The sequence below is a fragment of the Mercenaria mercenaria genome, chromosome 9 (genome assembly GCF_021730395.1).
Source record: "Mercenaria mercenaria strain notata chromosome 9, MADL_Memer_1, whole genome shotgun sequence".
Classification (NCBI taxonomy): domain Eukaryota; kingdom Metazoa; phylum Mollusca; class Bivalvia; order Venerida; family Veneridae; genus Mercenaria; species Mercenaria mercenaria.
In genome coordinates this window covers 2987824-3132002 of record NC_069369.1, presented here as the reverse complement: position 1 = coordinate 3132002, position 144179 = coordinate 2987824, and the positions used below count along the sequence as shown (strand labels likewise).

The 144179-nt window shown below is 36.4% G+C and overlaps 3 protein-coding genes across 3 annotated transcripts; all 3 read left to right on the top strand.

The window, feature by feature from the left end:
- Nucleotides 1–34505: 34505 nt before the first annotated feature.
- Nucleotides 34506–37804, top strand: LOC128559642 (uncharacterized). Its single transcript, XM_053551946.1, has 3 exons — nt 34506–34833; nt 35070–36540; nt 37519–37804. Exons 1-3 carry the CDS (start codon nt 34506–34508, stop codon nt 37802–37804), a joined length of 2085 nt encoding a protein of 694 aa, XP_053407921.1.
- Nucleotides 37805–54130: 16326 nt separating this feature from the next.
- Nucleotides 54131–71229, top strand: LOC123546366 (uncharacterized). Its single transcript, XM_045332570.2, has 6 exons — nt 54131–54278; nt 55101–55172; nt 56690–56807; nt 57249–57354; nt 64374–64556; nt 66865–71229. Exons 2-6 carry the CDS (start codon nt 55105–55107, stop codon nt 67092–67094), a joined length of 705 nt encoding a protein of 234 aa, XP_045188505.2. The 5' UTR covers nt 54131–54278; nt 55101–55104; the 3' UTR covers nt 67095–71229.
- A 5882-nt stretch (nt 71230–77111) lies between these two features.
- On the top strand, nt 77112–140111 carry LOC123546367 (probable sodium/potassium/calcium exchanger CG1090). The gene is made up of 10 exons (XM_045332571.2): nt 77112–77463; nt 86808–87008; nt 90878–90978; nt 95320–95406; nt 107434–107534; nt 108545–108780; nt 121000–121092; nt 127285–127506; nt 130139–130366; nt 134955–140111. The coding sequence occupies exons 1-10, from the start codon at nt 77298–77300 to the stop codon at nt 135152–135154; spliced, it is 1635 nt and encodes a 544-aa protein (XP_045188506.2). The 5' UTR covers nt 77112–77297; the 3' UTR covers nt 135155–140111.
- The last annotated feature ends 4068 nt before the right edge of the window (nt 140112–144179 follow it).

The window sequence follows — 144179 nt, the reverse complement described above, 5'->3', positions numbered from 1 at the left end:
GTGTGTACATTAATGTGTCGGAAGTGCCGTAAGTGCTGACATTTGTTTTCCACTATGATACTTTTAACTGCTTCATAGCCATTTTCTGTAAACGGTATTTCTTCATCAGTTAAGAGAAACAACTTTGGAAAATAACTAACTGTCTTTTGCTCTATGCAGCATACATTGCCATATTTGGGCTGTCTTTTCGTGTATCTTCTTTTGTAATTTTCAAACTGTCCTTTTCTGTAATGATTCTTGATTTTAGACTCAGTACTTCGTCTATTCAGATATCATGTTCCTCGTACGTTAGGGTATAGTTCTCTAATGCTTGTAGTATATTTTTCAAACAATGTATTTCTTCTTCTGATCTATTTGAAATGTGGGTGAATTCCCGCAATGATTCTAAAAATGGAAAATAAAAAGTGAATAAGGCATTATTGAAAGGACAGCTTTGGATGTGTGACTGGTGGAAATATTATTACATGTATATATTGTACTAGTATAATAAATAATTTGTCCTTAAATTCATTGTTTTTAATAATTTATTTTGGGTGGTGGGGTCAATAATCACACAGCAGAAACGGGGTCGGACCGACAAACCTTTATTAAAAAGTTTGCAATTCGTTAAGGAAGATGTATGATTTCCTTTCAAATGAATTTGATCTCGGAAAGCTCTTACAAAGTCGCGTATTTTTCTGGTACTGAGATCAGAAATACATATTCACTATCAATATAATGCTATCACCACCGTTATATTTTTTCCGCAACGGTAGTGATTCGTAACGGCAGTGAGTTGTATTACTTTAAACGACATAAACATGGTGGGGTATCGGGTCAAATGAAAAAAAAACTGAGTGGTCTGTTACTGTTACACATGACTAATAATATTGGGGCTAATAATATTGGGGTAAGTCTGCCTTTCAATAGACCTTGAAGTTGTGCTTTAATGCAAGAACGAAAGAGACCAAACAGAAAGGTACGCAAAAAAAACAATATATTCAGAAGCTTCTGTTCGAAAAAACATGGCGGAAAATACTGCATGCGTCAGAAATGCTTGATTCATCGAGGACTTGGTGAAAGTGCGCGATGCCATTTATTTTCAATGTATTCTCTCAAAGCAAGACTAAAGTGATTTATAACGGTAGTAAACAAAATCAAGGGGAAAATTTTTTATGACATTTTAAAGTAAAACAATATACGTAGGTTGTCGTATTATGTGCATTCGAAGAAATAATGGCGGGTTGTATCAGGTTGTCCGCATGAGCAGAGGGGTGATAATACTTTTGGAGAACAGATCACTGGCGGGTGAGCTGGAATTAGTTCGAAGGCGAGAGTGAAGAATCTGATATCATTTTTATTTTCCGCTATAAAAGTAGACAGGAACTTTATTATTTGTCAGAAAAAGTTGTCTTTTGAAAGATGAAACTGACGGAGAGTTTCTATTAGGCAGAGGCAGAGCGATAAACATTCTTACGTTGACGGATGGAAATAAAGTAGAGAGACGTTCTAGGTCTTGGCACTTGAGAGTCAGCTTGATTTCGGAGATTATAGATATCTTGGAAACAGTGGGTGGACACAATGATGTAAGGTAGGATGGAGTGATGTCATGCATCATTTTACAGTATAAAATAACTTTATGCTTCTGCCTTCCACATTTAAGTGATGCCCGTCCAATGTCGTTCTTACGCTTTTGTAATGAAACAAGTTTAGTAGCACCTGTTACTATCCTAGTAGTCTTGTACTGAACATTTTCAAGCATGTCCATCTCTTGGATCGCCCAACTGTCAAAAATGATGTCGCCATACTCCAGACAGGACAAAGAAATGAAATGTCAAGCGATTGAGAATAAACTTAAGTTTCGGAATGACTTTAATTCGTTTGTAAGCCTTTGTTATAGTCAACCCTAGGAGTATGTGGCTTCCTTGAATTATCCACTGGACATATGCAGACCTAGAAGATGATTTGCATTAACCTTTTGGATTAAAATAAGTGATTCAGCTTTGTATGGGTTAAAAATTTATGAGACAGTGAGTTGCCCATTTTGATACCTTAATGAGATCGGAGTTTATGATTTCTGCAGCTGTCGCTGGATCGTCAATAAAATGGCAAATGTTGGCGTTTATATCAATGAAAATGTCGTTTATCAATACGAGTAAAGGAGAGGACCGAGAACTGAGCACTGAGACACATAGCTCGAATATAGTTCCATTTGGAATGGGTGCCTAGGAGAACTGCCTTTTGTTTACTATGAGAGAGATACGATGAAAACCAAGACGGCTACCACTTAAGCCAATACATTTCAATTTGTGGACAAATTAAGTGTGCCACACGCGATCAAACACTTTACTTATATCGCAGAATACAGGAGTTACCTCTTTGCCTGAGCCTGTTGCCTTTTCTGTATAAGTGAGCTGATTAACCGTTGAATCACCTTGGACAAAGCCAGACTGAAGAGAAGTTAATGTGTTATTTCTGTTGAGATAGTTGAATGTGTGTTTTAAAACTAGCTTTTCAAATACCTTAGCTTTTATACTTAGGAGTGAGATATGGCTAGACTAACTAACATAACCAAACCAGGGTAGTTTACCAATAATTTTGTAAGTATTTTATATTCGTCATTATATGTATGTGTATTGGTTGGCGTAACACTATTAAAAAACGTATCTTTGCCCTGTAGTGAGTCATATAACATCAAGTTGTAATAATGAAATGAAAGAACTGGCACGCAGAAAAGTGTCATTCTAATATTCCAAATTAAATACAAACAATTTACCGTGTAAAAAGGTGTATGGATAATCTTAAATTTTATCATATGAAAGTAAAACAATAAAATTAATAATAATCACTCTCAATCATTATTCATCAACACAACTCGACAACAAGTGCACCAACGGTATGACGAATTCAGGTGGCATTAACTGCATTTTTTACATGTCACATGTTTTCTCTGCAAAGGTGCTACGGATAAATTGGATGTAACTGTTGTGCACTGGGAATTGTGCCTATTTTTCAGTCGAATCTTCCCATCGCCAAAGCCAGTTTGCATCTCAAACAGCTTTTTAACGGACGGCTGCTAAGCATGGCATTAATGGTGAGCTTATTTAAAGCTAATAGTGGGCAAATGATTGCAGAGATATCCCTTTTACCGCATTCGAAATACTTTTTACAAGATCAGTGTGCGACTTTTGTTATAATTTAATCAAAACACAAGTAAGACTTTTTTAAACGTGGAAAATTAATATTGATATGTTTTCTCTGAACAGTTTCTGTCTTATTATTCATAACAATCGTCAATACTAAAAATTGTATGTCCAACATATATCACAAAGTGCTAATTTTCGCGTTATACCCATATTTAATAAAAGTGTTTTTAAAACCTGTTTTGCCGAGACATGCACCACACGACATCCTTATCCTTAGTGTTATGGAACTGCTTGAAATTTAACAATGAATCGGGACTATTGTTCGAGGAATTGCCAGTCTTTTCGGCGTTAAGACATACATGTACTTTTTAAAGTCAAGATGCCATTGACGGAAAATAATTCTTTAAAAATTGTATTTTGTTGAAACAGTGTCTAGCTTCCACTTTTCTCTATTATACATTATCTACAATAACTTAACGCCCTTCTGCTTTTTATTATTAAGAACGACACACTTTCTGAATGTCTCGTAAAACAAGAGCTAGTTTATACGTGTTTGGCGGGAAAGTTGTACGTGCCTTCCATAATGTGCATATGTTGACGTTACATTTTCGTGTAAATAGAAATGTTGAACTTTCATAAGCTGAAGTTAACAGTTATCTTAAATTAGAAACCAATAGATAAAACAAACAACTGATTTTTGGATTGGCCTACACGCTTGTCATTGTAAGAGTAAACGACAGCTGGCGACTGTGACATATATACTGCGGCGATATCAAACTATCGGCTTTTTGTTTGAAGTTGTTCAAAGTGAAACGCGGGAAAGTTGTCAAACGGGAAAGATCTTCTTAACGGGTAGTATCTGTGAAATCCAAGCTGAAAACAAAAACAGCAACCACCTCGAACATACCTCCTACACTAGATCTAAGTTCAGAAACATACTCTAACACCTCAAAAATGTCAACACTTCCGCATGTGTTAATGCCCTGTTGTTCACAGTGTTCTTTTGAAAGCTCAACTATCGGACGTAAGTACCCATAACCTCGCCCTTTATCGAGAGAACTCAAGCAGAGACGTGTCGAAACAAACTCGAAAATATATAGCAACGTATCGTAACATACATCAAGGCAAAAATACAAACACCATAGCAAACTCCGGATCTGGGGGTGGGGAGGTGGGGGACCATCCCCGTCAAACCTCCAGCCATCAAACTCAGATAAGCGTTAGAAGTTCTATCTAATCAAAATTTTCAGTTGATATTTTAAGAATCAAAGCATATGGTATTATCAAATCAGAATTATTTAGTTAAAATCTGTCAGAAACAAAACATACGTCGCAGCTAAGCACCCACTATTCGGACAAGCGTCAAAAGTTAGTATCTAATCAAACAATTCTAGTTAACAACCTAAGAAATGAAGCACACGGTATTATCAGATCAGATTTAATCAGTTGATATTTGTCAGAACCAATATAGGCAGCAATAATACACTATATACCACAAAAATGTCAACACCTCTGCATGTGTCCATGTCCTGTTGTATACAGTGTGCGTAAATCGAAAACTTTGCTATCGGATGTAAGTGCCAAAAACCTCGCCTTTTATTGAAAGAAACAAGGAAGAGACGTGTCGAAATACATCCAATTACACATAGAGGTATACCGTAACATATACCTATTCAAACAAACAACACCAAAGCAAACTCTAGATCGGGCGGGTGGGAGGGGGGTGGATATTTCCCCTAAACTTTAAACTTCTTGCCTTCATATTCAAACAAGCGCGAGAAGCCAGTTTCTAATCAAATTATTTAGTTAACGTTTTAAGGAATAAAGCATATGGAATTATCAAATCAAAATTATTGATCATAACGCGATACTAGTATTCTCGTTATAATTCGAGCTGCAGTGTTCTGAAGACTTTGAAGTCTATTCAGCAAGACCTTCGGAACACCATACAAGAGCGCATTGCAATAATCAAGGCGTGAAGTGACGAGTGAATTTACTACAGATTTTGTAGCACATGTATTTAGATATTTCCTGATGTGGCCTATTTGACGTAGCTGTCCGTACCCTGATCTACAAACTGAGTTAATATGTTTTTCCATGCTCAATTTGGAGTCTAGAAAAGCACCAAGATTCCTTACACATTCAATTAGGGCTGTTATATTTCGATCTTCTCAGATCGTCCAGCACGACTTTTATGCCGTGTTATTGGTACTATTTAGTTTCTCAACATGACCATTTCGGCCTGGGTGGTTCCAATACTCCCGCTTTCATAGCCTTTGGTATTGTATAATCACCCCAAGGATATGGTGCCTGCTTTTTTATTTTGTCTTTTGACAGTTCATGTGATACGCAGGCTCCATAACCTCAGATCCCCTTTCTAAATTCCAGTTTGTTTAGTTCTGCCCATTGTTTTCTCGTTTGGGGCAAACCTATTATTTTATCTGGGGACCAAACGCCGCTCTTCATGGAATTACACGCCTCAACACGTGTATCATTGAAGGTTCCATGTTCACCGCCGTTTGAATACATCTGCGGATGCTCGTAATTGCTTTTTGTACTTTTAGCATGTGTAAATGTTGAGTTCTGCTCAACCCGGGGGCTAGAGGGCGTGGACGGTAGCATGCATTTCCACTACCGTCCATGAACAGGCCCAATCAAACCGAGCCTGCAATATTTTCGTATTTGTCGTGTTGAGCGACCTGTGAAGTTTCCACTTTTTTCTATTTTAATGTTCTCTTCTCCGATTTTCACAGTAACCGATCCAATGTGTTTTTCGTTTCTTTGAGAGGTAAATACAATGACTTCAGTTTTATCGGCATTGATTTTCAATATGCTGCTGTTCATCCAAGATACGATTTCTACGAGACAGTTTTCAACACAGCTTAAAGCATTCTTTTCAGAGACCGGATTTGTTGGACTGAAAGATAAATAAAGCTGCCCATCGTCGGCGTAAAAATGATGATTTAGTCTATGTTTCTTGCATATTGTACCAACTGGTTTAGTGTACATTGTGAAAAATTTTGGTTCGAGAACGGACCCCTGTGGGACACTGTAAATAACTTGGGAAACAGTCAAAACGAACAACCATACAACTGGTGTGAAAAACGAAACACCGTCGGCTAGGTGATCCAAGAACATCTAAAAAGTACAACTAAAAAACCAGAAGGGCACCGCCTTAGAAATACACGATACTCAACTTTAAACCTGCAGCCAACAGGTATGCAAATTATGTGTTACCTTTTACTAATTTCATACAGTTAACTGAATGCCACAAGGTAAACCCAGCAGGTCACCGCCTAACACTACATAATTTTTGTGCCCCCCCCCCAACCCCCCCCCCCCCCCGCCCCCCACGCCCATAGAAGGCTTCATGTGCACCGTCGTATGAGCACATCCGTTGACACCCTTAAATTGTCTTCTCGCGTCAATAACATGAGTAAATGTCGAGTTCTGCCCTACCCGAGGCTCGTGGGCGTGGGCGATAGCTTGCACTTCCACCACCGTACCTGAACAGGCCCAATCAAACCGAGCCTGCAACCCCCGCCTCTAGTTCCGTTGAGCGACCCGTGGATTTTTACTCTTTTTATATGTATGGAACTACACTCGGTGTACTATCGAAATTTCATGTGTAGATCTACTGTTCTATGTACACATACTGTATTTTAAGAACCTCCTTTTGTGTAAGCATTTAGTAATGCCCGACCATTTGCCCAATGATGCGGTCAGCAACTAGCATCATCGCCCATGAACATGCCCGACCCCACCTAGTCGTGTTATGCAGCCCTATCAGCGCCGGTCAGGTTTACTAGCGGTCACCACCCCATTGCCACCACCACCACACACTGCCGATTGATATGACACACAATGATGATGAAAGCTAAATTCGAAAATTTAAAAACAAAAGGAAACACTTTTTAAATAATAATTATTCATGCTTCGGAAAATTATGCACAGCCGGCCACAGTGAGTGTACCTACATTACTGCCGCTAGAAACTGTATAGTTACTGATAACATGTCTACCATATGTCACATTCTACCTGTAAAGGATTTTTTTTTAAAAAAGGACAATTGTACGTATGCCAATCAGAAGATGTATTGATTATGAAATAAATGTATAGAAACTAAGAACTAAATGAAAAATAATATCGTAAACATCTTAAAATGTACTAAGGTAGAAAGTGTTATACATATGTTAGTGGTAATACAGGCCCGCTCCCTCAGCGAAAAACATTGCTTTTGTTATTATAACCGTTCACTGAAATCAATCGATTTTCAATCTGAAATATATAAAACAAGAAATATCTTTAAAAATGATGGTCGGCGAATTGTAATAAGGAAAGAAGTTTATGAATTTTTCATCTAACATTCATCTTTCATCTAACATTTTTCAAATTGCAAAACTAAACACCGAAATTTAACAATTTAAATGGTTCTCTTTTAATTTTTCGCAAAGGTTTCGTAGGGTTGCAATTTTGTTTCGTTTATCCTTAGACGAATAATTACAGCAGTAGTTTGATGAAGATTCATGAAGCGGTTCATGAGAAGAGAACATTAAACGTGTTTATATTTTTAGCTAAATTGGTCCCTATCCCCATTTGTAACAAAATAGCAGGAGACCTTACGATATTGTTACACATCGAGTTTGATAAAAATCCATTACATTTTAGTGGTTAATGCGAACAAAAGGCATATCTACTTTTAGCTATAGTGGTCCCTAATAGGGCCCAAGTTCCTATATAAATAAATTTGGAAGAGGACCTTATAATGATGCTCCAGACCAAGTATGACAAAGATCCACAAGCTGTTCATGAGACGCTGTATAAAGGCAATTCTAGTTTTAGCTCTAGCAGCCCCTAAAAGGGGTCAAATGTCCCAGCTGAACAAAGTTGGCTGCGGGCCTAATAAAGATGCTACAAATCAAGTTTGATTAGAATACATGAGAAAAAAAAACAATTAAAGGATTTTTTTATTTATTATTTTTATTTATTTCTAAAATAGGCCAACTGATCCCGCTATAACAAATAGCATATTCGCTATTCATGAATCTTTGGACAATGACGTCACACCTATAAAAAAAGTGAAGGTCAAGCAAAACATACATTTGTAATTATTTCAATATTTCTGTTTCATAAGCAAAGTTTGACCATAGTTATATCACATAGATAAACTGTATGCAGCGTACCTTCATTTCAGTGTAACGAGATTCAGTCATTATATAGCATATATATAATAAAACAGATTTCAACTGAGTTCAATATTTGCACACCATACTAAAGAAAAATATTCATATATAATAAATCAGTTAAATAATATATAACAAATATGTCAAAGCAAACAAGTAGTCATTTTAATATGCAACCTGAGCAAGTCAGAAAAGCAAGAAACCTTTACATATACAGACGACAATTGTAACAAGGAAAATCTTCTAAAAAGCACTTCTCTACATAAAAGACTCTTATCACACCCTTATTCATGTGATACGCAGACCGTATTCCACTCTTTCTTTAATTTGATATATGTTGGTATTGAACAGGTTTTTATCATATTTATAAAACTTACTTATCATTTTGAGATATATCAATATTCTTGCTAAATATACTGAGCCAAAGTTAGCTTTAAAACTGTGAACAGCGTCGTTTAGGATAAACGCTTTGTCTACATTTCACTCAGCCTAGCACAATCAACAGAGTGAAAGAAATTGACACTCTCGTCCAATCAGGCAGAGTGTTGCATAAATCTTCCATTTTGATAAATTATCTATAATGCGTTATCAAGTAATTTGATTTGCAAACTGAAGTCACGTGGCATAGGTAACGAAAACGAATTTAGACGGCGTCGCCGAAAAAAAAACAATCATGATACAGCAATTTTGCACTTCAGGTTTAAATCTTCATCTTAAATACATTTACACTTTGGTCCATATTTTATGTCGCTTACTTTGAAAGGGATAGTTCTTATTCGTCTATTTCTCTTTAATAAGGACAATGGTTCACTACAAAAGTTCCGTCTTCCATGCCTAATCAATAAAACAAGGAATTTACTGTGCATTCAAGCATTTGATCTTGAATTTGTTGATCTCAACTTCAGCAAAATTCGAATGAGGAAAATCTAAAGATGTCGCAAGTGGACATAGAGAATCGTATAATAGACATTTTAATTGTACATGATGAAGATGAGAAAAGTAAATTTTGGGCGGGAAGGATTAAACCGCTATTGAACGAATTTAAACTGAAGCCGGACGTTGATACCAGAAAGTATAATGAGCGTCTGAAGTCGACAGAGAAAATGGCGGAATGTTCACGAGTGTTGTTTATACTGAATACGTCGGATACATCCAAAAGTTTGAAAAAGAAACTATCCAGTTGGTTAGAACAACTTAATCTTGTCAAACAAGATGGCGAGGACTACCTTGTTCTTGTCTTCAACAAGAATGTTCCCCGTAAGATTGAAGGCAACAAAATCTGTTTGAATGACGGTGTCGGCAAATGTCACATTATTCACGTCAAGGAAGAAATGAATGTTTTTGAATGGTGGCCACTTGTATTAAAATTTCTTTGTAAGAAAATAAACTATGAAAAGAGTGCATATATCCTGATTCATGCGGGCTTCGATATATATTCAGACAACGGAAATGAAATGATAGACGATTTAAAAGCTATTGAGACGGCGAAGAAAACGATTGAAATGATGCTCCAGCCTTTTGGACCACGTAATCTGCATAACCCTGAATGGATCGGCGGTGCTTCCTTTAATGCTGCAAAACGGGGATTTAAATTGTTTCGGTCTGTTGCTCCCATAGCAATGCAAGCCGCAGGGATGGATCTACCAGTTCCTATCAACGGTGTTGATCTCAGCGAACAGCTAGAAAAAGTCAAGGATGCAGAAGAAAAAGATCATATAAAAGAAATATGGACAACTGAAAAGAGAAAGATCGATGCGTTGCTTGCGCCGTATGCTCCATCCCGTCCGCAGAAACCAAGTTTCAGTGATTTCAGATTTGCATCTGTGGTTCCAATATTCGTTGTACTAAATGCCGATATCAATGTCGACGAGAAATGTTGCCTAGCGGGTTATGCCAGGGAATACGACAAGTCGCATGTTTTGTGTATAAGTAAAACAAAGCCGTCTGAATATCTTCATCTGGTTTCCAAAAAGGTCTATGGATGTGATACCCAGATGGAGTTTATCTTCAGTTTGCTGAAAGATCTTAAAGTGATCGATTCTATCAAAGGTCCAGGAAAAGACAGTCCTTGCACATGCATTTGTTGTTCTCACGTTTGCACCGTTCTTTGACTTACCCAGTCATGTGTGATACGAGTCAACATTCGTTCTTAAACTGTAATGTTTTGATAACTGTGATTTAAACGATGAATGTCTTGTAAAAACACTAAGAAAATGTAACCTTATTTCGTGTACGCATGACATTTACATATACCTTTCCACAAAAAGGCCTTGTAGAAAAGTTTGAAAACATTTTGCATTGTTTTGTGTGAACTGTGGAATTTACAACTCTTAAAAAAACCGTTAAGCCTTATTTTAGTAAACTATGGGATTTTCAACTAGTTTTTCATAAGTACTTTGGAATGTACAAGTTGTCTTTCAATGAAGACATTCAAAAAGACTTTGCTTTATTTTGTGTGAACTATGGAATGATCAGCTTTCTTTCAACAGAAAATCTTAATATACTGTTCTTTTCCATATAAACGCATTTATTCCCCAAAATATACATATTTTATTACAAGCTTACAATTACAAATGATATTTATGGATAGGATTAGAAAGAAAGGCGAATGTTATAGATTTCTTCTCCTAAGAATGGTTTTAATATAGTACATAAAAGAAACAAACTCGTTTAACTTTATTTGTTGCGAACAACTGAATGAACAAATTGCTGTGAACTGAAAGTGAAACTGAAACCTGCAATTTTCACTGTTTGGCTTGTTCTCGGTACTTCGAGGGATCTACTTTTCAGATTTTATTAATTTTTGTGAACAATTGAATGAACAAACTACTGTGAACTGAAAGTCCTTATTTTTGCCAACAATTGAAGTCTTAATAAAACACATAGAACAAAATTTTGTTACTTGCTGGTAATGAAAGACGATGTTCATTTTCAATTTATCTTGACAAAACTGAAAAAATATATCTATATGATACTATTACTAGTAAATAATGGTAGCCCCACCAGATTTCTATTCATAGCGACCCAAAACAAGACAAAAACAGCCTCATTCACACAGCCAGCTCCCATCCTTATAACCAGCCGTCAGTCGTCACAAAACCATTTACTAACCACACAACCACCCTTCTAAACAGGCACTTTAACCTACCCCTAACAAGCCATTCCTTCCTAACCCTGATTCCAATCCAGCGCTATCCCTTTCCAAATGAGCCTCACAGACCCTAATGAGCTCCCTTTCCAACCAGTCCAGTCCAATCGAACCAGCTCAGAACTATGCCCCAATTATTCGCCGGCACGCTCGTATAACCCAAAACCCGTCTCCGTAAAGAGTCACACAATGCCAAGCATTAGCAACCCTTTAAAACCCTGTCCATCTGTTAAGCCCAGCCACCCAAGCAAGCCCCAAAACCGTTAATTAGAATCATCCCCAAGCCCCTGCCAGAACCAGTACTCCACCCGCTACCTCCACAAAACCGCTCACAGTCTCTTCTATTACCAGTCCCAGGCCCCGTCCCTAGCCCCTTCCGCCTTCTAAACCCCAACATAAAATCATGAAAAGATATCTCAGGAGCTTTTAATAGTAAACAATTTCTGCAAAGCAGAATTTCGAAAAGGTGTAGATGAATCGAATTTCAAAATCTGATTTCAATAAACTCTTAATATGTTTGCATACCTAAATTGCTCTATATATTGTATTTGATCGTAAATAATTTTTGTACAATGAAGGCTTCAAAGACGCCATAGGAAAGATCTCAAAATTATATACACAACAGCTTGTATAGAAATATACTATACAAAACTTCTGCGTCGATATTTTGTGCATTTTTATCATATTACAAAAAGTATATTTATGAAATTCCTTTAATATTTAGAACAATATATTTTGATAACATATTCAGATTTCAACGAATCTGAAAAAGGCCATTATTTCTTTTCATTCAAGCTTCAACCTCAAGTCAATATTTAATAGCCACTTAAATACACACAAATGTCTGTTATTATTCAATCGACGACAGGAAAATCATAACAAAGGCAAAACATTTTTTTAACACAATTTAATTTATTTTATTATCACATCAGCGTTGTTTGTGTCGTGTGGCGGCCGTAAAAAGTATCCCCGTACATTCAATCAGGGCTGTTCTATTTCGATCTTCTCAGATCGTTCAGCACGACTTTTATGTCGTGTTACTGGTACTGTTTAGTTTCTCAGCATGAACATTTCGGCCTGGGTGGTTCCAATACTCCCGCTTTCATAGCTTTGGGTATTGTTTAATCACCCCTTGGATATGGTGCCTACTTTTTTATTTTGTCTTTTGGCAGTTCCTGTGATATGCAGGCTCCATAACCTCAGATCCCCTTTCTAAATTCCAGTTTGTTTAGTTCTGCTCATTGTTTTCTTAAATGAGGGCTATACGCCGCTTTTCATGGAATTACACGCTAGTGTAGCATTGAAGGTTCCATCTGCACCGCCGTATGAACACATCTGCGGATGTCTCTAAACTGTTTGTTTTGGATTTAACGCCGTTTTTCAACAGTATTTTAATCATGTAACGGCGGGCAGCTAACCTAACCAGTGTTCCTGGATTCTGTACCAGTACAAACCTGTTCTCCGCAAGTAACTGCCAACTTCCCCATATGAATCAGAGGTGGAGGACTAATGATTTCAGACACAATGTCGTTTATCAAATAGTCACGGAGAACATACGCCCCGCCCGAGGATCGAACTCACGACCCGGCGATCCGTAGACCGACGCTCTACCTACTGAGATAAGCGGGCGGGCGGCCTCTAAATTGTTTTTTGTACTTTTAGCATGTGTAAATGTTGAGTTCTGCTTAACCCGGGGCTAGAGGGCGTGGACGGTAGCATGCATTTTAACTACCGTCCATGAACAGGCTCAATCAAACCGAGCCTGCAACATTTTCGTTTTTGTTGTGTTGAGCGACCTGTAGAGTTTCCATTTTTTTCTATTTTGATATTTGATTGGTACTTGATCACATATCAGAAATAATTCAATATCTACGAGTCAGTATCTTTATAAATGTACTCGTAATTTACATGTTAAATCCATGTACATTGTTGTAACTATCTAAAATGGGTAGAGGTAGTAAATTGAATAAAATGATGTAAATGCATAACATGATTTCGTTGAAATTTAAAGATGCTATTAACGGCATATTGTTTTGAACGTGCAATGTTTTTTCATAAACGCACTACTTCTTAGGATACTGCAAAAATATTGAGAGAAGGCAAATCAAAGTTCCTGTTATTATGTATAATCAAGTGTTATCCCTGTAGCTTTTAACTTCAGCTGATGTTAGAAATAGTTGCCTTATAATATTTCATTTTGATTTAAACTATACAATCAAAATCTTTTATATCCGTTTATGAAATAACGAAGGAACATTTGTTCCATGCACTTACCAAATTAAAGTACATATTGAATTATTACTTATTATTTACTCAGTATTAAACAGCAATGTGAATGCAACATTCCTTTTTTTTGTGTAGATGTAATCTCTTTTTAATTTGTGTTGTGGAATAATTCACTTTAGCAACTGTTCATTTCGGTGTTATCAATGTTCCTGCTGTAGTGAACTAACCCAGATGCACTTTCATAGGAGCATGAGCCAATATCACACCAGGTTCAATTTTAGTAGTGCAGCAGTCTGCTTCGTCCAATACAATGGAAGATCTTTTATTCAAGCTTATTACAATTATTGAATAATATGAGGCTTACACATTAAGCGGACATTGATACAATCCTTAACCAAAAGACTTAACAATATGCCAACATCCGTGACCGGGTGTTTTGAGTCGCAGACGTAGCTTCTGACAGCAAAACGTAGGTTCGAGCCTTGCTACAACTAAGTCTCTCGATGAGTTTGGTACTGGTGCTTCCCAGGAACGATGGTTAGGTTACTGGTAAACACACTGCCTGATATTACTTAAATTTGTTGAAATGTGCGTAATTCTCAAAACAATCAAACAAACAATCAAAGACCAGCATTAAAAAGGCAAGTATACAGACATCTGTTACTATACGGGCCTACCTTGTTCATCCAAACTGTCAACAGTCTTTATCTTGATGTTAGCTGCAGACATTGTGAACTTCGTTGGTTGGTAACACGTGCATGTGGCGGCACAATTGCAGAAGCAGCTTACATGTATGTGATACAATATACCAGGAGAGTCCGAAAATACCTGAACTAGTTGTAAGCACAATACCGTTAACATGTACAATAAAATCTGTAAAAAGATCCTTTGGAAGCAAAGAATGCACCCAAGAAGAATAATAGCAGACTCGGTTTGATTGAGTCTGTTCATGAGAGGTAATGAAATGTGCAACACCTCTCACGCCCCCTAGCACAGGCTTATGCGGAACTCTATTATACATATGTTGAATGGACTATACTATACTATACTATACTATACTGCACTATACTATACTATTACTATTACTGTTACTGTTACTATTACTATTACTATTACTATTATTATTACTATACCTATACCTATACCTATACCTATACTATACTATACTATACTATACTATACTATACTAATGGACTATACTATACTGTACTATATTTCTGTAAACTGAATTAAAACGGGAATAGTCTTGTCTGTATTCATTCTTAAAATAAATGTATGAATGAGGATATTCTGAGTGGGTAGTCGCGTGACGCCTTTCAACATGGCGGCGCCCATGTTCTTACGGACTTTTGGCTGTTTAATTCCATTCACTTATTGTAATTTTTCGATGTTTTATACTCCCATGTTCCAGACACGAACAAGCCGGTTCCAATGGGGTATATTACCAGAGTTCTTTTTATTTAGTTTTGACAGTTACCGTGCAGAAAATTTTGAAGCGGTGACACTATCTTCATTTTCGTTTTGAAATGTTCTGCAGGGCAACTGCCAAAATTAAGAAACAAGACTGGAGTATGAAACACCAATGAAGCCGACTTATTGTTGAGGGAACGTGGTGGTATAAATACATAGAAAAAATGCAAAAATAATTGAGGAAAACCCTCAAAAGTCCGTTAGAACAAGAGCGCCGCCATGTTGAAAGACGTCACGTGATCACCTGTCCTCAATTTTGAAAACACTTTTGAGAATTTCACAGAATTGCGAGTTCTTCACTTTAAAATCGCATTTTGCCTTAATGTCAGAGAAGCGTAACATGTTTGCTTAACAAGATGTAAAGACTTGTACGGAGAGAAATGCCAGTTACTTATCTGGTGGGTCTTCATAGTACCCTGGATTGTACAAAGTCCCAATTGACTCTAAGTCATTGTCAAGCAAAACTCCCACCTGTTTTAGCTTGTTTGCCTTGCACTTTAGATTTACGTGCCTTCTGCAGACATGTTTCTCGATCAGACATATTTTTGGGTCGAGTATTAAAAGATCGTAATCTACAGAACTTTTCGTATGACATACAGTTCTCCACATTTTCAGACTTTAACTTCAGGTGTAGATTCTTTAATGTATTATTTAGAAATAGTATCTGTCGTTTCACCCTTTTTCTTGTTTTCATATATCACTTTCCTGCTTTAAATCTATTATCTCGATTCAGAAAATCCTCAACTCTGACCTTTATGTCGTGAACATACCACAGTTTCAATCCCTCCCGTGTGTACGTTAATGTATCGGAAGTGCCGTAAGTACTGACATTTGTGATACTTCTAACTGCTTCATAGTCATATTCTGTAAACGGTATTTCTTCATCAGTTGAGAGAAAAAGGTTTTGGAAAATAACTTTGTCTTTTGCATTTTTCAGCTTCTAGTATTTTCTCTTTAATCTCTCCACGAAAACATTATAGAACTAAAGAATCTTTCTGGTGCTTTCTTGTATTTGCTGCCGGGCTGGTGCTTTCTTGTATTTGCTGCCGGCCCACCATTAGCTTTGTCTTTTTCCTTGGTGAACATGTTTCTTTTGCGTACTTACGAGACGAGCGATAAATCCTCTAACGAAGTCGTTCATTACTCGATTCTGGATTTCTAATTTGTGTTCTAAGTTCCTAATCCTTCTGTATGCAGCTGATCTTTTCCGTTCAATTTTCTTTCGCCCTGCACGTTTACGACCCGATGAATTTCTATGTTGCATCGCACGTTAATTTGTGAGTGTTGGTGGTGGTGTAAGGTTAATGTTTTTCTTTTGCTGTTTTTACTGCACTTGTTTACGCTTCCTATCCCGCCTTTGCTTCCTTTGTGATCTTTGTGCTCTGGTTGATAGCTAGTTAGTAGATTTCTTATTTTAATACCTTTCCCTCTCTTTTGTTATATACTAGTTGTATGTATCCTGGTTTTCCTTCATTTTCGCTCTATAACTTCGCATGCACTCTGCCACAGACATCGGCATATTTGGGTTGTCCTTTCATGTATCCTTCTATTGTAATTTTCAAACTGTCCTTTCCTGTTTTGATTCTTGAGTTCACGTTCCTCGTACGTTTGGATATAGTTCTCTTATGTTTGAAGTATATCTTCTAAACAATCTATTTCTTCTTCAGTTCCCGCAATGATTCTGAAAATGGAAAATAAAAACTGAATAAGGCATCATTGAAAGGGAAGCTTTGGAATTGTGATTGGTGGAAATAGTATTACATGTATATTTTGTACTAGTATAATAAATAATTGTCCTTTAAAAATATTCATTGTTTTTAATAATTTCTTTTGGGTGTGGTCAATAATCACACAGCAAAAACGGGGTCGGACCAACAAACGTTTATTAAAAAGCTTGCATTTAGTTAAGGATGTATGATTTCCTTTCAAATGAATTTGATCTCGGAAAACTTTTACAAAGTCTCGCATTTTTCTGGTACTGAGATCAGAAATACATATTCACTATCAATACAATGCTATCACCACCGTTATAATTTTTCCGCAACGGTAGTGGTTCTTAACGGCAGTGAGTTGTATTACTTTAAACGACATAAACATGGTGGGGTATCGGGTCAAATGAAAAACTGTGAGTGGTCTGTTACTGACACAAAATACTAATAATATCGGGGTAAGTCTGCTTTTCAATAGACCTTGAAGTTGTGCTTTAATGCAAGAACGGAAGAGACCAAACAGAATAGTACGCAAAAACAACAATATATTCAGAAGCTTCTGTTCGAAAAAACATAGTGGAAAATGCTGCATGCGTCAGAAATGCTTGATTCACCGATGACTTAGTAAAAGTGTGCGATTTATTTTCAGGCAAGACTAAAGTGGTTTGTAACGGTAGTGAACAAAATCCACGGGACAAAATTTTATGACATTTTTAAATAAAACAATATAAGTAGGTTGTCGTATTACGTGCATTGGAAGAAATAATGGCGGGCTGTATCAGGTTGTCCGCATGAGCAGAGGGGTTATAATACTTTTGGAGAACAGATCATTGGCGAGTGAGCTGGAATTAGTTCGAAGGCGAGAGTGAAGAATCTGATTTTTTTACTTTCCACTATAGAAGTAGACAGGAACTTTATTATTTGTCAGAAAAAGTTGTCTTCTGAAAGATGGAACTGACGGAGAGTTTCTAATAGGCAGAGTCAGAGCGATAAACATTCTTACGTTGACGGATGGAAATAAAGTAGAGAGACGTTCTAGGTCTTGGCACCTAAGAGTCAGCTTGATTTCGGAGATTATAGATATCTTGGAAACAGTGGGTGGACACAATGATGTAAGGTAGGATGGAGTGATGTCATGCATCATTTTACAGTATAAAATAACTTTATGCTTCTGCCTTCTACATTCAAGCGATGCCCATCCAATGTCGTCGTTCTTACGCTTCTGTATGGAAACTAGTTTGGTAGCACCCGTTACTATCCTAGTAGTCTTGTACTGCACATTTTCAAGCATATCCTTCTCTTGGATCATAAAATTGTCAAGAATAATGTCGCCATACTCCAGATTTGACGAAGGAATGAAATGTCAAGCAATTAGCGGTCGAGAATAAGCTTAAGTTTCCGCATGACATTAATTCGTTTGTAAGCCTTTGTTATGAGCGTGCCACTTTAGGTCTTTCGTGAAGATCAATTTTAAGAGTGTGTGGCTGGATTGATCTTTTAATGAGATGAGAGTTTATGATTTCTGCAGCTGTCGCTGTCAATAAACAATAAACAAATTGAGACTTGTGTCGTCAATAAAATGGCAAATGTTGGCGTTTATATCAATGAAAATGTCATTTATCAATATAAGTAAGGGAGAGGACCGAGGACTGAGCACTGAGGCACATAGCTCGAATATAGTTCCATTTGGATTGGGTGCTTGGGAGAACTGCCTTTTGTTTACTATGAGAGAGGTACGATGAAAGCCAAGACGGCTACCACTTAAGCCAATACATTTCAATTTGTGGACAAATTATGTGTGTCACACGCGATCAAACACTTTACTTATATCGCAGAATACAGGCGTAACCTCTTTGCCTGAGCCTATTGCCTTTTCTGTATAAGTAAGTGAGCTGATTAACCGTTGAATCACCTGGGACAAAGCCAGACTGAAGAGAAGTTAATATGTTATTTCTGTTGAGATAGTTGAATGTGTGTTTTAAAACTAGCTTTTCAAATACCTTACCTTTTATACTTAGGAGTGAAATATGGCTAGATTAACTAACATAACCGAACCAGGGTAGTTTACCAATCATTTCGTAACTATTTTGTATTCGTCATTATATGTATGTGTATTGGTTGGCGTAACACTATTAAAAACGTATCTTTGCCCTGTATCCTTGAGTCATATAACATCAAGTTGTAATAATGAAATGAAAGAACTGGCACGCAGAAAAGTGCCATTCTAATATTCCAAATTAAATACAAACACAATTTACCGTGTAAAAAGGAGTATGGATAATCTTAAATTTTATCATATGAAAGTAAAACATGAATAATAATCACTCTCAATTATTATACATCAACACAACTCGACAACAAGTGCACCAACGGTATGAAGGATTCCCCGACATATCACCAGATAAATTTTATGGTAAGTTAAGGCCTTTACGCGCGCGCAACGCTCCTTGCCTATCTGGCCCATCAACCGAAGAAAACCATTCAGCCAAATTGCTCACATGTCTTCATCGAAGTTAATATCTTCCATGAAAAAGTGATTATTCAGATTTTTGTACACCATTTGTTTTAAATCATTATTCATTTTGTGTAAGAACATAGCCAGATTCTTATTGAAAGAGGCTACCAGTTTAACCGTGCAATCAGCCTGAACATCGTAGATGATAAGACAGAAGTGTTTGTAATAATTGTGATGATCAACTAATCTGTCTTCTGTTCCTGAAAACATCTTAAAGGTTTCAGTGGTTACTTGCATTTGTTTGAGATCAAAACGGGTACAATCCAAAAAATATCTTCCGAGTCAACAAGCAATCTATCCATCCTTATATCCATGTGATCATAAGAATGGCACACCTTATCACTAAGAAGCAGTCTGGTTATATCCTTGGCACAATCCATGTTCTTTGATAAAAACACAAGTAGTGAATAGGTACTACTTGTCCGTGTAATCAACTAAGATTGATGCACGTTCTACAAATGTCGATATTTTTCATACGGCCAAGGAACACTTACTTTATTACTGAAAACTCCACTAAATTATCCGTCTATCCTATTAGACCCACAAAACAATTCAGGTGGCGGGGCTACTCTTGAAATCCGAAGCTTACATCGATATACACCCAACCCTCTGATAACAACAAAACTCCTCTCCAATTTGTGACAATGGTATATACTTACCTTAAACCAACTGTTCCAAAACAAATCTCTCTTTACTGTGACAAATCAAAACACTTATCTGTAGACTATCCATACACAATGAGGGAAACCACACGGGCACCGCCATAGAAATTATGACAATAATTCCTCCGAATTGTGAGCAAATCCTCTGAACTCCTTCGAACTCCGAGTAAAACCCCCGAATTCCGAGCAATTCCACCGACCTATAGAGCAACCAGAAAGGACCCACACGCCCGGACACCCCGGTCACACCGCACAGCCGACCGCACCGATTCCTCTTTAGTTACTACCCATTAAGAAGACGTTTCCCGTTTGCCAGTTTGCAGTCGTTTACTTGTGAATCAATACAATTTCTGGAATAAAAGATGTAATAGAATCGTGCTGTCGGTTTGTTTTACTGTGTCATGCGCTAATGTAATAGTCGACTTAGTCCGTTTATTTGACTTGGACATGCGCGCTCGTGTACAATAAACGTGCGTATGCCATGTGTAGGAGAGCACTGTGTGAATGCCGTGAAATAACATTTACTTTTATTATTATTGTGATTTTATTTCATTATGTCCAGCAACAGAAACAAAAACTAAATTCGAATTAATGTAATTCAAGTATGTCATTTTGCGCTGTGTTGAAAAGACAACGTTAGTGGTCATGGCAGCGAAATGGAGAGAAAAACACTGTCCGAAATATCGCCATGTTTAATCTGTGAAAATTTTATAACAGACCGTTGAAAAATGAGGGGTGGCGCATTCTATTATAATCGAGGAAAACATATTATGCTTTTACACATATATTTGTTATCGGTAATATGTAATTTGTTACGACATTGACAGAAAGGTATCAGTGTCTGATTCATGGAAGTGTCACATACATAGCGAAACATGTTTTATGAGGACTGTGTTCACAAATATGTGATTAAACATTAAAAAAATTCTTAACTGCGTTTTTTACACGTCACATGTTTTCTCTGCAAAAATGCTACGAATAAATTGGATGTAACTGTTGTGCACTGGGAATTGTGCCTATTTTCCAGTCGAATCTTCCCATCGCCAAAGCCAGTTTGCATCTCAAACAGCTTTTTAGCTGAAGGCTGCTAAGCATGTCATTAATGGTGAGTTTATTTAAAGCTAATGTTGGGTAAATGATTGCAGAGATATCCCTTTTTCCGCATTCGAAATACTTTTGAGAAGTTTGTTATACTTTAATCAAAACACAAGTAAGACATTTTTTAAACGTGGAAATTAATATTTTATATGCTTTTTCTGAACAGTTTCTGTCTTATTATTCAAAACAATCGTCTATATTAAAAATCGTATGTACAACATATATCACAAAGTGGTAATATGCGCGTTGTACCCATATTTAATAAAAGTGTTTTTAAAACCTGTTTTGCCGAGACATGCACCACACGACATCCTTAACCTTTGTGTTATGGAACTGCTTGAAATTTAACAATGAATCGTGACTACTGTTCGAGGAATTGCCAGTCTTTTCGGTGTTATGACATACATGTACTTTTTAAAGTCAAGATGCCATTGACGGAAAATAATTCTTTCAAAATTGTATTTTGTTGAAACAGTGTCTAGCTTCCACTTTTCTCTATTATACATTATCTACAATAACTTAACGCCATTCTGCTTTTTATTATTAAGAACGACACACTTCCTGAATGTCTCATAAAACAAGAGCTAATTTATACGTGTTTTGGCGGGCTGTACGTGCCTTCCATGATGTGCATATGTTGACGTTACATTTTCGTGTAAATAGAAATGTTGAACTTTCATAAGTAGCATTTGAACATTTATCTTAAATTAGAAACCAATAGATAAAATAAACAACTAATTTTTGATTGGCCTACACGCTTGTCATTGTAAGAGTAAACGACAGCTGGCGACTGTGACGTATATACTGCGGTGATATCAAACTATTGGATTTTTGTATGAAGTTGTTCAAAGTGAAACGCGGGAAAGTTGTCAAACGGGAAAGATCTTCTTAACGGGTAGTATCTATGAACTCCAAGCTAAAAATAACAAACAACAACCACCTCCAACATACCTCTTACACTAGATCTAAGTCCAGAAACATACTCTAACACCTCAAAATTGTCAACACTTCCGCATGTGTTAATGTCTTGTTGTACACAGTGTATCTTTGAAAACTCTACTATCGGACGTAAGTACCCATAACCTCGCCCTTTATCGAGAGAATCCAAGCAGAGACGTATTGTAACATACATCAAGGCAAAAATACAAGCCATCAAACTCAGACAAGCGTTAGAAGTTACTATCTAATCAAAATTTTCAGTTGACATTTTAAGAATCAAAGCATATGGTATTATCAAATCAGAATTATTTAGTTAAAATCTGTCAGAAACAAAACATACGTCGCAGCTAAGCACCCACTATTCGGACAAGCGTCAAAAGTTAGTATCTAATCAAACAATTTTAGTTAACAACCTAAGAAATGAAGCACACGGTATTATCAAATCAGAATTAATCAGTTGATATTTGTCAGAACCAATATAGGCCGCAATAATACACTATATACCACAAAAATGTCAACACCTCTGCATGTGTCCATGTCCTGTTGTACACAGTGTGTGCAAATCGAAAACTTTGTTATCGAATGTAAGTGCCAAAAACCTCGCCTTTTATTGAAAGAAACAAGGAAGAGACGTGTCGAAATGCATCCAATTACACATAGAGGTATACCGTAACATATACCTATTCAAACAGACAACACCAAAGCAAACTCTAGATCGGGCGGGTGGGGGTGGTATATTTCCGCTAAACTTTAAACTTCCAGCCTTCATATTCAGACAAGCGCGAGAAGCCAGTTTCTAATCAAATTATTTAGTTAACGTTTTAAGGAATAAAGCATATGGAATTATCAAATCAGAATTATTTAGTTAATATTTGTCAGAACATACGTCGCAGTTAAGTCCAAAATATTCAGACAAGCGTTAAATGTCACTATCTAATTAAAAGTTTTTAGTTAACATTTTAAGAAACAAAGCACATGGTATAAACAAATCAGAATTAATTAGTTAATATCCTTTAAAGCCAACAATACGCCTCAACTGGCCTACAAACATCCAGCCAACACCTTAAGAAACTAAGTACACCAAGCACCACACACCCGACAGAACTCTACGCCCCAGGGTTTTCTATCTTTCTAATGTAAGAATGCCAAACCACACACGATTAAGACATAGAAATGATTATCATTATTATAATTATTTACCAGATTTTTATAGCGCTCTTTTCATCTATAAAATAAACGTTCAAAAGCGCTGTACAAACTACATATCACAGAATGATATGGACATATAATACAACACAAAAGATAAATCAACAATAAAAGGTATTTAGCCTGAATCAGGTTTTACTCTACAATTTAATTGTACTAGAACAATTAACATTAGGAAATAATTCCCATTGCAAAGCTTGTTTTCCAGTGCAAAGTGAGTTTCAATAGACCTTGAAGAAAAAGTGTGTTTTCAATGATCGTTTGAAAGCATCCAAGCTTTTAGCGTCTCTAATGGTAGCCGGAAGAGCATTCCATAACTTCGGTGCAGCTGATGAAAAACTACGATCACCGTACCTCACAGTTTTGCTTTTTGGAACAACTAGTTGTTTTGAGTTGTTCTTGGATCTCAAATTTCTTGCTGGCTGATAGAGTTCCAGCAAGTCTTTAACATAGATCGGTGATTGGTCATGCAATGCTTTGTATGTGTGAACTAGAATTTTAAAGTCCACTCTATGAGTAACTGGTATCCAATGCAGTTCTTTTAATACCGGCGTAATGTTATCATAATGCGATACTGTAGGCGTACATTTATTAGCGCGGCAAAAATTTAGCGCGAACGCAATTTTTGGTGAAATATCTAATTAATGCGCGGATGTGAATTAGCGCTCTCGCGAGACCGCTAATTTCTAATTTTAGCGCTGTCCGAGATCAGGCTCTCGGAGATTTACGTAGATTCAAGAAGATTTTCGGAAATAAACTTAACCGTCGGCAATTTTTATATAATGTGTTTCTGCTGTAATTATTGTAATACGAATCTGGCTGCCGACCCTATACAACCTGAACATATACCAAGTATTACTTTAAGACAGTGCGCCGTGATGATACTTGTATTTTTTCAATGATACTTCCATCTGTGATTTAGCTTTATGTTTACGTACAGTATATAAAGTGTAATGGGTCTATGACAAAACACCGACAGACAAAACATCGACACGACAAAACGCCGACGCGACAGTTGATCGATGCGACAAAAGATAGACATGACGCATAGTGTCGTGTCGGCGTTTTGTCGTATTTATGGTCGAAAATAATTTTGATCATACGATTATTATACGATCATGATTTTGATCATACGGTTATCATTCATAAGCATTTACGTGTCCTAATTGTCCTAAATGATCCGAGTATTGAACAGCTTTACAGTAAATTGACCGAAAATAATTTTATGATCATAATTAATAGTTCATAATTTTGATCATACGATTATAAATAAGTATTTACGTTCTTGTAAAATTAGTCTAAGAGCACGTATAATCGAACGATGAAATGCTCCAAGTATTGACTTTCTTTATCGTCACAATAGAATGAATATAATTGAATATATGTACAAAAAGATTGAAAACACTTTCACCTTCGTCCATAGTGATGGAGTTCGTTACTTCACAAAAAGGAAAGTTACAACTTGTGTTTGATTGATATATTTTTAATAAGGACAGAAGTCGTAAGGATAAAGTAGTAAAAACGTATTGGCGATGTGTCATACAAGAATGTTCAGGACGAGCAGTAACCATCGGGGAACCACCGAATACCAAAGATGCCCGAGGAACAAAACGCTACACCATCATAGAGGCCCTTAGAATTACCAATATCTAATAAACAAACTGAAAAAGAAAACAAGAACTTACTCTGGAAGTAAATCATTGTGGCATTAAGCACGTTATTATTGTAATTTTTACACGCGATCTGTTTCAGGCCTGTTCCAATATAAATAACCGAACATGAGTTGAAATTAGTTTTTTTAAATGTGTATTATATGTTTTTGGATTAAAATGATCATAAACATCAAAATGCATGGACGATTTTTTCTGAATACATAATATTTAAATAAGTATACTAACTGAATTACATCTGCTGAAAGTTTTTACCTGTGAGATCCATGTTCGTGGACTGAAATAAAAACATTGCAAACTTTGCGCTAAATAAGCTATCAAAGAACAATAAGTAAAGGCAAAAAAAAACTAAAAAGGTATATATATATATATATATATATATATATATATATATATATATATATACTTGAAAAAAAGACGACGTCGGTTATAATGAAATGAATACCTTCCTAGGAGATAAAAACAGTTGTTATTACGCCATGGCAAGGTCAAAATTTCTTATAAGTTACTTGAAGGCTATCTATTCATCATGATATGATGATCAAAATTAACGACGTTTGAGACAATGTGTTGATTTATAACAATAACTCTTAGGCTAATGTTTCCTTCTAAATAATAAAATAGTTAAAAGCGATAGTATTGTATACAGGGTTGTCAAATTATCTCTGTTTTATTGTTTTGTGCTTTTGTTCATAATTACTAAATGTATACAGTTCAGCGACTTATGTATGACAAATACATCGGTACAATGAAAACCAATCTATTTATATAAAGTTTGCTATGATCAAAGGAAATCGCATAACTTGAGTCGATACTGACATAACTACACAGACGCTTTGTTGTTTTGCCAATACCTTAAACCTTACCGAAATAATGTCTTTAGTTTTGCAGAGTAATGGAACGTATATCATTTTTTGTCATACTTCAGTTAATTTGAATGAATTTAAACCATGTTGCTAACTTCTTTTCATTACTGACTAAATCACAGACATTATCTTACGAATTTGAACATACAGAAATGCAGAAATGAGCTGTTATCTGTGACAAAGAATGATATTATTTGACACGAAACTTGTCTAGAATGTCCAAACTAAGCTCTTTGTCATCAAAATTGAGTTGTTGTCAAATAAAGGTATCAGTGTTGCACATAATCGAACTGGTATTAAATTTTGTGTCAGCTGTGTAAGTTTGGTCAGTACCTGCCAAAAATTTTCACAACTGCACATTTTAATACCACCACCCATTACCTGAACATTAACCGTAAATGTTCGAGTCTTAATCTTGACTGTCTGAAGATTTAGACCGAACCTTTTAGATATGTGTAAACATTTCAAGGTAATTTTACCACTAAAAATGAAGAAAAAAATGTAAATAAATTATGTGTTGATGTTTTGTCGATGTTTGTGTCGATGTTTTTTGTCGAGTTTTTTTCGCGCCGGCGTTTTGTCGTGTCGATGTTTTGTCTATTGATGTTTTGTCGCGCTCCCATTATAATATTGCCTACGTAACTGTATTGTCTTCTTGTATTTAATTATAATAATCTGCGTGTTTTATATTCTGTATACTAGTCATAACTGCTGAAATAAAACGAGATTGTCACACATTTTAAATAATTATTGAATCCCCTTTGTCCTACATGCATTGAGTCTTAATTCAACGTTCACACCTTTCCGTAAACGAGCGACTGCAAAAACGGAATGCCCGAAGGTGATACGGAAATCGATAACAACTTGATCAAATGAGAAAAAAACACAAACTACAAGCTTAAATATTTTGTTTTGCATGATCATATATTTAAAATGATAATATGAAACATAAACAGGAATATCATACGAACCTTAAAATATTAGCAAGCAGTGTAACTAGTGCAAACTCTCAAGAGTATTTATTTGCAAAAGTTCGAAGATAACATCATCAAATGAAATTGTACATGAAAATGCTTGGACATATTAACGCGCGGACATGAATTAGCGCACGTGGAATAGTGCTAAAATCGCTGTTAAAAGAACACCGCTAAAATAAGTAAGCTTACAGTATTCTCGTTATAATTCGAGCTGCAGTGTTCTGAAGACTTTGAAGTCTATTCAGTAAGACCTTCGGAACACCATACAAGAGCGCATTGCAATAATCAAGGCGTGAAGTGACGAGTGAATTTACTAGAGATTTTGTAGCATCTGTATTTAGATATCTCCTGATGTGGCCTATTCGACGTAGCTGTCCGTACCCTGATCTACAAACTGAGTTAGTATGTTTTTCCATGCTCAAATTGGAGTCTAGAAAAGCACCAAGATTCCTTACACATTCAATCAGGGCTGTTATATTTCGATCTTCTCAGATCGTCCAGCACGACTTTTATTGTCGTGTTATTGGTACTATTTAGTTTCTCAACATGACCATTTCGGCCTGGGTGGTTCCAATACTCCCGCTTTCATAGCCTTGGGTAGTGTATAATCACCCCATGGATATTGTGCCGGCTTTTTAATTTTGTCTTTTGACAGTTCCTGTAATACGCAGGCTCCATAACCTCAGATCCCCTTTCTAAATTCCAGTTTGTTTAGTTCTGCCCATTGTTTTCTCGTTTGGGGCAAACTTATTATTTTATCTGGGGACCAAACGCCGCTCTTCATGGAATTACATGCCTCAACACCTGCGGATGCTCCAAATTGTTTTTTGTGTAAATGTTGAGTTCTGCTCAACCCGGGGCTAGAGGGCGTGGACGGTAGCATGCATTTCCACTACCGTCCATGAACAGGCACAATCAAACCGAGCCTGCAACATTTTCGTATTTGTCGTGTTGAGCGACCTGTGAAGTTTCCACTTTTTTCTATTTTAATGTTCTCTTCTCCAATTTTCACAGTAACCGATTCAATATGTTTTTCGTTTCTTTGAGAGGTAAATACAAAGACTTTAGTTTTGTCGGCATTGATTTTCAACATGTTGCTGTTCATCCAAGATACGATTTTTACGAGACAGTTTTCAACACAGCTTAAAACATCCTTTTGAGAGACCGGATTTGTTGGTTTGAAAGATAAATAAAGCTGCCCATCGTCGGCGTAAAAAATGATGATTTAGTCTATGTTTCTTGCATATTGTACCAACTGGTTTAGTGTACATTGTGAAAAATTTTGGTCCGAGAACGGACCCGTGGGACACTGTAACTTGGGAAACAGTCAAAACGAACAACCATACATCTGGTGAGAAGAACGAAACACATCAACACCGTCGACTAGGTGATCCAAGAACATCTAAAAAGTACAATTAAAAAACCAGTAGGGCACCGCCTTAGAAACACATGATCCTCAACTTTAAACCTGCAGCCAACATGTATGCAAATTATGTGTTACCTTTTACTAATTTTATACAGTTAACTGAATGCCACAAGGTAAACCCAGCAGGTCACCGCCTAACACTACAAAAGTTTTACACCAAGGATTACACCAATGTATGACAATATCTATACCATTACCTATGCATCCCATAAAGTTCTATTGATCAAACAAGTTATTGGTTCTATCAATATAATTTCTCATTTTATTGTGGAGTTTTCTATTTGTTAGTAACAAGGCCTTACATTTCACTTGTACTCTGTAGCATGGTTTCAAAAAACAACCCTTTTTTACTCTGTTCAGAAGCTTTTTCGCAATGATAGTCTACTGGCTAGCTTGTTAAATGTAATTGGACAGGATGAACCGTCAAAATCTAAAACATGCTTATTGATAAACTTATAAGGGTAACCACAGCTATGTAAAAAAAAACAAAGACAAATATCAAACAGGGAATGCCACATACCAAAAACGCAGCCTCCCCAAAACGAAACCCACAGCACGCAGACGCGCACACCACAAACACATAAATGCGCACACACACAAAGCCAACACATTAGGACGAAACGAACAAACAAAGGAACACAGTGGGGCACCGCCTTGGAACGGTCAGTGGCAAAAACACCACTGGGAAGCTTAAACCGGTTTATGGTGCGCACCCAACCTCACTCTTACCCCCACCATGTTCCAAAGACACGGGACAGTGTAAATAAAAGTAATCTCCTCCAGGTGAATCTCTAACACACGTAATGGAAACAAAAAGGCATGGCATGTAAAACACAAAAATGCTCGTGTATAAATATATAAAAAGCAAACATTTTCGTTTTTGTCGTGTTGAGCGATCTGTGAAGTTTCCACATTTCTCTATTTTAGAACCAAAAACGTATGTACTCAATGCCTTTTCAGAAGACAGAGCAACAAGAGAAACACCCTTAAGGGCCCGACGAAACAGGCCAGAAGACAGATATCAAAACAGTTCAGTCCTGGTAGGATTTAAAAACTGCTTATCATAGAGTCCTCCCCCTTTTCCGTCAGACACAATCAAAGAGGGAAGCGTAGTGTCCAGCTGTAAACGGGTTGAATACTAAACATGCGGTATGTCTCAAACAGTTGGGTCGTAACCTCTTTTAATAAAACGTTTTATAATTTTACCAAATACATTTGGAAAATTACCATGACCCAAGATCTTACGAAGTTTGTAAACCACATCCCCATAAAAATCGTGTTTAGAAATACCTTCTCGCAGAAGTGTCTTTAAATTACTATTGAATTTTAAAATTAAATCAGAATTACGATAGTAAAATTTAGCAAAATATTTACGCAATTTGTAATAACGGTAGCCTTGCTGAAGAATTTTACTTGTAATATATTGATTACGTTAATTGAAATGCTTGACATGACTACAAGCTCTGGCAAACCGAATTAATTGAGAAATATATACCCCATAAGATGTAGCCTGAGGTACATCCCCATCCAAATGGGGAAAATTACAATACTAAAATTAAAATTATCCCTCTTGTCATAAATTTTGGTATGTATAATAGTATCATAAATAGAGAGATGTAAATCTAAAAATGCAGCATCAGTATCCGAATTGTTAGTTTTAATTAACTGAAGCTCCCTATGATAAATAGTACCCACCAACTGACCAGAAACGGATTATCCATATTAAGAATATCATCCAGCTAGCGTGATGTATTATTAAATGCAGTTATAATACCCTGAAACCCCGAAAATAAGCCGGTTTTGAAAATAAGCCAGTCTCGAAAATAAGCCACCATTTTACTACAGGTAAAAAGGGCTTATAAATAAGCCGCACTCAAAAATAAGCCGTCCAGTTTTTTTATCAGTAATAGTATAGGATACCATATAAGTTACCGCAGATTTATTTCAACATGTAATAGCAATAAAACATACTTTGGAATAAAACACTTAAAACAATGCATGCTGTTCTGAAGTTTAAAAGCCTGGACAAATTAAATTTTTTTAAAGCAATAAAATTCCTGCCTTAATGTTTTAAACCTTAAACACTTATTGTCACTTCAGTTCTGCTAATTTACATGACCGGTCTTTATAACAGAATGCAGTGTTTATCAGTTATTCATACCAGTTGGCCGATTATATCATAGGCGTATTTGTTTGTGAGGCCAGACAAAACTTTTTAATGGGTAATTATCTGTTAGCATCGGATTATTTTCATTAAGAAATTGTAACAAACTGTAACAAAACTGATATGCCAGAAATATAAGTATTTACCGACGTTGATGTTTTTACTATAAAGCAAAATATATGACGTCCATAATTATCTTCAGTACTTCGGTACTCGAAAATACGCCGGCTTTTAAACCGTTACTGAATATATGCACTCAAAAGTTCGCCGCACTCAAAAATAAGCCAGTCTTGATAATAAGCCACCAAATCCTTACGAATATTTAAAATAAGCCGCGGCTTATTTTCGGGATTTCAGGGTATCTGCCTGCGTATCTGGAGAAAGGCTCAACATAAAGTCTCTTTCATAACAATATAAAAACAAATCTGCGACAAGGGGTGCACAATTTGTTCCCAAGGCGTTCACGTAAGTGCAGTAAATATATTCAAATGGGTTGTGTCCAACGTTCAATGAGACAATAAAATCTGGAAAGTCAAAAATACCGCTCGCCAGTATAATGTGATAGTGCCGTTCTGAATTAGATCTAGCAATACCGTTCGCAAAATGCATTTTCTGCTAGAAAGTAAAACATGTTAGAATGCCGTTCTGAACTAGAAATACCGTCGGTACATTCTGCTATATAGTAAACACTTGTTTTAAATGCTGTTCTAAATAAAATTGTGTTGATTTGAAATCGACTTCCGTTATGTTGTCATCCTGAAGTAAATATATAGAGTGACGTTGCTAACATTTTTTGGTGTCAGGAGTAAGGATAGCTAGCGTCTTGAAATAGACGAAATATATTTTGAAAAACGACTAGCAAAAAAAAAACAATAATCATGAGCAGAGATAGTAATTCAGATCCCGAAATTCAATTCAATATTATTGATAGAGTGTTCAATGTTAATGATGATCTTGACACATCTGACAATGAATCAAACGGGCATAGTGCTATGTCGTCACCTAGGAATGTACTTAGTTCACCGAGTGTGTCACTATCCAGAAGTCGACAGGATAACACCCAGCACAGTGTAACGCCTTCTGTGCACCACCAGCACAGCGTAACGCCTCCTGTGCGCCACCAGAACGGTTTTTCACCCCTAGGGCGAAACCAGTCTATAGAATCACCCCTTGGACGAGACCAGTCCAACACATCTAGGCGAGACCAGCCTAGTATGTATAGACCAGACCTGGACGATCACCATACACCTCCCCTTGGAGTCAGCCGACACTATCTGTCTACAGAATATCAACGAAGTATGTCTTCCTCAAGACACCAACCTGATGCCACACCACCGAGATCCTTCAGGCCTAGCAGGGACACACATAGAACCCTAGATTTGATGATCTCTCCACATCGCTATGGGCGGGGTCATTCCCGTAGAAAGTCTTCAGAGATGGGTCGTGATGTAAGGACTCTACGTGACCACTCTGACCAGCGTAGTAACATAAGGAGAGATATGAACTTAACTACCGACAAGGCTGGAGATCTGGTGAAGAGGATCTTAGCCCTAACAGACAACACTGCTATAGACGCCATTCCGAACAATACAGACAGAATAAAGATTTCAATGAAGGCAATCATAGCAATTTTTACCCAGATCAGATGGTCTACCCTTACGCTCCTCCTCGAACAAACCATTATCGCGATCCTACAGCTATGATCGACCACAAAACAACGCTTTCCCTCAATCAAACCAGAATCATACAACGGTGATACCCTATGGGAAGAATACCTATCTCATTTTGAGAATTGTGCCGATCTAGGTGAATGGTCTTATTCAAGGAGAGCACTTATCCTCGCTTCGTGCTTAAGGGGTCAGGCTCGTACCTTTTACATGAATTTGGATCTATCACAACAACGAAATTACCAAACATTGATTGATCAAATGAAACACAGATTTGGCGGCAGTGTCCATGAAGGGAAGTGGCTAAACCTCCTTGAAAGTCGAAAACGTCAACAGAGAGAGAGTATTATTGCCCTTTGTGACGATCTCAGGCAGTTGACAAAGAAAGCATATTACCAACTTGACAGCAAAGCCCAAGATATAATTAAACCAGCTTTACAAACTGGTATCCGTGGAAGCTAAATACAGATGTATGGATCGAAACTGCAGTACACTGCAGGAAGCAGCAAGCATCATTGAGCGTTATGAAGCAATAGTTGGACAACCCAAGGGCAAACAGACAAAAAGCAATGTTCGTGCAATCGATACAAGTGGTATGGAGCCACATTTAACCAATGTCTTACAGAAGATTGATTCAAGGTTAGAAGTAGTCGAAAAAGCTGTTTCGACTAAGGAAGAGAAGAAAGAAGATGTTAGAACTAAGACTGAGCCACAAAGAAATAGCCGTAGGCCTAGATGTTACATCTGTAACTCAGATCAACACTTACAAAGGGAATGTCCGAAAAACAGCCGAGACCACTACAATGCATACCATAATCACAACAACTTAAGTACTAAAAGAAGAAATTTTTTAAAGTCAGAGAAGGTCTGACACCTCCCAAAAGAGCTCTGGATCTGAGTTGTTAAACTGGAGGATGTCGAGTCAGTAGGCCGGGCTTCGACATCTGAGGAGAAAAGGCCTACAGTTAATAAACCCATCAGACTCTGTAAGAACAGGACATATATTGGATAAGAAATTTGACAATGGTTTCTATACAAATGGTAGAATATTAGGTGTCGAATGTGAATTTCTGATAGACAATGGCTCCACTGTCACAATACTATCTGAAAGAAAATGCAATGAAATTCAAATTGACAAACGGCCCACACTAGAACCTTTTCCAAATCCTGTACATGATGCAAGTGGCGGAACAATCCGTACAATTGGTAAAACAACCATTCTTTTACCCAAACTGTGTTAATTTGTGATATAGGCCAGGATGCAGTAACTGGACCGGATTTCTTATTCACCTACGCTTATGAAGTAAATTACAAGGAAGGTCATATTACCATTGAATTTAACAAGATCAAAATTTGGATTGGCAGTGAGAAATCAATTTCGTGTAGAGTGCTTGTTCGAAGAACAACAGCTGTTCCAGCCAATTCCGCTATTTGGTTACCTGTTGACATTGACCAGTCTGAAAAGTTAACAGAGTATGGACTCACTGAACCAACTAAACTTACCATAGATAATGCTGCCATAGTACCTGGTGTTGTACAGACGGCTAGCAATGACCTTCATGTTAACTTCGTGAATTGTTCGAGTGATGATATTACTTTACACTCTAAGCAGGCTGTGGGACAATGTAAACCTTATACATGTATCGACAAAGAAGCAAAAATTACCAGAAATATAAGCACAGAATCCAAAAGCAATGAGCAGATCAAACGGGAATTACCTGAACATTTAAAAGACTTATTAGAGAGAAATTCTAAAAATATTTTTGCAGAAGAATCTGAACAACTCAAAGATCTCCTTATCGATTACCAAGCAGTATTTGCAAAATCCTCTGATGATCTTGGTAAAACTGATAGAGTTCAACATCGCATACACACAGGTAATGCATTGCCGGTCCGACAACTTCCACGAAGACAGCCAATGGCTAAACGCGAGGCTGAACGAGCAGAAATACAAAGCATGTTAGAGAGAGGTGTTACAGAAGAATCAAACAGTCCGTGGAGCTCGCCAGTTGTTCTAGTGACAAAAAAGGACGGAAGTGTCAGATTCTGTGTCGATTACAGGGTTTTGATTAGTTTAACAGTAAAAGATGCATATCCACTCCCTAGAGTGAATGAATGTCTGGACCCGTTAGCCTATTCGAAATAATACAGTTCGATGGACTTGTCGTCAGGATTCTGGCAGGTGGAAATGGCTCCCGAAGACCGACAAAAGACAGCGTTCAGTACATGCCTAGGTCTATTTCAGTCGACTGTCATGCCCTTTGGTCTAGCAAACTCGCCGTCGACCTTCCAAAGATTGATGGAAGATGTTCTTAGAGGCTTTCAGTGGATTGAACTGCTGTTATACATGGATGATATCATTTCCCCAAGCAATAGCGTGGCAGAAGGATTACGAAGATTGCGCAATATATTTTATCGCCTCCTTGCTGCAAATCTGAAATTAAAACTATCCAAATGCGCCTTTTTCAGACCAAGACGAAATTTCTGGGTCCGGTTGTCTCTGAAGAAGGGGTGGCCACTGACCCTGATAAAATCTTTGCAGTAAAGGATTGGCCTCAACCCACATCAGCGAAACAAATACGAAGTTTCCTTGGCCTATGCTCCTATTACCGCCGATACGTCCCTGGATTTGCTGGTATTGCACGCCCCCTTCATAAGTTGTGCGAGAAAGGTGCAAAATTCATTTGGACTTCGGAAGCAGAGTCAGCTTTTATTCAACTGAAAGAGGCATTGACAAGCGCATATCCACTACGTGATATTGGGTTCATTCTTGACACAGATGGTAGCGATAAATGGGTGCAGTATTGTCGCAGAAACAGGACGACCATGAAAAAGTCATAGCATACATGAGCAAGTCACTGAGCAAACACGAACAATCCTACTGTACTACGTGGAAAGAGCTTCTGGCAGTAGTAACAGCTTTGCGAACTTTCCGTTAGTATATATGTGGACAGAAGACACTGCTACGGACTGACAATGTGGCAATGAGTTGGATAAAGTAATTGAAACGACTGTCAGGACAGATAGCACGATGGGTCCAAGAACTTAAGATATATGACTTGACAGTTGTCCACCGTGCCGGTTTGAAGCATTCAAATGCTGATGCGTTATCAAGAAGACCCTGTAAAGTGTGTGTGAGACAACAACGCTTAAGTGAGACTGAGAGTGACGACGATGATGAATGTGATCCCTCGTATTTGCAATACATACATGTGCAAGAGGAGCATGTAACCAAAGAACAGGTTGTTGGAGAGTGTGTAAGAGTGACCCAACCTGGAACTAGTGGTCCCGACAGATCCTACTTGGAAGACTTTGACCCAGAAAGTTTGCGACAAGCACAGAGTTCTGACCCAGACATAGTTCCACTTTTGCATGCCAAGGTGAACAATGCTGATAGACCTAAATGGGATGAAGTATCCAGTGGAACGACAGTCTTGAAAACATTGTGGCGTATATGGGATCGACTGCAAATAGATGCTGGACTTCTGCACCGCAATTACTTTGAAACCAATACAGGTGTGGATAGAGCACTGCTTGTAGTACCTTCCAGCAAACGTGAAAGTCTGCTTCACTATTTTCAAGATATACCTTCGTCAGCACATCTAAGATCCGACAAGATGATATATAAGCTGAAACAATCGTTCTACTGGCCGGGTATGAAGGACGCTGTGTCTAAATACTGCTCAACCTATGATAAATGTGTCACAAGGAAGACAACTGCTAATATGAAAGATCCGCTACAACAGTTCCGTGTCGGTGCACCAATGGAAAAGTTAGCATTGGATATATTTGGTCCTTTTCCCATTTCAGAATCGAAAAATAAGTATATACTTGTGGTTGTTGACTGCTTTACAAAATGGACAGAGGCTTACGCAATTCCGGGCCAGGAATCACAGACTATTGTAAAGGTATTAGTGAACGAGTTTATATGTCGGTTCGGGACTCCAATGCATATACTTACAGATCAGGGTACAAACTTCACGTCTACTCTTTTCAAGGAAATTTGTGAATTTCTTCACATTGATAAGGACCAAACCAGTAGCATGCGTCCAATGGCAAATGGGACCGCTGAGAGATTTATGAGAACACTGCAGAAAATGTTAACAATGTATTGTGAAGATAACCAGAGAACCTGGGACGTATACCTACCACAACTTCTTATGAGTAACAGGGCATCCTCTCATCCAAGTATTGGCACCTGTCCAAATATGATGGTCCTGGGACATAATGTGGTCATGCCAATCGAAGCTGTAGTCGGGAAACCAGAAGATCAAGAAACAACCGACGTCCCTGCTTATGTAGAGAAACTTCAAGATGCTCTGGTCAGTGTCCATGAGCATGCTAGAAAATGTATGCGTAAAACCGCAGAATATCAGAAAAGACACTATGCCCTTAGGGCAAAGAAAAGGACTATGAGGGAAGGACAGCCAGTTTGGCTCTACAATCCCATACGATGTGTTGGTGTTTGTACAAAACTGACTTCAAAGTGGTAAGGTCCATACATCGTAGTTAAGCAGCTTGATGATGTTACATATTTAGTCCAGATGTCACCAAAGACGAAGTCAAAAGTATACCATGTCGACCGCCTCCTTCCATACCATGGTCGAAATCCTCCAAAGTGGAAAGTGCGCTGTACAGCGTGCAATCAGTTAAAGTGTTAGTCCGTTGAGTTAGTTGTACCGTGTTGATTTACAGACAATTGTGAGACAGTTATCTATGATAATTTTAGGTTGTTAACGAAGTTGATACAATCAACGAGTTTTGTGAAATCAATCATGTAATAAAGTTAGATTCGCACCGGACGTGGTCTTGGATATGAAGTTACAATGACTGTAATTGATGGACCGGTACCATCCATCTTTTAACCGTTTGTTTTAGGAGGGACCTGTTTGATGGCACATATGTAGTGTGCGCATCAAGTACGCGCTAATACCTGATTAATGTGCCGTGCGAGATGTATAACCGCGGTCTAAAGTGTGAAGTTTATTGACTGTATCGGTGGCGGCCCTGTATGGGACGCACCTGCGGCTTGCAAAGGAAAGATTAGTTTGATGGCACATATATATGTGAAATTGGAATGTGTGCATCAAGTACGAGTTAGAACGAAACTAAAGAAATTTGTGTAACATTGGTAGAAACCGAATTTGAAGCCGTTGACGGTCTAAAATTGTTAATAGAACTAAATGCGGACACGTGTGCATGCTATTTTTTTAAAGTGTTGACAATAGAAAAATGTATAGAAACTTTCATGGATTGGACACAACCCAATGGGCTCTATTATCAGTTAATATATAAACATAAACTTTTGTTTAAAGTGACTATGACTTACAGTTTTATTTTTAGTGAATTATTAAAATAAACAATTAAAGTCTTTAAAGTAACATTGGCACAATGTAGTAATACTTGAATACATTTCAATAAAGAAATGTTATATTTACTTCGACGAGAACGTTTATTTGTCTTGCAGTATGGAGAGATGTCCAGTGTGTCAAAACAAGAGGTTTCAGAGTAGAAAATTATTGAAGCAACATGTCGGTAAAGAGCACACATATTTGGCAGTAATATGCCCATTCTGCCCTAAGGAAAAGACTTATAAAAGAGTATTTGACCTGAAAACTCACTGTGGGAAGAGACACAAACAAGAGATCAAAGATGTACCAGATGATACGTTCACGGAGGCTAACGGGTTCTATCTTGCCATCAACCCGGAAAAATACAAAGAGTTCTGTTGCCCTTCTGACAGATTGTCATAAGCAGCAGTAAAGTTAAGAACTCTAATGTTGCAATGGGTGGAGAAATGTAAGGGCTCTACCCGCACACGACAGCAGATTTTGGATGGTCGGGATGCTGACGACAGCGCATTCCACATGCCAATTGAATTGCAGGTGGTGAACCCTCCAACCCACCAGTCAACGTTGAAAGTACTTCACACTTCTCTTAGCACTAATTTGGCTCCAAATGCAGACATGCTATAATGATGAAGATAAGATCAGAGTATATTTCACCCCGGACTTATACGATGACAAGTTAGCAATGAGAGCCCTCGCACGTATTATGGCTGGGACAACAGGTAAGTCAGGTCATCAGTCTTTCGATAAATCAACGACCGAGAGTGCACCAAGTCTGAGAGCGTCAGTTGCAGCTAAGTTGAAAGTACATTCAAGTCTAATTAGTTCAATAAAGATCAAAAGAGTGCAGTTCGAGACGATAAATCCATCGCCAAAGAGAGCAAAGACGGCAGTCAGTGAGCCGGATCTGCCAGTTAGTAGCGTTACTGACATTGTGGGGCCCCTAATACAACTTCAAACAGAAACCCACAAACTTGCTACAGGGACAATAACAACTTATGATCAGCCTGAGAATGATAATGAAACTTTCATAGCCACAAAAGTACTTAGTGAGATCAATGAAAGAGAAATTGAATCTACTGAAGACACCAAACATGAAACTCCAAATGATTTACAAGATCCATCATTTGTGAAAGACATTGAAATTACTGAAAACGCCACACATGACACCCCCAATTGATTTACATGACCAGGCTCCTATGGAAAACACAGAGATTGCCGAACCCCCTAAATTAAATCTACAAAGTGAATCGAATGACTCTGCACCTATGGGTAACAATGTGGTCTCTGATATTTTACAAGAAGCAGCATTGAATGCTGGTCTGACCGGCCCACCATTGCTAATAAAGTCGACCGTCAGAAAAATTGCAATTCCAAAACGTGACGTAATTAGCACGATGAATTCAAGTGAACTTATTCATGTTCCACCGAAAAACGTAAGCTTCGCTTATAGGGCATCGAAAATGTTGCGCATGGGTGGGATGCCCCTGTTTCCACCAGCTCGCAGAGGATGGAATGAGGATGAAGTTGTGACTATCGAAGAAGGGAGAATATCGAGAAAGTGGCCACCAAGAGGATGGAAGGAGCTTTCTGCAGACCAGAAATTACTCTAGCAAGAGTTTCTTTGCCTACATATTCTGCAAGAAAGGCTTGGTGACATTTCGTCAATTGACCGTAGCGAAATGCTTGAGGAATTTAATTTCCTTGCTCTCCCTGGTGCAAAATCGTTCCCCATCACAAAACTGGCCAGGTACCACACTTTCTGTACGCTAGTGGCAGTCTCAAAGGGTCGCCAACTCGACAAATGGACCGCAGTGGTAGAAGGAACACCTATTTGTAGAGATACTTCAAATGATAAACTTTTGCAAGTTTGCTCAAAAATGCCATTAAGACTTTAGAGTCATAACAATATAGTAGGTTATGTAGACAAAGCATTAGTTAAGATTATTGAATGTTTACTTGAAACAATGGGAATTAGTGATGAATAGCATACTTTTCCAGCTTAACATTGGAACATTACAATTAACAATGATAGCGGTTGTTTTGCATAACAGCTTTGTCTAGGAATGCATTATGTGCCTGTTGTTTGTTAAGAAAAAAAAGTAATTTAACGCATAAGGTTTAATTACGATATAGTTTTGCTAGTTTAACTGGTTGAAATTGTTGAGTTGTTCAAGAGTATAAATGTTTTAATGAATAAGCATTATTCAACTTAAATTTATTTATAAATGATGCCATTTTTTACAAAGTACAGGTTGTGACCTTAAGTTGTGATACGTTTTAATTTAAGTAAAGGGTGTTCTAAATGTATTGTCACATGCAGATTTTTAATCACAGAATATTATATGTTAGAGACAAATTTGATAAAATCGTTATGAAATGTTAGAACTGTACTTAAAGAATTTTATTTTTGAAGGGTGGGGAGAGTGTTATAATATGCCAAAGTGTTACTATTTTAGGATGTCAATTTTGCCATCCCCCACCTCAGTTTATATGTAAACATTCGTTTCATACTTATAAAATAGATTACTCACAACAATTACATGTTAATCTGCATAATTTCTTAGGTTACACCACTTGAATAGTCATAACTTTGCATATTTCTCCGATTTTCTGTGATATTTTTGTTTTGACAAGTTGTTGTTGTTGTTGAGACTTTTGGCAAGTATAAATGCAAACTTTCCGTACATTTCCGTGTTTTTGGAGTCACACCACTAATATAAATTATGTTTTAACAATGTTTAATCTTAGGGACATTCATTGTTACGATATGTTGGGTATTTTTCATGTTTTTGTTGTTTTCCTGTCGAACGGCAATTTCCTTTACTGGACAAGTCGGACATTGTAGCGCTGCCCGTTCAGTATTTTGTTTTCGTGATTATACGAAAAATACACGTCTTTCATGAATGTATTGTATGTGCAAATGTTCAAAATCAAATAATCTGTTTATTTATATCAATATTTCACAATTGTATAATGTATTATTCTTGCATTCGGCGAGGAACGGTAGACCGATTCTGCCGTTTAGATCGCTGGAACAGCAAAGTCAAGTTGACACTCCTGCATTCTGATTGGTCTAACGGTAGACCGGCACTCGCAGATTCCTTATATATTTGAACGTTGGGTTCAGTCAGTATCGTTCTGGGTCACCAGTCAAATTGCCAAGCAACAAAGTAAACAAATATAAGTAGTTTGGTGACCGGCAAAATTCAAAACAAAGTCTAAATTAACTGAGATTGCCGTTTCTAGATAAATGTGACTGCCGTTCAAGTTAAATGCCATTTGATCATCGTTATAACTGAAATATTTGCCTGGCGTTCACGTAAGTGCAATAAATATATTTAACTGGGTTGTGTCCAACGTTCAATGAGACAAGAAAAAAATACCGCTCGCCAGTATAATGTTATAGTGCCGTTCTGAATTAGATCTAGCAATACCGTTCGCAAAATGCATTTTCTGCTAGAAAGTAAAACATGTTAGAATGCCGTACTGAACTAGAAATACCGTCGGTACATTCTGCTATATAGTAAACACTTGTTTTAAATGCTGTTATAAATAAAACTGTGTTGATTTGAAATCGACTTCCGTTATGTTTTCATCCTGACGTAAATATATAGAGTGACGTTGCTAACAATACAGACTTTTATAGGAAAAAACTTTTTAAAAAAGACCTGTTGTCCAAAACCACAGGGCCTAGGGCTTTGATATTTTGTATATGACATTATCTAGTGGTCCTCTACTAAGATTGTTTAAATTTTTCCCCAAGGGTCAAATATGGCTCCGCCCTGGGGGTCATATGGTTTACATAGACTTATATAGGGAAAAACTTTGAAAACTTTCTTGTCCAAACCACAAAGACTATGGCTTTGATATTTTGTAATGTAGCATCATCTAATGGTTCTCTACTATTTTGTTCAAATTATCCCTCTAGGGTCGAATATGGCCCCGCCCTAGGGGTCACATGGTTCATATAGACTTACATAGGGAAAAACTTAGAATCTTCATGTCCATAACTTGCATCATTCAAATTTGGACCACATGTATAGTTTAGAGTGGCAAGATGAACCTTGACATGAGTTGACCTTGATCTTGACCTAGTGACCTACTTTCACATTTCTGTAGCTACAGCCTTCAAATTTGGACCACATGCATATGTTTGTGTACCCAAAAAAAAACAAAAAAACTTTGACCTTGATTTTGACCTAGTGACCAGCTTTCACATTTCTCAAGCTACAGGCTTCAAATTTGAACCACAAGCATAGTTTTATGTGCTGAAATGAACATTGATCTTGAGATAGAATTAGTGACCTATTTCACATTTCTGAAGGTACAGGCTTCAAATTTGGACCACTTGCATAGTTTTGTGTTTTGAAATAAAATTTGACCTCGATTTTGACCTAGTGACCTACTTTCACATTTCTCAAGCTACAGCCGTCAAGTTTGAACCACGTGCGTAGTTTTGTGTACCGAAATGAACTTTGATCTTGAGATTGATTTAGTGACCTACTTTCACATTTCTCAAACCACAGCTTCCAAATTTGGACGACATACACATTGTTTTGTATTGAAATGAAATTTGGCCTTGATTTTGACCTTGAGCCAGTCTGGAATATTCAAAAATGGCTCAGTAAATAACGCCTAGATGACTCTGTAATCTCTTGTTAAGTTAATAGATTAAAGGTCAAGGTCAGATTAAACCAGAATGGTAGAACTTTTGTTTACAGTGAGCATATAATTTCTGTCCCTTGTGCAATTACTGAATGCATCAAGGGGCATTTCGTGTTTGACGAGCTCTTGTTCCAACCTGTGTCTCGTGAACGAATAGCAACAACAACAACATCTTCACATGAAATATTTTCTGGAGAAACTAGATCTACCAGAATGAAGAAAATCTTACATGTAAAGTGGTCTTTTCTTCTGTATTTTTAATATTATTTCAGGAAAATTTATTACTATGACTAGTAAAAAATAACACAGAACGGGACTGTAATATCGTACCAGTAGGTGGATTAAATTTTATTCCTTAGAGTATTCAAGGATTGCAGCATGATACAGGTTTTTCCATAAATAAAACCAAGAAGAAAATTGAGAGAAAACTGACCAAAATATATCTTTGCTATTCTAAAATAAATTCACGGCAGATCGATAATTCTAAACCCGCATAATGTGACGTTAAAATAAAATGACGTCACAATCTAAATGCTGAAGGACTCAGAAAATACTGTATGTGCTAGATATTCCTGCAAAAAATCTCCGACTGCACTGCAGGATACCAACACTGAGAACCCCCACCACACCCAGTCCCAGACCCGACCCATCCAACAGCCACACCCCAGCACCGTGCTGCCTTCATTTTGCAAGGCCTAATAGACCATTCATTAGACTTATCAAACATAGAAGGCTTCATGTGCACCGTCGTATGAGCACATCCGTTGATACCCTTAAATTGTCTTCTCGCATCAATAACATGAGCAAATGTCGAGTTCCGCCCTACTCTGACCTTTGTATGTATGGAACTGCACTATGTGTACTATCGAAATTTCGTGTGTAGATCTACTGTTCTATGTACACATACTGTATTTTAAGAACCTCCTTTTGTGTAAGCATTTAGTAATGCCCGATCATTTGCCCAATGATGCGGTCAGCAACTAGCATCATCGCCCATGAACATGCCCGACCCCACCTAGTCGTGTTATGCAGCCCTATCAGCGCCGGTCAGGTTTACTAGCGGTCACCACCACATTGCCACCACCACCAGACACTGCTAATTGATTTGACATATAATGATGATGAAAGCTAAATTCGAAAATTTAAATACAAAAGGAAACACTTTTTAAATAATAATTATTCATGCTTCGGAAAATTATGCACAGCCGGCCACTGTGAGTGCCGCTAGAAACTGTATAGTTACTGATAACATGTCTACCATATGTCACATTCTACCTGTATAGGATTTAAAAAAAGACATTTGTATGTATGCCAATACATCAGAAGATGTATTGAATAAATGTATAGAAACTAAGAACTAAATGAAAAATAATATCGTAAACATCTTAAAATGTACTAAGGTAGAAAGTTTTATACATATGTTAGTGGTAATACAGGCCCGCTCCCTCAGCGAAAAACATTGCTTTTGTTATTATAACCGTTCACTGAAATATTTTCAATCTGAAATATGATACAGCAATTTTGCGCTTCAAGTTTAAATCTTCATTTTAAATACATTTAAATATACTTTGGTCAATATTGTATGTCGCTTACTTTGACAGGGATATTTCTTATTCGTCTATTTCTCTTTAATAAGGACAATGGTTCACTACAAAACTTCCGTCTTCCATGCCTAATCAATAAAAAACAGAATTTACTGTGCATTCAAGCATTTGACCTTGACTTTGTTGATATCAACTTCAGCAAAATTCGAATAAGGAAAATCTAAAGATGTCGCAAGTGGACATAGAGAATCGTATAATAGACATTTTAATTGTACATGATGAAGATGAGAAAAGTAAATTTTGGGCGGGAAGGATTAAACCGCTGTTGAACGAATTTAAACTGAAGCCGGACGTTGATACCAGAAAGTATAATGAGCGTCTGAAGTCGACAGAGACAATGGCGGAATGTTCACGAGTGTTGTTTATACTGAATACGTCGGAGACATCCGAAAGTTTGGAAAAGAAACTATCCAGCTGGTTAGAACAACTTAATCTTGTCAAACAAGATGGCGAGGACTACCTTGTTCTTGTATTCAACGAGAAAGTTCCCTGTAAGAGTGAAGGCAACAAAATCTTTTTGAATGACGGTGTCGGCAAATGTCACATTATTCATGTCAAGGAAGAAATGAATGTTTTTGAATGGTGGCCACTTGTATTAAAATTTCTTTGTAAGAAAATAAACAGTGAAAAGAGTGCATATATCCTGATTCATGCGGGCTTCGATATATATTTAGACAACGGAAAGAAAATGATAGACGATTTAAAAGCTATTGAGACGGCGAAGAAAAAGATTGAAATGATGCTCCAGCCTTTTGGACCACGTAATCTGCGTAACCCTGAATGGATCGGTGGTGCTTCCTTTAATGCTGCAAAACGGGGATTTAAATTGTTTCGGTCTGTTGCTCCCATAGCAATGCAAGCCGCAGGGATGGATCTACCAGTTCCTGCCAACGGTGTTGATCTCAGCGAACAGCTAGAAAATGTCAAGGATGCAGAAGAAAAAGATCATATAAAAGAAATATGGACAACTGAAAAGAAAAAGATCGATGCGTTGCTTGCGCCGTATGCTCCATCCCGTCCGCAGAAACCAAGTTTCAGTGATTTCAGATTTGCATCTGTGGTTCCAATATTCGTTGTACTAAATGCCGATATCAATGTCGACGAGAAATGTTGCCTAGCGGGTTATGCCAGGGAATACGACAAGTCGCATTTTTTGTGTATAAGCAAAACAAAGCCGTCTGGATATCTTCATCTGGTTTCCAAAAAGGTCTATGGATGTGATACCCAGATAGAGTTTATCTTCAGTTTGCTGAAAGATCTTAAAGTGATTGATTCTATCAAAGGTCCAGGAAAAGACAGTCCTTGCACATGCGTTTGTTGTTCTCACGTTTGCACCGTTCTTTGACTTACCCAGTCATGTGTGATACGAGTCAACATTCGTTCTTAAACTGTAATGTTTTGATAACTGTGATTTAAACGATGAATGTCCTGTACAAACACTAAGAAAATGTAACCTTATTTCGTGTACGCATGGCATTTACATATACCTTTCCACAAAAAGGCTTTGTAGAAAAGTTTGAAAACATTTTGCATTGTTTTGTGTGAACTATGGAATTTACAACTCATTTCGAGCAAAAGTCTTGATAAGATAGTACATAAAACAAACAAACTCGTTTAGATTTATATTTTGTGAACAATTGAATGTACAAATTGCTGTGAACTGAAAGTAAAACTGATAGCGAGTCTGCAATTTTCTTGGCTTGTTCTCGGTTCTTAAGAGGGATCTACATTTCAGATTTTATTAATGTTTGTGAACAATTGAATGAACAAACAACTGTGAACTGAAAGTCTTAATTTTTGCCAACAATTGAAGTCTTATTTCAACTCATTTAGATTTGAAGATTGAATACTGCTTAAGCCGGTGCTAGGGGGCGTGGGCAGTGTTGCATTTTCCATTACTGCTCATGAACAGACTCAATCAAACCGAGTCTGCAATTTTCACTGTTTGCCTTGTTTTCGGTGCTTCCGAGGGATCTACTTTCCAGATTTTAATAAAACACATAGAAAAAATACACGGTAATGTATTTGAACAATGGAAGCTGTACTTTACTTTTATACATACGCAGCCTTATTTTGTGTATTATTCACAATTTACTTTGAACTAAAATTTATATTAACAAAATAAGGAAAACATAAATCTTGTATTGTTTACTGTAACACCGCTTTGGCAACTATAAAAAACAAATGGATTTCAAAAGCTACATGTAATTACTTTCAAATAAAAATTTGCTTACGCTGAAAAATTTAAATGATAGTGCCTTATCTCTTGGTCTACAACGCAAACTAGATGTGTATCACAGTCTCACTGCATAGTCTTTTGTTACTTACTGGTAGTGCAAGACAATGTTCATTTTCAATTTATCTTGACAAAACTGAAAAAAATGTCTATATGATTACTAGTAAATAATGGGAGCAAGAACTATGCAAAAGATACCAGAAATTGAAAGAGTATTTTATTTTACTTTCGGAGAAGGGACGTAAGGGGCTTGACACCTTTGACAAACGTCAAACCCTTTTAAGCTCAACTGTGTCATGCCTCTTTGACAAACACTTTTGATGAAAAGCGTGACAGTTGGGTATTTTATGGAAATTGTTTACTAAGTCAAGCGTTACATGTCTGATCTTACTGTGTAAAATTCAGAACAAAAGGATAACATTAAAATACTGGTCATTGCCATTTAAGCAAGTATAAATTGAAGCTTCCTTCTATAGAATAGCCGTTATTCTCGCTGTTAACTACGAAATGCCTCTGTTATGCACGTTAAGTTGACTTCGATGTACATTTGTTGCTTTGTTATGTAGATACAACACTTTGTTTTACACAATTTGATATGCCTTTTCATTAGTTTGTGATGTAAAGTTACTAATTTGTTACACAGAAACAGCACTTCGTTCTGCGCGTACATTAGATCGTAATGTACATTTATTCAGTTTTATGTAGATCCAACAATTTATACTGCACATTTACCAAGTAGTTTGTTTTAATTTGTTCACATCTGAACAACATACTCAACCCTAAACAAGTCCCTGCCAAGAAACCCCACAACCAACACCGCCAAGAGCCACCCCACCAGACTTCTATCCATTGCGACCAAAAAAAAAACACAGTCCGCCCTCAAAACAAGACAAAAACAGCCTCAATCACACAGCCAGCTCCCATCATTATAACCAGCCGTCAGTCACAAAACCATTTACTTACCACACAACCACCCTTCTAAATAGGCACTTCAGCCTCTCCCTAACAAGCCATTCCTTCCTAACCCTGATTCCAATCTAGCGCTATCCTTTTCCAAACGAGCCTCACAGACCCTCCTTTCCAACCAGTCCAGTCGCATCGAACCAGCTAAGAACTATGTCCCAATCATTCCGAACACCAAACCCGCCGGCCCGCCCGTCTAACCCAAACAAGTCTCCGTAAAGAATCACTCACGCCAATCATTAGCAACCCTTTTAAACCCTGTTAAGCCCAGCCACCCAAGCAAGCCCCAAACCCGTTAATTAGAATCACCCCAAGCCCCTGCCAGAACCAGAACTCCACCCGCTACCTCCACAAAACTGCCCACAGCCGCTTCTATTACCAGTCCCAGTCCCCGCCTCTAGCCCCTTCCGCCTTCTAAACCCCAACATAAAATCATGAAAAGATATCCCAGGAGCTTTTAATAGTAAACTATTTCTACAAAGCAGAATTTCGAAAAGGTGTAGATGAATCGAATTTCAAAATCTGATTTCAATAAGTCATCTCTTAATATGTTTGCATACCTAAATTGTTCTATACATTGTATGTGATCGTAAATATTTTTGTACATGAAGGCTTCAAAGACCAGCCATAGGAAAGATCTGAAATTTATATACACAACAGCTTGTATAGAAACATACTAAACAAAACTTCTCCGTTGATATTTTGTGCAATATATATCATATTACAAAAAGTATATTTATGAAAATCCTTGAATATTTAGAACAATAGGTTTTGATAACATATTCAGATTTCAACGAATTTGAAAAAGGCCATTATTTCTTTTTATTCAAGCTCCAACCTCAAATCAATATTAAATAGTCACTTAAATACACATAAATGTCTGTAACTATTCAATCGACGACAGGAAAATCATAACAAAGGCAAAAACAAATGTTTGAACAAAATTGAATGTGGCTTGGTATTTTGGTCACATATCAGAAATAATTCAATATCTACGAATTAGTATCTTTATAAATGTACTCGTAATTTACATGTTACATCAATGTACATTTTTGTGACTTTTTAAAAATGGGTAGAGGTAGTAAATTGAATAAAATGATGTAAACGCATACCACGATTTTGTTGACATTTAAAGATGCCATTAACGGCGTGCAAAATGTTTCATGAACCTATTACTTTTCTACGAAAGATACTGCAAAAATAGAGGGAGCGAATCAAAGTTTCTGTTATTATGTATAAGCAAGTTTTATCCCTGTATTTTATAACTTCAGCTGATATTAGAAATAGTTGCCTTATAATATTTCATTTTGATTCTATTACATTAACAAATATATGGTGGCATATGTCTGCTAGAAGATAGCTAGACAACGATCACGATAATATTGTAAATTTTCCAGACAAATTGTGCATTTTTCTGCGGGAAAAAAAGATTTCTGTAATAAATGATATTTTCTAGATAATTTTATTTATTTCCTCAAAATGTTTTAGCGCAAAAAATTTAATGCTTAGAACTGCCACTGGGTACTTGGTAGCTATCGCGATAATATATCGTAAACTGTTGGCAAAGTTGTGCATTTATATGAAAACATTGTGGCAATGAATTATAACGCTACTGAGATAAACTTTTCAGAAATGTTCGAAATATCAAAAGTGGAAACTCCACAGTTCGCTCAGCACGACAAAAACGAAAATGTTGCAGGCTCGGTTTGATTGAGCCTGTTTATGGACGGTAGTGGAAATGCATGCTACCGTCAACGCCCTCTAGCCCCGGGTTGAGCAGAACACAACATATTTACACATGCTACAAGTACAAAAATAATTTAGAGACATCCGCAGATTGTTTCTGAAAGTATCGAAATAGCTATCTAGCTAATAAATGGAAGCTGTGGGTATTTACACAAAAGGTATCGAGATAATAATGTGAATTATCATAATAATATTTCCAAAAAAACCTTAAGACTATTGAGATAATATTTTCAAAATGTCTATTACGCTATTAATTAAAGTGAAATATGTATGGCCATCTTCGAGTCAGCCAGAGTTCTCATTTTAATAGTGATGGTGGCTGAAATGGTAAGTGAAATCATTAAGATAATGGTTTTTAAACTGTGGAGATTAGTACTGATTTCCCGTCCAGACAAAATTAATCATTTTTTCCCTTTCTTACTTTGCACAATATCTTAACAAAAAAGATCTCAGTTTTTGTCAAAAGTAACACATGTATTGTTGACTTAAAGTTGAAAACAAGGGTAGTAATATTCTAAGTTAAAAAGGTAAGTGAAAACAAACTTGTGAAGTTATATCATCATTCAGAGGAAAAATTTAACAATCGTTTGCAATCAAATCAAAACTGATATCTTATTCCGTTTAAAAGATATAACATATAAAGCGAATTTATCGTTCTTTAAAATATAAAATATAATATCGATTACTGAAAAAAAATGAAAGTTACATTATATATAACTTACATATAACTATTTAATGCTGAAATGCAACTAAAATATCAATGGATACATGTAAAATTATGATAAGAAGGAGATCTACTAAATAGAAATAAAGTACCACACTAGCAGTGACTTGAAAGGAAACGTAACAAAGATGATAACAGCTTAAGAACTGTCACTTAATGTGAATCATGAACAAGCATTGAAATACTGTGCTGTAATACTACGTCTAGGTAAAACGGATCACAGGAGGGGAATACAGAAAATATCCCAACAGTATGAACTGACCACATTAATTTACTATATAAGTGAAGCCATATATGATAATTATTGGACAAAACATGTTCAATAAAGTGGACAGTAGGTAAGTATAAATACTTTGTCAGGTTGGTCCGCACCTAGACAGTGTGCTATATGCAGCTAGTTAGTTTGCTTACCTTTGGTTGGCCTGCTTATGCTTTGTCGTCTCTTATTTTGCCAAGTTCAAATTGTGTCTTTTCGGTTTTGCTTGTCAGTTCTGCTTTCTTTTAATTATATTACTGCTTTGTTTTTCATGGTTATGCTACTTATGAACCATGTGCATGAGTGTGCTTTCTTTTAGTTGCATTATTAACTATGGGCCTAAATAGTTTGTGCATATGTTTACCAATAATTCTCTATTTGCATGTTAAGACAAACACTTTAAGCCTATTTGTACACTAAAATGTACCATTTAACGTACCAATAAACTACAGCATTTTTATACACTTAATGATGGTCGTGTGATGCACAAAGTCAGCATTCATGTATTATACATGCTGCACCTTTACCAATATTTATACTAACCAGTAGCTTTATGTTTTGTTTGCTTGATTTAATATGTAAACTTTGAGCGTCACCGTTGTTAGCATTAAGCACAATATATACTGATATATAATGTACATTTTGAGATTCTTCAAAATGTGTGTTTCCTTAATCCGTAGCTTTATTTGCTTGTTAGTGTACTCCAGGCGGTCAGACACTTGTGCTCTTTGTGCGTTTTCTCTGTTTGCCATAGAGAAGGCTATCTGTTGTCAACTGAATGTGTAGACTGGTTTGACAGATTAGAAATTAAAACGTCAGTAACAGCCGGCTGAACTGATTACTTTTGAGTATGTGTTCATCATGTTTCGCATGATTTTTTTTTCCTTTTTACTTCCATTGAGGGCTAGACAGTAATGGAAGATAGATCTATAAAGAGCATATCCGTAGCATGTTAATACTGGTCTACTTTAGTAATCTGTTATCCAATGTCTGTCTGTTATATGCGCACGGTGTTATTATTTATTAGCATTATTTCTAATGCTCTCATGAAAAACACATTTTATTGTTGCCTTGTGTATACATTTAGCTTATCATAGAACTTCTTCTTCTTCGTACGCAACTACACTGTCACACCAGTAGCCTCGTTGAAACTTGTGGTTTGCCGCAGATCCTCAATGCCTCTATACAGGTTTTGATAAATTGAGGTACCTATTGTCCAAATGCCTTTTACATTTCTGGAGTATGTGCTCTGTAGTCTGATCTTCCTCACCACATGGACAGGCTGGTGATGGTGCCAGTCTGTATCAATTTGGGCTTGTTGTGCCCTGAGCGAAGCCTGACCAGCATCACTTGTTCAGACCGATGAAGGATATTCCTCTATCCTTGGTCTCGTTAGTGCTTTGATGATGGTGACCTTCTTCTTGTAGCTCACAGGTGTTGTTGGTTGTTCTGGCTGAGCTCCTAGCTTAGCCAGTTGGTCTGCCTCTTCGTTGCCTGCAAGTCCGCAATGGGATGGAATCCATCACTGAAGTGCTACTTTGCAGGTTATACTCAGGCTCTGCATTCTTCTGGCTAGCTGTGGAGCTTTATTGATGATCAGAGCTTCCATGACAAACAGTGTATATGTGAGAAAGACGACTGAGGAGCTTTCTTCTGCCGAGTCTTCAATCATTGAGACGGCCTTCATGAGTGCTTCAGTCTCCGCCTTGAAATTGCTGCAGTGTTTCCTGTGGCTGCATGTAGTGTTTCTCTCTTGCCAGATGAGTATAGAACGAAAGCTCCTGCTCCTCCATCTTTGATGGCACATGTGGCTGATCCATCTGTATAGACATGAGTCCATGTTTCCGGGGGATATTCTTCATTGATCAAAGCCAGTGTGAGGCTCTTCCGAATACCTTCATCCTCTTGCTTCCGCGGTTAAGATGAGGACCAGCAAGTCTCACAGTCACTGAGGGAGGACAATTCATTCGCTAGAGGGTTTATAATGTTTTCTCTACCTAGGGGAGTCGTTGGTATGTTCAGCTCAGTTTTGAACTCTCGATTGAGTTTCTTTGCCCCGTGAACGAAGCTGCTACATTAGAGCCGATTTTTGGTGTAGCCATCCAACTTGGCTTTCATGGGATGGTCTTGAAAGGACCTGAACTTCTCTGCTTGAAGCAGGACCTATGCATGTCTCCTGTCTTGTAACGGCTGTGTACCTGTTAGCTTCTCAATGAAGGAGATAGGTGTAGACTTTGTAGCACCTGTCATGATCCGCAGTGCTTGGGTTTGAACCTTGTCTAGAGCCTGTTGGTTAGTTTTGGCAGTAGTGGACCAGGCAGTTGAGCTATACTCTAAATGGGGTCTCACTGTTCCCTGATATATTGTCTTGAGTATGTGCTCATTTGCTCCCCACGTTGTTCCAGCAAGTTTACGCATCATGGCAAGCTTCCTACGGGCCTTCCCTTCTGCTTGACTAATGTGGGGTCTCCAGGTTAGCCGTTTGTCAAATGTCACTCCAAGGTATGTTGCCTCGTCTGCTTCAGTCAGCGACGTATTTCCCATCTTGATTTTACCCGCCCTCTGCTTTGACGACAGGGTGAATTGTCTGGTGGACGATTTCTCTGTATTGATCGAGACACACCAATCCTCAGCCCAAGCTTCCTGCATCCTGTGTGTGGCTGTGTGGCATGTTCTTCCTTACATTAAGCAACAGGAACTTCCTACTGCTGGCATGTTCTAAGCTGACTCTTGCTCTCCTGTTGTAGAGGTATGACTTAATCCACCTAAGCATATGACCTCTTACTCCAATCCTCGTCAGTTAGTTTGAGTTCATCAGTCCAGACTTTGTGGAACGCTCGCTGCTGATCAATCACTGCTGTAAGCAAGCCTTTCTGCCTTTGAAAGGCGTCCTCTATCTCTTGCGATAGGTAAGTGGTCTGGTCCTCAGTGGAGCGGAATTGTCTGAAGCCAGCTTGTTTTGTTGCGAGTAGGTTGTTAGTCTCCATGTACCACTTCAGACGTGCATTAACAATCCTCTCCATGGTCTTTCCAACACAGCTGGTTAGACTGATTGGACGATAGCTTGCAGCCTTCTTTGGACCCTTCCCTGTCTTATGGATGGGAATCAAGACTGCCTCTTTCCATATCTGTAGAAGTAGTCCATGTGTCCAGCTGTAGTTGTAAATTTCCAGGAGTTTGCAAATTGCTGCAGTGACTAAATGGGTCAGCATTTCATTTGTGACTCCATCTGGTCCAGGAGACTTCTTTTTCTTCAACTGCCTAAGAGCTGTCTGTAGCTCATGTAGTTTAAGACTGTTTCATGCATTCTGATGTCACTTGACTTGTCTGCCTTTCCCCTTTTTCTCTTCGGTCTTCCCTTTGCCGTTCCCTGTTGATGGGGATGTTGGAAACATCTTTGTAGTTGGAGGCAAAAGTGTTTGCCGCTTATTTACCCGTCAACAGTTCACCATTCTCTTCCAAACTTGCTGAGCCTCTCCCTGTGTCTTCATCGTTCAGCTGTCTCGTCAATCTCCATAGCTTTTGAGCATCTCGCTCTAGGTTGAGCGAGGCTGTTTTGTTTCTCCAGCTCTTCCTCTGTGCTTCCAGTTTGTGCCTGAGGAAATTGGCCTTGGCTCGCTGTAGAGAAAGGTTACTCTCTTGTGAGGGATTGTTTTCTGCTTCCCCCCCTGGCTTCTGTTAGCTTTGCCTGTAGATTCTCCAACTCATCACTCCAGTAGGGCCTATAGTCCTTTCTTGCTCCCCATAGATAGTACTTCTTTTTTTTCCCCGGAGTATCCCTACATGGAACTCTCTGCCAGCAACAGTTGCTGAGGCCCCTCTTTGGCATCATTTAAGAGAGGGCTATCAAACCTGACCTTCTAAGGGGACTCTGTCCAAGCTACAAAATAGCACCAAATGAGGGACTTGAGCTATGTCGGCGGGGCTCTGCGCCCTGGTACCGCCACGGAAGTCGAACTTGTCATTTCCTGATGGTGTGAAAGTAGCTGGTCAACACTTTTCTACACTTGTTTCTATCTTTTCTTAGCACCATACATCCTTAGACCGATCTGCTTCTTACTTATCTATCAGCTCTTCTATATACTTTCTCTTATCCTTGCGCATCGTCATAGAATTGTCAAGTCTGACAGTATGACGTACTAATGTAGATGTAGATAGATACTAATATAATATAAATCCTGATGGACCTGAAAAGTGACTGGGTATACTTCTTCACAGTTCTAACTTTTGACTATCTGCACCAAATCTTGACCGGGACTCAAACTTCTAGCTTTCACTATTTACAGTTTTCTCACACTTTGTCTTTCCTTGAGCACCGTCAAAGAAATGTCAAGTCTGACAGTTTGGCGTAATGATGTAGATGTAGATGTAGATGTAATAGTTTAAACTAAATCTCTTTTTCCTTTTCCATTTTTTTTAAATTTTACATATATGTTTTAGACATTATTTTATTTTCTTTATTAGAGTATTTATCTTTTTAATCTCTCTTTTACATATGTTTTCGGGAAAACAGCTCATTCTTGTTATGTTGTAGTATGTATCCAGATACCTGATACCGGACACCAGAAGATGTATATCCGCCGAACTGTGCACTCGAATTTGATTGGATTAGAAATTCCTCCCGCTGAAGGCAGAGAAAATTAGAACGAATTTCATTGTGTTCATTTGCATAACTTGGAAAGGTATTAATTTCTTTTTGAATATAAATGCCATGCAGACATATATATTGAAGTTTTATTACATGCTGTTATGTTTTCATATGTGAAACCTCTCTTACAGTGGGCTTTCGTAACTGTTTGTACGAGATTCGTACCCAGAATTATTCGTATTTCATTTTAGACTAGATGACTTCTTCACTCTTCATTACAGCTATCAATCTTGATCAAAAAAAGTGTTTACTTACACCGAAACAAGGTGCACACAGACCTTAAAAAGTCCTGTATAATTGATGCTTGAGAACTCCCGAGTTCAAAACTGTAGCCTTACTCATTTGGGTTGCCATCCCTCCAAGCCTTACCTGTATCTGCATTTTACTGTTAGGAAAAGCAAGACATTCAAAAATAAAAAAAAGACACAAAAATACTGGCCAGCCTTACTTGCTTCAATTAATTTTAAAACCTTCAAATGTGCTGAATACAATGTAAAAAAAAAAGGCAGTGGCTACGATTACGGTACCGTAATCTTAGCCTCTGGATCTAGGATTACGGAAGTTCCGTATTCCTAGACAACCCTATGAGGATAGGCTAGGATTACGGAAGTATTTAAGACGGCATCAAATATATGTTAGGTTATGCATAAATGACGTTGTAAACTTATGATATTACTTTTTTATGAAACAAATCTTAGAAATGCATTTCTTTACTTTGATTTGCAACAAGGGTCTATCACTCAATTCACTGGTGTGACTTAGTTGCTGTTTAGAATCCAGGATGAAACACACACAACAGAAAATAACAGGTTCCAGTATTTGTATTAACTATAAAATGTTACATGGTATTTTGTAGAAAGATGGCTATGTCTTTGACAACACCAAGGTCTGCCCTGAGGACAATCAATGATGACCAAAGTTCTATCAGGTAAACATTAATGAGCCACGCCATGAGAAAACCAGCATAGTGGGTTTGCGACCAGCATGGATCCAGACCAGCCTGCGCATGCCCGCAGTCTGGTCAGGATCCATGCTGTTCGCTTTTAAAGCCTACTGCAACAAGAGTAACCGTTCGCGAACAGCATGGATCCTAACCAGACTGCGCAGACTGGTCTGGATCCATGCTGGTCGCAAACCCACTATGTTGGTTTTCTCATGGCACGGCTCAGATATAATCATGTTTTATTACTGTTGACATTCACTCCCAAGATAATTAACACCATTTAAGTCTTTAAATAATAAGTTAATAATAAGCTCTTCCTTAATGAAAAAATTCAGTTCAAAAGTTATGGAGACTGTTTGTTTCAATGTGAGATCGAAATATAGTTCATAGTCAATACTTTGAGTGAAAATGTTAATCATGGTGTTTACAAGTGAAATATATTTCGATCTTACATGTAAAGCAAATAAATTTTCTTTTTATAATATTTAACAATTTTTGACAAGTTTTTAACCCTGAAATAGCCATTTATGGTGCAACTTCACATGCTTTGGTTATGATGGCACAGTTCCCTTGAAAAATTACTATATACTAAGTTCTGTGAAGTTTCCATATTTTTTCACATGATATCATATTACAGTGGAGCATATATCTTTATGTTTGTACTTCTATATCTTTATTGAAGTACATTTTGCAAAGAATAAATCTTAACTTTATGATAATCATTATTGATGATTCATATTCTTTGAAACTGTGAAAATACAAATTTTATTTCACTGATTTTTTCCTGTATTTCACTGAAAAGCATGACATGAAAGAAAATTAATTTTTATTACTTAGACCTTCTATATTTATTGTCCTTTTCATTGGTCTAACCACAGTCAAACGATTCCTGATGAAATGTTGTATTGACTTGCAGGCGGAGCCATAAACACATATTGACTTGTAGGCAGAGCCATTAACATATATTGACCTCCATTTGTGGCTTCATGACATTTTGATGTCAAAACTTGTCATACACATTTTTCTAGGGAAAATGACCAACCCCTGCAAATGTTTGCATTATTATTATATTTCTCTGTATCCAATTAACCTTCAAGATAAAAATTAAACAAGTGTTGCATTTTAGGTTTGGTCAATAATATACAATTATTGACTTTTTCATAGGTTGATATCAGGATTTATCAACCCGAAAAGAGTTATATTCAACCTATGAAAAAGTCAGTAATTGTTTTATTACATGAATAAATGTAAAGTCAGTCTTGTTATTACAATTGTAACTTTAATAAAGAAATAAGGAATAAATTTAGACCAAATCAGGTTGGAGTTTGTGATTGCACTTTTTGCCTTCAAATATTTTCATTATGTAGATAAAGGTTGTCCTGAAATGAAAAGGATATACATGTATTCTCTTCTATTTGAAACTATTTTAAAATAAAGGGTAAATATATTAATTTAAACTTGTATAAATTAACTAAATACTATATTGATGACTTTTGTTGTAGAGCCATGAAGTCGACACAAGCAAGAAAACCTGGAACAGCGACACCTAAAAATAACTTGTTCAAGAAACCTGGCATTCCTTTACAGACCCTTAGTACAAAAAACCAGCTGCACATTCACGTAAGTAAACAATATGTAGCTCTGTAAATCAGCTACAACATGTAGTTCACAGGACAAAAATGCTGAAAATAGGGAATAAGAAAGACTTACTTTTAGATAAGGTTTTATGAAAAATTTGATATTCATTTGTGACAAAAATTTATCTTTCATGATAAAGTAGATTATATTTACGATAACTGTTCATGGAAATGTGAAGTTAACTTCCTTCAAGATTTTCTGAAATTCCAGACTGATAATAGATGCAAGGCTTGAAGTTCTCTTCTGAGTGAAGTGAGTGAAGTGAACTGGAAGTAACAGATATGATCCCTATCTTTTGGAAATATTTTCATCCGTGTTCAGTTAAAGTCATGATCATGAGTTTCGTACTTAACCATTTTTTAGTTGGTAACTGGTGTAAGTTCACCAGTAATGAACCAATGAAACTGCTTGATGTATTTTCAGACTGACCCTGAACCCAAACAGAAGACAAGGACCAAGGAAAAGGTGATCACTAAAGCTCCAGAACCCTTGCCTGAAAAAGAATATCTCAAAATATTTGATCCAGCAGGTACTTTTTAGCTCATCTGATTTTTGGGGGGAAGGGGGGGAATGGTAAGTTATTGGCATTGGCGTTGCCTGATTAAGTTTTATGTTTAGGTCAGCTTTTCTCCTAAACTATCAAAGCTATTGCTTTGAAACTTGCAACACTTGTTCACCATCAATAGCTGACTCTGTCAGCAAGAAACATAACTCTATCCTGCCTTTTGCAAGAATTATGGCCTCTTTTGGACTTAGAGAATATCAGATTTATTGTTTAAGTTTTATGTTTAGGTAAACTTTTCTCCATAACTATCAAAGCTATTGCTTTAAAATTTGCAACACTTTTTCACCATCAAAAGCTGACCCTGTGCAGCAAGAAACATAACTCCATCCTGCTTTTTGCAAGAATTATTGCCCCTTTTGAACTTAGAAAATATCAGATTTATTGGTTAAGTTTTATGTTTAGCTAAACTTTTCTCCTAAACTGTCAAAGCTATTGCTTTGAAACTTGCAACTCATAAGATGACTCTGTACAGCAAGAAACCAGGGTTGGCAAAAACCCGGGTTTTAAGCATATTGCCCAGCCCAGTGGGTTTTACTGGGAAAACCCGGGTTTTACAGGGTAATAATGGGCAATAGTGGGCAATATAAAATTTCAGTTCATACGTCAATACATATTTCAACACTTTAGTTGACTTAGAACCCATATAGTGATAGCAGTGACACCTGCATGCCTAAAGCTATGAAATCTATAAAAAAAACTATTGAATAGAGATTATTATGATAATGATTGAGCAATTATTGTGCAAGATTAGGGGATTAAAGTTAGAAGTGTTAACAACTTAAATCTGGTCATTTTACTTATGAAAGTCAGTTTAGATCACACTGTCATTTCTATCATATAAAAGTTATAAACAATGAAACCTAAGGACCCAGCCTAGATATAACACTATATATATCTGATATGCCTAAGTGGAACGATATGCATATGAGCTAGGATTTATTTTAATATACAGTTAGAGTACTTGTCTGTGATCTTTAACTCAATAAACCATTGTAATTTTGTTAATAAAACTGTTCTGTCTGCTAACTATCACTTCACAATTGTATCAAAGTAAGTAAAACTTAATGTAAGAATAAGCTTACATTCTATAACATAGAAACTTAATTGTTTAGGTAAAAAAAATAGAAGCTATTTTTATTCAGTTATTGCCCAGTATTGCCCACTTCAGTCATTTTTAGGAGTATTGCCCAACCCGGGAAAACCCAGGTTTTCCCAGGTGGGTTTACCCGCCCTGGGCGGGTAGTCGCCAACCCTGCAAGAAACATAACTCCATCCTGATTTTTGCAAGAATTATGGCCCCTTTTGGACTTAGAAAATCAGATTTCTTGGTTAAGTAAAACTTAAGTTTTGCGTTTAGGTCAGCTTTTCTTCTTAACAGTCAAAGCTATTATTATAAAACCCAAAGCAGTTATTCGCCATTAAAAGCAGACTCAGCACAACAAGTACCATAACTCTGCATTGGGGTGAGCGTCTGCACCCGCAAGGCGGTGCTCGTGTTTTTATATTCTACCAAAGAAATTTCACCTTTGATAAAATGACAAAAAGCTTATTCACAAATTAGACCAAAGATCTGTTATAGAAATTTCGTGTACATGAATACCGTTATCTGGTTATTTTTGCAAACAATTGCCGAGTCACAATAAATTAAATTGTGTATCAAAATGCGTAGATAGAATATCACCATGGGATTAAAGTTGACATGTCCTCAGAGTATGTACACTTTGTAATAAAACAATATTGATTTCTGCAATTTAAAGGTATTACTGTCAAATGTCAAATGAAAACTGCAGTCATTTCTGTTCATTTCTTTTACTTAAATAAATTTGAGAGCATATGGAAGTACTACCTGCATTTTCATATACAGTGTTGGTACACCTTTAATATTTGTTCAGATTCAGGGGTCTCGGAGTCGCTAGGTTTAATATTTCGGGAGAAGTCACTTCTCTCCTGAGCTGATTTAGGGAGAAGTGGGGAGACTTCAGGTAGAAGTGGGAAGACTGCATCAATTATTTCTACCTAAATGCTGTGAAGAGATTCAAAAGATGTCTAAACTGTTCTTGTTTCTAAATAAAAAAAAACTATTGATGTGACCATTCATTTTCTTAGTTACATCATTTTTCAGTACAGTGATTGTTTCATTTAAGGTAATAGATCACTAATAGAGTACCTCCTTTTTGAAGAGTATTCAATTCCTACCATAAACCTACCTTTACTGCAATTCTTAGTGGGGCGTAGGTTCAAGCCCTACTGGGACCAAATTTTTTCCCCCTTATTTTCCTTTTTTCTAGTAAGTTTTTACTTCTTTCAAGACTTATTATTGATTTCTTGTACAAAAATGGAAAAAGATTAATCTTATAAGCGATTTCTTGGTGTTCAAAGTGAATTTACTACTTAAACAGAAGGGTAGAGTTACACATCTTTATAAATATTGAGTTACACGCAGTGAAAGTTCTCTATTTTGCATTCATTCTTAGATTATATATTGTAGAAGAAATTTAGGTAGGTTTTACGTCTGCCCTAAGGTTATTGTACCCCCCGACAACAAAGTTGTAAGAGGGGGTATACTGGTTTCAGGTTGTCTGTCTGTCCGTAGACGCAATCTTGTGCGCACCATCTCTCCTTATCCCCTTGACAGAATTTAATGAAACTTCACACAAGTGATCAGTACCAACAGTAGTTGTGCATGGGGCACGTTAGGTTCTTTTAGAAAAAAAATTTGCAGAGTTATGGGACTTTGTTTTTTTGTTACTCTACTATATACATAGACACAATCTTGTGCGCACCATCTCTCCTCATCCCCTTGACACAATTTAATGAAACTTCACACAAGTGATCAGTACCAGCAGTAGTTGTGCATGGGACATGTTAGGTTCTTTTAGAAAAAAAAATTCCAGAGTTATGGGACTTTGTTTTTTTGTTACTATACTATATACATAGACACAATCTTGTGCGCACCATCTCTCCTTATCCCCTTGACAGAATTTAATGAAACTTCACACAAGTGATCAGTACCAACAGTAGTTGTGCATGGGGCATGTTAGGTTTTTTTAGAAAAAAAATTTGCAGAGTTATGGGACATTGTTTTTTTGTTACTATACTATATACATAGACACAATCTTGTGCGCACCATCTCTCTTCATCCCCTTGACACAGTTTAATGAAACTTCACACAAGTGATCAGTACCAACAGTAGTTGTGCACTGGACATGTTAGGTTCTTTTAGAAAAAAAATTCCAGAGTTATAGGACTTTGTTTTTTTGTTTATATACATAGACACAATCTTGTGCGCACCATCTCTCCTCATCCCCTTGACACAATTTAATGAAACTTCACACAAGTGATCAGTAACAACAGTAGTTGTGCATGGGGCATGTTAGGTTCTTTCAGAAAAAAAAATTTGCAGAGTTATGGGACTTTGTTTTTTTGTTACTATACTATATACATAGACACAATCTTGTGCGCACCATCTCTCCTCATCCTCTTGACACAATTTAATGAAACTTCACACAAGTGATCAGTAACAACAGTAGTTGTGCATGGGGCATGTTAGGTTCTTTCAGCGACAAAATTTGCAGAGTTATCAGGGCCCTCGTTTGCCGATTTTTGGGGCCGAAATTCGGCCCCATTCCCCCCTCGAAATAGTATGTTTCTTTCCCCCCAAGTATAGAAAAATTCCCCCTCGAAAGAAAAAAATATCAAGAAAAAAATCGATACCCGATAGTCTTAGGAGCCCGGGTCCGGGAGATTTTCAAAAGACGCTCAAAGGACCATGATAATTGCCTGTGCGTCACTCGGGACCCGGAGACATTTTCCTTTGATAATCCTTCCTCTTATCAGTCATTTCCCAAAGTAAAACTATGTCCACGATAAACACGTGTATTCAAAGTAAACACTCGCGGTCATGCCCTCCTTCCTGCCTTTGATCTTCTGCTAAATTCCCGCCCTTTATCCTGTGGACATGCCACGCTGATTTTTCTTTATCAGCAAGTTACGTCACGGCGAGTGCACATAGGTAATGAGAATCAATGAAGTGTTAACATTAATTCATTGATAAAGCGTTACCCGTATTGAGCCTGCATACTGTCAAAAAAGGCGCCAATTATTAAATTATCGTAATTAAGCGACCAGCTGATTACCGAGCATGTGAAAAGTGTCCTGCAAGATTTCTTCATGCAAACTTTAAATTAGATCATTGTTTAATGATTGTACCTTAACTTCAACGAGAAAATCCACAAATTTAAATGAATTTGGAAAGTAAAAATAAGTATAGAATGTCCATTCACGATTCTAATTACACCCGATGACATATGCAATTTTTCCAAAATTCACTTAAAAACTTGACTTTCAATGCAATTTTTAATGAAAAGTAGCATCATTATTTGAGGAACTATCTCTGGTTTACCTTAGTGGACCAAGTAACTGGCAAAAAACAACATTTCAGACGACATTCCAGAAGTGTACCAGTATCCGGATAGTACGTTTTTGGATACATTTTTACAGAGTGTTTTAGCACTTTTCTGCTAACAAACAAAAATATTGAAGAAAAACCTCATCAAATTAAAATGAATTTTGATAAAAATTTATTTACAATATGAGATTATATGACCTGAAACAGAAATTGTTATTATGCTGTAACATGTTCTTGGTTGTAGTAGCTATTAATTACGTAGTATTACTTTATAAGAAAATATAGTCAATTGTATCGATGTGTTGGGGCAGGACTCTTGTATTTTGAAAAGGGACCCTTCAAAATTTGGACCCAAGGGTCCCGGGACTCTTTGGTTTTCAGGTCTAGTGGAACCCCTGGTTTTACTGATCCGTATAATACGCTCGTTTTTCAGTTCCCCGGGTGCGTGTATGCAAAGTTACTTCCCTTTGAAAAAAAATGTTGCATAATGTACATCATACAGTAAAAAGATCACAGATGCAACTGGGGCGAAATGCGCAAAAATAGATTTGCTTTTTAAGCAGCATGCTCTCAAAAAACAAACTACTGTCACGGACACCGCTGTTTCATCAGGGCCAGACATGCACAATCAGGTAGATATGACGAAGGGAAGCACTGCTCCGGCTGCTGCTGAGACAATGTCCGTGGATACTGCTAGTGCTTCCGTTAATGACGACATGTGAACCTCGATTGGATGTCACCTAATTGATTTAATAAAAGAAAATAAAAGTTGCCTGTTTTCAATAGATTATGTTCTGTACAATACTTCAGATATATTCACATTAGTTTGATATCTGTAATACTCAATTGACCTTAATTTAAGGGGTTATGTTCAGATGTCATATCTCCAGAATGAATTCCCCCCTCCCTTGAAAACGACGCGAAATTCCCCCCTCCAAGGGCCCCGGCCCCAATCCCCCAAAATGTAGAGAGGGCCCTGGTTATGGGACTTTGTTTCTTGTTAACATACTATGTACATACAGTCTGCATATGCAATTTTGTGCGTGCCTAATCTACCAAACCCTTGCACACAATTTAATGAAACTTCACACAAGTGATCAGTACCAACCCTAGTTGTGCATGGTGCATGTTACATTCTTTTAGATAAATATTCTGCATAGTTATGGCACTTTATTTTTTGTTACTATACTGTATACATACAGTCTATATATACATACAGTCCACATAATTATGCAATCTTGTGTGCGTCAAATTGCAGTGTACTGTGTCAGTGCATGGGGGGGGGGGGGGTACATTCATCACCTTTAGTGATAGCTCTAGTTTTTAAATGGAGTAAGCAAAATTCAAAACAGAAACACAGCATTCGACCTTATTTTTTCAGTGTTGAAGTATGAACTCTGTCTCATTAAATCCGTTTACTTCAGGCACCACAGAAAAAATGATATTTACATTTTTATTTTGTGTTTTATAATTGTTTACTAAAAGTTTGATGTTACTTTTATTAAAATTAATGGTAAAATGAGTTCTCTGCAAACGTTTTGGACAGTGGCTATCACTTTGAAATTTGTCTCTACTTGAGCTTGAGGAGATACCATAAGTTATACAAAATTTATAAAAAAACGGCACGGTAAAAGTTGTTTAAAAATTGCAAAATAGTGCAAAACACGGTTACCTTTCAGAATATACCAAGCAAAGGCCATTTTGTAAACATTACTATTAGTGATCTAATACCTTAATACAAAATTCTGAAAAAAAGTTGTTTTCTGAAATTCAAGCCAATGCTGTAAATCTAAGGTGCTGTATCTTGTAATATATAAATGAAGGATGAAAGGTTTATTAGTAACACTGAGTAAACACTTTTGTGAACAGTATCTCATTTTGACATAGTGCAAATTGTCAATAATCCAAGTAGTGGTAGCGAGTGCGGATCCAAATAATCGGGTGACTTTAATTTCGCTTTGAGGTTTGATTTGAGCAAAGTTGAAGCTTCAAAGCGACTGTCTCGCCCAAGTCGCTCCCTCACAAGACCCCTGAGATTTATTATTAATCTTTTTGCTCTTCTGTTCCTATGATGAAGAACAAACAGTTTTAAGTGCTATTTTATACTTTCGATTTATGTACAAGAGTTCTCGGAACATCTGTTTCTGAACTTTACAAAGTCTGGAAATAGGCAGTGTTTAAAAAAAAACAGGTAAAAATGAAATGAAAAATTCCTTGCAAGGAAAAAAACAGAGACTTTTACAGTTATTTCAGGAAAAAAAGATCATAAATTTACAGATGGTTGCCTTCCTATTATCATTCAGACTGCTTTATCTAATCTGAACAGGGTAAAATGAATATGAAATATGACAATGTTAAAGTTGGTATAGCACTTCAAACGATAAGGTTGGCCTTTTGTTGGTGAAGTATGGCTGTGAGGGGAGGATCTACAGCTGTATGCAATAAAAAAGTGGAATTTTGCTTTTACATTTCTGTGACCTCCGTGTTTTATAAGATTCCTTTTAATTTTACTCTTGAAAAATCTTATTTTTGCTTATGGGTTAGGGTTATGGTGTGAATATTGTTGATATTTCAGAGGACTTGAAGCCAAAAACAGACAAAGCTTTGATTGGTGTAGTAGAGAGAATTCGTAACTGGCGACCACCATGTTTATTTGGTGTTGGTAGACCTGACAGTGATATAGACGACAGTGATGATGAGGACAGAGATTCAAAGCCAGGGATGGATAATATTGCAGATCTCTTACCTCCACCTGAAGGTATTATCAGCAGTTTAATTATTTTGATACAAAATATTAATTCAGTCGTTAATTTGATACGCCATAGACTTAAAAGTTTGTCATATGTTTAGAAAACTATGCAGCCAGTCGATATTTCAAATACAGGTTCTCTGAATACCATTCTGATGCTCCACTGACTTTGCTACAGGTGGTTTGTACATTTACCCATTACCTTCACATGCGCCCAGGGGGCCTCTGTGACCGAGTGGTTACAGTCAAATCACTTGCCCCTCATTAACGTGGATTCGAGCCTCGCTTGGAGCTTTGATTTCTTCATTTGAGGAAGCCATCCAGCTGGCTTATGGAAGGTTGGTGATTCTACCCAGGAGCCCGCTTGTGATGAAATAATGCACGGAGGGGCACCGTCAAAAGCTTGTAAGTCACCATATGACCTATAATTGTTTCGGTGCAGCGTTAAACCCAATAAAAACAAATCAATAAATTGACATGCTCCCAAGCTATATTTAAGTTGGTCCTCCGATTTCTCATGGGACAGAGGAGATAGGCATGATCTCTGAGGATAAACAAATTAAACATCGCAAAGTGAGAAAAATATGCAGTTAACCAGCATCTTTTGAATGTAATTGTGATGTTATTGTGACTACCAGGTTACATTTTCTCCTCAATGATATAACTAATGAAGTTATACTGTGACACATACATACGTGTCTGATGGCCAATTCTGGTATGTCATTGCCACATCTGGTATGTCCTTATGCCACTTTTAGTATGTAAAACCATTTTGGGGATGTACTTAAGTCACTTCAAGTATGTACTTAGGCCACTTTTGGTATACCCTTAAACCATTTAGAGTATATCTTAAACCACTTTGGGTGTGTAATTAAGCCCCTTTCAGTTTGTACTTAAACCAATTTTAGATATCTGAAAAAAAGGACACAGGCCAGTATATTTTATTTAACCGAATGAAAGACAAATATGTCAATTTACAACTGAAAAGTGTCATTAAATTAACATTGTTCTTAACGTGAAAATATCTCCAAAATTGTGATTTTTCGATAGACTGTCATTATGCTGTACATGTTTTTCAGATCTGTCCAGAGAAATATCAAGTACACAACCCTATTTTTAGCTCACCTGTCACAAAGTGGCAAGGTGAGCTTTTGTGATCGTGCAGCGTCCGTGCGTGCATGCGTAAACTTTTGCTTGTGACCACTCCAGAAGTCACATTTTTCATGGGATCTTTATGAAAATTGGTCAGAATGTTCACCTTGATGATATCTAGGTCAAGTTCAAAACTGGGACAAATGCAATCAAAAACTAGGTCAGTAGGTCTAAAAATAGAAAACCCTTGTGACCTCTCTAGAGACCATATTTTTCTGAGATCTTCATGAAAATTAGTGAGAATGTTCACCTCGATGATATCTAGGTCAAGTTTGAAACTGGGTCAACTGTGGTCAAAAACTAGGTCAGTAAATCTAAAAATATAAAATCCTTGTGACCTCCCGAGAGGCCATATCTTTAAATGGATCTTCATGAAAATTGGTCAAAATGTTCACCTTGATAATTTCTAGGTCAATATCGAAACTGGGTCATGTGCCTTCAAAAACTAGGTCATTAAGTCTAAAAATAGAAAAACCTTTTGACCTCTCTAGAGGCCATATTTTTCAATGGATCTTCATGAAAATTGGTCAGAATCTTCACCTTGATGATATCTAGGTCAAGTTTGAAACTGGGTTACGTGGGGTCAAAAACTAGGTCAGTAGGTCTAAAAAATAGAAAAACCTTGTGACCTCTCTAGAGGCCATATTTTTCATGAGATCTTCATGAAAATTGGTGAGAATGTTCACCTTGATGATATCTAGGTCAAGTCCAAAACTGGGTCACGTGCCTTCAAAAACTAGGTCATTAGGTCAAATAATAAAAACACCTTGTGACCTCTAGAGGCCATATTTTTCAATGGATCTTCATGAAAATTGGTCAGAATTTTTATCTTGATGATATCTAGGTCAAGCTCAAAACTGGGTCACATGAGCTCAAAAACTAGGTCACTATGTCAAATAAAGAAAAAAAGACATCATACTCGGTTCAAAACTGGGTCATGTGGGGACAGGTGAGCGATTCAGGACCATCATGGTCCTCTTGTTTCATTGGTTAAATTTTGTGAGTATTACTTGATGTTTTGAAAATTGTGATTTAAAAATTTTACATTGTAGAAAAAAAATTCATAATTTTTATTATGAACATGCAGAACTACCGTTAGATGGGAAAAAAAGTGTCTGATACATAATCTTTCATTGACATCGCTACATTCTTTTTCCATATTTAGATCCATTTGGTGATGATGAGTTGGCTAACCTGTCGGAAGTCCATATCCCAACAATAGACATTGAAGATCTCCCCATCCCTTATCTGGATGATTCAATTGACATTGAGCCAAACATGGGCACCCTGGAGATCTGGGAAACATCTACTCCTGCATCATTGTCACCTAGATCTGTGAAAGATGTGTCATCCCCAGAGGAGCATTCTCACATAAATGACAACAGTGTGTTATAAGTGTGTGGAGTACATTGGAAATACAAACTGTGTGTACTAATTGGCAGCTTAATTGACTTGGGGCATTGACATTGGAGCAGTTATAGCATATGTGTTGTATAAATGTAACATTGTAAAAGTTTTTTAAGTGTGTATGAGAGGTGATTGAAGATTTGTTGCCTATGCTTAGTGCTTGTGGCTCAGGGTTGTATATATTGTAAATATGATCATTTGTAAATATTACACAATATAGCATTTATGAATCATTTAAGGGAAAGGGACCATTTGAAAGCTAATTTGATATTAGATATTTGACATTGCTTGGTATGGGCACTGCATCATGTCATAGTAAATAAGTGACATGTTTAAATAAGTTGCGGTATATGATTTTATGTATTTGAGAAAAGCAAATTTGTTGCATCTATTATTTAAAACGTTCAGTACTTTTATTTCTGACTAGATACTTGCAGTAACTTCTTAGTTTTAAATTTTTATGTTATAAGAAATAAGTTTTATCTAGATAACACTGAAACTCTTTAAAAACACACACCAACATAACTCTGAACAACTCCAGTTTGGAGCATAATACATTCAAGGCTTATTAAAAGCTTTTAGAATCTAAGCCACCAGTACTTGTGCTTACTTTGAATTTTATGTTTTTAATAGGCTGGTTTGTTATCAGTTTGTGAGAATAAGGCTTAAAAAATCTGGAATTTTAGACCATCTGCAAGAACAACCTATTCAAATGTAGATGTTTATAGAAAGTGTATACCAAATTAACCATTTCAAAAGAAGTACAATTTTAAATGGTGTTTTAAGATTGCCTATGTATGCCTGGAGATGGAAAAATGCTGACATTTCATAAGTCTGTATCTGTACCAGCTGGACAGTAGTTAAGAGAAAAGAATTTCTTCAGTATTAACCTTATATTATTGATTATAGTGGGTCAGATATCACATTCAACATAGATTGAAAACTAAATTTTCTAACTAAATCATCCATGTCATTTTCACACATAAATGAATGAATGAATGATTTTAAAATTAAACATAAAATTGTATGAATTTATTTTGTTTTCAAATATTTTCTCAAAATATACCTACGAATTTCTGGCAGAACCTCAAAAGTGTGTTTATAAAGTGTTTCAGTGAATGTCTGTTAGATTACAGTATTATGGTACGGGGGATGGTAGAGGTTACTTGTAGTTTGCTTATATATTCTAAATGTACTTGATTAGCTGGACTAGTTCAGCAGGATCTGACAAAACATGTCTACATGTATTTATTTAAATAGGTGATACTTCACAGCAAAACATATTTTTATGCCCCCCGAAGGGAGGCATATTAGTTTTCAAATGTCCGACCGTTAGTTCGTTCGTCACAACGTTAACCTTTTGCATGAAGGCACTTTACTCGCGAACCACTGCACCTAGGCCCTTCAAACTTCACATGCTTATAGTACTTATTGAGTACACCACCCCTACTGACTTTGGGTCACCAGGTCAAAGGTCAAGGTCACAGGGGCCAACGTTAACTTTTTGCCTGAAGACACTTTACTTGCAAACCACTGCACCCAGGACCTTCAAGCTTCACATTCTGATAGTACTTATTGAGTAAACCAACCCTACTGACTTTGGGGTCACGAGGTCAAAGGTCAAGGTCACAGGGGCCAACGTTAACTTTTTGCATGAAGGCACTTTACTTGCGAACCACTTCACCCAGGACCTTCAAACTTCATATGCTGATAGTACTTATTGAGTACACCAACCCTACTGACTTTGCCCACCAGGTCAAAGGTCAAGGTCACAGGGGCCAGCTTTAACTTTTTGCATGAAGGCACTTTACATGCGAACCACTTCACCCAGGACCTTCAAACTTCACATGCTGATAGTACTTATTGAGTACACCACCCCTACTGACTTTGGGGTCACCAGGTCAAAGGTCAAGGTGCTGCGGGGGCATTTGTCACCATTAGTGACAGCTCTTGTTTTAACTTGCATCAAGAAGAATTATTTTTCATTTTTATTCTGTATGAGATTGATTACAATACTGAAAGAATGAAATTGGTCAAGATTAGCTATATTTAGAATACTGGCTTCAGTTGGTATACAGGTCAGGCTGAATGCTGGCTTCAGTTGGTATACAGGTCGGGCTGAATGCTGGCTTCATTTGGTAAACAGGTCGTGCTGAATGCTGGTTTCAGTTGGTATACAGGTCGGGCTGAATGCTGGCTTCAGTTGGTATACAGGTCGGGCTGAATGCTTGCTTCAGTTGGTATACAGGTCGGGTCGAATGCTGGCTTCAGTAGCTATACAGGTCAGACCGAATGCTGGTTTGTTGGTATACAGGTCGGGCTGAATGCTGGCTTCAGTTGGTATACAGGTCAGGCTGAATGCTGGCTTCAGTTGGTATACAGGTCGGGCTGAATGCTGGCTTCATTTGGTATACAGGTCGGGCTGAATGCTGGCTTCAGTTGGTATACAGGTCGGGCTGAATGCTGGCTTCAGTTGGTATACAGGTCGGGTCGATTGCTGGCTTCAGTTGGTATACAGGTCAGGCCGAATGCTGGCTTGTTGGTATACAGGTCGGGCAAAATGCTGGCTTCAGTTAGTATACAGGTCGGGCCAAATGCTGGCTTCAGTTAGTATACAGGTCGGGCTGAATGCTGGCTTCAGTTGGTTTATATGTCGGGCTGAATGCTGGCTTCAGTTGGTATACAGGTCGGGTCGAATGCTGGCTTCAGTTGGTATACAGATCAGGCCGAATGCTAGCTTCAGTTGGTATACAGGTCGGGCTGAAAATAAAATATTGTTCTTTTCCCCTGTTGTGACTGATTTGAAAATAAACTACCAGTCTGAAATATTTTGATGAGCAGGTTCGAATAATTTTAAGACGAAAATAAGGACTACCAATTCTAGGTGTGTGACTCACTTGGGTGTTTGTCATTGTTGTCCAAAAGTGGTAAAGCATTTCTTGAAGTGCTGGTAAATTGGATACGGCCATGTTTATTTGAAATACTTTTTTCATCTGGTTTGTTTGCATAGTTGTTAACCATTTGTTGAAATAGGCAGGAAAAATAATATGCAGTTTTTAGCCCAGAGATCTGTTGGCAACATCCTGTGTGCTGAAATATGCTGACTGGAAGTTGTTCTGCACGTTTGATAAACTGAAAGTAATGATGTAATAGCATTTATCCAAGTAACACAGATGAAAGCTCAACTTTACATACAGAAACGAAAATCATTTTATGAATTGATATCAACCCATGATTAAATTTTTTAAAACTGTACATGACTACCTTAAATAAGATAAAATATGATATTAAAAAGTTTGACATGTTAAGGTAGTTAGAATGTCGGGATCGAAATTTTTTCTACAATATAGAATTTGATTAAACCCTAATTTTCCAAAACTTCAGAATTTACTTTGAAAATTCAGTAAATAAAAAAGATTGGGCCGTGTGCTTGATTTTTTCTAACACTGATTTTGTCTCCAAATAATATTTCTTCTTCAGTCGTATTTTATCTTAACTGAACCAAGGCTTTAGATTGAGGTATTAGTGTAGGTGGATGGTCTGGCATCGGTTGTCAACATTTTTTTGTAAACATCTCCTCTGAAACTACTTATCAATTAAACCAAACCTGGTTTGTAGCATCCTGGCAAGGTCCCTGCTGAAGTTTGTTCAAATGGGGGAACTTGTGTCACAAGTTAAAAATAGAATAACCATTGTAAGAATTCTCATGAACCATGAGATGGATCTTCATCAAACTTGGTCTGTAGCATCATTATAAGGTCTTCTGAAATGTGTCAAAATGGGGCTTTTGGTCCTTTATAGGATCACTAGAGCTAGAAGAAAATAGAATACCTTTAATAACTTCTGATGGGTCTTCATCAAACTTGGTCTATAGCATCATTGTAAGGTCTTCTCCAAGATTTATTCATATCTTTAAAAATATATCACTTGACCACTGTTGTTCCAAAGAACTTGGATGTCGTTACTTTAAAGAAAGGTCTAGATCATTTCATTGTATATAATCCATAAGTCATTAAACCCATTTATATAATGATTAGTACTAGTGATGTTCTGTGTTGTATTTTTAATTCTGTTTTAAATATATTTTAAACATTTGCATGAAAAATAAAAGTGTTGAAATATTTTTGAAACTTGTTTTTGTATAATATTCATCAGCAGTTAGTGGACAGTAGGGATAATACCAGTTAGGGTTTGGGAAGACTGAGAGAAATGAATTTTTGTGTTACATAGCATAAAAGTGTAAAATTACAATGAAGATGTTGAGCTATGGGAGGTATGTAACACCTTAAAGGCATTGTCATCATTCTTCCCTGCTATATATATTGGATTGGCTTCAAACTTTCACAGATGAATAACCTTGATATGCAGATAACCTAGAGAAAGGAAATTTTTCTGAGACTATTTTTACCAGATCTTGTGTAACCAACTCCTCCTACACTATTAGCCTGATTTCCTTCAAACTTTCACAGATTAACAAGCTTGAGGTGCAGATGAGTGTAAAGAAGGGATTTTTTCTGTGATGATTTTTACCACAGTTATGGCCTTTTGATAGTTTTGCTATAGAGAAAAATCCTGTGTGTCCAACTCCGAAAAACACTACTGAAAGGATATTCTTGAAAGTTTACTTTCATGTGAAGATGACTATAGATAACAGACTTTAAGCTCAACTATTCGAGGAATAAGTAGAGCTATCCTACTCGCCACGGCGTCGGCGTCACACCTTGGAAAAGTTTTTCATTCCAGTCCTCATTTTGACAAAACCTTTTAAGATAAAGCTTTGAAACTTAAAATTTGTGAACCATCACCATTTCTAGTTTCAGGCAAGAGTACATAACTCAAGGATTTTGGCTGAATTATGGTCCCTTTCAACATACAAAAAATAATCTTGATTAAGTTTTTCGTACCAGTTCATATTTTCTGTAAACTGTTGGACATATTACTTTGAAACTTTTATCACTTGTTATTATGACAGTCGCTGTCTGTAGGCAATGGTGCAGAACTGTGTCGACTATTTTGGCTGAATTATGGCCCTTTTTATACTTGGAAATTGGAACAATTTTTGCTCATGCTCACATTTTGTCAAAACTATTTGACATGTGGCTTTGAAACTATGAACACTTGTTTATCATCAAGATTTCCATCTGTAGGCAAGAGTACGTAACTTTGTCAACTATTTTGGCTGAATTATGGCCCATTTTGACTTGGAAATTGGTCCAGTTTTCATACAAGTACACGTTTTGTCAAAACTATTTTACTTTACTTTCACTTTAGCTCAGTTGTGGCCCTTTTTTGACAAAGAAATTAGTTAAGTTTGCATACCATTCCATATTTTATCTGAATTGTTTGATATATGGCTTTGAAACTTTGAACAGTCTTGATTACCATCATGGTCACATATTGCCATATAGTGCAAGACTTATCCAAATCCACAAATACAGGTACACTGTCTTACATATTTTTCTTCTTTTGTCTGAAAATCTGGTAATATTTTGACCCCATACTTCCATCAATTCTTTGAAAAGTTGAGCGCACTGTCAACAGACAGCTCTTGTTCTGTGGGTATTTTGTCTAGAATTATGGCCCTTTCTTAAAAACTTTGATATTTAGAGGATGGTGCAGTATGTTGGGGCATCAGCGTCCTATGGACACAATTCTAGTGTACTTCTGTTTGAATCATCTTTTGTTTAATGTGAGATATAAGTAATCATAATGAATGTTAGTTCATATTTTGTGTCTCGACTCTGAATGATTCCAACGAAACTTTACACAAATGTGAAACATGGAAAAGCTTGTTACGCACAAGAGCTAGGCTTGGCCCATGTTCGCAAGTTAATCTTGAAGTTCTAGTAAAATTTGTAATTAAAAGTTCAATTTAAATCTAAAATGAACAATGATTTATGAATGTAGTCAGATCTTCAAGAGCAAGGTAACAAGCAGAAGCCCTTCACTTTAATATTAATCCACAGGTGAGCAAGAGCTCATCTTGAGAGTATTAGGGTCAGGAGAAGCATTAGTTACTAACGAGTGACCTCTAGTTAAATTTCTCGTGCCAAGGGTAGAAGGATATAGCTTTAGTGCTGTCCATCCATCCATCTGTCTGTGCGAAGCTGTATCTACGGCATGGTTTGGAGTCTATAGATTGGACGTGGTAGAGATGTTGATATATATGGAAATGCTATCTTGCAAATTTCAGTCAGACAAGAAGTATGACCCTTTTTATTTTTGCTGTTGGATATTTGGACCAAGCTTAGTGCATAATTATGACATATATTTTGTGTTCCTTAAGTCAAGGTCAAAATCGTTGTTACTGAAAGAAATATTTTTTTCACAATCAATCAGAATAGGGAAAGCAGACCAAACCTTGTAAATTGATAGCTTTCATAGAGGCAACTCTTTTTTGCTTCTGATAAAATTTGAAAATATCTTAGTTTCTATAAAAGCAGGATATTGACAAAAACACGTAAATATAAAAAAAAAAATTCATAATCTCTTCGAAGGAGAGGGTGTATAATGTTTTGCTTATTTTTGGGCTATCTTTTGGTCTGTGTACCGTTTGTATTCAATATTTAAAGTAAACAGTGGTCTACAATAGTCAAACTTCATAGGATGGTTGTCTGTGGGCAGACGACCCCGATAGTTTTTGGGGTCAGTAGGTCAAGATCACGATAACCTTGAGACTGAAAATGGATTCTGCACAAGTAAAGAACACTTACCTACAGTTGCACGAGGTCAGTTACTTTATACTAATTTATTTCGATCGAATATACGCAAGTTCTACAACTTTTACTAAACACTCGACACCTCATTTCTGATGGAATCCGTCGCCAAGAGGACATGAGAGAAGAGAAGTTAGTTTTGGCCCTTCCAATGATGAGCGCAACGTCATAGGAAAAACTTGTACAATATTTCACGTCTTTGGTAAGTCGCGGTCAGGGGTCGAACCCACGACCTCCTGCGCTTGAAGCGGACACTACTGCAAGGCTATCGAGGCAAAAATGTTTTTGGAGTCAGTAGGCTAAATGCCGAGGTCACAGTGCCCGCTTTTCGGACATTACCTGAAAAACCCTTGCCCCCTTTTTACGAGTCGGTATGTCATAGGTCAAGTTGACATTAAAGTTTCTTCTGAACAGCTGAAAAACGCCGTTTTTTAACCAGTTTGTAAGTTCACAGGGTTAACCCCGCTTGATTATTAGGCCAAAGGCCACGGCAAACAAATTATATGCATTTTTGCTTCTGTCAGGTTATCATGGGAGCATATGTGTTCTACAAACGCTATGTTTTGTATGGATTTTCTTACAAGAACTGAAAATAATGGTTTCTGGTGTCTTTGAGGTAAAAAAAGTTCCTACCCTATGGAGATCTTTTGAATGATGTTAACAATGGCAGGGCTAACTGTTACTAGTACTACTTTAGCCAACGTTAAATTGCTCGTGCTAATAACCAATATCATAGGATCACTTTCTATTTTGACCTTTGCACAAATTATAAAAATATTAGACTTGAGTTAACTTTTACTTCAACAAAGTGGTGTACAGATCTACTTTTCCAAACGTTTTGTACAGTCCTGAACAGTGGTCTGTCCTTACAGCAAAGATACCTCGACCTTCCATCACAGTTTAGCAGAACACCAGCTACTGCGATAAAAAGAAATCGAAAATAAAGTTAAAATAAAAGCATTTGATTTTCATTGAGGTGTCCGCAACTTTGCAGTCGTGCGATTTTCATATGTGATACTTGTAAAACACATATTATAGAACTGCTATGGAAAGTATGTAGCAAAGGTAAGGCTAGCGGTTCGTTGGTCTGTTCCAAGAATTATTTTGAAAATCTGCCAGACAAAATGGTGCATTTTAAGCTACTCCAGTCAAAAAGGTCTGTCACAGTTGAGTTGGACAATGATTTCTTTTAAAACAACGAAGCAAAAACGATTTTTCCTTCGTTTTTCGTATTTTGCACAATGTATAGAAATGAAAATGACCCTAGATTTTGTCAAAAATTAGACTTTTACAATTGACTTCAATGGACAATAATGGCGGATATTCCTTGAGACGGTGCAGTGCCGTGTAAAACGACGGGTAAAAATGACTACTGTTTCCAAAACGCCAGTTTAGGTTGAGGATTCCTTGAACACCGTAGAAATAATGCTATACTTACTAGTATTTTACAATAACTTGGTTGCTTCAAAACTTCCCCCTAATCTCCAACCTCCTATTAGGATTACTCACCTTATGTACCCTTACTGTCTCCGCCAGGTTCATGTTGTCACAGATTATTTCAATTTCTCTTTCTTCCCCATGCCACAGTACTCTGCAATGGTCAGACTCATAATATTGCTTTCATGCCTGGCTTGATCTCCTTCAACCCTCTCAAAATTATAGGGCCAGGGTTAGAATAATTTAAGTAAGCTTAACAGATTAACAATGTTTCATACATTTGTGCTCTCAAATTTTAATATTTGTCCGTAACGTCTTGGCATTTCTGTTCAGTCAGTAATACTAAAAAATGAAAAAGTCCAAGATTTGAGATTTGTATATGACGACTGTGATAGCTCGTATGAAAACCTACTACTTAAGGTCAAATTACCGTCCTTACATATAAGAAGAACTAGGGCAATAGCCATAGAAATTATTTTTTTTTTAATAAAATGGCCCCTACAGTGCTGTCAGATTTAGAGTTTAGTAGTGAAAAAAACATTCCAAGTATAACTTCAGATATTCTAGTATTCTACAGGTCCCTCAAGTTAAGACAACAACATAGGCTATGGTAAGAACTCATTCCGTTATGCAGCACCGGTTCTGAGGAATTCGCGGGTAGCTAACAGATTTTAACCTGTTCAAAAACCAACTTGGGTTCTGGGACGGCAACACTTGTAAATGTGTTGCATGTAAATAATCCCTAGAGCTTTCTGTTAGTGTGTCCCGCAGACCAGTTCTTCCTAATTTGCCTTGAATTGCTTTGATCTGCTTGGTTGGTGTTTTGTATTGCTTTTCCTTTCGTTTCTTTGCTTATTATTATGCTTTGAGTTTGCCATGTTTACAGTAGCTTATTAATATGCTATCTCCTGTGCTTATCTTGTGGGCTGATGTGCTTAGTATGTGCTATCTAGCTTGCTTGTATGCTTTTGTGCTTATTATGTATTACACACTCTGTTTATTATGTGACATGTTTTGATTACATCTGCGGATGTCTCTAAATTGCTTTTTGTACTTTTAGCATGTGTAAATGTTGAGTTCTGCTCAACCCGGGACTAGAGGGCGTGGACGGTAGCATGCATTTCCACTACCGTCCATGAACAGGCTCAATCAAACCGAGCCTGCAACATTTTCGTTTTTGTCGTGTTGAGCGACCTGTGAAGTTTCCACTTTTCTCTATTCTTTTATGTTGTTTTGTCATTTGTTGCTGTGAGGAAGTTGCTGATCAGTTATTTCCAAATCTGATTCGGGTGGATACAGTTTCTTAAGCATACACTTTTGTGGTTTTCTTTTTTGTTTGTTTGTTTGTTTATTGTTTTTGTTGTTGTTTTTTTTTGTTTTTCTTGTATTGCAGATCTTATGGCAGTTTTTAGGCAGCAGTGTCTAGATCAGCAGCTTCAACCACAGGAGTCTGAAATTCTATCAATAAGACCATAGAAGTCTATCTTTACAAAAAATACCCCCTATATATGTGTTTATTTTATATATATAGGGGGTATTTTTTGTAAAGATAGACTTCTATGGTCTTATTGATAGAATTTCAGACTCCTGTGCTTCAACACAGGTTTTAACACTTGTAGTATTGTACATGCTCAGCCAGTTCTATTCTATATTGTGTGCTTAACATATTTTTTCTCCTGTAGCTCTTGTAGCGCTTTTTAATATTACTCTGTTAAATTTGTTTTAACTGTTGTATAGTCGGTGAGCTTATGTTTTGTAATGTTGTTTTCTTGCCGACTCAAAATAAAGCTTATTGTATTGTATTGTATAAACCTGGTCCAGGCAGTGGAACTTGTTCTATCGTCTTAAATAGTTAATCAAAGCACACCGGACGACGACAACAACAACTGTCAGCTGTCAGACTGATTTGTTTACAACTGCAACATGATTGATTTCAGCTCTGCGGAAGTGTCATGAATCCTGATGTAGTGAATAATTCTAAATACATCATTTTAATAATATTTTATGGCAAAAGTAGATGTGACAAACTGTATTTGCTATGCAGGTTCGAGCAAGAAAATCAAAACATTTTATTCAAACAGTGAGAGCTGTTCAGGTTGGAACTATTTTCTGTTGTCTGATCGTTTATCTTGGATTTAGTTACTTTGAGGTAACACCAGATAACGATGGGCCTTATGAAAAGACAGAAACAGTGGGATTTAAAGGTAAATGTTATAATATGAAATTATATTATTAACAGTATGTCATTTTTGGTTCAATAAACAGGATCAAAAATTGTGATTTTATGTTCCGATTATTATAACAGGTGAAAATACTTTAGGCCTGACCAGGAATCGAACCCGGGACCTCTCATACCTATGGCAAGTCCAACAAATTTGACGCGATCCTAGGAACTATTGAGATAATTTCTTCATATGGGCAATATTCCCACTCAGGTCAAAAACTCGAAAGACTAAACTACTGGTACTGATGATAAACCCGGACAGATGATAAAGTCGACCAACTTGGAAATATTTGATTGCAATCGGTTATTTATAAAATTGAACACACCATCTAATAGTTTCCATTTACAACACCAACTGGTGTAAATAAAAACAAACTTGGTAAATATTCTGTATAAATAAATGACTTACATTTATCTGTATAAAAAATATTTATCCAAAATTACTGGGGAAGAGGGTGTTTTTTTGCGCATGCTCACTGTCGCCACACGAAGGCCTGACATTGGGTCACTTTTCATTACTTGATCAGGAATGACTGTTGCAGCTTTTTGGGGAAAGTTTCAATATAATACTACGAAGAAAATTTTGTAAATGACAAAGTGTTCGAATTTATCATCAGTCAACCGGCTTACAGTCCCCATTTTACAAACCCCTTTCAGGGCCTCACTTCTTGTGAGTTTGCTAACTAAATATAAATTTGAATTATGTAATGTTTTCAGCAAATGTTAAGCTTTATTTTGATACCGACCATTGATTACAAATTGCAGAAATAAAAAAGTTACAGGTAAAAAACCTCATTTTCTGTTCGGGTTTATCATCAGTACCAGTAGTGGAAGCAATTTCCGATGAAATTTTTATAGATTTAAATGTCGATTTTGTCAAGAATTGGCCATAAATTCAAATAAAACTTACATGTATCGAAAAGGGATTCAATTCCTCATTGATTTATGTAAAAAATATTAAATAATATCCAAAATTATGAATTTTCTGGTGATTTAAACCTATGTATGTACTGTGATACATGATGTTTACCGTGTCTACACGCCAATATGCGCAAGGGATAAAATCAATAACTTTACATGACTGTGTACTGTGATTTATCCTCCCATTATTTTGGTCCTACAAAGTTTTGACGTTTAGATTGCCCTGTCACAAATATAAAACAATCTGAATGTCGGATTATTTTGACTAACCTAAGGCGGACACTCTACCACATCGCTATAAAAGCTAGCTCAATAACAAGGAAGTATAAGTGCACCCTTATACTCAACCCTACTACACACACCCCCTCCATTATAGAATTCGTCCTCAAATTCCATGTCGAGTTTGAACCTATGGGATGTTCCAAGGGGTCCATTCATATCTACTCATAAGTTATTTACGTTAAGCGCAAAATGTAACAGGCTCATAATACTTCAGGCCTGACCGGGAATCGAACCCGGGACCTCTCACACCTAAGGCGGACACTCTACCACGTCCTTATAAAAGCTAGCTCAATAGCAAGGAAGTATAAGTGCACCCTTATACTCAACCCTACTACACACACCCCCTCCATTATAGAATTCGTCCTCAAATTCCATGTCGAGTTTGAACCTCTGGGATGTTCCAAGGGGTCCATTCATACCTACTCATAAGTTATTTACGTTAAGTGCAAAATGTAACAGGCTCATAATACTTCAGGCCTGACCGGGAATCGAACCCGGGACCTCTCACACCTAAGGCGGACACTCTACCACGTCCTTATAAAAGCTAGCTCAATAGCAAGGAAGTATAAGTGCACCCTTATACTCTAGCCTACTACATTATGGCCCTGCCAATGAAGTTTCTGAATTAAAAGTCACGTGTAACAGTTATGACGTATAATTCTGGATGTTTAAATGTCAAAGCATTGAAAGAATACTTCAAAGTAAAATAGTGAGAATGAACAAAAGTGAGATAGTGTTTATACAAGGTGAAGGTATTTATAGCCTTATAATAAGGTTAAAAGCTGGTAAAAACAACTGTTGGAGGTTTGAAATGAGAGTTAGGAAATCCCCAATGAAATCTGTTGGGAAAGTTTTCTGGTACATGTACAAAGTATTTTGTAATGATTACATCTCTGATAATGAATTCATGTTGACATTAAAGCCAAAACCCGGGTTTTAAGCATATTGCCCAGCCAAATGGGCAATACTGGGAAAACCCGGGTTTTATTGGGCAATAGTGGGCAATACTGGGTAGTATGATATTTCAGTTCATACTTCAATACATATTTCAACAGTTTAGTTGACTTCCAACCCATAAAGTGGTAACAATTACACCTGCATGCCTAATGTTCTAATACCTATAAAAATCTATTGAATAGACATTAAGCAATTATTGAGCAAGATTACGGGATTAAAGTTAGAAGTGTGAACAACTTAAATCTGGCCATTCAGTTTCCAATTTAGATCACATTGTCATTTCTAAACCATGAAACTTACGGACCCTGTGTGGAATTGTTTTAATGTTATACCTGAGGATGATTGTAAAAAGATTGCAAACTGTAAAGACTGTGGCACTGTGGTTAGTGCCAAAATTGAGAGACTGAACATGCTGAAAGCTCATACACTAAAACGTTGCAGTGTTGCCAGTATGTTGGTTTTAGATCAGCCTAAGACCACTTTGTCGTGCAAAAAAAACCTAGATTTGCCAGCATCTGGGTCAATTGAAAGGGTGTGTTCAAATTTTGGTATTATTCAGACAAAACTCAGAAACAGATTTGGGATAAAAAAAACTGCAGAACTTGTGTTCTGTTACAGAAAGCTTCGTGATAAAGAAGAACTAGACTGTTAGACTATCATATGCTAAGCAAAATCTAGTTGTGACCCAGAGAGATCATTCAATATGTGATCACTGACAGTGTCTAGATTATATATATGTAGCAGTGAGTATATAATGTATATAATTGGTCTATAATTTCGATTGTCCGATTAGTTCAGTTGGTAGAGCATCTGACTTGCAAGCAGAAGGTTGCAGGTTTGAGTCCTGTATCAATCTGCACATTTTTCCGCTCCTATTACATATAAAAGTAATACTGTGTCATTTATAGATTCATGTAAAAATGTTGAAAGGTGTTTACTTTCACATAGAAATATTTTGTTGTGTAAAAAAAATGATAATTTTGTTAATAAAACTGTTCTATCAGCTACCTATCACTTCACCAATGATTTCAAAGTAAGTAAAACTTAACGTAAGAATTAGCTCACATTTAATAACATAGAAACTCAATTGTTTTGGTTAAAAAAGTAGAAAAACTTCTTATTCCCCAGTATTGCCCACTTCATTCATTTTTAGGAGTATTGCCCAACCCAGGAAAAACCTGGGCAGGTAGTTGCCAACCCTGATTAAAGCATAAATTTGCCTCTCTGACATTTTATGAATGTATGTTTTGTGTTTTGTTTCTGCAGATGTTATGTCATCGGCAGTTTGCTGTTTATTAAAACCGGTGTCAGGGTAGATATCTCCTCGCACCTGTCACATCATATTTTTGAAGATTTAAGTCTCTTATTTAAAAATATTAATTAAATTCAACCCATTTGAAGTTTCTACATGAATATTAATGTTTTGTTTATTAAAGCAAGTAAGCCTGACCAGTATATTATGACTTTTTTGGATTTTTTAATGTCTTCGTTTTCCTAACAGTAAAATGCAGATATGGGTAATGCTGTTGTGAACACCCTGTGGTGATGTCTTGCATGGTCCATCATCAATAAATTGACTTTTAACTTTCTTAAAGTCACAATTTTGGCTCTTCTGGGGTTAAAAACTAGGTCACTAGGTCAGTCAGTATGAAAACCTTGTTAACACTACAAATATTATAAATTTTCATAAAACTTTGTAGGAATGTTTTTATATCTATCAGATTAAGTCAAGATTGCAGCTGGATTACCTGAGGTCAAAAACTAGGTCACTAGGTTAAATCTTAGAAAAACCTTGGCCACAACTCAGGCTTGGGTGCAGGGGGCCTGTGCTCAATACTAGTCTTACCCAACTATTTTTTGCAATTTTCTCAAAATTTAGACCAAAAAAATGTATCAGAGGCCACTGTTTTCTACAAATTTCTAAAATTTCCAGGGGGAGACTTCCTTACCCTCCCTCCCACTCCCCCCTCCCACCAACATGAGCTTGGGCCCCCTTCCTTACATACCCCCACCCAGCACTAATAATGTGTCTCAGTGGTGACACATTTGTTCTGAATTGGTAATAATACACTAATAATGTGTCTCGCCAGTGACACATTTGTTCTAAATTGGTAATAATACCTTGATTCAAAATCTTCCTTCTTCATCTCCAGGACATCTTTGGGATGATGTATGATCTATATTTGGATCTTACAATAAAAAGCTAAAACTCACTGAAAAAAACTACATATTTTGTGGATCAAACAGTAGTGTTAATATCATGTCTGGAAGATTCGGGTGATATACTAAACTGTTGTTAATGAATCTCTCTGGTACTGCGTGTAACTTTCTGACAAAAGTTGAAACTTTTGTTAGTTCGCATGTTGAAGTAACATGTCACTGTTTTCGGATACTGCTTTTTTTTTTTTGCATGTAAAGTGAGGGACATTAATAGTTGTAGGTTGAAGTTTTATGCACTCTTCCCAATTGAGTCTTAAAGCAGTAATTTGCAAATTAGTTGAAAGTTACAGCTGTGGTCAGGTTAAGAGATAAGAAAATTCTACAGCATTTTGATACTCTTATATTATTAACTACTCAGAAAAATGAATACTACATAAATATATTCTAAGTTTATTAGCTCTCCTGAATTTTGTTCAGTGTAGCTATAAATATAGTGTTTGGTCTGGCATCCTATATCCTTCACCCTTGGTCAACATTTTTTTCTTGCAATTTTTCTTCTTTGAAAGTGCTGGTTAGAGTTACACTAAACTTGGTCTATAGCATCTTGGCATGGGCTTCTCTCAAGTTTGTTCAAGCGATTCTTCTTGGCCAGTTTTTAAGGCAGTCAAAGCTAAAATTAAGAAACTTTTAAATGACTTTTTCTCATGAACTGCTTTATGCATTGTCGCCAAAGTTAAAGGCTCATAATGCCTTTATGTATAGTGTGGCTGCCACCTTTTTTAGCTCACCTGAGCCAAATGCTCATGGTGAGCTTTTGTGACTGCTCTTTTGTGACTGCTCTGCCAGTGTCCGTCGTCAGTTGTGTGTCTGTCAACATTTTCTAAAAAAATCTTCTTCTTGAAAACCACTAGGCAGAATTACACCAAACTTCACAGGAATGATCCTTTCAAAATTGTTCAAAGATTGAATTCTATGCAGAACTCTGGTTGCCATGGCAACCAAAAGGAAAAACTTTAAAAATCTTCTTGTCCAAAACCACAAGGCTTAGAGCCTTGATATTTGGCGTGTGACATCATCTAATGGTCCTGTATGAAGATTGTTCAAATTGTGCCCCTGGGATGAAAAGAGGCCCAGCCCTGGGGGGTCCCAAGTTTTACATAGACTTGTATAGGGAAAAATTTTGAAAATCTTCTTGTCTGAAACTGCAAGACCCCCCAGGCCTTTTATATTCAGTTTGAAGCATTGCCCTGTGGTCCTCTACCAAGAATGTTCAAACTATTACCCTGGGGTGAAAAGAGGCCCTGCCCGGGGGGTCTCTAGTTTTACATATACTTATATAGGAAAAAACTTTAAAAATCTTCTTGCCTGAAACTGCAAGGCATAGGCTTTTGTTATATAATTTACATTGCCTAGTGTTCCTCTAACGAAATTGTTCAAATTATGCCCCAGGGGTGAAAAGAGGCCCTCCTCTGGAAGGTTTGAAGTTTAACATGGACTTATAGAGAAAAAGAAAATCTTCTTGTCAGAAATAGTAAGGCCTAGGCCTTTTGATATTTGGTATGTAGCATTGCCTAGTGTATCTCTAACAAGATTGTTCAAATTAACCCCTGTGGTGAAAAGAGGACCCACCCTGGGGGTCACTTGTTATATCAGTTATATTGTTATACCAGATTTATATAGGAAAAATACTTAAAAAATGATCAGATCCTATTTCCTAAGACTGTTTAGTTATAATTACCTGATGTCCCCAAGTGATTAGGGGTCACCTGACGGTGACCTTGACCTACTGACCTACTTTCTTGTTTTTAGCTCACCTGAGCAATGCTCAGGTGAGTTTTTCTGATCGCTCGATGTCCGGCGTCCATCGTCTGTCAACATTTAGCTTGTGTATGCGATAGAGGCTGTATTTTTCAATTAATCTTCATGAATATTGGTCAGAATAATAACCTTGATGAAATCTAGGACGAGTTCGAAAATGGGTCATCTTGGGTCAAAAACTAGGTCACTAGGTCAAATCAAAGAAAAACCTTGTGTATGCGATAGAGGCTGTATTTTTCAATTAATCTTCATGAATATTGGTCAGAATGATTAGCTTGATGAAATCTAGGCCGAGTTCGAAAATGGGTCATCTCGGATCAAAAGCTAGGTCACTAGGTCAAATCAAAGAAAAACCTTGTGTATGCGATAGAGGCTGTATTTTTCATTTGATCTTCATGAATTTTTGTCAGAATGATTGCCTTGATGAATTCTAGGCCGAGTTCGAAAATGGGTCATCTCCGGTCAAAAACTAGGTCACTAGGTCAAATCAAAGAAAAACCTTGTGTATGCGATAGAGGCTGTATTTTTCAATTATTCTTCATGAATATTGGTCAGAATGATAACCTTGATGAAATCTAGGCCGAGTTCGAAAGTGGGTCATCTCGGGTCAAAAACTAGGTCACTAGGTCAAATCAAAGAAAAACCTTGTGTATGCGATAGAGGCGGTATTTTTCAATTGATCTTCATGATTATTGGTCAGAATGATTGCCTTGATGAAATCTAGGCCGAGTTCGAAAATGGGTCATCTCGGATCAAAAACTAGGTCACTAGGTCAAATCAAAGAAAAACCTTGTGTATGCGATAGAGGCTGTATTTTTCAATTATTCTTCATGAATATTGGTCAGAATGATAACCTTGATGAAATCTAGGCCGAGTTTGAAAATGGGTCATCTCGGGTCAAAAACTAGGTCACTAGGTAAAATCAAAGAAAAACCTTGTGTATGCGATAGAGGCGGTATTTTTCAATTGATCTTCATGAATTTTTGTCAGAATGATTACCTTGATGAAATCTAGGCCGAGTTTGAAAATGGGTCATCTGGGGTCAAAAACTAGGTCACTAGGTCAAATCAAGGAAAAACCTTGTGTATTCGATAGAGTCTGTGTTTTTCAATTGATCTTCATGAATTTTGGTCAGAATGATTCCCTTGATGAAATTTAGACCAAGTTCGAAAATGGGTCATCTGGGGTCAAAAACTACGTCACTAGTTCAAATCAAAGAAAAACCTTTTGTATGCAATAGAGGCTGTATTTTTCAACTGATCTTCATGAAATTTAGCCAGAATGATTACCTTGATAAAATCTAGGCAGAGTTCGAAAATGGGTCATCTGGGATCAAAAACTAGATCACTAGGTTGAATCGAAGAAAAACATTGTGTATGCAATAGAGGATGTATTTTTCAATTGATCTTCATGAAATTTGGTCAGAGTGATTGCCTTGATGAAATCTAGGTCGAGTTTGAATATGGGTTATCTGAGATCAAAAACTAGGTCACTAGGTCAAATTAAAGAAAAATCTTGTGTATGCGATAGAGACTGTTTTTTTCAATTGATTTTTATGAAATTTGGTCAGGATGATTGCCTTAATGAAATCTAGGTCGAATTTGAATATGGGTCATCTGAGGTCAAAAACTAGGTCACTTGGTCAAATCAAAGAAAAAACTTGTGTTTGTGATAGAGGCTGTATTTTTCAACTGATCTTCATGAATTTTGGTCAGAATGATTGCCTTGATAAAATCTAGGTCGAGTTTGAACATGGGTCATCTAGGATCAAAAACTAGGTCATATCTAAGAAAATGCTTGTTTTATCGCAAGAGACCAATTTTTTGGTCCAATCTTAATGAAAATTGGTCAGAATATTTGTTTCCATGAAATCACTAGGTCAAACATGTTTTACACTGTTATGGTGTGTTTCTTATTTGAGCGACCTAGGGCCATGTTGGCCCTCTTGTTTAAGATACAGCTTTGAAATTTGGATGACATGTACAGTTTTGCATGACCCCTTTTAGGGGCCACCAGAGCTGAAAATAGAAAAAAAAATTAAACAGCTTCTTACAAATCTCTTGAAAAATCTTTGCTAATCTGTGACCTCCTTGGATGGACTTTCCTCAATCTCATTCCACTTGACTGCATGTAGAAATCTTTTTAAAAAAAACTTCTGGTAAACAGCTTGATGGATCTTCACCTGACTTGATCTGTAGCACCCTAGTAGACCTTTCTCAAGTTTATTAAAATTATTATGCATTTTTGGGCCATCACAGAAAACAAAAATTAGGAAAAACGTTTTAAGAATAACTTTTTATGAACTGCGTGGTAGATGTTCACCAAAAATATGATCAGAAGCAAGGTCAAATGGTCACCTCTGTAGGTGAGCAACTTAAGCCTGTTTGGACCCATTCTCATATTCTATGAAATATTATGCTTTCCATGAGTAGTCTGTTTTCTGCCCAGTCCAATAACATGTGTAAAATAGGTTTGCAAAGGGTGCAGTCAAACTTTTATAATTGTTGTAAATGGAATATGAGGTGCTGACTTTCATAGATTGCTTCTCTTTGAAATAGTGGAAATTGATCAAGTCAATATTAATGGTCCTTTCTTGTCAGATGCAATCATACATTTATTTCTCTTTTTACCAAAGTTATGAAGGGGGTCTTTGTCTTGTCTTTTGAGAGTATACCACAATTTGATTGACATGTAGATCTGATACCGAAGTAGAAATCCCCATAGAAAAACCTACTACTTATTTTCTTGGGTCAGTGTTATTTGTTACACATGCACATTATTTAAAGTACATTTGTATTGCTTAAATTCTGACTATGTGATTATATATGCATATTAAACATCAGATCTATTTGATCACTGTTTCAACTATTTTTAACATAAAACTAAGCCACACCAGAGACTTTAAAATATGTAAACTATTTCAGCAAGGAACGAGACATTGGTTTCTTTGAAACAGGTTAAACTTCTGCTTTTATAGGCTGAGAATGTTTAATTTAGGGTAAATTACTTTTATCTCATTAGGCAAAATACCATTCCACTGAATTTTAATGTTGCCACTGTCGCTTGGATAGTATGACACTTAAATATATGTGAAACTTATCCATATTAGCCGTGAACAGCCAGAAAGCATAATTATGAGGTTTTAATGGTTTTTAATGTTTGTTCTTTCACCATTCTATTTTTCAGCTGGTTCAAGATCCCTTCTATCTGTGCTACCAAACTGCACCCCTCGTGCCGTAGAACAGTTCCCTAGAGATGTGTTTAGCATGGCAGAGCGGAAGAATGGGGCTGTTGCTCTTCATGTCCTTGTCACAGTCTACATGTTTCTAGGCTTTGCTCTTCTCTGTGATGACTATTTTGTGCCTTCACTCGAAGTTATATGTGAAGGTATGTATCGTTAATTACTGTTCATTGTTTTAGCCACTTTAAGTAAAAGGTTACTTCATGGGGACATGTGAATTCATTTATTTAATATTAAAGTAATAGATTTTATTTATTTCATAGCATTTGATGAAGAAAAAAAACAACTTTAAAATTAGTCCCGAATAGTAGTAATGATGACAAAAAATAGTCCTGAATAGTAGTTATGATGACATTATATAGCATTAAAACAAATTCTAGTCAGAAAAATATTTTTTGAAAAAAGTGTAAATCTTTAGCATAAATATACGGTATAGCATAATTTTTTCTTTATGTTATAAATTCATTGTAAGAAATGGTATAATTTACTGGAGGATCATGGTGCAGATGTAGAAATACAGTATACATAGTTATGGCCTTTTGTAAGATGTTTTCTTGGACATTATTAACTGCTGTTTCAAACAAGCATCTGTGTCTACTTTCATCTCATAGATAAAAGAGAATGAAACACTTCAATCAGGGAAAAGAATAACAATTATTGTTGGAACAGATGTTTATATATGGAGAAATATATATTAAATATTGATCCAGTCCCATTATGATGCCTATTTCTGATATTTAATAGCATAATATATGACAAGTACCGTATATTGCAGTTATTGGCTTTGTTTGATGTCACTTAACGCAGGTTGATAAATCCTCATAGACCACAAACAATATTGCTTTATCATTAAATGGTACAATATATGCAAGTTATTTATGAAGATTCATTCCCTGTACTTTGACAAAGTTCTGTGGTTTTGTACATTAAAAGGACAATGACATGTTTGTCTATCATTAGCTCACCAGAGCCAAACTCAACAAGGAAATTATCATAAATTATATATTTAATAATGAACCGATTGATAGAATAGAATTTTTATCATAGTATTGGGAAATGTTACGTTACAAGTTATTGAATATGAAAGCAAGAAGAGTTTCAGATACTCTCAAAGACTTCCATATGGCTCTACTGATCACATATGATAATTTTACGCTTGGCCTTTATACATAGGCTTGTTTTCATGGCAGATTCAAATTGACAAGAGTTAGTGTTTACAGTAATACCTTTGTATTTTAAAAGCACAGTAGTGCCACAATGTATTCAGTTGATCTGTTTGCAAATTTTAGTGCCAATCAACAGGTGACATCACTCTGTGATGTTACTTGACATTTAAAATAATCTGTCCTATTTGTTACAGGATAATATGTCTAAAAACATGTGTTCTCTTTGTTAATAGACATTTAAAACAATTTTTCTTCTTTGTTACAGTTCAGTATGTATCAAATTATTTGTTGTCTAAAATCATTTGTTCTCTTTCTACATTTCTTTTGATGAAATTTCAAGTTACTCAAGGGAAAAAAACAGGTTAGAACTGGTAGGGAATCCATTAAATAGCTAATAGGAAAATGAAAATCATACATAAATCTAATGCAAACTGAAAAAGGGCATTAAATCTTAACAAAATGAACAAAGAAACAAACTTTAAAATCAATAGTTGAACAAAAAGACCTGACTTGCAGAAAAGTCTACTTTGCAGTCAGTAAGCTTGACACTTATGAACTAACACCATGCACTGCCAGGTTTTTATGTGTGTGTCAATTAACCGTGTTAATTATTCATAGCAATACAGTTGTTTGTATTTAGACCAAAAGGAAGGACTTATTAAGTTAAGTAAGAGTTGAAAATTTGAATCTATACTGGTATGATAAGAAATCTTAATTCCCTCAAACCAGCAGTGTCTCCTCTAACTACAGTATCAAAAAATAAGAAAATAATTTCAAGGTATGCAACCACTTTCAGCCATCTTGAATAAGTTATTGTATGTTAATCATGATATAAATGTCAAATCAATTTTAACATTATCTCGGTATTAGTAAATCACTGTTATGTTATTAGGTTAATACATAATAGTACTCTTTAATACATCATTAACACATCAAATTTAGTCATAATATATTGTTATATTTAATTTACATAAGAGGGTGGTATAATAATTGTAGATATTTGGAGTAACAAGAAAAATAATTGACATCAATTTACGAGGTTTTTACAGTCATTAACTCAGCATTTAGAAATACACATGGAAAATAACAATGAAATAATTTGATAATTTCTAGATTAATGATCTTTACCATCAGCCACATCATGATATAGCATGTTCTTTCTGGAAATACTCCCAGCATGCCAGTACATTTGGCAGATATATGTGACATTGATAAAGTTATAGGTAATTGATGCTGTACATTAACAGCATCCTATAATTGACAGATATTTTTACATGTCTTGTGTCAGCGTTTACGACATCATGCATGTTTATCATAGTTACAATACATCAATAAAACTGGTTCATTTTACAAAAAAAACACTTGCAACAAAAATTTAATATCATTTTTAATTTCTTAAGTCAGATTTCAATTTTTTCAAAGTAAAATGCTCATTCCCTTGGAATTAAAGCACTGGTTTCAATTGTATACCAAGTTTGTAATGTTCCTAAAAATGTATAACTTTTTCGCACGATTTTACCTAGAAATTTTATGCATTTTTCTCCCTCTGCCGACAACTATATCACTTGAAGGATATAAAAAATAAATTTTCTATCATAAATTCCAAACCTAAACATACAGTCGAAACTCGGTATCTCGAATTTCAAGGGACCATGCTTTTTATTTCGAGATAACCGAAATTCGAATTATGAGGAGGGACTTGTAAGGACGAAATGACGGGAAAAAAAATTGTAGCCGTGTATACACTGTCAGTACTTTACGCGTACACGATTCCTTACAGTTTGTGTTTATCAAAGTTCTCAGTTTTTTTCAAAGAATAAAAATGATACTAACCTCACATGTTTTTGAGTCAAGTTTCCTTTTTCTACCGCGTTTCTCTCCCGGAGGATTGATAGCATTTTGATCTGACATTTTGAAAAAAATGATGCTTTCTCCAAAGAAGTTATTTTTTATACAGTTTCATCGCAATTACCTCAAACTAATCCTTATTAAAGATCCCAACTGTTCAAACTAATTAATTCATTAGTTTAAATTAAAAGCAATTTTCATAACTTTCAAAAACAAATGACCACTGATTAAAGAAATCTAATGTTTACATCAAACAATTATCATTATGGCACGTGCAAACAAGTATGACATCATTTCACTTTGATATTCGCCGCACCTTTGATATGTCGGCATCACGGCTTTCTGGTTAGGCAATAAACATGTACATGTGTTAAAAACCAAACACATTCACAATGACATGTATTAAATTTTATTGCATACTTTCCTCACTTCGACATACCAAGTTTACAATACACTTGAATTTTATTGACGGGACTGAAAATCCATTTCGACACATCCGGAGTCTCGGTAAGTCAAATTTTGACATAACCGGAGTTGAATTACATATATAAAGAAAGAAATTTGACGGGACTTGGAAATTTCTTCGACTTAAGCGGAATTTCGAGGTAAGCGAGTTTGAGATACCGAGTTTCGACTGTATATAGAAAATTATATTCCTATTGTCCTAAACATAGAAAATTATATTCCAGTTGTCAATTTAGCTGTCACCAGATAGGCCTGACAGAAAGATTTTCACTTTGATAGCTTGTAATTGCACATAACTATTTGTAACAGAACTAGATTTTGTTGAAATAATCACTGCATTCCAGGTGTTTAGCCTTCCCTGAAACAGTCATTTTATGTCTGATCATAATGCCACAGAAAAAGGTGTAATTTTTGATGTTGTAAATTCCAAAATGTGACAGGAAAGATTTATATTTTTTGTATAAACCATGTTTTTGAGGCATCCATGTTCATTTGACTGGTTTCCATTTTTTTCTCACAGTTTATTGTATTTTCAGTATTACAGATACAGTCTGATGTTGCGGGGGCTACATTTATGGCAGCAGGGAGTTCAGCCCCGGAACTGGCAACAGCTGTTATATCAATCTTCATTGCAAAGGTATATAATATAGCAAGTAGTCATGGTACCATGATGTTCAATAGTTAAATATTGCTGACTGAATTACATGTCCCTCACTTCTATGGGTTTCTTACCCACTTACATCAACATGCATGGAAGCCATCAAGCTGACTTTAGTAAGGTGGTGTTACCAAGTACCAGTTTTGCCTGAAATAATGCCTAAACAGGCATCTGTCATTAAACATTAAACAAACAAGCCTGGGGTAAAAAGATGGTGTTGAAATCTTTGTCAGAAATTAAGATACTGAAAAATTTATGTGAAACAGAAAAAGTTGCATTGCTTTTTGTACATTTGGTTTTCAGACGTTAGTTTAAAATTGCTCCAACAATATCTTTCTGTCGCTTGTTGGGTACTTTGTAAGGAAATACCCAATAAATGTCTGTTGGTATGAATGTCCATCAATCCATAGTGTCCACACCATATCTTCTAACTTAAGATAAGATTTTCATAAAACTAGCATTGGTTGTTAAAGAGACTAACCCACACATTTTAGGCAAAAAATAATTTCTCTCAAAAATCCATAAAAAGTGAGTACTCTGAAAGTGACTAGTGGTACAAACTTATTGACATAAGATTTTTGCAAGATATTCTTATAAATAACCAAAAATATTGTGCAGAAGGTAGTAAACTGTTGCAACGCTTTTGAAATAATGCAGAAAATTTACATTTTTCTTGCATTTTTACCAACATCTAACTTTTATTTCCGCCCACAATATTGTTTTTTAGTGTCACATATACATTCTATGCCAAACTTGATGGAAATGAACATGTTGAAAAATTCCACCCAAACTGTGGGCAAGTAGCTTTAACCTCATCAAGACAATGTGCAGAGCACAAAACACTGGTCACTAGGTTCAAGATTAAGGTCATACATGGAGGTCACTGTTCAAATAGCTTAATTTTGTGTTTGCTCCATATTGTTAATACCACTTGGAAGATTTTTGTAAAACAAACATCATCAGATGTTTACCTCACCAAGATGGTGTGCACATCTCACAACTCAAGCCACTAGGTCCAAGGTCAAGGTCACTCTTTGAGGTCATAGATGACATAGCATAAATTTGTGTCCACTGCATTATGTTCCTAGCCACTGGAAGAAGTTTCTTAAAATTAGGGTCAATTTTCAGTCTTACCCAGACGACTCACAGAGTACACAACTCGGGTCCTAAGGTCAGAGGTCACACTCTGAGGTAGAAGATCAGATAGGTAGGCAAGAAATGTTCTTTATTGTACCCCTCCGACAACAAAGTTGTAAGGGGGGGTATACTGATTTCAGGTTGTCTGTCTGTCCGCCTGTCCGTAGACACAATCTTGTGCGTACCATCTCTCCTCATCCCCTTGACACAATTTAATGAAACTTCACACAAGTGATCAGTAACAACAGTAGTTGTGCATGGGGCATGTTAGGTTCTTTCATAAAAAAAATTGCAGAGTTACGGGACTTTGTTTTTTGTTACTATACTATATACATAGACACAATCTTGTGTGCACCATCTCTCCTCATCCCCGTGACACAATTTAATGAAACTTCACACAAGTGATCAGTAACAACAGTAGTTGTGCATGGGACATGTTAGGTTCTTTCAGAAAAAAATTTGCACAGTTACGGGACTTTGTATTTTGTTACTATACTATATACATAGACACAATCTTGTGCGCACCATCTTGCCTCATCCCCTTGACACAATTTAATGAAACTTCACACAAGTGATCAGTAACAACAGTAGTTGTGCATGGGGCATGTAAGTTCTTTCAACAACAAAAATTGCATAGTTACGGGACTTTGTTTCATGTTAACATACTATGTACATACAGTCTGCATATGCAATCTTGTGCAATCTTCCAAACCCTTGCACACATTTATTGAAACCTCACACAAGTGATCAGTACCAACCCTAGTTGTGCATGGTGCATGTTATGTTCTTTTAGATAAATATTCTGCGTAGTTATGGGACTTTGTTTTTTGTTACTATACTGTATACATACAGTCTATATACATACAGTCCACATAATTATGCAATCTTGTGTGGGTGAAATTGCAATGTACTGTGTCAGTGGGGGGGGGGGGGGGGGGCATGTGCATTCATCACCTTTCTTTTCAAGATGATATAGGTATAGAAACTGTTAATGGGTCAGCTCTTTACAGTATCTTGTTTTTAGCTCACCTGTCACAAAGTGACAAGGTGAGCTTTTGTGATCACGCTGTGTCCGTCCGTCCGTAAACTTTTGCTTGTGACCACTCTAGAGGTCACATTTTTAATGGGATCTGTATGAAAGTTTGTCAGAATGTTCATCTTGATGATATCTAGGTCATGTTTGAAACTGGGTCACGTGCCATCAAAAACTAGGTCAGTAGGTCTAAAAATAGAAAAACCTTGTGACCTCTCTAGAGGCCATATTTTTCACAAGATATTCAGGAAAGTAGGTCTAAATGTTCACCTTGATGATATCTAGGTCAAATTCGAAACTGGGTCACGTGCCATCAAAAACTAGGTCAGTAGGTCAGATAATAGAAAATCCTTGTGACCTCTCTGGAGGTCATATTTTTCATGGGATCTGCATGAAAATTGGTCAGAATGTTCATCTTGATGATATCTAGGTCAAGTTCGAAACTGGGTCACGTCTGGTCTAAAACTAGGTCAGTAGGTCAAATAATAGAAAAACCTTGTGACCTCTGTAGAGGCCGTATTTTTCATTGGATCTGCATGAAAATTGATCAGAATGTTCATCTTGATGATATCTAAGTCAGTTTTGAAACCGGGTCAACTGCGGTCAAAAACTAGGTCAGTAGGTCAAATAATAGAAAATCCTTGTGACCTCTCTAGAGGTCATATTTTTCATGGGATCTGCATGAAAATTGGTCAGAATGTTCATCTTGATGATATTTATGTCAAATTCAAAACTGGGTCACGTCCAGTCCAAAACTAGGTCAGTAGGTCAGATAATAGAAAAACCTTGTGACCTCTGTAGAGGCCATATTTTTCATGGGATCTGCATGAAAATTGATCAGAATGTTCATCTTGATGATATCTAGATCAAGTTCGAAATTGGGTCAACTGCGGTCCAAAACTAGGTCAGTAGGTCTAAAAATAGAAAATTCTTGTGACCTCCCTAGAGGCCATATTTTTCATGGGATCTTCATGAAAATTGGTCAGAATGTTAACCTTGATGATATCTAAGTCAGGTTTGAAACTGGGTCACGTGCGATCCAAAACTTGGTCATTAGGTCAGATAATAGAAAAACATTGTGACCTCTCTGGAGGTCATATTTTTCATGGGATCTGTATGAAAATTGGTCAGAATGTTCATCTTGATGATATGTAGGTCAAGTTCGAAACTTGGTCACGTGCAGTTAAAAACCAGGTCAGTAAGTCAAATAATAGAAAAACCTTGTGACCTCTGTAGAGGCCATATTTTTCATGGAATCTGCATGAAAATTGGTCAGAATGTTCATCTTGATAATATCTAGGTCAAGTTTGAAACTGGGTCACATGCGGTCAAAAACTAGGTCAGTAGGTCAAATAATAGAAAAACCTTGTGACCACTCTAGGTGCCATATTTTTCATGGGATCTGTATGGAAGTTGGTCTGAATGTTCATCTTGATGATATCTAGGTCAAGTTTGAAACCGGGTCAACTGCGGTCAAAAGCTAGGTCACTAGGTCTCAACATAGAAAGACCTTTTGACCTCTCTAGAGGCCATATTTTTCAATGGATCTTCATGAAAATTGGTCAGAATTTTTATCTTGATGATATCTAGGTCAAGTTCAGAAGTAGGTCACATGAGCTCAAAAACTAGGTCACTATGTCAAATAATAGAAAAAAGAACGACGTCATACTCAGTTCATGTGGGGGCAGGTGAGCGATTCAGGACCATCATGGTCCTCTTGTTCTATATTTCAGGATGATATAGGTAAAGGATTTTGTACTGTTGATGAATCAACAGTTAACAATGTCCAGCTTTTCTGTATTTTCAGGATGATATAGGTATAGGAACTGTTGTATGATCAGCTGTGTACAATGTCATGTTTTTCTTGTATTTTCAGGATGATATAGGTATAGGAACTGTTGTATGATCAGCTGTGTACAATGTCATGTTTTTCTTGTATTTTCAGGATGATATTTGTATAGGAACTGTTGTAGGATCAGCTGTTTACAATGTCATGTTTTCCTGTATTTTCAGGATGATATAGGTATAGGAACTGTTGTAGGATCAGCTGTTTTACAATGTCATGTTTTCCTGTATTTTCAGGATGATATAGGTATAGGAACTGTTGTAGGATCAGCTGTGTACAATGTCATGTTTTCCTGTATTTTCAGGATGATATAGGTATAGGAACTGTTGTAGGATCAGCTGTGTACAATGTCATGTTTGTGATCAGTATTTGTGCTCTTTGTGCAGGCATGGTATGTACTCATTGTGCCATATATAGATCATTCTGTCTGCAACACGCACACCACTTTAACTGATATTCATTATTTTGAAGTTGTAGTTGATTTATTTTCTAGTGTAGAATTTTTTAGCCCTTGAAAGCAATGGCCTTGTTGCATGCAATCTTTGTCCCAGAGCTTTTATAATTGGATGAACTCTTCTAATTATAGTTACTGATAAGATTTACACTGATTCATGATTACAAGACAATCAAAACTCATGTTAAGGCACACATGTTTAGAAGATTCACTGCTCTAGCAGCTTCAGTTTAAATTGTCCCATATAAATGATTGGTATGATGTTTAATATTGACATTTGTATAGTTGCAGAGTTCAATAATGAGGTCTCCAATAAAGTAAAGCTAATCTTTAAATTGTAAACAAACAATTCTGATAAAAATAAACAATCAAGGTAGCATAGGGATGACAAAAATGTTTGGATTCAAAGTGACCCAAACATGGAAATTATAAAGAAAACAAACAAGGCCTACATGCATTGCTAGCTTGAGCGAGCCTGGGTAATCAAGTCACTGATACTTGTCAGAGTGAGCAGTGGTACACTGTATTTATTAGCGTTTTTAAGCTCACCTGTCACGTAGTGACAGGGTAAGCTTTTGTGATCGCATTTTGTCCGTCGTCCATTCACAATTTCTTGTGAACACGATAGAGACCACATTTTGCAATCAATTTTAATAATACTTGCACACAACTTGTATTGGCATAATATTCGGCTCCTTTCGAAAACTGGCCAGATCCCATCATGGGTTCTAGAGTTATGGCCCCTTAAAGGGCTTATTTTTGGCTTGTGAACACGATAGAGACCACATTTTGCAATCAGCTTTAATTAAACTTGCACACAACTTGTGTTGGCATAATATCTCGGTTCCTTGCGAAAACTGGCCAGATCCCATCATGCTATTTTTGGCATATTAACATGATAGAGACCACATTTTTGCAGCCATATAGAGATGTCATTTATGGTTTGATTTGATACAAACTTGCTAAATATCTTCAACAACAATAAATCTTGGATTCCATGATGAATCTGTTAGATCCAGCCATAGGTTCCAGCGTTAGGCCCCTGATTTAGCCCAGAAAGAGCCGAAATTTGTTTATTTTTATCTTGTGGACATGGTAGAAGTGACATTTTATATTTGATTTTAACCACACTTATACACAACTTAAGTCACAATAAGATATCAGTTCCTTTCGAAAACCGGCTAGATTCCATCATGGGTTCTGGAGTTACTGTCCCTGACAGGGGAAAAAGTTTCTAGTTTGGCCCTTTCAGCCATATAGAAGTTTCATTTATGCTTTGATTTGATACAGACTTGCACAGAATGATTATCTTGATGATTTCTAGGCCTTGATCGAAACTGTGTCATGTAGGGTCAAAAACTAGGTCATCAGGTCAAATCAAAGGAAAAGCTTGTTAACAACCTAGAGGCCACATTTATAACCCTATCTTCACGAAACTTGGTCAGAATGTTTATCTTGATGATTTCTAGGTCACATTTGAAACTGGGTCACCCCGTCAAATCAAAGGAAAAGCTTGTTAACACTCTTGAGGCAACATTTATGACCCTATTTTCATGAAACTTGGTCAGAATGTTTATCTTGATGATTCTTAGGCTAAGTGCGAAACTGGGTCATATCGAGTCAAAAACTAGGTCACCCATTCAAATTAAAGGAAAAGCTTCTTAACACTTTCGTTCATTTGATGTGCATGAAACTTGGTTAGAATGTTTGTGTGCACGAAATATCATATGAATTTTTATCTGGGTCATGTAGAGTCAAAAACTAGGTCACCAGGTCAAATCAAAGAATAAGCTTGTTTACACTCAAGAGGCCATGTTTTGGTCTAATCTTAATGAAAATTTGTATCCATGAAATCACTAGGTAAAACATGTTTACACTTTTATTGTGTTACTCACGTGAGCGACTTAGGGCCATCTTGGCCCTCTTGTTTCTAATTTTATTTTGCTTGCATGAACAGAATGAATGGCTATAATGATCTAGTATTGTGTTTGACTTACTTGCATGCTGGATGTTAGTGGTCAAGGACTGTGTGACATCATGTTACCCGGTCTCATATTGTCACCTCTACTGTTGTTTGCCACTGATTATATAAATCTGTGTTTCTCTTTCAAAATTTTGTTTATATTCATATATAAGGAGGGTGAGTTATGAAAAAAGCAATATTTGTTCAAGGTTAAGCTAGAAAATGATCTGGAGTATTGTCAGTATATACAGATGTCAGACTGGTACCAATGTTAGTGTATACAGGTGTCAGACTGGTATCAGTATATACAGGTGTCAGACTGGTACCAATGTTAGTGTATACAGGTGTCAGACTGGTACCAATATATACAGGTGTCAGACTGGTACCAATGTTAGTGTATACAGGTGTCAGACTGGTATAAGTTTAAGCTGACAAGAGTTTCCAGCCCAGTCTTGAAACCAGTTGTTGATCAGCTATTTTTAAGTGAAATTGGTCTGTAAAAATCTGAACACTGTACAACCTAAGTATAAGGAGCAGAATACTTTTAATTCAGAGGTTATGATTTCAAATGCAAGGCAATGGGAATGGGTTTTATTTTTTGCCAGATGAAAATGTTCCTTTTCTACAAATTGTTGTGGAGAAGTCGTCAAATGCTTCTTGTACCTGAACACTTTACCACTGTCAGATTCACTGTCTGTCGTTTAAATAAAGCAGCTCCTAACACAGTTAACTATATATACAGCATATGTTTTTGTTTCATTCAGCTTAAAATACATTTCCCCTTACATCATACAGTGATTTAAGACTGACAGTTTTATGTTTTACATAAGTTAACATTTTGTTATATTTTCTGATGAATCACTTGAACATCTACTTGTTTTGCAAAATGACCTGATTTTTTTTATTTTTGGCTATGGAAGTGCTTCCTTTATTTCGTATTTAATTGTTTTGATTTTTTACAATAATTATTACAGTTGGTCAACATTTTAAAGTTAATTTGATGAAATAACCATTTGCTTATTTTGAACAAAAGCATTATGGCTTGTATTTCTTCACATTTTTTTCTGATTAAAACTTGTTGTAATAATGAAATTTTGAATTGAAGTTTATATAGTTAATAAACATTTAGACAGCAATGTATTTTGGGGCGTGTTGGAAAATTCACCCAGAATCTATATTTCTGTTGGTATTTATGTTATTAACCAATTATGCCTCATTCTGTGACAAAAATAATACCCTTTAAATAAGTAATTAATTCAGCTCATGAATATATGCAATAAGAAGCAATTTTCAATAATCACATTCATTATAACAAACAAATCTGTAGCCATAACAACTGCCAGAAATTATTCATGCAGAATTATGACACATAGATCTAGTTTTTAAAAAAATATGAAATGTGAAATATTTTATTGACAAAGAAAATAAACACATTTGAGGATGTTCTTAAAACACACCCATTGCATTTGATTCTAAAGTAAAACTTTCTTCTGATCACTAATATAAACATTCTAGTTTTCATTTTTTCATTGAAGTAGTATATAACTACCAGCTGTTTCACCACCTCTGTCACAGATGTTACTCAGACAGTGTTTTACCATACTGATAATTGACACCAAATTTTATGATATACATGTAAATACAATCAAAATGAGGTTTTACAGGGGCATGATTTTATGGATTTGATTTATTATGCCCCCCTTTGAAGAAAGTGGGGTATATTGTTTTGCAGATTTCGGTCAGTCAGTATGTTGGTCGGTCCGTAAGACCAGTTGGTTTATGGAGCCTAGGATCATGAAAGTTGATAGGAAGGTTGGTCATGACCAGCAGATGACCCCTGTTGATTTTGAGGTCAGTAACTGTTGCTCTAAGGTCAAGGTCACAGTGACCTGGAACAGTTAAACCATTTCCGGATGATAACTGAAGAACACTTGGGCCTAGGATCATGAAAGTTGAAAGGGAGGTTGGCAATGACTAGCAGATGACCCCTATTGATTTTGAGGTCAGTTGCTCAAAGGTCAAGGTCACAGTGATCAGGAACAGTTAAAGAGTTTCCAGAGGATAACTCAAGAACGCTTGGACCTAGGATTATGAAAGTTGATAGGGATGTTGGCCATGACCAGCAGATGACCTATATTGATTTTGAGGTCAATAGGTCAAAGGTCAAGGACACAGTGACCCCAAACAATTAAACAGTTTGCGAGCTATAACTTGAGAATGCTTTGGCCTAGGATCACGAAACTTAATAGGGATGTTGATCATGACCAGCAGATGATCCCTATTGATTTTGAGGTAAGTTGGTCAGAGGTCAAGGTCACAGTGACCAAATAATTTCGGTTCCTTCTGCAATTACTGAATGCATCAAGGGGAGCATTTCCTATTCTACGAGCTCTTGTTATATTAAAAAGGGGGAATTTTGTTTGTTAGTTTCTTGGATCAACACTGGCAATTGATTCACAATAAATATTTATGCTACAACAGAACTAAACTTGAAGCTCTAATCACAGCATGAATACTGTGAAATCATTAATATTTATGGGGGACTAATTTTCGTGGATTTTGTGGTTGAGTCAATCCACGAAATTTAATCCCAATGAACATGTGAAATTCCCATTCATTTTATGTTCAAAAGTTGAAACCCATGAATTCATATCCCCACGACATTGCCGTTTAGGCCAAAACCACGAAATTTCATGCCCACGAAATTAAATGATTTTACAGTGTTATGGAAGGAACTGTATTTAGACCATGTATGCCACTGGCAAAGATTTTTCCCTATGTGAGTTATCTTATTGGAAATTGATCCTACGCTTCGCAACGAAAATCTGGATCGATCCCTCTACAGTAACATGTGATATACCGAATGTGATATATACTATCAAATTAAAAAATGTGTCCTTCCAGCACATGCAAAGAGCGTCTGACTTAGGATTTTTTGGAAGAATACGTTTTTTTCTTTGTGCCTAATAAACAACAACATAACTTGTCCCAACTGCAACGTCTTGCACATCAGTACAAATATTGATATATGGTATATATAAAAGCACCTAGTGAGCACAGTTCATACAAATAAATATAGGAGGCCTCCTATCCAAGAGGAGGAGATTTACTTATAATACAATACAATATAGGCAGTGTTGTTTTTATTCCAAAATCTACCTTTAAATTGATAGGGATTTGATCCTATGTGTAGCGACGAAATCGGGATCGATCCCTCTACGGTAACACGCAATCGATATACCTAATGAGATATTTAATATAAAATTAAAAAATGTGTCCTTCTGTGCTGTCATTAGACAGTTCTTTTCAAATGTTATGGGATGAGTTGAAGTTGGATTGATTCCTGATTGAGGCAGTGACTTATTTCATATTAGGGGTAAAAAAAAATTGTTTGTTTCCAGTATCCCAACCTACCCTAAATTTTTGGCCGGATCCTAAATGTTTTTATGGCCTTGGAGAATATTTTTTTCAACTTTTTTACAAAAAATTGCAAAACTGCACTTTTTATGCTTTAAACATGCTCAGTGATGTTAAAAATCAACTTACTGATGCTCTAAAGGCATAACCCTCTTGTTTTTATTAGCTCACCTGTCACATAGTGACAAGGTGAGCTTTTGTGATCACGCAGCGTCCGTCGTCCGTGCGTCCGTCCGTAAACTTTTGCTTGTGACCACTCTAGAGGTCACATTTTTTGTGGGATCTTTATGAAAGTTGGTCAGAATGTTCATCTTGATGATATCTAGGTCAAGTTCAAAACTGGGTCACGTGCAGTCAAAAACTAGGTCAGTAGGTCTAAAAATAGAAAAACCTTGTGACCTCTCTAGAGGCCATATATTTCACAAGATCTTCATGAAAATTGGTCAGAACGTTCACCTTGATGATATCTAGGTCAAATTTGAAACTGGGTCATGTGCCATCAAAAACTAGGTCAGTAGGTCAAATAATAGAAAAACCTTGTGACCTCTCTAAAGGCCATATTTTTCATGGGATCTGTATGAAAGTTGGTCTGAATGTTCATCTTGATGATATCTAGGTCAAGTTCGAAACTGGGTCACGTGAGATCAAAAACTAGGTCAGTAGATCTAAAAATAGAAAAACCTTGTGACCTCTCTAGAGGCCATATATTTCATGAGATCTTCATTAAAATTGGTCAGAATGTTCACCTTGATGATATCTAGGTCAAGTTCGAAAGTGGGTCACGTGCCTTCAAAAACTAGGTCAGTAGTCAAATAATAGAAAACCTTGTGACCTCTCTAGAGGCCATATTTTTCATGGGATCTGTATGAAAGTTGGTCTGAATGTTCATCTTGATGATATCTAAGTCAAGTTCGAAAGTGGATCACGTGCCTTCAAAAACTAGGTCAGTAGGTCAAATAATAGAAAAACCTTGTGACCTCTCTAAAGGCCATATTTTTCATGGGATCTGTATGAAAGTTGGTCTGAATGTTCATCTTGATGATATCTAGGTCAAATTCGAAACAGGGTCATGTGCGGTCAAAAACTAGGTCAGAAGGTCTAAAAATAGAAAAACCTTGTGACCTCTCTAGAGGACATACTTGTGAATGGATCTCCATAAAAATTGGTCAGAATGTTCATCTTGATGATATCTCGGTCAAGTTTGAAAGTGGGTCACGTGCCATCAAAAAGTAGGTCAGTAGGTCAAATAATGAAAAAACGTTGTGACCTCTCTAGAGGCCATAATTTTCATGGGATCTGTATGAAAGTTGGTCTGAATGTTTATCTTGATGATATATAGGTCAGGTTTGAAACTGGGTCAACTGCAATCAAAAACTAGGTCATTAGGTCTTGAAATAGAAAAACCTTGTGACCTCTCTAGAGGCCATACCCTTGAATGGATCTTCATGAAAATTGGTCAGAATGTTCATCTTGATGATATCTAGGTCAAGTTTGAAACTGGGTCATGTGCGGTCAAAAGCTAGGTCAGTAGGTCAAATAATAAAAAAACCTTGTGACCTCTCTAGAGGCCATACTTTTCATGGGATCTGTATGAAAGTTGGTCTGAATGATCATCTTGATGATATCTAGGTCAAGTTTGAAACCGGGTCAACTGCGGTCAAAAACTAGGTCAGTAGGTCTAAAATTATTAAAATCTTTTGATCTCTCTAGAGGCCATATTTTTCAATGGATCTTCATGAACATTGATCTGAATGTTCACCTTGATGATATCTAGGTCAATTTCGAAACTGGATCATGTGTGGTCAAAAACTAGGCCAGTAGGTATAAAATAGAAAAACCTTGTGACCTCTCTAGAGGCCATATTTTTCATGAGATCTTCATGAAAATTAGTGAGAATCTCCACCTAGATGATATCTAGGTAAAGTTCAAAACAGGGTCACGTACCTTCGAAAAATAGGTCAATAGGTCAAATAATAGAAAAACCTTGTGACCTCTCTAGAGACCATATTTTTCAATGGATTTTCATGAAAATTGGTCAGAATTTTTATCTTGATAATATCTAGGTCAAGTTCAAAACTGGGTCACATGAGCTCAAAAACTAGGTCGCTATGTCAAATAATAGAAAAAACGACGTCATACTCAAAACTGGGTCATGTGGGAAGAGGTGAGCGATTCAGGACCATCATGGTCCTCTTGTTCATTTTTTGACACAGAAATATTTTCTGAAAAGTCTCCCTTAATAAAACAAAATTCAAAAAAAAAAAAAAAAATCCAACTAACCTACCCAAATTATTTTGAGGATGTTACCGGAAACAAAGAATTTTTTTAGGCCTTACCATATGATAATTATAGTGGAAATTTTTCCAGCTCCTATGATTTTGAAAGAGTATATTTTCCCTCAGAGTCTGTATATGTTTCTAAAGTGTCCTGTGAAAGCTAACTGGCCTCTAGTATGTTGTTACCCATAGGTCAGGGAAAAAGCTATTTTGCAACATTTTATTTTGTAATTAGAATATCCCATATTGAATTGAGTTTAAGCCTTCTATTACAGATGCGGACAAGAATGATACTAGTAAAATATCAAGATTTTGTGCTGTATAAATTTACATATATCATATATAATACAGACTAATTAAAATCAAATTTTAATATAGTTGAATATGATACATACATGTGAGTGCTTTTAAGTATCTAAATATAATTTGCTAACACAGCCAATAATGTACAATATGAAAAAATTCGCATAATTATACATTTATATATAAGTTATTAAGATTTTTTGTTCAGTCCATATATTATCATTTAAATTGTTTGAAAATCCTGAGCTTGCCAGCTTAACTCAGTAGGGACGGGGAAGATCTACGGATGTGGGGTTGTGAGTTCAGTCCCCGGGTGGGGCGTATGTTCTCTGCCATTACATAACTCCCGGGTGGGGCGTATGTTCTCTGCCATTACATAACTCCCGGGTGGGGCGTATGTTCTCTGCCATTACATAACTCCCAGGTGGGGCGTATGTTCTCTGCCATTACATAACTCCCGGGTGAGGCGTATGTTCTCTGCCATTACATAACTCCCGGTTGAGGCGTATGTTCTCTGCCATTACATAACTCCCGGGTGAGGCGTATGTTCTCTGCCATTACATAACTCCCGGGTGAGGCGTATGTTTTCTGCCATTACATAACTGAAATACTGCTGAAAAAGGGCTTTAAGGCAAATAAAAATTCTGAGGTAAAACTTGTTTACAGTTTTTTTTGCAAAAAAGATTTGAAATCTATTTTTAGCTCACCTGATCACTCGATGTCCGGCGTCTGTCTGTCGTCTGTCTGTCCGTTAACATTTAGCTTGTGTATGCGATAGAGGCTGTATTTTTCAACTGATCTTCATAAAAATTGGTCAGAGTGATAAAGAGGTCAAAAACTAGGTCACTAGGTCAAATTAAAGAAAAATCTTGTGTATGGGATAGAGGCTGTTTTTTTCAATTGATTTTTAGCCCACCATCATCATGATGGAGGGCTATTCAAATCACTCTGCGTCCGTGGTCCGTCCGTCCGTTAACAATTTCTCGTTATCGCATCTCCTCAGAAACTACTGGGGGGATTTTGACTAAACTTTGTCAGAATGATGTATTGGTATCCTAGTTGTGTCCCCCTGAAAATCAGACTGGTTCAACAATTGTTTAGTGAGTTATGGCCCTTTGTTTATTTCTATAATTTACATAGATTTATATAGGGAAAAACTTTGAAAAATCTTCTTGTCCAAAACCACAGAGCCTAGGGCTTTGATATTTGGTATGAAGCATCATCTAGTGGTCCTCTACCAAGCTGATTCAAATTCTTTCCCTGGGGTCTAATATGACCTTGCCCCGGGGGTCACATGGTTTATATAGACTTATGGGTGGACGGATAGCTCAGTGGTTTGCACACTGGCCTTCCAATCCTGAGGTCGGGGGTTCGATCCCCGGCAGCTACTCGGGAATTTTCAGAAACGCTTTCCAGTGTTTCCCACCCAACTAGAGGTGTACTGGTCAGGAACCCAGGCAATCCTTGCGTGTATCAGTGCTATACACTGGGCGCGTTAAAGAACCAGGCTGTCTATTCGAAACGAGCTAGGCTAAGTTAGCCGGACAAGCCTGTATCTGATTTCTGATCTCTCTGTCGTGGGGGCTTTGTTTCACTCTGTCCCTCTGGTCAGATCGCTCTGTGTCTGTACTAGTAGAGGATGAATTATGCGCCCTGTGTGGCTGCATTTGAACTATGTAAAGCGCCTTTGAACGTGAAATTGGTCATGAAAAGGGCGCTATATAAATCTGGTATAATAATAATAATAATAATAATATAGGGAAAAACTTTGAAAAACCTCTTATTCAAAGCTACAGGGCCTAGGGCTTTGATATTTTGTATGTGACATCATCTAGTGGTCTTCTACTAAGATTGTTCAAATATCCCCCTAGGGTCAAATATGGCCCCGCCCCGGGGGTCACATGGTTTACATAGACTTATATAGGGAAAAACTTAAAATCTTCTTGTCCAAACCACAAAGCCTAGGGCTTTGGCATTTGTAATGTAGCATCATCTAGTGGTTCTCTACCAAGTTTGTTAAAATTATCCCCTTAGGGTCAAACATGGCCCCGCCCTGGGGGTTACATGGTTCATATAGACTTATATAGGGAAAAAGCTTTTAAAATCTTCTTGTCAATAACATACAACATTCAAATTTGGACCACATGTATGGTTTTGCGTGGCAAGATGAACCTTGACATGAGTTGACCTTGATTTTGACCTAGTGACCTACTTTCACATTTCTCAAGCTACAGCCTTCAAATTTGGACCACGTACATATTTCTTTGTTCCGAAATGAAATTTGACCTTGATTTGACCTAGTGACCTACTTTCACATTTCTCAAGCTACAGCCTTCAAATTTGGACCACTTGCATAGTTTTGTGTACCGAAATGAACTTTGACCTGAAGATTGACCTAGTGACCTACTTTCACATTTCTGTAGCTACAGGCTTCAAATTTAGACCACATGCATAGGATTGTGTACCGAAAGAAACTTTGACCTTGACATTGACCTAGTGACCTACTTTCACATTTTTGAAGGTACAGGCTTCAAATTTTGACCACATGCATAGATTTGTGTTCTGAAATGAAGTTTGACCTTGATTTTGACCTAGTGACCTACTTTCACATTTCTCAAGCTACAGCCTTCAAATTTGGACCACTTGCATAGTTTTGTGTATCAAAATAAACTTTGACCTTAAGATTGACCTAGTGACCTTCTTTCAAATTTCTCAAACTACAGCCTTCAAACTTGATGCACATGCATAGTTTTGTGTACAAAGAACTTTGTCCTTGTGACCTACATTCACATTTCTCAAGCTACAGCTTTCAAATTTGGACCACATGCATGGACCATATGCACAGTGTTGTGTACGGAAATGAGCTAGTCAATAAGTTTTGAAATTTGGAACACTCAAAAATGGCACATTGGTGGGCGCCAAGATCACTCTGTGATCTCTTGTTATGAAATTTGGTCAGGATGATTGCCTTAATGAAATCTAGGTCAAATTTGAATATGGGTCATCTGAGGTCAAAAACCAGGTCACTTGGTCAAATCAAAGAAAAACTTGTGTATGTAATAGAGGCTGTATTTTTCAGTTGATCTTCATGAATTTTGGTCAGAATGATTGCCTTGATAAAATCTAAGTCGAGTTTGAACATGGGTCATCTAGGGTAAAAAACTAGGTCATATCTAAGAAAATGCTTGTTTTATCGCAAGATACCAATTTTTTGGTCCAGTCTTAATGAAAATTGGTCAGAATATTTGTTTCCATGAAATCACTAGGTCAAACATGTTTTACACTGTTATGGTGTGTTTCTTAGGTGAGCGACCTAGGGCCATCTTGGCCCTCTTGTTTGTTTACCAGTTAACAGCTGTTTGTTTCATATAAGTATTTTAAAATATCATTTTCATATAATAGTTTGTCTGTCTAACTGAGACAGAGGACAGTTTTCCTAATTTATCTGGCTGTGAAATAAAACTTAAATAATTACATCCAGACTTGTACCATGCATCAATTTTACTATGCTCAGCATAATGTAGTTAAAAAAAGAAGACAACTTAGCATGTCACTCCTAAGGTCATGTGATAAATTTACAGCTTCATTGGTGGAAGTAGACCTAGACAGGCACATGACTAGAACCACGGACTTTCTGCAGGCTAGCAGACATAAAACGATCAACTCTTCCAATGCTTAACCCTGACCCTGCTAAATTTCTATAATAAACTTGTCTCTCTTTCAAAATTTGGACAGTACCATTAAGTGTTAAAAGAGATGCTACCAAAAAGATACTGACTGAATAGCGACCAGTGCAGATCATGATCAGACTGCACAGATGTGCTGGCTGATCATGATCGACACTGGTCGCAAAGACGGAATTAATCATGTTCAGCATGATAAGGGTTAAACCTACTGCAGTGAAGAGTTGATGATTTCTTGTCTATGATAACTGTCTATTAAGAGATAGATTATAGAAGAGTTACTGTACTGACCTAGATTTTTTATATTGTATTTTACTGGCAGGTTGTCAATCTGAATTGGTGGCCATTATGTCGTGATTGTCTCTTCTATACTGTCAGTGTAGCTGCTCTTGCTGTAGTTATCCTCGACGAAAAAGTGTTCTGGTATGTATAAGTGGTAGGAGTGGACGTGTTGAGAACAGTTTTACCCTTAAATGTTATTACTATTATTCCTAAGCATTTAGTGTGTCTGTGCTGCTTCTGAAAAAAAATTGGGCCAGATTTCATTGAAACTTCACAGGAGTGATTGGTATGGTAAGACATGTTGTACATTTCTTCAGCACTTACCGCTGTGATACGTGGACGGCCCCCATGAAGGTCATTTTGAGTAAAACTTGTCTAGATTGCTCCTTACTATTGGTGGGAATGGAATGTAACTTCATAGGAATGATTAGTCTTTTCATCTTGGACTCAAGAAACGTTTTAAAAATCTATTTAAAAAGGTATTTGCCAGCAGTATATAAAAAAAACTTAAAACTCCTGCATGGTCAGCCTTTTTTCATAAACTTTGTATTTCATATATATTTCAATTATGGTATTTCCAGTTGTAAAAATTATTCAGTGTTATGAAAGGCTTTACCATGACTGAAATACCATGATTGTCAAATAGAATAAACTTATCTTTAGGCATTCCTTCCTCTTTAACATTTAGGTTCATTTCTATTTCTTAGAAAAATACATGCCTTATTAAGATTAATGCATGGGGAGGTATGTTCTTTTTTTTTTCAAAAAAAAAAATTAAAAAAATTCCTTGCAGTATTTTTCAAAATTAAAAAAAAGTGCCAACTTTGACTCCTGAAGACCTTTAGACTGATGTATTTTTTCGTAATTAGGGCAAAATTCTTGAAAAATCCCTGTTACGAAATTGATGAAAATAGCAGGTAAAGGGAGGTAGTCACCTTGTTTTACACCAAAAGTAAGCTATTTACAATATATGATATGACATATCACTTTATTTGTTTTAATAAGAGAATATGATAAATTTGCAGCATGCTTAATTTTCACATAAATGTAACAAAAAAATGTCATTCAAATGTCTGGACGACTGACAAAAACACCTGTTTCATTTCATGAAGGTGATAAGTTACTTAATAATGTATGATTGTATATTACAGGTATGAAGCTGTGATATTTATTGTACTATACCTAGTCTACATTCTGCTCATGTATTTTAACACATCGCTGGAGATGTGGTTAGTGCCAAAGTTCAAATGTTGTGGTGTTCACAATCGTGCAGAGAACCTTGATGTTGTTGTCATGGTTACTAGATCAAAAGAGAATGAGCGTTTTCTGAAAACCAATGGGGCAACCAATGAGAGCCTGCTCATGGAGTCCAAGTTTATTGGACAAGGTATTGCACAATTTACCTCATGTATTGAGGTAGTTCTGCACGTTTGATAAACCAGATGTGATGGCATAACGTCATTTATCCGGAAAACTTGGAATAAAGCCTGGATTCGGCGTACGGAAACAAAAATCATTTTATGAATTAATAGCAACCTATGAGAAAATTTATTACAATGGCACAGTTATTGTCTTTCTAAAGTTGAAATATGATATTAAAACATCTGACACGTTAAAAATTCAAAATAATGTCTTAAAATTAGCGTGAAAAATGCGATTCACTTTTATCATGGTCAAATATCTCAAAATTAAGCACAAGGACCTATACATTTTATTTCACCACATTATAGGCCATATGTTTATTTACAACTGTGGGAAGTTTCATTAAATTCTACATTGTAGAAAAAATTCTGTTATGAAAGTTATGATTTTCCCATAGACTTCCATTACGAAAAATTGCTTGAGATGTAATTTTTTCAAATCAGTCTAGCAAAAAATCAAGCACACGACCCTATCTTTTTTATTTGCTGAATTTTCTAGGTATATTCTGAAGTTTTAAAAAATCAGAGTTTAATCAAGTTCTACATTGTAGAAAAAATTTCGATCCAAACGTGCAGAACTACCTTAATGTGACAAGGCATATTTTCTGACAGATTTTACATGCAGTTTTAGTTTAGTTTAATCATATTTTATTGCTTAAGAAATACGGCAATACAATTCTATACAATACATGCAAATAAATCAGCAAACAAACAAAAGGAAGAATAAACACATGTAGTAATAACGCGAATATCAAAAGCAAACGTGTTGGGCCACAAGTTATACCAACATTAGCGGACGGCCCTTCCCTATAGTCAGACATAAAGAACAAGACTTAAAAGATTTTTGTAGTGTCGTCAGGCTATTTATACGTTATAATAGCAGAAAATGTAAAAAAGAAAGTTCTAAAAATGAAAAGACAAAAATATTGGAATGAATCTAAAAAGGCAAAGGATACATAGCACTGAAAAGTATTCATTCATACTGAATGGTAAAGAAAATAAGTAAATATTGGCTTCCGAAAAAAACCCCAAAAAAACATTGTTAACACAAACAACATATTAACCACAAAAACAAACATGCAGACCTGAGTAAACCAAAAAAAAAAATATATATCTGGGTCTAGTTGTTCAAAACTTTAACAGACTGTTAAACTAATGGCCTGTTGAATTTTTATTCAAAATACTTGTCTTGGTGGAAAACACTAGTACGATGTTTTAATTTTACCCTAAAGACATTTTACTGTTCATAATCCTTAAGTCAAAAATTTGTTTTTCTAAGTTTTCTAAAATGTTGAAATATTACTCGAAAAGTTAATCGACTGTTAGCTTAATCAACTGTTAAAGTTTCGAACAACTGGGCCCTGAGCTTTCTGATTGGGAAGTTGGCTTTCCAGTTTATTTTTTCCTGGAGAAATCTCAATGTTGAATGAAATATTGATTATTAAAAGCAAATTTTGAGCAGTTTGAATTGAGGGAGAAAAAAAGTTAAACATGTTGTATTGTAATATGAAAGAGTTGTTTGCATTTTCATTGAAGCAAGACCATTGTCAGGATACTGGTTATATGACCCAGGGAAGTGCCTACGCCTTTAGTATCTTGAGCAATGGTTTGGGTCCAATCGCTAAGGTGACAATGTCTTAGACTAGCTGACAAACGATGTAGAATGTCCTTTGTTAAAACGTAAAGCTGGTGAGACCAAATATCTCAGATATAGAATTTTCCTCTGGCTACCTTGCCTAAATGATTCGTGTACCAATGATTCGTAAATGATTTTAATTATGAGCTAGACAATTTCAGGGATCAGGCAAATCACTAAATGTTTCAGACTAACAATTTTCAATTAGCTCAAACTCCTATAGGCTGGAGACTCTATACTTGACTGGTCTTTTTGTTGAAGTTCCCGTCAGACAATGTCTTTGAATCAACAACATACGAGTCCTATCGCATAGATGCTCGGCCTCTGTCCTCTCAACTCTATATGAATGCCCTGATTCCTGGATGCTCAGCGCCTATATGCTATCATATATAGCATTCAACTACCATATAGGTATATCCCCGATGCCTTGGCTGTACTTCGCCAATAATGCTGAATCGTCTATAAGCTGGATCCCTCCTACTATCTCAGTAGATTACCAAACTCCGGGTCTCTGTCTCAGCTTCCCGATGCTCAGCCTATATATGCTATGGTCTATAGCATTCAATTACCTTTAAGGTAAAACTCCTATGCGCTGGCCCTATAGCTCGAAACCTTATCGAAATTCTGCTACTCTTCTTTAGTCTAAGAACTTCCAAAGTCTTCTTTTTAATAATTTATCCGCCCTGACAGGGTAACTGCAATAGTCTCCTTCTCAAGGTACTGGGATAAATTATTAGTTGAATCCTCGATGTGTCTTCTTCAACTGCTGGATACCGAATGAGCTCTCTATCATTCATCTACCTATTTATACCCCAGCAGACGTGCTATTTTTAGAACTTGTTTCTGATAGGTCCAAATTTATACATTGTGTCTTACAACGAGTACCTGCTCTATCAAATATCTGGTTCCCTTTAATTTTTGTATATGGCATAATGTGCGAAGCTGGGACCCAGTCATTCACATAATGAACCCAAATCAGCCACAAATGACCCAAATTCTATTAATTACAGCAATTCAACAATAATTATAGCAACGACAACATGAAAAGGGAGTCAATCACTATCTGTGCTTATGTGTTACGTTATCAGTATATCAGATATACAAATTATTCTGACAATAGCCCCCTTCTCAAGAAAATACTCTAAGTTTTTCATAAACATGAAGAATAATTTGTAAACAAATCTCTTTTTTGTTTTTTGTTTTTTTTTGTTTTTGTTTTTACTATTTCTTGATTTTTTGTGTTAAAATCAGTCACATCATATTCTGTTTCAAGTAATCAATTATTGTCTACTTAAATAATCAGCGCATACATTTTCTGTACCTTTAATAGATTCAATTTTGAATCTGTAACACTGCAAAAACAATGCCCATCTCATAATTCTTGAGCTTTCTACTTTACATTTCTGTATGTAACTCAATGGGGCATGATCAGTCTGCAGGATGAACTCACTGCCGTACAAATACTTCTGAAATTTCTTAACACCAAACACTATTGACAAACATTCTCTTTCAATTACCGAATAGTTCCTCTCTCTTTGGAGCAATTTCTTACTGGCATATGCTATGGGAAATTGTCCATCTTCATACCTCTGAAGAAGTGCTGCTCCAACCCCAGTATCTGAAGCATCACACTGTAATATAAAAGGTCGTGAAAAGTCTGGTAACCGTAAAATAGGTGCTTGTGTAAGCAAGGTTTTCAAAGTATGAAAAGCTTTGGCATGTTGTTCCTCCCATACTACAGTATTAGGTTTCCCTTTCTTGATTAAGTCGGTCAGTGGTGCTGCAACTTCGGAGTATGATGCTATAAATTTTCTATAATAACCAGTTAGGCCAAGGAAACTCCGCACTTGTCTCTTAGTCTTAGGTTCTTCTGCATTCTTTATACGCTCTAATTTATCATCTTCCATCTCCAGCTGATCATTTCCGACCTTATGCCCAGTGAATGAAACATTATCATATCCTATGAGACACTTTGATGGTTTTAGTGTAAGCTTTGCATCTCTAACCCTCTTAAAAATATTTTATAACATTGAGACATGTGTGTCCTACGTTATGGTGTGACCTAAAATATCGTCTACATAATTGTCAGCATGTTTGCATCCTGTCAATAATTTTCGCATCATTTTATTAAATGTAGCACCAGAATTTATCATACCAAATGGCATTTTTCGGAACTGGAAACTTCCCTCAGATGTTGTGAAGGCTGTCAAGTGCCTAGATTGCTTCTCGACAGGAATCTGCCAGTAACCTTTGCTGAGGTCTAATTTTGTGAAGAATTTATCTCCATGAAGTTTTGACCGAATATCTTCATCATTTCCCATAGGCTCCGTATCAAATTTAGTTATAGAATTCAACCGCCTAAAATCAATACAAAATCTGTTTGTATTATCTTTCTTTTTCACCATAACGATGGGGGAGTTGTATGCAGAGGTGGCAGGTTCAATAATTCCAGCGTTTAACATCTGTTGAACCTCTTGGTTAACCTCATTACGTTTCGCATATGGTATGGGGTATTGTTTGACTCTAACAGGTTCTGTGGTTGTAAGTTCGACCTTATGTTCTTCAAGATTCGTCGTTCCAGGATTTTCTGTGAAAATGTCTTGATATTGTTTTATAAGCGACTTAATTTCAGTAATTTGGCTTTCAGACAAATGAGGATTAATTTGTACATTTTCATATGTTTCTGGCCCTCCTATTCTGACAAGGTCGAGCAAATTTTCGTCATCAACTACCCCAGTCTCTGTGCTAACATCGGCCTCGATCACGGCGACACTTCCTGCAAAAATATCTTGTCTTTCTTCGTACTTTTTGAGTAAATTGATATGGTAAAGCCCTATCTTGTCACCGACTTTTACTTTAAAATCCATTTTGTTGACCACATCAACTACTTCATAAGGTCCTTTCCACTGAAGCATTAACTTATTGTGGTTAGTTGGTAAAAGTAACAGCACTTTATCCCCGACCTTTAAATTTCTGTTTCTGGCACTCTTGTCGTAATGGTGTTTGTACGTTTCTTGTGCTGAATGAAGACTTTCTCTAGCTACCTTACATGTTTCCTCCAGCCTATTCCGTAAGTCTAATACATACTCATATGTGTTTCTCGTTTCTGGTGTTTCAGCTTCAGTCCAAAGTTCTTTAAGTACTTGCATAGGTCCTCTGACTGTCCTGCCATAGAGAAGTTCAAATGGTGAGAATCCTGTACTTGCCTGTGGAACCTCTCGATATGCAAACAGTACAGCTGACAAGTATCTATCCCAGTCTTTTGGTTTTTCCTGACACATCTTTTTCAACATACTCTTTAAAATACCATTCATACGCTCACAAAAACCATTGCACTTTGGGTTATATGGAGTTGTGAACAATTGTTTCAGGCTGATCAGCCTACAAACTTCTTCCATCAGCTGTGAGGTAAACTGACTTCCTCTGTCACTTAAGATTTCGGATGGAAATCCTACTCTGGAAAATATATCTAGCAAAGCTTCAGCCACCCGTTCTGTCTCAATCCTAGGTAATGCAACTGCCTCAGGATATCTTGTGGCATAGTCGACCACGGTAAGAATATACCGATTTCCTTTTTCTGAAGTAGGAGCAATAGGTCCTATTAAATCCACAGCCACCCGATGAAATGGTGTCTCCATTATTGGCATATCTCCCAATGGAACCTTTCTAACTTTTCCTTTTGGGATCATTTTCTGACATATATCACACGACCTACAAAACCTTGTGACATCACTAGTTAACCCAGGCCAGTAAAAACTTGTTTGTATCCTATCAACTGTCTTTCTTATTGATAGGTGTCCTCCAACTATTGATTCATGAGCTAAAGACATAACCCTTTTTCTGAATTGAGTTGGAACTACAATCTGCTTTATCTCTTTGACAGCCTTTTTTTTCTTCGAAGGTTCTATACAATACATCCTTCTTGACTTCGTACATAAATGTAAACCCACTCTTTGTCTTCATTTCCTTTTTATCAGAGGCATACGTCCACAGCTTTCCTAAGGTATTGTCCTCCTTCTGAGCTTTTTTTAAACGTTCGACATTAAGTTCATCATGTTTAGGTTCTGTGACCTTCAAAGGTTTTATTGACTGTTTTTCTTTCTCAGCCTGTGCTCTTGTTACCACAGCTGCAACAATGTTTTCTTTTGATGGAGACTGTTCTCCATCCCTACTACTCCAGTTAATGTCTGGTCTATCAGAAGCCCCTTTTATATTTCCTATAACTAAGTCGCAGATCAAAGTTGTCAACACCATGGCTTCAACTTCTCCTGTAAAATATGGTGTATCAACCTGTATCCTTGCTGAAGGAACTATCCTTGTACGCCCATCAATTGCAACCATAAGATACTTCTTATCTAACATTTGATTCTCTGATACGAAATCTTTCCTGACAGCCGCCAGCTCACACCCTGTATCTCTCAAAACCTGAACTTCTTTATCACCGATATATCCTTTCTTCAATATCAAGTTCCTTTCACCATTTGTTGAATCAATGGTACAGGTGCTTGCTATAACCGAAATGGATTTTCCATGTGCTAACATAAGTCGTCCATCTTCTATGCAGTCTTTTAACCGTTCGTCATCTAATGATATTGCTATAACTGAGGCTGCAACTTTTCTGTCATCCGACTGTCTGTCTTTCTGCGCTTGGCCTTCCTTTCTCCAATCTATAGGTGTAGAATCTTGCGTTCCATGCCTATTTCTCTGTCTTTCCTCATAAGATCCCCTACTAGCTAAAGCAGCACCGCTTACTTTTCTCTTGGATAGGTCTCTGCATTCTCTAGCTATATGACCTTCCTTGTTGCATATAAAACATACAGGCTTTTTAAAAGCTGGCCTTTCTCTTTGTTGGGGCTGAGATGAAGGTGTCATACTTAGACGTTGTGGTGGCCTATTGGATGAGGAATTATTTTTAGCTCACCTGTCACAAAGTGACAAGGTGAGCTTTTGTGATCGCGCGGTGTCCGTCGTCCGTCCGTGCGTCAGTGCATCCGTGCGTCCGTGCGTCCGTAAACTTTTGCTTGTGACCACTCTAGAGGTCACATTTTTCATGGGATCTTTATGAAAGTTGGTCAGAATGTTCATCTTGATGATATCTAGGTCAAGTTCGAAACTGGGTCACGTGCCGTCAAAAACTAGGTCAGTAGGTCTAAAAATAGAAAAACCTTGTGACCTCTCTAGAGGCCATATATTTCACAAGATCTTCATGAAAATTGGTCAGAATGTTCACCTTGATGATATCTAGGTCAAGTTCGAAACTGGGTCACGTGCCATCAAAAACTAGGTCAGTAGGTCTAAAAATAGAAAAACCTTGTGACCTCTCTAGAGGCCATATATTTCACAAGATCTTCATGAAAATTGGTCAGAACGTTCACCTTGATGATATCTAGGTCAAGTTCGAAACTGGATCACGTGCCTTCAAAAACTAGGTCAGTAGGTCTAAAAATAGAAAAACCTTGTGACCTCTCTAGAGGCCATATATTTCACAAGATCTTCATGAAAATTGGTCAGAACGTTCACCTTGATGATATCTAGGTCATGTTCGAAACTGGGTCACGTGCCTTCAAAAACTAGGTCAGTAGGTCTAAAAATAGAAAAACCTTGTGACCTCTCTAGAGGCCATATATTTCACAAGATCTTCATGAAAATTGGTCAGAACGTTCACCTTGATGATATCTAGGTCAAGTTCGAAACTGGATCACGTGCCTTCAAAAACTAGGTCAGTAGGTCTAAAAATAGAAAAACCTTGTGACCTCTCTAGAGGCCATATATTTCACAAGATCTTCATGAAAATTGGTCAGAACGTTCACCTTGATGATATCTAGGTCAAGTTCGAAACTGGGTCACGTGCGGTCAAAAACTAGGTCAGTAGGTCAAATAATAGAAAAACCTTGTGACCTCTCTAAAGGCCATATTTTTCATGGGATCTGTATGAAAGTTGGTCTGAATGTTCATCTTGATGATATCTAGGTCAAGTTTGAAACTGGGTCACGTGCGGTCAAAAAGTAGGTCAGTAGGTCTAAAAATAGAAAAACCTTGTGACCTCTCTAGAGGCCATATATTTCATGAGATCTTCATGAAAATTGGTCAGAATGTTCACCTTGATGATATCTAGGTCAAGTTCGAAAGTGGGTCACATGCCTTCAAAAACTAGGTCAGTAGGTCAAATAACAGAAAAACCTTGTGACCTCTCTAGAGGCCATATTTTTCATGGGATCTGTATTAAAGTTGGTCTGAATGTTCATCTTGATGATATCTAGGTCAGGTTCGAAAGTGGGTCACGTGCCGTTAAAAACTAGGTCAGTAGGTCAAATAATAGAAAAACCTTGTGACCTCTCTAAAGGCCATATTTTTCATGGGATCTGTATGAAAGTTGGTCTGAATGTTCATCTTGATGATATCTAGGTCAAGTTTGAAACAGGGTCATGTGCGGTCAAAAACTAGGTCAGTAGGTCTAAAAATAGAAAAACCTTGTGAATCTGTAGAGGCCATACTTTTGAATGGATCTCCATAAAAATTGGTTAGAATGTTCACCTTGATGATATCTAGGTCAAGTTTGAAACTGGGTCACATGCCATCAAAAACTAGGTCAGTAGGTCAAATAATAAAAAAACCTTGTGACCTCTCTAGAGGCCATACTTTTCATGGGATCTGTATGAAAATTGGTCTGAATGTTCATCTTGATGATATCTAGGTCAAGTTTGAAACTGGGTCAACTGCGGTCAAAAACTAGGTCAGTAGGTCTAAAATTATTAAAATCTTTTGACCTCTCTAGAGGCCATATTTTTCAATGGATCTTCATGAAAATTGATCTGAATGTTCACCTTGATGATATCTAGGTCAATTTCGAAACTGGGTCACGTGCGGTCAAAAGCTAGGCCAGTAGGTATAAAAATAGAAAAACCTTGTGACCTCTTTAGAGGCCATATTTTTCATGAGATTTTCATGAAAATTAGTGAGAATGTTCACCTTGATGATATCTAGGTAAAGTTCAAAACAGGGTCACGTACCTTCGAAAACTAGATCAATAGGTCAAATAATAGAAAAACCTTGTGACCTCTCTAGAGACCATATTTTTCAATGGATCTTCATGAAAATTGGTCAGAATTTTTATCTTGATAATATCTAGGTAAAGTTCAAAACTGGGTCACATGAGCTCAAAAACTAGGTCACTATGTCAAATAATAGAAAAAAACGACGTCATACTTAAAACTGGGTCATGTGGGAAGAGGTGAGCGATTCAGGACCATCATGGTCCTCTTGTTCAAAACCCTGTTCGAGGTGATAGTACCACCATGCGCTTCAATGTACTGTTCTGCTAACTGCGTGATCTCAGCTCTCGATTTTGCAACTCTTTCCTTTAAGAACAAAGCAAGGTCTGTGGAACATATTTGGATGAACTGTTCTCTGATTATAAGGTCTTTCAGCATTTCAAACGTATTATCAACTTCTGCCATCTCTGTCCATCGACTGAAATACCTGTCCAGCCTTGCCATAAACTGGAAAACAGTTTCACCACGCTCTGGCTTGCATTCCCTGAACTTCAATCTAAAACCTTCTTCTGTTAACTGATAACGCTTCAGAACTGCTTTCTTCAATGCAGTATAGTCATTTGCTTGGTCTGGAGGCATGCTTGTATATACGTCCAGGCCTTTTCCTGTGAGTAATGAGCTGAGGCTTACAGCCCATGTCTCTTCTTTCCATCCCTGGCTTTTTGCAAATCGTTCATATCATTCAAGGTATGCATCCATATCATCTTTACTTTCCTCAAATTTCGGTAGCCTTGGTCGCAGTGTTTTACTGCTCAAGTGCTCAGCACCTTTATCAACACCCAAGGCTCCAGCATCAGCCTTTATTTTAAGCATTTCCAACTCCTGTTCCTTCAAAACTCGTTCTTCCTCTTTTAAAGCTCGTTCTTTCTCTAAACGTTCCAACTCAAACAATCTTTTTTCTTTTGCCTGTTGTTCCTCATAATCCCGTTTTTGTTCCTCATAATGCCGTAACTTCTCGGCCTCTTGAGCCTCAAACCTACGCCTGTCTTCATCTCGTCTCTGCATACGCTCCTCACGTTCCGTATATTCCTTCTCTTTCCTATCTACAAATTCTATGAGCTCTGAACCTGTGAGACCCATACGTTCACCCATCTCAACCCATTTATCGTAGTTCATCTTTAAGCTTTAGGCTGGAACTAACTCTAAAATTCAACTATATGTGACTCAGACTACCTTCAGTCACAGCGCCTTCTGGTACACCAACAGAACGTTAAAACCACTAGTCTCTGTACCTCCTTGGATATAGATCCCGGACGAGCCCCCAAATTGTCAGGATACTGGTTATATGACCCAGGGAAGTGCCTACACCTTTAGTATCTTGAGCAATGGTTTGGGTCCAATCGCTAAGGTGACAATGTCTTAGACTAGCTGACAAACGATGTAGAATGTCCTTTGTTAAAACGTAAAGCTGGTGAGACCAAATATCTCAGATATAGAATTTTCCTCTGGCTACCTTGCCTAAATGATTCGTGTACCAATGATTCGTAAATGATTTTAATTATGAGCTAGACAATTTCAGGGATCAGGCAAATCACTAAATGTTTCAAATTAACAATTTTCAATTAGCTCAAACTCCTATAGGCTGGAGACTCTATACTTGACTGGTCTTTTTGTTGAAGTTCCCGTCAGACAATGTCTTTGAATCAACAACATACGAGTCCTATCGCATAGATGCTCGGCCTCTGTCCTCTCAGCTCTATATGAATGCCCTGATTCCTGGATGCTCAGCGCCTATATGCTATCATATATAGCATTCAACTACCATATAGGTATATCCCCGATGCCTTGGCTGTACTTCGCCAATAATGCTGAATCGTCTATAAGCTGGAACCCTCCTACTATCTCAGTAGATTACCAAACTCCGGGTCTCTGTCTCAGCTTCCCGATGCTCAGCCTATATATGCTATGGTCTATAGCATTCAATTACCTTTAAGGTAAAACTCCTATGCGCTGGCCCTATAGCTCGAAACCTTATCGAAATTCTGCTACTCTTCTTTAGTCTAAGAACTTCCAAAGTCTTCTTTTTAATAATTTATCCACCCTGACAGGGTAACTGCAATAGTCTCCTTCTCAAGGTACTGGGATAAATTATTAGTTGAATCCTCGATGTGTCTTCTTCAACTGCTGGATACCGAATGAGCTCTCTATCATTCATCTACCTATTTATACCCCAGCAGACGTGCTATTTTTAGAACTTGTTTCTGATTGGTCCAAATTTATACATTGTGTCTTACAACGAGTACCTGCTCTATCAAATATCTGGTTCCCTTTAATTTTTGTATATGGCATAATGTGCGAAGCTGGGACCCAGTCATTCACATAATGAACCCAAATCAGCCACAAATGACCCAAATTCTATTAATTACAGCAATTCAACAATAATTATAGCAACGACAACATGAAAAGGGAGTCAATCACTATCTGTGCTTATGTGTTACGTTATCAGTATATCAGATATACAAATTATTCTGACAACCATATTGATGTCATATCAATATTATGTGGCACCATACAGGCATCAAGAAAGTGTGCTACAATATTTGAGCTACTATTTTATATAAAAACATTTCAGAATCACTGATATACCGGTAACAGAATATGTTCACCCACGTTAGGTACACACTCCTTAAGTGTTATCTTCCATGTTTGAATATTATTAAAACAGGATTATGTTGACGTCACGTCGGTGCCATACTTGTGCCATGAAATAGTGCTTATTTATTTCATCCACTTACTTGCACAAAAGATATATAAGAATCAAAATAGCATATTAGTAGAATAATGGTTAAACCATCTGAATAGGTTATATTCTGCACAGAATAATTCTTTCAGGCTATGCCATCTTGAAAATAGTTTGTGGGTGTTTATATATATGTTGTTCTCAAATCATTTGTCTGCCACTGATTAATGTGGGGAAGTTGTCAATTAATTGCAGAGAACAGGTATGTACTGGTACAGAATCCAGGAAAACTGATATGAGTTAACTGTCTGCTATTACATATTAAACTGTAATACTGTTGAAAAACGACATTAAACCCAAAACGGATAAACAGATATAACCTCTTTGCATGATATATTTAAACATAGTTCTGCCTTGTTTTATTTGTAACCCTTATGCTGGACACGACTGATTCTGCCTTTGCGACCTGTGTATATATCATGATCAGCCTGCACATCCGTACAGTCTGATCATCATTTGCACTGTTTGCCATCCAGTCAGTATCTTTTGGTAATCATCCCTTTTAACAGTTAATGGAACTGTCAAAATTGAAAGATGGACAAGTTCATTGAAGAAATTTAGCAGGGTAAGGGTTTAGTAACGACAGCTTGTGCAGTCTCATGCATTAATAAAAATGGCTGTTGGAATGAAACTAGGATATTTGTCTTTCACAAACACAAAGGCTGACTTTACAAATGAGATATTCCCCATACTGAAATTGGGGACTAGGCCTACTGAGATATGTTTATACTAAATTATATTTCTACTATATTTTCAGATATTTCTGACTTTGATTCAGATTTTGAGGATGATGTAGAAGATACAAGTCAACCTTTAATGAGAAATTCTTCGTTACCAAATGTACAAGTTGGTACGTAACTACTTAGGTGTTCCACCAAGTTTTCATGCTGTTAACAAAAGTGAAACCTTATGAAGAATACTCCTACAGAATGTTGATGCCTTTTGATTTCTTTTAATAGAGATTGTACCTGAACATTTTAACTGGATCTGGTCCTTTATTTTAAAAGTCTGTAATAGAGTACATCAGTTTCATAAAGTTGAAGTTTTCATCAAGAATTTTGCATGCTGAAAAGCAAAATTTATCAGTAAAAAAAAAAATTGATCCTATTTGTGAGTTTGTTTAAAGATGTATGACGGGACTCTGGGCAGTATACTATAGATCTGATGTGATTCCAAAGTTATTGTCTATTTCAAGACCAATAAATTAACATATATAGTCGCAGCCTGGGGCAGAAAACAACATTATTATTAAGGAAAAAAAAACGTGCAGGCTATAGCATAGACATACCATCAATCCAATTAGTTTTATCAAATTCATTTTCCAATAATACCGTAACCAAGGACTCAAAATTTATGGAAAAAAAAGTAGCGGTATCAAAAGTTATGATCCTGATGATCATGCCAATCGGTACCAAAAATTTTTCTGACATAGACATACCATCAATCCAGTTAGTTTTATCAAATTCATTTTCCAATAATAACCAAGGACTCAAAATTTATGGAAAAAAAGTAGCGGTATCAAAAGTTATGGTCCTGATGATCATGCCAATCGGTACCAAAAATTTTTCTGACAGAGGAAATAATTTGTGGCAAGTAGTACAATGTTTTACCAAAGTTTTGGGACATGAAAAAAAAAAAATTTGCTGTCCCAAGACTTAATTTAAAAAAGAAATATTTTGAGGAAAAAATACTGCAAACTTCAGGGACATGGATTTTACCTGGGATGGTAACAGTGGGGTGGGGGGGAGTACACCAGCTGTTGTCACATGTATCCACAAGATTTATATCTACAAGTCACACTTCTTGTAGAGAGATCAAAAGAAATTCTGCTCTTTCATGTTAAAGATCAAAGCGGAACACTGTCAATGTTATATCCTTTGAAGCTACATCACAGAATAAATTTTAAATGTTGGGTAACAGTCCTTACATCTTCACCTTCATAAATTTGTGTATTTTGCAGCGAACTGAATTCTTAAATTAATACAGGGTTTCATAATTTTAGCCATATGCATATGTTGTTATAGATGTTGTTCTCTGAAATAGCAATCATCATTACTCATTTTTGAGTCGTTTTTAGCTGGAAGTATGGAGAGCTATCCTATTCAACCCGGCGTTGGCGTCCTTCCACATCCGCACTTTGGTTAAAGTTTTGATGCACTTTCTCTTTATCTTTGTTATTACTTGATGGATTTGCTTCAGACTTAAAATAATTGTTCATTATCATCATATGGCACAAGGGTCATAACTCTGGCACCAATATTTCATGAATTATTCCCCCTTTTTATTTAGAATTTCAGGTTAAAGTTTAGGTGCACTTTCACTTTATCTCAGTTATTACTAAATGGATTTGATTCAAACTTAAACTAGTTGTTCCACATCATCACCCACATCGTATGACACAAGGTCCATAACTCTGGCACCAATTTTTCATGAATTATTCCCCCTTTTTACTTAGAATTTTATATTAATTTTGATGCATTTTCTTTATATTTCAGAAGGGATTTGATTCAAACTTAAAATAATTGTTCATCATCATCACCTACATCATTTGACACAAGGGCCATAACTGTGACACCTGTATTTTATGAGTTATCCTCCTTTTTACTTAAAATTTCAAGTTAAAGATTTTATGCGCTTTCACTCCATCTATGTTATTACCAAACAGATCTGATTAAAACTGAAACAGTTGTACCAATCATCATCCACATCATATGACACAAGGACAATAACTCTTGCACCAATATATTTTTAATTATCCCCGTTTTTTTTATTAAACTTTCAGGTTAAAGTTTTGATGCACTTTCACTTTATCTCTGTTATTACTAAATGGATTTGATTCAAACTTAGAATAGTTGTACTACATCATCACCCACATAATATGATACAAGGGCCGTAACTCTTTCACCAATATTTCACGAATTATGCCCCCTTTTTAATTAGAATTTCAGGTTAATTGTGGTGCACTTTCACAATATCTTTGTCATTACTTAATGAATTTTATGAAAACTTGAATTAGTTTTTCCAGATCATCAGTCACAAATATTTTATGAGTTATATCCCCTTTTTACTTAGAATTTCAGTTTAACTTAAATGCTTTTTATATCACTGTTGTTACTAAATGAATTTAATCAAACTTCAAATGGTTGTTCCACATCATCACTCACATCATACAACACAAGTTTAATAATGCTGGCACTTGTACATTCTGAGTGTTGCCTTCTTTTTACTAATGGAATTTCCGGTTAAAATGGTGATGCTCTTTTGCTGTATCTCTAGTATTACTAAATAGATTTGATTCAAACTTAAAATAGTTGTTCCGAATTATTAGCCGCATGATATGACACATGGTGCATTACTTTTGCAGAAGTTTTCCATGAATTATGTTCCTTTTATACTGATTTAATGTTTTGAGACTTAAGCTATTGTCCATTATCTTCATCCACATTTGAGTCATTAAACACTCCAGTGACAGCTCCAGCTTCCTCAGATGTACCCAATTTCACTATCCAGCATCGAAATAGTCACGCGTGCTGTCTCCTGTGACAGCTCTTGTTCATTTTAGAAGTTAAGATATTTAAACTAAATGGCATTCTTCTCCCTTTTATTTTTGCAACATAACAATATCATTAAAAGAATGTCAGTGTTATAAACTTGCAAATTCCTTTGGACAGTATCATTGCAATTTATCTTATAAAATCATTTAAAGCCAACAAATAATTTTGTCTGATTCTTAACATCTTTTAATAAGTTGTTAAATAAAAGGAATAAATCGCGGGGTGAATGCGAAAGAGTTCTAAGTGCATATAAATAAAGAAGCACTTAGACCTCTTTCGCATTCACCCCTTGAAATGAACTAAACAGGGCTTGAGCTAGGGCGCGACTTGAGTGAAATAGTCGCTGTGGAGCTCCCCACTTTGCTTTAATCTGACATCATTGCGAAATTCAAGTCGCCCGATTTTCTTATCATTACCACATATTAGTCTACTGACAGTTTGCAAGCTTGTGAACTTGACTCAAATACACGATGGCATAATTCAAGCTCTGCCTACTTCCATACACTAAGTGTGAAGGCGGTTACGTCACTTTGTGTTATTAAACTTAGCAGTAGGTATTGATATTACATCAACATATACGTTCTGTTTTTGTGCTTTAAAAAATTCCTTGCCTCGAATAATTTATTTAAATCCACTAATTTTACTCACATTTCTGAAACACTATAAAACATCCAGATTTTGACACTTGCTGTGACAAAAATAACTTCACTGAGATTCATGCACATTTTGACACCTGTTAGAACAACTTTTTTTTTTTGATACACTTTCACTCTATCTCAGTTATTACTAAACGGACTTGATCCAAACTTAAAATATTTGTTCCAGCTTAATCCCACATCATATGACACAAGGTGCATAACTCTGGCACCAATTTTCTTGAATTATGCCCCCTTTTACTTAGAATTTAAGGTTAATTTTGATGCATTTTCACTATATCTCCGTTATTACGAAATGCATTTGATTCAAACTTGAAGTAGTTTTTCCACATCATCACCCACATCATATGACACAAGGTGCATAACTCTTGCACCAATATTTTTTGAATTATGCCCCCTTTTACTTAGAATTATACTTATATAGTGTTTTGGTACACTTTATCTTTACCTCTCTTATTACTTGGTATTTTTGACACAAACTCAAGCTATTGTGCAATATCCTCATCCACCATTGGAGTCATTAAACACTCCAGTGACAGTTTCAGTTTCCTCAGATGTGCCCAGTTTCACTATCCAGCATCGAAATAGTCAAGCGCGCTGTCTCCTGTGACAGCTCTTTTACTATATGTTCTATATAGACACTGGACACTATTGCAATTTTGCATGCATTCCAAACCCCCTAAAAATACCTAACTCAGCAGAATTATTCAAGAGAAAAAATTCCAGCCACAATAAACATTGGGTTGACCGGCTCTTTCCACCATTTTGAACCAAATCACATGCGTGTGAAGAATACTCTCTAAATGGCTGCAAACAGGCAAAATTGGCCCTATCAGAAAGTCATGTTATGCATATTATGACATTCTCATTCTGACAAATTATACATGTACCTACTATTTCATATCTCCTCTATTCAAATATGTCATTTATTGGAGGTCTTTCACTCAAAAATTCACCAGTATTCACCATCAAACAGGTGAACTATTTTCTGCGTAACCACTTTATTTTCTGCGTAACCACTTCCTTATTGTCAACCAAGGGCAAATAACTGTGATCTTGTGCAAGTGCAATACACATGTAATATTATTAGAAGGCCTGTGAAATTGCTTTCATGGGTTTTTCGTGATTTAACTTTTAATGCAGTAAGGACTTGAAACTTAATTTCTTTTTCTAATTCTGTTGTTATTTTAATACTTTAGATGAATTGACCTAAACAAAGATTGGAAATTATATAAAGATAGTTAAAAGTATATTTAGTTCCTTTTTTTGTCTGAAGTCGTGGCACCCAAATCTCTCCACTTTTCCTTAATCTTAGCTGAGGGAGAAGTGAGGGAGAAGTGTCTTCTCCCTAAAATCTAAGCCTAGCTTAAGCCCTGGTTAATAAGGTCTCTCACTTTCTTGGCACTGTGTATTCACTAAATTATCGGAATTTATTTTTTAGTCCGAAACACCCTACAGTTTATGACATGAACTTGCTGATTTTTGCTAAATTATGGTCAATTTTTGCATGCTGTGCAAGTATTTAAATAAAAAATGATAAACTTGGTGTAAGCACTAAACTGCCTCATAATCAAATGTCTCTGATCCAATGTATATCCTGTCAAAGCTAAATAAATATTGATTGTCAGCAAAAACGAAAGTACTCTTTGGCAGGTGGCGGTAAAATGACGTAATTTTAAGACTAGTTTGCAATTGTTTTGAACACTACAGATCAGCTATTTGATCATTCTAAAATCTTGCATGCCCATTTTTGTAAACATTTGCCTCCAGGTACGTTTGATTAAACAGTTAATTGTTTGCCGATTGTGACAATAGGTGGTATGATGATTTAATAATGCCTCCAGGGTGTATCACTCAATTAACAAGGGGATTGTACATAACTGTCAAAATTATGTGCCATGTTGCCTCCAGACTAGAGTATTGATTTCCAGGCTATTTGATATGGAGTTTCAAGATAGCCGAATGGGCATGCTCTGAAAAAATATAGTAGCCGGACAGAATTTTCTGATAGCACCCAGGCTTAGGACAATGTCATGGGATTTCTCAAACCCTGTTTTCAAAGCAGTAAGAAAAATGCTTAGAGATATTGTGATCCGGAGATGGCAGTACTTCATTAATACATGAAATGTATACGAACTTATAAAGTAAAGATTGTACTAAACAGAAAGTACAGATCTTACAGCATTTTGTCAGTCTTCTATATAAATCAGCAGGAATCACAAAAAAATGACAAAATCTTATGGAATTATCATAAAATACCGAATTGGCGAATCGGAAAAAAATAGGTAATTTTCCAAAATTGGGAATTCATTTCAAAAGTTCTTTTGTAAATACTTCATTTCTAATCCTATTTTGATATTCTATATAGATTATATTTAACAGAAAACAGCAAATAATGTTTATTGATAATATGAGCAGTGCCATAAGAAAACTAACATAGTGCATTTGCGACCAGCATGGATCCAGACCAACCTGCACATCCGTGCAGTCTGGTCAGGATCCATGCTGTTCGCTAACAGTTTCTCTAATTGCAATAGGCTTTGAAAGCAAACAGCATGGATCCTGACCAGACTGCATGGATGCGCAGGCTGGTCTGGATCCATGCTGGTCGCAAATGCACTATGTTGGTTTTCTCATGGCGCGGCTCATATATTGTTTTTCCTCTAATTTTGGGAATTTTTAGTCAGAAATTGGGAAAATCTGGTCCCTATTTTTCATTGGGAATGGTTTCTTTTACCGGATCATATCGTATAAGGAAAAAAATCACTGAATTTGCTGCTTGAGTTTTAGACATCTGAGTTAAAATTTTAATATGATTTTGTTTATTATCAGAGTCAACACATGAGACTCGTGAGCATGTTTTGAGTATGCCAAACTGTTGGTGGAAAAAGGTGATCTGGGGTGTTTCTCTGCCACTCAAACTTCTGTTCTACGTCACTATACCTGATTGTAGGCTTACCAGATGGCGGAGCTGTTTCATCATGACCTTCATCATGAGTCTAGTCTGGTTATCATTTCTTTCCTATGTAATGGTGTGGATGATAACTATAATAGGTAAACCAGTCTTTTGAAAGCTAGTTATAGCTACTTCTGCATGTATTTGATTTAAGAAATAATTTACAGCAAAACAGTGCTTTATCACTATTTATACATGATGGGCCGTTATATGTCGGGCGTAATAATTTCATGAGGGCACAGCCCTCATGAAATTATTTCGGACAACATATAACCGCTCGAGTGCTATAAATTATTTCGATTCTAATATGTTCTTTATTGTAAAATTCATATCAAATATAATGGAACTGTTTCTTCGCGCAAGCATGTCGCCAATAGTAGGTCTTTGTTTATACACGCCAGGGCCGGAAACGGTAATACGTCTTGCGGCAGAGTTCAGTTCGGGCGAAAATTATTGTGAATTATTCAGCAAAGCGAATAACTAACTCATTACGTGTGTAAATTAATCAGCACATTTGTACAATGTGACAATTCGTTTAAAACATGTTATTAAGTAAAACATTTTACGAAACTTGAAAGCGCTATTTCTTCATGCGTACATGGCACTAAATATCACGTTGACGTGATGTCAACATAACATCGTTGTGATGATTAAAGCATTGTAATCATATTAGAATAAACAATATGATTTTTCAAAGCATTTATATGATATACAAAGAAAAAACAGCCAGTGATAAATACAGGGTCTTAATTGTGTTTGATTTTTAACTTAGGTTCATAGGTGAACTTTTGTGATGGTGCTTTGTCCACCAAGCGTGGTCTGTCTAAATTTTTCAGGAAGTTGTTCTCATTGATAACTTAATGGATGTTCACAACATAGGCAAACGTTTCTGTGCATAGTTTTTAATATTCTTGAAAGGCACTTAGGGGCAGCCAGACCTAAAAGTAAAGGTCCTTTTAATGACGTCTTCTCTCAAACCTGACCTGATGGTTGTTCATCAGTCTTGGTTCAGAAGCATCCTTGTTTGAACAAATAGAGCTGTTAGAGCTAAAAATAGGAAAACAACTTTAAACATCTTATTATGAACAAAATAATGAATGTTTACCATACTCTTGTCAAAAATATCTTTACATGCACTTTTCTCAAGTGTATTCAAATGGTTTAACTAAGTAATAAGTTCATGCTGTTGAAATTTGCTGATCTCGCAATTTGGCTAGTGACACAAGATTATTCCTGATCAGGAATAATTAGCAAGATACTTTAAATTAGCTTAAAAATATATAATTGCGGGTTTGTTTGTTTTTATCAGATTTCAGTAAACACTTGAATCCTTGCTTACAATGACAACTTTGTCTAAAAAAATTCATCAGAAAAAAGTTTTTAATATATTGCAGGTGTCAAGTTGTGGGTTTTTGGGATGCCTTTTCAGACTGATATTCCTATATTTCAAAGTATACATGATAGGAAGATAACTAACTAGTCTGTGTTCAGACCCTGTGTTTTGTTCAGAGGAGATAACTCCTGAGGCTACTCAAAAGTTGTGTAATTATGTCCCTTTTCTTCTCAAAACACTGAATAATCAAAGCCAAGAAAGATTGGTCAGAATGTATAAGAGAAATGATTAAAAACTTTAAAAAAGACTAATACCTGCTTGTTAGGCATCAGAATAATGTTATTTTTTTTAGTTTGCTAAAATTTTGATAATCTCTGATTTCATCAGCTCACAATATTGTTTGATCCATGTTGTTTCCTTGATTTCTCTTGAGATACAGGAAAATACCATTGATTTTATACATCATTTTCTTGTTTTTTACAATACATTTTTGGCCATAAAATTTTCATTATTGAAGATATTCTGCTACCATCCTCGAGATCTTTGAAGTAATGAATAGTGTTTATCTAAATATTGCTAAATAAAAAAAAAAAAACATTATAAATTAGGTGAATCAAAAATAAAGTATAAATGAGACTTTGCTACATGTTATGTGTTTATTAGTTTCTCCAGTGCTCTTGCAGCTTTTTCAGATTAATTTAAATAGTTCTACTCCACTGTACGCATAAGTTATGTTGGTAGCATTTAGAGTAGAGTGCCATTTTGAAGCTGATTGATATGACTATAATAGTTTTTGATATGATTATTATTTTACAACAGGAATAAGTATGTTCTGGATATGTCAGCACAGACAGGGCATTTATTGCCAGCCTGTTTCCTAACCCAGCTTTCTTATAAGCCCAGAATGGCAGCCCTCAGTGTATAGACACTGAAGCTGTGGCATTATCATAGGCTATATTGCTTTGATGGTCAGGGCTAATTTTGATTCATATAGTTCGTCTTAAATACTAAAATATATATTTTCTCAAGTCTACAGTTTAAACAATTGTATTATTGATTTTGGAATAATATAGGATACAGTTTCATAAATATTGACTTTATGAATATTAGGTAGAGGTTTTGCCTGAGTATTTATGATCTTTTTATATTTATTACCTCCCTTTAAAACTTAAAACAAACTTTAGGTAATTATTACTTCCCTTTGTTTTTAGTAAGAAAAGGTAGAGTTGAAGTACACTAGGAAATGTTTTATTAGATAATACCTGAGAGAATTCCTGAACTCTTCACTTACTGCCTTGAAATTGATATCAAGTCATCAGCTGATTGCAATAAATATCTGTATTTTGCAATTTTTGCAATGAATTTTAGAGTATATTTTAACATTTTTTCCCCTGCAGGATATACAGCTGGTATTGCAGACACAATCATGGGGCTAACTTTTATAGCTTTTGGCGTCAGCCTTCCAGATGTCATATCAAGTGTGATAGTGGTACGAGAAGGGCTTGGTGATATGGCTGTCAGCAATGCGGTTGGCAGTAACGTGTTTGATATTCTCATATGTCTTGGCGTCCCTTGGTTTATACAGAGTTTAATCAAAGGGAGTGCTGTCCAAGTATACAGTGAAGGTACTGTAGGATGAATTTTAATTTGAATCATTTTCATTTTTAGCTCACCTGTCACATAGTGACAAGGTGAGCTTTTGTGATCACCCTTCGTCCGTCGTCAGTCCGTCCGTGCGAGCGTCAACAATTCCTTGTCTGCACGATAGTGGTTTCATTTATGATTTTATTTTAACCAAACTTGCACACAACTTGTATCACCATAAGGTCACGGTTCCTTTCTTGAACTGGCCAGATCCCATTATGGGTTCCAGAGTTATGGCCCCTGAAAGGGCCAAAATTAGCTATTTTGACCATGTCTGCACAATAGCAGCTTTATTTATGATTTGATTTTTACCAAACTGGCACACAACTTGTATCACCACGAGATCTTGGTTCCTTTCTTGAACTGGCCGGATTCCATTATGGGTTCCAGAGTTATGGCCCCTTAAAGGGCCAGAATTAGCTATTTTGACCTTGTCTGCACAATAGCAGCTTCATTTATGATTTGAATTTAACCAAACTTGCACACAACTTGTATCACCATAAAATCTTGGTTCCTTTCTTGAACTGGCGAGATTCCTTTATGGATTTCAGAGTGATGGCCCCTGAAAGGGCCAAAATTAGCTATTTTGACCTTGTCTGCACAATAGCAGCTTCATTTATGATTTGAATTTAATCAAACTTGCACAAAACTTGTGTCACCATAAGATCTTAGTTCCTTTCTTGATCCGGCCAGATCCCACAATGGGTTCCAGAGTTATGGCCCCTGAAAGGGCCAAAATTAGCTATTTTGACCTTGTCTGCACAATAGCAGCTTCATTTATGATTTGATTTTAACCAAACTTGCACACAACTTGTATCACCACGAGATCTTGCTTGCTTTCTTCAACTGGCCATATTCCATCATGGGTTCCAGAGTTATGGCCCCTTAAAGGTCCAAAATTGGCTATTTTGGCTTTTGCAGCCATATAGAGACTTCGTTTATGGTTTTATTTGATACAAACTTCCAAAATATCTTCAACAACAATAAATCTTGGATTCCATGACAAATCAGATCCAGTCGTAGGTTCCAGAGTTATTTTATATCTGATTACCTCCCCTGATTGTAATCAAAATGGATTTATATCAGTAAGTACTTATAGGACTTATTTGAAATTTCATTATTGTTATTAGTTGGACAGAGACAATCAGGGTAGATAACTATGGACTGGTTTTATGTCAAATTACCTCCCTTTATTTCAAATTAAAATGGGTATATCTCCATAACTAATGAAGATACTGATCTGAAATTTCATTTATGTCAACAGATTTATTTGGCTGATCCTTCTTTTGTTCACTTACAATATTTATTTTTTTAATTACTTCCCTTTTACATTACTATAAATAGCTTATTTTTAGTAACTTTTTTATTATTGGCCATAGGGAAAAACCGAGACCACTTTTCTGTGGTACAACATGGATGGTACCTCCAATTTTTAGGTGTATTTTGACATATCTATACCTTATAAGAATTTTTTTTTCTTTTTGGTTAAATTTCTTCTCTTTGTTGTTCGTGTCCTTTGGACTTTGATATTTTACTGAGGACCTTCTTGTCCTCAAGTGCAATGATAACAGGTGAGCGATATAGGGCCATCATGGCCCTCTTGTCAGCTCATCTGATTTTTTGAAGAAAAAAAAAGATGAGTTTTTGTCATCACTTGATTGGCGTTGGCGTTGCCTTGTTAAGTTTTATGTTTAGGTCAGCTTTTCTCCTAAACTATTAAAGCTATTGCTTTAAAACTTGCAACACTTGTTCACCATCAATAGCTGACTCTGTACAGCAAAAAACAGAATTGCATCCTGCTTCCATCAATAGCTGACTCTGTACAGCAAGAAACAACTGCATCCTGCTTTTTGCAAGAATTATGGCCCCTTTTGGACTTAGAAAATATCAGGTTTCTTGGTTAAGTTTTGCGTTTAGGTCAACTTTTCTCCTTAAAGGTCAAAGCTATTGCTTTAAAACTTGGAGCAGTTATATGCCATTTATAAAAAGCGAACTCTGCACAGCAAGTACCGTAACTCTACATTGCTTTTTGCAAGAATTATGGCCTCTTTTGGACTTAGAAAATCAGATTTCTTCGTTAAGTTTTGTGTTTATGTCATCTTTTCTCCTAAACTATCAAAGCTATTGCTTTAAAGCTTGCAACACATGTTCACCATCAATAGCTGACTCTGTACAGCTAGACAGATAACTCCATCCTGCTTTTTACAAGAATTATGGCCCCTTTTGGACTTAAAAAATACCATATTTCTTGGCTAAGTTTTGCGTTTAGACCAACTTTTCTCCTTAACGGTCAAAGCTATTGCTTTAAAACTTGGAGCAGTAACTGTTATTCTTCATTAAATGCCGACTCCACACAGCAAGTACCGTAACTCTGCATTGCTTTTTGCAAGAATTATGACCTGTTTTGGACTTAGAAAATCATGGGTAGGACAATATTTCTATTATACAGAGACAAAAAAAAAACATTCTGTCCTGTCCCTCTGTTATTTACATCCATTTGTCCATCTGTCTGTCCATCCATTACACTTTTATGTTTTCTCAACCCTTCCAACAGTTTTTATTCAATTCAGATATTTTGTGTACATGTCAGCATAAAGTGGACATGGCATGTTATTGCATCTTCAATTTGAAGTTTTCTATAAAAGTAATACATTTTTGAGTGGTTGCAGTAAAACATGAATGATTATCGTAGGAGCATAGCTCTTTACTATTATCATTATCAACATTTAATTTAGTTACAGTTTGTAAAGAAAGTAGTGCCTATATGTACAAATTAGAACTTCAAGTATCTTTCCTCTGGAAGTCAGTGACAGGAAGAGATGATTTCTGAGCAAAGTATCACAGATTTCTGATGTATTAATTGTATTGGATTTGTGTAGAGCTTTTTGATTCCTACAAAAGAAATCTTGCTATTACAGGAAAATTGCATTCATTGTTTAAGCTTTTAATATATTTTGGTTTAGAATGTATTTTTTAACAGGGGTGGACATGAATCCCCATAAAAATCATAAACAGTGTTAGGATTTAGATTAAATCATCATATTCCTATTTGTTTCAGACTTACTGTAATTCTGTACATTACCTGTAGTAACAGGATCTATCTTAACCCTGACTGCTCAATTTCTGTAATGAACTTGTCCATCTTTCAATTTGAACAGTACCATTAACTGTTAAAAGGGGTGCTTACCAAAAAGATACTGACTGAATGGTGAACAGTGCAGATCATGAACAGACTGCATGGACGTGCAGGCTGATCATGATCTACATTTAGTCGCATAGGCAGAATCAGTTGTGTCCGGCGTGGTAAGGGTTAAAAACATAATGACAAGCATTTTTGTTCAATTTCAAAATGTAACAGATTACAGAGCAAACATAAATCATGGGATGGTGGTGCACTTATATTTGCCCTTGTCCATACTCGTAGTTCTAATTTTGTGTTGTGCATTATCTCTAAAGATGTTTGGCCTAGAGTCATCATACATCATAGAATTGTTGATCAGCATGTGAAGTTGTGCACCTTGGCTTTTGTTTTGGATTTCACACTGCCAGACCAGAGCTATAGCCCTTGACTTAGTAAAAATATGCTTAAAGGGCCTGAAAGTTTATGTCACATGTATCTCTAAAAAGTATTTGAATTAGAGTCATTAAATCTTATATGATTATTATTCAGCATGTGAATGTGTGCACCTGACGTTCTGTTTGGGATTTCACTTTTCCAGAGCAGACTGATATCTGAGACTTAATTAAACTTGTTTTTGAAGGTTATTTTGAAGTAGATCGAAACATGTAGCAAGTTTTTGGACAGTGTAAGATTCAGCAAGATTAAAAAATAAGTTAACTTTTGGACAGACATATTGATTTTGTGAAATGCCAACCTACTTCCATTTTCAGTGATGGCAGATATTGCAGAATAAATCTGGAAATCCATGACACTTTGCTCTGAAATCTATTACTGAAGATCATCCTAAGAGGCCTGTACTGGTTTTTCCCAGGAAAGACGGCTTCGCATGTATTGGTGCTATACACCGGGCACATTAAAGAACCAGACTGTCTGTTCGCAAAGAGCTTGGCTAAGTTAGCCGGACAAGCCTGTATCTAAAATGGATTTCTCTCTATCTATTCTGGGGGCTTTATCTCACTCTGTCCCTCTGGTCGGATTGCTCTATGTCTGTACTAGTAGAGGATGAATTTCGCACCCTGTGTGGCTGCATTTGCTATATGTAAATCGTCTTTGAACGTGTTGATCATGAAAAGGGCACTTTAACCCTTAGCCTGCTGGCGGCAGATGATTCTGCCTTTGCGACCAGTGCAGACCAAGATCAGCCTGCACATCCGTGCAGTCTGATCATGGTCTGCACTGTTCGCTATTCAGTCAGTAAATTTTCAGTGTAAACCCCTTTGAATAATAAATGGTACGGTCCAAATTGAAAGATGGACCAGTCCATTATAGAAATACAGCAGGGTAAGGGTTAATAATAAATCTGATATAGTAATAATAATAATATAATTCGGCATCCCTAGGCATGAGTTTTCTAAGATCAGTAAATGTCAATACTTTTTTATTTCCAGGTTTGCTGTATGCGACCTTGACACTCCTCGGAACAGTTGTTTTCCTGCTTGTATCCACACATATCAACGGCTGGCGACTAACGAAGAAATATGGTCTCATGCTGATGCTTGTCTATATTTTGTTTACAATACTTACCTCCTTGTATGAGCTCAATGTATTTGGATATGTTCATCCAAAAGAATGTGATTCAAATTATTAAATATTGAGTCAGTAACAATCCAATATCAAACAGTTTATTCCAGTGACAGTGCTCATCTCTCTGAATATTCCCTAAAATAAAAGAATAACAAAAAAACATTGTCCTGAAATATTCCAAACATCTGCTTAATACATTGAGGTGTAGACAAAACAGCCAGCATTGAATTATGACAGTTAAAGAAAGATGTCCCGGTTTCAGTCCTCAGTGGATGCTCATTATTGGACCGGGTACCAGATTAGAACTGTGCTATATTCCACTGGCACCAGTTTAAAATGGCAACACTGTGCATAGACCTAAAAAGATCTTACCAATACATACAAATTTAATCATGTTATGATTCAGCAGCCATACAATTTTATGCTAAAAAAGGTTTAGAATAGATTTTATAGAGTTTTATACAGTAAAGAAATTTAATATATATATAATAATGTTGTTTGTGAATAAAAAAGGTTGTATAATATTTAATTGTTCAGGTACGTAATTTTGACATAGTTAAGTTATACAGACTACTTTACATAAAATTATGAATGGTATAAAATAATGCTTTTCTGTTGTTCGAAATATAATGGCATAGTTTTTCCCAGTAAAATAGAAATATACATCCTTTGGTATTAAAGTGTGAAGTAAAATATATAATTCCATTCACTCGCTTTACTCTTTGAACATAATCATTTTTATATGCTTATAGACTTTGTCCGGAGCATATCTTCTTCTTGCATGGAGGGATTTTGATGAAACTTGGCACATTTGTTGAACATCATGAGACGGAGTGTCCTGCGCAAGAACCAGGTCCATAGGTTTAAGGTCAAAGTCACACTTGGAGGTCAAAGGTCAAATTAAAGAATGACTTTGTCTGGAACATACCTTCTTCATGCATGGAGGGATTTTAATGTAACTTGGCACAATTGTTCACCATCATGAGACAGAGTGTCATGCGCAAGAACCAGGTCCTTAGGTCTAAGGTCAAGGTCACACTTAGAGGTCGAAGGATACAAGAATGAAAACTTTGTCCGGAGCATTTCTTCTTCATGCGTGGAGGGATTTTGATATACCTTTGCACAAATGTTTACCACCATGAGACTGAGTGTCATGCGCAAGAACCAGGTCCCTAGGTCTAAGGTCAAGGTCACACTTAGAGGCCAAAGGTCAGATACAAGAATGACTTTGTCCGGAGCATTTCTTCTTCAGTCATGTAGGGATTTTGATGTAACTTGGCACAATTGTACACCATCATGAGACGGAGTGTCATGCGCAGGTCCCATTAGAATTACTTCCCTTTGTTATTACTATAAATAGCTTATATTGTAACTTTTTCATTATTAGTCATAGGGAAAAATAGAGACCACTCTTCTGTAGTACAATATGCATGTTACATCCAATTTTGAGGTGCATTTTGACCTATCTCTACCTGGGAAGGATTTTTGTGTGGACTTACAATTTTTTTTTTTAAAGATTAACTTCTCTTTGTTGTTACTATAAATAACTTGTATTGTAACTTTTTTATAATAAAAACCAAGACCACTTTTCTGTGGTGCAACATAGATGTTACTTTCAAATTTTAGGTGTATTTTAAGGTACCTCTACCTGGTAAGGAGTTTTTTTGTGGACTTAGAAAAACAAAAGAATTACAATAATTACTAAACAGCCACAAAATTAAAATTCCATTTGCAAATACAGGTGCTAGTGTAAAGAAATTTGCTGTGACGTGCGTATATTGTGACATTCTGGCACTTTTGTTAGATCTTTATGTTGCATGTGACATTATGCGAATATAAAGGATTAATTTTGGTTAAAACTGTTGAAAAGACTTGAAGTTAATGAAAGTTGTGTTTGTTTTTCATTAAAGTCAGCTTGTCTATGTCTTTTAATTATGGACTCTAAATTGTATCTTTCCATTTGTGGCCGCATTATTTGTGAACGTATAAAATGTGGTGTTCACAATGTGAAAGATATTTTGATCTTTCATTGTAAACAAATTTTCTATTAGTTTCATGTTTTGACAAAATTTACCCATTTATAGTTTCTTACCAGTGGAAAATATATTTGATATTTTTTGCTGTGAAAATACCAGATATATTTTACTCTAATGTTTGGATAATTAACTGAAAAACATGTAATAAATTTTGGAATTACACTCCAACATAAAGATCCCGTATTTGTTTGGCTATAAGACGGCTATGTAAAAAAATATTTTGTTAAGTGTTAGCGGTCCTTGAATGATGAAGCATTGATGTGTTTTTTCCTTGCCAACAGTTAGAATACTGCTCTGTTCAGGTTTAACCTTCTTTAGTTTAATGTTTCTTAGAAATTAGACCGTCATGTAATGACTGTATAACTGGTTCATTTTTTGAAAATGAAAGTTTTCAGATATTTTTACAAAATTCGTCATTTTTATTGTGATATGAAATTTGTTCTGAAAGTGTCTTGCGACTTACAGATACAGTCAAACTTTGTTCACTCAAACCAGATATGAACAGCAAAATTTAGGTGAGTTTTTGGTAGGTTGAGCCATTGAACAATATGCATTATATAGTAGGGACTTGGCATGACCCGTTAATGAGTTCGACAGAAGGGTGGTGTTCCAATTATCCAAGTTTGAACTAACAAGGTTTGACTATATTATATATAATTGTTAATGTTTTCTAGTTACCATATCTCGTTTTGTGATAGAGTGAACTTCAAACTGGAGATTTGTATTAATTGAATGGCAATAATATATGTGTTTTATGTAATATATTTATTTATTCTCATTATAATTACTGCTGAATATCTTTATATATTTAGGAATCTCTCTAGGTACATTCTTTTACATGTGATAGTGCAAATGTTAGTGTCAATAGAAGTGTTCATGAGCTGATACAATCAGCAGAGTTGTGTAAACTCAGTTTATGTAATAGTTTTAGTTAGAATTTTACTATAATATCCCGACCCTGCAGAAATTTTTTGTATTTTTTGCTTTGTGTATTTAAAGATATATTAAACCCGAATTCTTATTTGAAAATACGAACACTAAACTTCATAGTGTGTAAATTCAAAATTAACATGTTTTTGTTTATATACAGTACTGTGTGTTAGGTTTAATACATGTCTGATACATGATTGTTTAGTAAAACACAGAATTTATTTGTACTAAGCTTTTTTAACAAATGACTGTTGTACATGTCTTTTAATTATGAATGTAGCTCTACAAACTTAGTTAGTTCCTATATTTAGTCCAATGAGGATTTTCTACAACTAAAGTTACCGGTAGTCTTGAGATGAAGTGCAATATAATAGAGCACTCCAGTATAGCTTTTGATTTCTCGCCCATTTTGCACTTAATTTTACATATTTAGCTCACCTGAGTCAAAGGCTCATGGTGAGCTTTTGTGACTGCTCAATGTCCGTCGTCGGTCGTGCGTCATCAGTTGTGCGTCCGTCAACATTTTCTAAAAAAATCTTCTTGAAAACCACTGGGCAGACTTACACCAAACTTCACAGGGATGATCCTTGGGTGGTCCCCTTTCAAAATTGTTCAAAGAATTTAATTCCATGCAGAACTCTGGTTGCCATGGCAACCGAAAGGAAAAACTTCAAAATCTTCTTGTCCAAAACCACAAGTCGTAGAGTCTTGATATTTAGCATGTGACATCATCTTATGGTCCTCTATCAAGATTGTTCAAATTTAGCCCCTGGGGTGAAAAGAGGCCCCGCCCCGGGGGTCACAAGTTTTAGACTTATATAGTAAAAAACTTTAAAAATCTTTTTGTTTAAAACCACATGACCTAGGCCTTTGATATTTTGTATGTAGCATTGCCTTGTGGTCCTCTACCAAAATTTTCAATTAATGCCCCTGGGGTGAAAAGAAGCCCCGCCCCGGGTGTCACAAGTTTTACATAGACTTATATAGTAAAAAACTTTAAAAATCTTTTTGTCTAAAACCACATGACCTAGGCCTTTGATATTTTGTATGTAGCATTGCCTTGTGGTCCTCTACCAAAATTGTTCAAATTATGCCCCTGGAGTGAAAAGAGGCCCTGCCCTGGGGGCTCTCATGTTTTACATAGACTTGTTTAGGAAAAAAACAACTTTAAAAGTCTTCTTGCCTGAAACTGCAAGGCCTAGGCTTTTGATATTAAGTATGTTGCCTTTCCTAGTGTTTCTCTACCAAAATTGTTCAAATTATGTCACTAGGGTAAAAAGAGGCCCTGTCCTGGGGGTACCAAGTCTAACATAGACTTATATAGGAAAAAAATTAAAGATCTTCTTGTCTGAAAGTTCAAGGCCTATATAGGCATTTGATATTTGGTGTGTAACATTGCCTGGTGAATCTCTAATAAGTTGTTTTTTTTTCAAATTATGCCCCTGGGGTGAAAAGAGGCCCCGCCCTGGGGGTCACTTGTTATAATTATGAGTTAGGCCAGAGTTTTTTAATAACTTTGGTTACGGGAGCGCCGGTCCTAATTCTCCAAAATCCAAATGAAAATAAAATTCAAAATTGCGATTTTATTTTTATTTTCCCCGACGCTTGCATCTACTTTCCGTGGTGGAAAATAAAACAGTGTCTATTAACCTACAAAAATATCACAGCGTGTAATTTTAACGGTGCAGAAAGTGGACTGGTGTAAGTTTTGTCGATTGTATAGTCCCGATACATGAGCTTTAGTTTTTGTAAAGGAAACCCGTTTAGGTTACGTCAGACAACAACAACGAAATGGCGACACTCGAGGCTTTCTTCAGAGTATCGGTAAAAAGTTTTAAGTGTGATTTGAAAAAAATTATTCCACTGAAGACAAGCATAACAATCGGGGAGGCATTGCATTCTCTCCTAGAAGAAGCATGCGGGGATGATTGTCTAGTCAGCTTTATTGAAGCAGGAAAGGAACGGTTTCGATGTGATTTGGACACGCCGGTCCAGGTCTTAAAAGAGTTGGGGTTAGACTTAATCATTTTAGGCATATCCTTTAAATAGATATTGCATGAAAATAGACCCATCTGAGAGAAAATTTTGCAGCCGTATGACTCATGGAGCCGTACTCGAACCCTGCATCCACTGAGCTACCAGGCTGTTAGATCGACAAATGCACTTTCTCCCCTGTATAGTTTGAAATTTAGTTTTATACTATGACTTCAAATACTGTATGACCTGGTACTCAAGTTTTATTTGGATTAATAGTTTTGACAGCAAGTGACACATGTTTTCAGAGCACACTATTACATACTTTTTAAAATATAACGAGGTGAGAAAAATGTGCATTGACAATAGATATCGAACCCACGTCCTGTTGCGGACAGCCATATCCGGCTTAGAAGCCTGATTTGGCTTGAATTTAACAATTTTAATAAGTTTTAAAGAGATCCTTGCATTACCTGAATGTTCTATTCTCGATTCCCTTTGGGCCTGCTCTTCGAGATCGCAATAAAAACTCTGTTCTTTTGGTTTTAAGGACAAAAAAATGTATGTCCATTGTGGGGAAGTAAAACTCCTATTACTTTGATTATTTTATATTGTCGGTATTTTACATAGTATTATTAAAAAGATTATTTTAAGGTCTAGATAAGGATTCGAATCTGTACTGTAGGGCGACATGAGTAAGAACGCCTTAGACTACTCTGCCACCCTAACAACCCGAAAATGGTTTTGCAATTTGCCAGATAACCGATATCTATTAATAATCTACCCCAAGATGACTATATGCATTTGGAGACTTTTAACAGTCATTACATTGCACCTTCGAATGATAAATGGTATTGCCCAAATTGAATGATGGACCTGTCCATTTTAGAAACTAAGCGTGCTAAGGGTTAAAAGGTCAGAAACACAATATGCATAGGATGTGACAACAATACTACACTACACTATATATTATCACACCAACACCAGAAACAGAATACAATGCCAGGCGTGTTTAGTCTCTATTTATTAGCAAGCTATATATATGTTTAAAGCAGGCAAGCAACATGCAAAAAATTGCAAGTATTTAATAGTTTCTACAACATAATATTATAACATACGACATGGAGGCTTTAATAAAGAAAGTGGGAATAAAATGCTTCAAATTGGGAAAATAACTTGTCTGATTTATCTAGACTGTGTTGTTAATCTACATTTGCCTGAAACAACAATTTTTTTTAAACCTGTGGCACTTTTTACAAATTAAAATTGTGTTTTTTTTTTCGTTTTTTTTTCCCCCCGATGCTAACATTTTCCTACTTTATTTTTATTTTTATTCCCTCCTCCTAATGCTCATTTTTGGAAAATCTCCCGTAACCCAAGTTATTAAAAAACTCTGGCCTTACATAAGAAAAAATACTTCAAAAATTATCAGGTCATATTTCTTTGACTGTTTAATTATAATTACCTGATGACCCAAGCGATTAGGGATCACTTGACTGTGACCTTGACCTACTTTCTTGTTTTTTAAGATACAGCCTTAAAATTTGGAGGACATGTGCAGTTTTGCACACCAATTTTAAAACTGTCTTTCATTAACCATGAATGTGACCTACTGACCTGCTTTCTAATATTTTAGCATCAGTTTGCTGTGTATGTTGTGTATTCTGTGTATGCTGTGTATGTTGTGTATGCTGTGTATGTTGTGTATGCTGTGTATGTTGTGTATGCTGTGTATGTTGTGTATGCTGTGTATGATGTGTATGTTGTGTATGATATGTATGATGTGTATGTTGTGTATGCTGTGTATGTTGTGTATGCTGTGTATGATGTGTATGCTGTGTATGATGTGTATGTTGTGTATGCTGTGTATGATGTGTATGTTGTGTATGTTGTGTATGCTGTGTATGATGTGTATGTTGTGTATGCTGTGTATGATGTGTATGATGTGTATGTTGTGTATGTTGTGTATGCTGTGTATGTTGTGTATGATGTGTATGATGTGTATGTTGTGTATGCTGTGTATGATGTGTATGCTGTGTATGCTGTGTATGTTGTGTATGCTGTGTATGCTGTGTATGATGTGTATGTTGTGTAGCTGTCATTGTTAAATGTTCTTTCAGAAGGCTGTGATTTTGTGTAAAATTGTTTGAATTTAAAGCTATGCAGTAATGCAAACCTTTGTTAAAACTATATGCTAGATAAAGCGGATGTCCACCAGTAGGTCCTCTCTCTGTATACTGCATCAAGAGTCTTTTGAATTTATTTATGTACTGACTTCACTTTAATAAACAAAGACGTTGAACCCTGGGGGTTTATTTCCTTCCAGATAATGCTCAACCAATCAGGTGTGATTGTTAATATAAGATTCTGTATGTAGTATTTAGAAGTGCCATCAATCATTGTAAAAATATGCTGCAATATCAAAGGTATCTCTAGTCTTTGTCAACAGTACTGCAATACCCAAAATAAGTATCAATTTGTGATGTAGAGAGAGACTGTGGTTTTTTTTTTTTTTGTAGCGTGGCTTTCCCTGTTAAATATTCATCCTTGCTTTTTTCCAGTTTCCCCAAAACCTCCAGTGCTTTAATTCCCTTTTACCCAGTTTTGTATTTTGCCTATATAATTAAAATGTACTTGTTGTTGGATTTTTGAAACAACCTGTCTGCTATATCTTTCAACCACAGTTCCTTTTTGTCGCCGGCATACATTGCTATACATGGCTCGCTGGCTGTGATCTGTGCTTCAGGGGAAATCTACCCTTACCTTTTCTTTGTTTAGTATTCACCTCTAGTCCTTGGCATGTGTCAATCATTAAAGGCTCATTATGCATTATTGTCAAATGTAAGGTATATATGTAATATTATACATGTATTATTAAGAATGTATTTACCTCCCTTCAGGAGATATTGCTATACATTGATTACCTCCCTTACAGAGATTGGTAACTTTGATTGCCTCCCATGAAAACATCTCAGTGTTCATAGAACACCCCAGTGAACTGTAAAATATGTTTTATATAATTGTTAGTATTTTACTTGTATTATATGCTATCAAATAGAATTTGAAGTATGGTACCTCATAGCTCTTACAACAGCATAGAGCCTGTGAGTTCTGACAAGACCAGGACTGATATTCTTATTAGCTTACCCAACATTGGAACTTACAAAGTAACCCTGCAGTCACTTTTAATTCATTTTACATTGAAAGTTTGTTCAAACAAATACGTGCTATACATGATAGAAAATTTGATTTATGTCTTGTGTTTAAGAAGATAGAGTTGATTTTAGGACACATCCTTTGAATTTATATTAACACATATCTTATTGTCAGCATTACTTCTACATTCTATATACCATGACATGTTTTAATATGCAATCATCATTCACCTTGTCTGTGACATTATTATGCCCCTAGATGCAAGGAGTATAGGGGCTATATTGGAGTCAGGTATGTCTGTCTGTCTGTACATCTTCAATTCATGTTAACTCAATATCTTCTTAATGGCTTGGGAAATTTTCATCAAGACAATGTTCAGAGCATACAACCCCAGTCACTAGGTCACACTTGAAGGCCAAAGGTCAAATAGCTTGTCTTTGTTCCTGCTCCATATTGCTCTTAGTGCTTTGGAGATTGTCTTAAATCCGGCATCAATTGTTTTACTCATCAAGTTGACATGTAGAGCACACAACCTAGGTCACAAGTTCCAAGGCCAGGGTTTAGGTCAGAGGTCAAATAAGTCATTTGCGTGTCCACTCCATATCTTCTAAACCACTGGCAAGATTTTCATAAAACTAGTATCAGTTATTTACCTTTTCAAGACAACATATAGAGTGCATGACTTGAGTCACTCAGTCTTAGGTCAAGGTCACGATTAGAGGTCAAAGATTGAATAGCATAAATTTGTGTCCTCTATATCTTCTAAACTAGAATGAATTATTAACTTTATGCAAATAACATACAAAGTGCACAACCCGGGTCACTTGGTCCAAGGTCAAGGTCACAGTTAAAGGTCAAAGGTAATTATCATAACATTTGACTTTCCCTATATTGTTGTGGCATCTAGGGGTATAAATCACCTTTAGTGATAGCTCTAGTTTAATTTCCAACATTCCCTTACATTGTTGTGACATGATTTAATCTCCAACCATT

Bases quoted from the DNA above. Each gene is read 5' to 3' on its own strand.
- LOC128559642 (XM_053551946.1), top strand. From the start codon at position 34,506: ATGCGCCTTTTTCAGACCAAGACGAAATTTCTGGGTCCGGTTGTCTCT. The intron at 34,834-35,069 runs GTAGCGATAAAT...AACGACTGTCAG, and splicing joins GTTCATTCTTGACACAGATG to GACAGATAGCACGATGGGTC. The intron at 36,541-37,518 runs GTAAGGTCCATA...TTTGTCTTGCAG, and splicing joins ACAAAACTGACTTCAAAGTG to TATGGAGAGATGTCCAGTGT.
- LOC123546366 (XM_045332570.2), top strand. From the start codon at position 55,105: ATGGCTATGTCTTTGACAACACCAAGGTCTGCCCTGAGGACAATCAAT. The intron at 55,173-56,689 runs GTAAACATTAAT...CTTTTGTTGTAG, and splicing joins GATGACCAAAGTTCTATCAG to AGCCATGAAGTCGACACAAG. The intron at 64,557-66,864 runs GTATTATCAGCA...TTCCATATTTAG, and splicing joins TCTCTTACCTCCACCTGAAG to ATCCATTTGGTGATGATGAG.
- LOC123546367 (XM_045332571.2), top strand. From the start codon at position 77,298: ATGCAGGTTCGAGCAAGAAAATCAAAACATTTTATTCAAACAGTGAGA. The intron at 77,464-86,807 runs GTAAATGTTATA...TCTATTTTTCAG, and splicing joins AGAAACAGTGGGATTTAAAG to CTGGTTCAAGATCCCTTCTA. The intron at 107,535-108,544 runs GTATGTATAAGT...TGTATATTACAG, and splicing joins CTCGACGAAAAAGTGTTCTG to GTATGAAGCTGTGATATTTA.